The 144,179-nt window shown below is 42.8% G+C and overlaps 1 protein-coding gene and 1 non-coding gene across 2 annotated transcripts; one reads left to right on the forward strand and one right to left on the reverse strand.

Annotated features, from left to right (window-relative positions):
• The first annotated feature begins 1,582 nt into the window (after window positions 1-1,582).
• Window positions 1,583-116,220, forward strand: LOC124798986 (tubulin polyglutamylase complex subunit 2). The gene is made up of 5 exons (XM_047262523.1): window positions 1,583-1,658; window positions 12,599-12,766; window positions 27,958-28,139; window positions 53,433-53,636; window positions 116,014-116,220. Exons 1-5 carry the CDS (start codon window positions 1,583-1,585, stop codon window positions 116,218-116,220), a joined length of 837 nt encoding a protein of 278 aa, XP_047118479.1.
• On the reverse strand, window positions 107,742-107,814 carry Trnaa-agc. Its single transcript has one exon. It is a non-coding gene; the product is annotated as a tRNA-Ala (tRNA).
• Window positions 116,221-144,179: the final 27,959 nt, after the last annotated feature.

Below are 144,179 nucleotides of genomic sequence, written 5' to 3' on the forward strand. Positions count from 1 at the left end.
GATGATATTACATATATCGGTGGAATGTCCCCTTCTTTTGGCCCTTCGTACTAAGTATAGTCTTCCAGATTCCTAAAATCTAATATTAGCAGGCGATTCATGGATGGTTGAACTGTCCTGTTTCCTCCGTGAAAGTAGTTTTTAATTTCAGATACGAGGTTTTGCTTTACTCCTGGAACAGGAGCAGGGTGGTTGTGGTTGGGGCCTCTCTTCATGTTTTCTCTGTCTGGGACCCATGACCACTCCCCCCCTCCCCCCCCCCCCTGCAAAGACCGCTCTTTTATCCCTCTCTGTTTTCCCAGTTTTTAGATTTGGGCTACCATTTTATTCACTCTGCTGTGTGCGTTTCAACTTCCTCGATTTATAGCTTGACTCCTCTCCACTTTTAGCGGGCCCTCTCTCTTTCCTCTCTTCCGTGTGTGGCTGGCCTGATGACCTCGCCCTTTAGTCCCATAAACCCCCTAAATTAATCAATAAATCATGAGTTTTAGAACGCCTGGTATAAAAGGTTTTACTCCGAAGCTTGACACAACTGTAAAGAGGACCGACTGGTCAATGATAGATGGGCAATTTAATTGTACGTAAAGTTACTGAAATCTAAGGCTTTCCGTCAGAAAGTCAATATTTGTTTTATGATACACGTTGCGTGTTTACATAACTCATAGTTTTTATGTGCTTTTGAAAAAATGTATACATCTATTTCATGACATCGTATTTTAAAATATGTGGTAAGTACAAAATCAATGGCTCTTTGGGTAACACACGTTGGGTATTACTGTTAAGAATTAAAAAAAAGAAAAACAGAAATGTCCAATACAATTATTGTAATTCATATATGTCTCTTCTCTGTATCAGAGTGAAGTGACTTCGCGCACTTATGACGATTTTAGTTTCCGTGGTCCTCAGAACATTATATTTTCATACACTTAACATTTAACGCTCCAGGCTCTCGACCAAACTACACAACTTAGACATATAATTGTAAAAAGAACTTCGTTTTATATCGCTCGGCAGTAATTAGTGTCTTGCGTTTAAATTTCCCCCTCAGTCGCAATGAGAAACGTGCGCGCAAGGTTTTGGAGTAATGCTAAGGAAGACGGCGCTGCAATTCGGTGATAAGTTCACCATCTCCAAGCGTTTCACGCTCGCGTAAGAATTCAGATACCCATTTTTCTTTCTTTTTCTACGTCATTTGGCTGGTTTCGTCAAAAACACCACACTATGCACCCAAGATAATCCTGTCTGAATAACAAAGTTTTACATCGCATCTGTACCGTAACTAGTGTTATATCGAGTGAAGCCTGTCTGACGATTATTAGCGCGAAAAACAATTACCCAGCATTCATTGGATTGACACGCTATGCTCGTTCCCTAGTGCTCTCCTCTCCCGTTTACGAACTTGGTCACCGGCACAAGCGAACAGTAGCGAACACTGGTGAACTGTGGCTGAATGGTCGTTCACTTGTGTTCGCTTTTCTTCGGTCCGGTGTAAGGAGGCTCGCCAGACAGCTGTGGGTAGCGTCGCTGTGGCTACCACCCGCCGTTTGAGGCGTTGTCTGGGCAACGGCGCCGCCTTCCTGCCATGGCTTTCGTCGTCGACGTCGTCTCTGAAGACTCCTTCTATGAGAACCTCACTCTGGGTCTCATTCGCCTGCTGGGTAAGTCTCTACCACAGTTATGCACAATCAACTCGTCTTCTTTCACCCAATAATACGAATATTCATGAACGTTTAGTTCATTTTTAATCTAGTCCATGTCACAAGATTTTCGTTCTGTTGTAGTAACATGGCGTTTAATTTACTCATTGAATTATGTGCTCTGAATGGAAGAGAACCGTAACTGTTTCTTTGTCTGGGTTCGACAGTTCTTTTAAATTTTTTACAGGTTTGTAATTTTACGAGTGCTGTGGTCGCGTGACCAAACATTGCAGTGTAGTTCAATGCCACCGTAAGCACCACTGTCCCCTGCTTTAGTTTAAATTTGCAACCACTAAAAAAAGCCAGTAGTGTGCCACAGGAGAAGTAAGCACCTATTTCGTACAAAGGCTGTACTTCGGTCGTTTTATTACAAGCTTCTATTTCAAAATGGACAGTAATGTTATTCTTTATTCAATGCTACTTTTTCGTGACTTTTCTTGTCTGTGTATTTTACGAGAGTTGGGTCGCGCGTCAGATGTTAGCCTAATAGTGCACAGTAGTTCAGCCAGCTACGACAATACTTATAGTGTTTGTTCTTTAGACTGTCAAATCAAACAGCTTTAGATAATTTTAGCTCTTCTTCCTGCTTAATTACGTCTATATTCTGTTACCAGAAGTATCTGTACACCACTACGTAATACGGAATTGACCACTAGCTGTCTCGATAGGCGGTCCGACAGTATAAAAGGAGGATGGGAGTATTTTGTTGTCAGTAGTGAAGCAGGAACAGCAGAACGAGTTGGTCAGGACAGCTCAGTGACTGCGAACGTGGACTGGTCATTGGATGTCATCTGATTAACAGATTCGTCAGGGACATTTCCGCCCTTCTAAATCTGCCCAGGTCGACTGTTGGCGATGTGACTGTGAAGTGGAAACGCTAATGCCTAACCACAGATTAAACAAGAACAGGCAGACCTTATGTACTGAGGATCAGGGATTGTCGAGTACTGAGGAAGATAGTTGAAAATAATCGCATGAATTCAGTGGAAGGAAATATCCGTTATTTCCAAAGTGCTGCCAGAAGTCCAGCTAGCACAATGACTGTGCGTAGGGAGCTAAGAAGGAGGTAAAGTGGTCGAGCAGCTCCTCATAAGCCACATATTTCTTTAGTCAGTGCTAAACAACGCTTGAGGTGGTGCAAACAGCGACGCCACTGGACAATTGATGACGGGAAACGAGTGGCTAGGAGTGACGTATGACACTATATCTATGGCAATCTGATGGAATGGTTCCGGGTTTGGCGAACGGCTTGAGAACGCTACCTGCCGCCATGTTTAGTGCCAACAGTGAAGTAAGGAGGAGGCGATGTCGCTGTGTGGAGGTGTTTTTCATATTTGTGCTTAATGCCAAATGAGGAAGGATATGAACAAATGGTTCAAATGGCTCTGAGCACTATGAGACTTAACTTCTGAGGTCATCATTCCCTTGGAACTTAGAACTACTTGAACCTAACTAACGTAAGGACATCAGACACATCCATGCCCGAGGCAGGATTCGAACCTGCTACCGGGATATGAACACATTTACATCATTGAGTACTGTATTAGCATGGCAAAGCGCCTTGTCATAATAACAGCAACTGTAAGGCAGTAGTGTGAGGGCAATAAATTTCCTGTAATGGACTGGGTAGCCCACAGACCCAGCCTGAACCCAATGGAACACCTTTGGGACGAGTTAGAACGTCGTCCTCCACACCCCAACGTCCAGCATCACTACCTCCTCTGGTTTCGGCTGTTGAGGAAGAACTGCCTGCTGTTCCTCCACAGGCATTCAGACACCCAAATGAAAATATCTCCAGAAGAGTTCACGCCGTCAGAAACACGAATGATGGCCACTCACTACATTGATATCCACTGGTTCAAATGGCTCTGAGCACTATGAGACTTAACATCTGAGGTCATCAGTCCCCTTGAACTTAGAACTACTTAAACCTAACTAACCCAAGGACATCACACACAGCCATGCCCGAGGCAGGATTCGAACCTGAGACCGTAGCGTCGCGCGGTTCCAAACTGAAGCGCCTAGAACCGCTCGGCCACTCCGGCCGACGATATCCACTGGTATGTCTCCGAATACATCTGATTGGATATTACACTGAAGAGCCACAAAAATTGGTACACCTGCCTAATATCGTGTAGGGCTCCCACGAGCACACAGAAGTGCCGCAACGCGACGTGGCATGGACTCTACTAAGTGTGAAGTAGTGCTGGAGGGAATTGACACCATGAATACTGCAGGGCTATCGATAAATCCGTAAGAGTACGAGGGGGTGGAAAGCTGTTCTAAACACCAGGTTGCGAGGCATCCCAGATTTGCTCAATAATGTTCATGTCTGGGGAGTTTGGTGGCCAGCGGAAGTGTTTAAACTCATAAGAATGTTCCTGGAGCCACTCTGTAGCAATTCTGGACGTGCGGGATGTCGCATTGTCCTGCTGGAATTGCCCACGTCCGTCTGAATGCACAATGGACATGAATGGATGCAGGTGATCGGACAGGATGCTTACATACGTGTCACTTGCCAGAGTCGTATCTAGACGTGTCAGCCGTCCCAAATCATTCTAACTGCACACGGCCCATACCGCTTCAGTGCCTCCACCAGTTTCAACAGCTCCCTGCTGACATGCAGGGTCCATGGATTCATGAGGTTGTCTCTATACCCGTATACATACATCTGCTCGATACAATTTGAAACGAGACTCGTTCTACCAGGCAACATGTTTCCAGTCATCAACAGTCCAAAGTTGGTGTTTAGGGGCCCAGACGAGGCGTAAAGCTTTGTGTTGTGCAGTCATCAAGGGTATGCGAGTGGGCCTTCGGCTCTGAAAGCCCATATCGATGATGTTCCGTCGAATGGTTCGCACGCTGACACTTGTTGGTGGCCCAGCATTGAAATCTGTAGCTATATGCGGAAGGGTTCCACTTCTGTCACGTTGAACAATTGTCTTCAGTCGTCGATGGTCCCGTTCTTGCAGGATCTTTTTGCAGCCGCAGCGATGTCGGAGATTTGATGTTTTGCCGGATTCCTGATATTCACGGTCGTACGGGAAATGGTCTCTCGGGAAAATCTCCACTTCATCGCTACCTCGGAGATACTGTGTCCCATCACTCGTGCGCCGATTATAACACCATGTTCAAACTCACTTAAATCTCGTTAACCCGACATTGTTGCAGCAGTAACCGATCTAACAACTGCGCCAGACACTTGTTGTCTCATATAGGCGTTGCCGACCGCAACGCCGTATTCTGCCTGTTACATACCTCTTTATTTGAGTACGCATGCTTGTACCAGTTTCTTTGGCGCTTCAGTGTATGTTAATAGTGAAGGATGTATAGGGACTTCGCATGTCATTGCGGATGTTGAGGAAACTGGCCAACCACAGCTTGTAAACGATGTGATACTTAGAAGCTGCACTGGTCACGGTCAACGGAATTAAGGCTGCTGTGCTTTTCTGCGGCGGTGATGAGGTATCTGAGGCGACGGCTGTGGCACACGTTTCATGCCATCGGCGTCAAGGGTCCCTGGGGCCATTGTGACTGGCTGGTTAACTCCTCGTCAGACGAGGACGAATGGTGGACAGTGACGGTTGCGAATCTCTAGGAGGAGAGAGGCTTTGGGTGCTCTATATAGAGCTCTGTCATCTAATGAGCAAGATGTACGAGACAGGCGCAGTACCATCAGCCTTCAAGAAAAATATAGTAATTCCAATCCCAAAGAATGCAAGTGCTGGCAGGTGTGAAAATTACCGAACTATCAGTTTAATAAGTCACGGCTGCAAAATGCTAATACGAAATCTTTACGTACGAATGGGAAAATTGGTAGAAGCCGACCTTGGGGAAGATCAGTTTGGATTCCGTAGAAACGTAGGAACACGCGAGGCAATACTGACCTTACGACTTATCTTACAAGATAGATTAAGGAAAGGTAAACCTACGTTCCTAGTATTCATAGACTTAGAGAAAGCTTATGAAAATATTGACTTGAATACCCTCTTTCAAAAAGTCAAGGTGGCATAGGTAAATACAGAGAGCGGAAGTCTATTTACAGTTTGAACAGAAACCAGATGGCAGTTATAATAATCGAGGGACATGAAAGAGAAGCAGTGGTTGAGAAGGGAGTGAGACAGGATGGTAGCCTATTCCTGATGTTATTCAATCTGTATATTGAGCAAGCAGTAAAGGAAACAAAAGAAAAATTCGGAGCAGGTATTAAAATCCTTGGAGAAGAAATGAAAACTTTGAGGTTTGCCGACGACATTGTAATTCTGTCAGAGACAGCAAAGGACCTGGGAAGAGCAGTTGAACGGAATGGACAGTGTCTTGAAAGGAGAATATAAGATGAACATCAACAAGAGCAAAATGAGGATAATGGGATATAGTCTAATTAAATCAGGTGATGCTAAGAGAATCAGATTAGGAAATGAGACACTTAAGTAGTGGATGAGTTTTGCTATTTGGGGAGCAAAATAACTGATGGTGGTCGAAGTAGGAAGGATATAAAATGTAGACTGGCTATGGCAAGGAAAGCGTTTTTGAAGTAGAGAAATTTGTTAACATCGAGTGTAGATTTAAGTGTTAGGAAGTCTTTTTTGGAAGTATTTGTACGGGGTGTAGCCATGTATGGAAGTCAAACGTGGACGATAAATAGTTTAGACAAGAAGAAGAATTTGATAACGTGGCGCGACAGAAGAATGCTGAAGATTAGATGGGCAGATCTCAATTAGGAGGTACTGAATAGGATTGGGGAGAAGAGGAATCTATGGCACAAATTGACTACAACAAGGTATCGGTGGGTTGGACACATTCTTAGGCGTCAAGGGATCACCAGCTTAATATTGGAAGGAAGCGTGGACGGTAAAATCGTAGAGGAAGACCAAGAGATGAATACGATAAGCAGATTCATAAGAGATGAAGGCGCTTGCACAGGATAGAGTAGCATGGAGATGTGCATCAAACCAGTCTCTGGACTACAGACCACAACAATACAAGGACGTCGTAGCAATGGCGCTCATGTTCTCCATTAGCAGGGGACCCCTTAATGGAAGCACTGGAAGAAACGGCACTTCATTTTGCGTACCCAGGGTGTAAGCTAGAGAGTAGGATAGATTATCTTAGTACTGCGGTGAAGGCTGAAATAATTTTGAGATTTCATGGTAGGTAGCTACATGTTAATATCCATTACGTGTTCTTACTTTCTCCAAACTGATACTGGATTGACAATTCTATTATCTGGAGTGGCAAGATTCTAATTGGGTCTGGGAAGCTTTATTTCTGTGGGAAAAGGAGGAGGGGGGGGGGGGCGAAGGGGTCAGGCCGCTGAAGCCACACCTTCCACAGCAGAAAAAAATCTTATTTACAAAGCAGCTGCTCTGTTGACCATACTTTTGTCATCTAGACTCATGAGGGAGACAGCGGCACCACCAGTGTCTCAACGCACAACACTAAGGAATTCTGTTTCCAGTGGAAATAGAAAAGAACGGTGTGCTGCCTATTCAGACGTACAAGTGTACATACACTTTGGCACATGGTCTACTGGAAGTCCACCATTATCGACAGATACTTGCACGCTATACCTCACTACTACTGACACCAGAAACGGTCTGTTTTACGAAGTTCTACTAGGAGGACTCACCGAATCTGCTATGCAGTTAGCTTTGCTAACGGAGAGTACGAAGAAGTACTCAGTAAAATCTTGTCTACTAAGAACAAAACGTCTACCTCCGTAGCTGTCTCTAACTGCCATGCGGAAGCAGGGGCTCGATTCCTGGTGCTATCAGGGGTTTTTCTTTGGTTGGCAGGCTGGAACGGAATGCACTCTAGAATGGTGAGGTCGCTTTAGGAGCTACAGAATGAGAAGTATCGATTCTGAGGTCTGGGAAGCTAACAACGTCTCGATAGCGGTGTGATGGCTGCATGCCCCTATATACTGTACCCAGATGACGCTTTTGGCATAGAATGACACTGTGACCGGTCAGCATCGCACCCTCCTCTGGGGAGTTGGAAGGACCACGCACAGCATTTCTGCCACACCTACACCAAACATATGCGGGAAATTCTTCGACGAATTGGCATTAAACTAATGAATGGGAGCAACAACGACGTTAGGTAACTGTTGGTGTCAACCAGCGCGCCGTAGAAACGCTACACGCGTCGGGAGATAACGGAGTCACCTGCTGGTGCGGAATGGTTTACATTGGAGAGACGTGGCGACCTATCAGGACATAAAGAGAACGAGCGTTACATATAACTCGAACAACATGATAAATTAGTAGTGGAAGAGCACCAAAATGAATGTGGTGAACATGTACACACCTAGTAGGTTCACTTGCTAGTTAGGCAGCCACTTACCCTGAAAAGGAAAGTACGAGAGGGAACCGGGATAGTCAAGTGGCTCACAGTCGTGAATCACTATGATGCAAAAAGGCTCGTCTCGGCTGCCAGCAATAGGCGACATACGGACATACGGGCTCGCGTGACTGCTCCTTGCGTGTCCGGGAACACTTTCGTGGGAGACACACAACCTACTGACCTATCCTAGCCAAAGATTTATATAGAGGAAATATGACAGTCATTTCCTCTCCGCTTGCAACCGTCTACATTCCATGACGAGCTGAAGTCGCGTCACATGACGCTTCCGACCATATTGGGTTTTCCTGTTACGCATCTAGTTTAGATTGTACGAGTATTATGTTATTTTGGAAGTTTCCATTGAAATGATGTCACAGTTTTGCGCTTTCAGCTGTACCTTTCGAGACCAGAAGTAAAGGATACTTTATGCGATTCCTGCTGAAGGGAAACATACAGCAACAATTTTTTTTATTAAGGTTCAGAATTCGCCGACGGATATACCATCTAACATAGAGCTGCAGTGTTTTAACTTGAACAAATTAGTGACCAAAATTGCTGCATAATGAAGTGAGGTTAAATAAATGACGTAGCGAAGCTTTTTATTTGTTTGCTAAATGATTGAATCACTCAAGTAGAAAACGACATATAACTGAGCCAACACATTTTATTTTCGTTTGATTTAATTTCGTAGTTAATGTTAAATTCTTGAAGATGGACGCATGCTTCATTTCTCTTATTCGTTTACTTGCGTTTAGTGTATCGCGTCAATAAACAAAGAAATAAAAGAAGTAAGAGAGGCACAAGAGAGATCGAAATGTTATCGGACGGCACAGTCGATTTTTTTAATCCTCAGTACTTCGCAGCTGTTTCTACTCTAGAATAAATAATTTCAAACGCAAATATTAGATTCGATATGTGCGGCAACGATGTTTATTACAATTCTTGCAGAAAGTTGAGATACGCATATGTGGGCTGTTGCCTCTCAAACAACGATACTGTGAATGCTTCAGGTTTGGCTCATTCATCTGTATGGGAGACACTGCACTGTTCTTTTCATATCCATTATCCCACATGCACTTATGATTTCCTCTATACTTAGTAAAATTCCTTGACTAAAATACGACAATGTTGTCAGGCATATGCTGTTATTTTTTCTCGGTATTAAATGAGTTCAAATGGCTCTAAGTAGTATGAGACTTAACATCTGAGGTCATCAATCCCCTAAACTTAAAACTACTTAAACCTAAGGACATCACACACATCCATGCCCGAGGCAGGATTCGAACCTGCGACCGTAGCAGCCACGTGGTTCCGGACTGAAGTGCCTAGAACCGCTCGGCCACAACGACCGGCTATTAAATGAGAGCTTAAGAAACGACTGTAAGAAAAACATTAAATGGAAAGAAACTTTTCATCCGATCTCATTCTGCTGCTGGATAAGCACGGTTCCTTAATAGTAAATGATTTCTATTTGCTAGTTTATTTTAAATTTCGTTTAAGACAGTTGCTCCAGAATTCTGTTGCGTGTGCTTCAGCTTTGATTTTTCCTTGTAAAAACGATTTTTTCCACATTAATATTGATTATGCTTTTCTGCGGTTTTAGCTGAAGATGCCAAATGATTAGATTAAATTACTTACGATAATTATAGGTATTTGAGCTAGCTGACATAACACTAACCGTTAAGTCTATCCCCGTCGCTATTAATAAATTACAGAAACACGAAAACAGTCCAATAAATATTTTTCGACACGTTTTGCCTACATTTTTTGCAGTTGAGGGTCGAGAAGTTCAGTTTTAAGCTAATGCTCTATATTTGCAAAGCATGAGGTTTTTGAGTGAGCGTCTGTAATAAAAACAGTTAAATGTACACTGTCTGATCAAAAGTATCCGAACAACCTGCTAACGCAGAATTGGCCACCAGATATCACGAAATGCTGACCCGCCAATTTAAAAGTAGGTGGAGAACTTTGTTTTGTCAGTAGACAAACAATAACAGCATGATGGCTCGATCAGGAGACCATAGAGACTTCGAACGTGGACTAGTCAATAAATGTCCCCTGGGTAACAAATCCATCAGGGACATTTCAACCCTTCTCAAGCTCCCCAAGTCGACTGTCAGTGTTGCAATTGCGAAGTGGAAACGCGAACGAACTACGACAGCCAAACCGCGACCAGACAGGCCTCACGTACAGACGGACGGGGACCATCTAGCATTGCGGACGGTGGTTGCAAGAAATCGCGTCAAATCAGCGGAAGGAATCCTCGTGAGTTCCGAAGTGCTATTCCCCACCTACCACAATGACTGTGTGCAGCGAGATAAAACGATTTCGGTACCATGATCGAGCATCTCCTCAGAAACCACACTTTCTAGAGTCAGTGCTAAGCGACGCTTGAGGTGGTGTAATGAGCGACACAACTGGACAGTGGATTACTGGAAACGAGTGATTGAGAGTGACGAACCACTCTACACGCTGTGGTAATCCGATGGAAGGGTTTGGGTTTGGCGAATGTTTGGTGCGTTAGCTGCCATCCTGTGTCATGCCAACAGTGGGGCAACGAGGAGGTAGTCTTATGTTATGGAGGTATTTTCTGGGTTAGAGCGTGGTACCTTATTGCACTGAAGGTAGCGCAAAATAGGGAAGAATCTGTGTACATTTTACAGTATTGGGTACGGCGTGCAATAGGGGACGGTTCGGAGACGATTACTGTTCGTATCAGCACGTCAATGCACTCTGTCTTAAAGCAGCATCTGTGAGGCAGTGGTTTGTGGAGAATAACGTTCCTGAAATGACTGACCTGCCCAGAATTCCAACCTTAATCGAATGGAAGACCTGTGAGATGAGGTAGAATGCGACTTCGATCCAAACTGCTGCGCCCAACGTCACTCATTTCTCCGGTTGCAGCTCTTGAGGAAGAATGGGGTGTCATTCCCCCACAGCCATTTAGACTTCTCATTGAAAGTGACCTCAGCAGAGTTCAAGCCGCCATAAAGGTGAAATGTGGACACAACCCATATTTATGTGTACTAATAGGTGTCAGGATACATTTGATTAGGTAATCAATAGATACAGAATAGAGATAGAGTCACCTTATGGTGCGTGGTGAAGGGTGCTTGTGGTATCAGTATCATTCCTCCCCTTGACTGTTCCACTACAATGGTGCGTGGGAAGAACGACATCGACGAACCTCCGTATGAGCAGTAATGTCTTTGATTTTCTCGTCATAGATCAATTTGAAGGATGTGTGTGCGAGGAAGTAAATTGTTGCCCAAATTGTTGCCCAACTATCTTTGTATGTGCGCTCTCAAAAATTGATTACTAACATGTTCGTAAAAATGTCGTGTGGCACCACAGTTTGCTGCATGTCTTTCAATTGGACGCCACTTCGGTGACTTGCAACAGCACCAGATTTTCCCTGAATGGTCACCCAACCAACTACTAGTTGGGCTAAAGGTGCTTAACTTCAGTGATCAGGCGAGAACCAATGTGGCAAGGCCGTTGGTAACCTGTCCGTGATGGACTGCATCTGCGAATGAAGTTTATTGAGGATCTCCATAATGCTCTCACGCCGTCTAAATGACCCCACGATGACAAACGCTTCTCTTCGTCCGTCACAGAAATGTATTGTAAGCCATTTGTTTCACAGATTAATTGCATTTCCTTAAAATTCTCCCATGGTATCTCAGCCTGGCATATGATTTTCCTATAATTTGTTTTATGTGATGATCATTCCACTTTAGATCACCCCAAATGGTTCCTCGCCGGCCGCTGTGGTCGAGCGGTTCTAGGTGCTTCAATCCGGAACTGCGCTGCTGCTACGGTCGCAGGTTCGAATCCTGCCTCGGGCATGGATGTGTGCGATGTCCTTAAGTTAGTTAGGTTTAAGTAACTCTAAGTCTAGGTGACTGATGACCTCAGATGTTAAGTTCCATAGTGCTTAGAGCAATTTGAACCATTTTGACGGTTCCTCTTAGGTACTCTATGGTAATTAGTGTTTTGTGATGATTTGTCCACATCTTTTTTTCTAATACTACATGTGTGTATTGTGTGTGGAGAGTAGTGTAATGTTTGTGTTGTATGATGACGATGAGAGATGGAAGAGGGTGAAACCTGGTGCTGACACGCAGCCTACTCGTAGCAAATAGAACCAAAGGGCCGCCAAGCTTAACATGCCCATCCGACAGATGGATCATCATCAACAGTGTCACATCCGTAACTTCATGAGACACTGCAGATTGGTTTGGTATTTAAACCAGGACTCTGGCACAAAGTCTGGTGATCAGGAACTTTATACCACCATCTCTCCTCCCCTTGCCGGCCAAATTCTGGCAGAGAAATTTTTTCCCACCCCCTGGATTCGAACTGGCTTACCCACGGGTCGAGTACCACCGCACAAGCATGCATTAGCGACCTCTACCACTGGTCCGGTTATGGGAAGAGTCAGTATTACATCTTGACACATGTAACGTATACTGGAAATTGATGTATCATTTTGAGGACCACGCGCTGCCTCGCTCATGCAACATCAGCCGCTTGACTTGTTTGTTGCCGGGCAGAGTCGCGGCCCGGGGTGAAGGATGTGTCGCTGGAGCGCCGGCTGCCGTGCGAGCGCGCGCTGCTGGGCGCCTGGGAGCAGCGACACTGCTGCGCCCTGCCGGCAGACCTCAGGCACTTCTACGCCTCCACCGACGGCTTCCTGCTCAGCTGGAGCTACGAGTACGCAGGTCAGTACGTCTGCTCCAGTACTGCCCGAATGTGGGGGATTCTGTCACCTTCTAGTCTGTTTCAAAGTAAAAGTCAAAGGCAGTCATGTACATGCCGTTGGGTCTGCGAGAGTTACTTCCCAGCCAAATGAAAAGCTAAACTTTGGCAGAAGGGGAACGTGCTTCCAGGAACTGCACTAAGGTAAATTTATAAAAATATATACCTTAAATGGATTAAAAAATTCTATTGATTTCATCATGTGATACGTGTAAAATCCACAAAGATAAAGAGATAAGACGCATGCAGAAATATATGCAGTCACTTGTTAAACATGGTGAACATTAATAAAACTGAAAACTGTAAGGACAGATTTCCTGACTGGAAATGCAGGAAAAAGATCCCATAAACATGTATTCAGACATGGACGGCATGTGTGCAACAACAAATCATCCAGGGACACAGTATGGAGCTGCATTACATGCACGTCACAACATGTTGAAATTGGCCTCCATGGGACTGCACGTGATAGGGTTAGTAACGGTTGTCAAGCGGGATACACATAACTGTACTTTGGCTTACCCCACGCTGGTGGGCCGTTTGCCTGAAGTTTGTAATAGGGTTCATCTCAATATCCTGTAGAACCTGGTTTTCCAGGTATGGTGTACGCACAGCCTGCCACCTCCCTGCACATTCGTCTGTCTGAAAGGACTAACGTCCAAATAGACCTTGAAATGTTGTGTGAAGTGGCTGGTGCCTGTTACGGCACTTGTTTTGGCATAGCCGTGCTGCCTGTCGTACATTTCCATCTGCCTGGCCGTACACAAACGCCATCTCAACTTTTTCTGACCTGAATACTGGACCATTCTGCTTCTTATAGTACGCTCCATCAGTCACACAGCCTGCAACACACCAGGAACTCAAGGCACATGGTCAGAAGAACTGTCATTCTTTTGTGACATATACCATGGCAACGATGCATTTCCAGACACATATTCATAGGACTTTGTTTCTTCCATTTCCAGTTAGGAATCCACCCCTGCAGTTAGTCGGTTTTATTAATGTTCACCTTGTATGCAGTACCTCATATTATGTACTGTGGCAGATGCTTTACATGTTATATAAGTATGTTTCTTGTTACAACAGAGTGTAGACATGATATTCTGAGAGATGTATATCATAATAGTTCTATATATATACTCAGTACATATTTTATAATATCCACAGTTTTAACCAGTGATAAAGACTCGTTTTCTTGAATTATCTCCTGACAGGTTAGTCTGTTGATATGGCGAGACTGTATCCTTGAGGATGATGTGTCGCTACAGAAACTTTATATTTGACAACTGTGTACATATGACACTAGTTTGTCGATAACTTCTCAGATATGTTGTGTAAATGTAGTGAATTAACGGTTGCTGATAAGTCTGCTGTTCAACTGTGACAAATTATTCATTTTGTGCGCAGGTGGATGTGATTTCTACACTGGTGTCCAAAATTAAAGCAACAAACCGAAATTTTGCAATGTTTTGGAAAACTAGAAGTTTGTGGTAAGATATTATGGGATCAAACTGCTGAGGTCATTGGTCCCTAAGCGTACATACTACTTGATCTAACTTAAACTAACACACACACCCATGCCCGAGGGAGGACTCGAACCTCCGACGGAGGGAGCCGCGCGGACCGTGACAAGGCGCCTAGAATGGGCGACTACTGCGCGCGGCCTGCAATGTTTTGCCAAAAAACAGTATAAACAGGAGCTAGTAAGTAAAAACTATGTAAAGAATACAAAATGTGAACAACTGCAACATGCATGATGATAGACAAAAATGTTCTTCGTTTTTTCCAACTTAACGGATTTGCACACACATACCGGCAATTAGTTAATGTGCTCAATCTTGGGTGTGACCACCTCTGGCAGCAGTACAGGCCTGAGAACCACAGGGGATGCTGTGAATGATGTCATCAATCTCATGTTGTGGCAATAACGCCCATTCTGCCTGCAGAGTTGCTAGAAAGTCTTAGAGAGACTACCTACATAGTGAATCACAGATATGCTCTATGGGATTCATATCGGGGGAACGAGCAGCTCACGCCATGTGTGCAATATCTGTTCTTTCCAAGAAACCACCTGTGCTCTACAAGGTCGAGCATTATCGTCTCTCAGTACGAAGTCCGGGCTCACACCACCTCGCAACAACTGCACGTGATGTGCCGAGTTCTCGTCACGATAGCTGACTGCAGTTGAACCTTGCTGATTCACCCCTAGAATTTCAAGAAGAGGTGTTCGAGTGGTCAACATACACTCTGTGATCAAAATTATCCGGACACCCGGTTGAAAATGAATTAGAAGTTTGTAGTGCCCTCCATCGGTAATGCTGGAATTCAATATGTGTTGGCCCATCCTTAATCTTGATGACAGCTTCCACTCTCGCAGGCATACGTTCAATCAGGTGCAGGAAGGTTTCTTGCGGAATTGCAGCCCATTCTTCACGGAGTGCTGCACTGAGGAGAGGTACCGATGTCGGTCGGTGAGGCCTGGCACGAAGTCGGCGTTCCAAAACATCCCAAAGGTATTCTATAGGATTCAAGTCAGGAATGTGTGCAGGCCAGTCTATTACAGGGATATTATTGTCGTGTAACCACTCCGCCACAGGCCGTGCATTATGAACAGGTGCTCAATCGTGTTGAAAGATGCAGTCGCCGTCCCCGAATTGCTCTTCAACAGTGGGAAGCAAGAAGGTTCTTAAAACATCAATGTAGGCCTGTGCTGTGATAGCGCCACGCAAAACAACAAGGGGTGCAAGCCACCTCCATGAAAAACACGACCACGCCATAACACCACCTTCTCTGAATTTTACTGTTGGCACTACTCACGCTGGCAGATGACGTTCACCGGGCATTCGCCATACCCACACCCTGCCATCGGATCGCCACATTGTGTACTGTGATTTGTCACTCCACACGAAGTTTTTCCACTGTTCGACTGTCCAAGCGAGACGTCGTTTGGCGTTTACCGGAGTGATGTGTGGTTCAAATGGCTCTGAGCACTATGGGACTTAACTTCTCAGGTCATCAGTCCCCTAGAACTTAGAACTACTTAAACCTAACTAACCTAAGGACATCACACACATCCATGCCCGAGGCAAGATTCGAACCTGCGACCGTAACGGTCGCGCGGTTCCAGACTGTAGCGCCTAGAACCGCTCGGCCACTCCGGCCGGCCGTGATGTGTGGCTTGTGAGCAGCTTCTCGAGCATGAAATCCAAGTTTTCTCACCTCCCGCCTAACTATCATAGTATTTGCTGTGGATCCTGATGCAGTTTGGAATTCCAGTGTGATGTCTGGATAGATGTCTGCCTATTACGCATTATGACCCTCTTCAACTGTCAGCGGGTCCTATTAGTCAACAGACGAGGTCGGCCTGTACGTTTTTGAGCTGTACAAGTCCCTTTACGTTTCAGCTTCACTATCACATCAGAAACAGAGAACCTAAGGATGTTTAGGAGTGTGGAAATCTCACGTACAGACGTATGATATAAGTGACACCCAATCACCTGACCACGTTCGAAGTCCGTGAGTTCTGCGGAGTGACCCATTCTACTTTCTCACGATGTCTAATGACTAGTGAGGTGGCTGATATGGAGTACCTGGCAGTAGGTGGCAGCAGAATGCACCTAATATGAATAATGTATGTTTTTGACGGTGTCCGGATACCTTTGATCACATAGTGTAATCCCTGCCCACAACATTTGGGACCCTCCTCAATATTGATCTCTTTCCATAATCTTTGGGTCCTGTAGTCGCGTTGCACGTTTCCTCCAGATGCTAATGCGTCGAGAATTACTCTCCAGACCAAATCGGGACTCATCCGTGAAAGGAGTATTGGCCCACTTTTCTCGTGTCGATTCCACTCTATACGTTCCCTTTCGTGAAGACACGTCAGAGGCACACATACAGTAGGTTACCGACAGTAAAGGCCACCCTGTGAAGCCTTCTGTACACCGTTTCTCTCGATACAACACGTCCAGTGAATGCTGCGAGGTCAGATGCCAGTTGCTGTGCAGTACTAAGGCGGTACCGTCGAATCCTTACGGCCAAATAACAGCCCTCTCTCTTTTTGATATCACACATGGTACTCCCTGCCCTGGACTTTGGGATACTGTTTCGCTCTCTATAAATTGTCGCCACTTTCGAGAAACAACAGAATGATTCACGTTAAGCATTCTGGTCACAGTAGCTTACGACTGTTCTGTTTCCATTCTTCTTATGTCTCTCCACAGCTGAGGATCTGGTATGCTTTTTCTTTGTGCCGTACTGCACCGTATGTGACGGTATACACAGCGATTGAGGATGTGGGACCACCCAGTAAACTCTACACCGTTTGATAGGTGCCCTGTCTTCATCATTGCTGTGGTTGTCCATTGACCAGAATGCCATATTTCGTGCAAAACACGACTGTACGGACATCTGCTGACATTTTATCTGATTATACTGTGAATTAGACACAATACGGGGAAATAGCGGTTTGTTGCTTTTCTATTGGACACCACTGTATGCAGGACTGCTTGAATGGTAACGGACACGAGGCTGTGTGGCTTTCCCAAAAAGGGTTGCTATGCAAAATACACAGAGGTCATCCAACCTTTCCTGCAATTTATCATCGGGTTGCTGAGCAAGATCAGCAGCATCACAAATCATGAATCTAAGTAGACCATGATTTGCACATGCTCCTGGCTATGAAGAATGTATTCTTTACATTGTCGAAGAGGACCCGGCTATAAGCAAGTGATTCATTGCTGTGTCATGTAATGCTTCTCCCAGTACCACATGAAGGAAACTTCACCAGAAGTTGATGCATACATATAGTGTGCACCACCGCTGATAGGAGAACTTTTTCTGGTGGGTTGCTGCACACACTTTTGAGTATGTTGTCTGAGGCAACTTTTGAAAGAGATGCAACAGATGGCCTTTTTTTGTGGCTGGATGAAGATGCCCTGGTACATCTATGACAAATGCTAGTAACAATTCAACGTTTAAGTTTCGGCTAGAGTTGCAGAAGATTGTCTTTCCGATATATCATACAGGTGCTGTCTGCAAGGAGTTATTGGTAACAATCACCCAAACAAGCTACATGTCATACTCTTAGGAAATGGGCTGAAGCATGGAGGAACTCCAGCACATTTTAGTCCACCTGTTCAAAATACACTGGTTGACATCTACTATTGCAGTCTGTGGAAGGTCAGGCTGTATGGGGGTGAGGCTGTGGAGGGTTGGTTGCTTGGGGCTGGATGCAGGAGGGTTCACATGGGGGACATGTGGTGGGGGGCAGGGGAGGCTGCAAAGGGCAGTCTGTTGGGGGGTGGAATGTGGGGAGCATACTGCAGGGAGGGGTGAGCTGAGGGGGCAGGCTATGAGGGGGAAGGCTGTGTGGGGGCAGGCTGTGCAGAGCAACCAGAGGGGGGACAACTCACAGGGGTTCAGGCCGCAGGGGGGGAGCTGGCTGCAGCAGGCAAAAGCAGGGGGGGGGGGGCAGGGGGGTGCAGCAGGGGTGAGCCAGTAGTGGAGGCAGGGTAGGGGGAGTTGAACACATGGAGGTGTCAGCTGTAGGGGAGCTGGCAATGGAAGGGCTGGCAGTGGGGCCCAGCAGAAGTAGGTCAGGCAGCATGGGAGGGCGGGTAGATGCAGCCCAGGATAAGGGGCCTGCAGCAGGGGGCAGGCTGCGATGAAGGTGGGCTTCTGGGAGCAAGCCGTATGGTGTGGACTGCAGATGGTGGATGTGGGGGTCAGACAGAGGGGGTCAGGCTGAAGTAAATTGGGGGGGAGGGGGCAGCCTGTGGGTGGGGGGCAGTTTTTTGACAGTTTGGTATGGGGAGCAGGCAGGCTATGTGGGGGCAGGATACAATGTTGCAGACTGTAGGGGGGCAGGGTGCATGGGTGCCAGTGGTTTTCAGGCTGTGCCATCTCTGTGGGGGAGTAGGCTATGTAGTAGCAGGCAGCAGTGGCCAGGCAGTTTGGCAGGCTGTGTGGGATCTGCTGGGAGATGAGTGGGCTGCATTGGGTGGGCTGTGAGGTGTTGGGCTGTGGGGGAGGGTCTGTTTGCAGAGGGTTGGCTGCAAGGAGATATGTTCTGTAAGAGGTGTGTGGCACGTTGCAAGGTAGGGGGGTAGGATGCAGAAGCAGTCTGCTGGGGGCAGACTGCAGGTGATGGGATGCAGGGGTCATGCTGAGGGGGTTCAGTCTGTAGTAGGGCTTGTTGAGGAGATGTGGGGATATGGTAGGTAGAGCTCTGGTGGGGCAGACTGCAGCATGACAAGGTGCAGTGGGGTGGGTTGCAGTGGGGTGGGGTGCGGCAGGTCAGGCTGTGACAGAGCAGGCTGCAACTGGGTGGTCTATGATGGGTGGGCTGCAGTGAGGTAGGCTGGGGTGGAGGCTGGCTGTCATGGGGTGGCCTGCTGTATGGGGACTGTGGTGGGGGGGGGGTGTTGCAGTGGTTGTGGGTGGTGGTGGTGGTGGGTAGTGTTTAACGTCCCATCGACAACGAGGTCATGAGAGACGGAGCGCTAGCTCGGGTTAGGGAAGGATTGGGAAGGAAATCGGCCGTGCCCTTTCAAAGGAACCATCCCGGCATTTGCCTGAAACGATTTAGGGAAATCACGGAAAACCTAAATCAGGATGGCCAGAGACGGGATTGAACCGTCGTCCTCCCGAATGCGAGTCCAGTGTGCTAACCACTGCGCCACCTCGCTCGGTGCAGTGGTTGTGGTGGGATGGGATGTGGCGGGACAAGGTTGGTGTTGAGCAGCAGGGTGCTTGAGGACAGACACTGCACTGAAATGCTCCTCATTCTGCTTGATGAAGTGAACTCCAATTGATGGGATGCTAGGTGTGGCCAGCGTAAGACTGGACTGTGAACTGGCCATAGAGTGGATACTGGATCAGTGCTGCTGGGAACACATAACTGAGAGAAGCGAGGTAGTGCTGTTATGGTCGATGTTTATGACAATGATTACGCCTCTGGTAGTGAGGCTGACACCACGTGGTACCGTGGAGGCTGCTGGAGGTTTGGTTGAAAACAACCCAGCTTGTTTCTGGCAAGTCAGACTGTTTCCCTTTGATCTCTAGAGGTTTTGTCTTTAGCAGGTTGGAGCTTAGGCAACCTGTGGTACATGACTGTGTGACTGGTAGCAAGCAGTAGTCACTAGCTACAGGACACAGCAGGATGGGTATGGGATCTGTACAAATTCTGTGAAACCATCTGAGACAATTGGTTTATGGAGCTGCTGCCATTCCTAATGCAGAGACACGGGCACTGTTTCATGGGATCTGAGAAAACATCTGACGCCTTCCAGTAGTTTTTGGAAGTGTGCAAATTTCCATGTCATCCAAATACATGTAAAGGCAAGCATTGATGGCTTGGTATGTATTCTGGGTGTTCACAGATTTTTAAATTAAGATAAATATAAGTGTACGAAGTTAATAGGAGCTGCTGTGTAACAGTTATGGTTTCATCAACATATTTATACAGCATCAGCAGCCATCAATAATAATAATAGTAATAGTAATAACAACATTAATAATAGTAAAAATTCGAAAAATAATAATAATAAGATGCAGAACTTGTCTGAAAAGAGGAAGAACTGTTTTTGTGGAATTTTGTTGTTTTGTACATAATTAAGTACAGTTTATAGCAAGAACGAAAAAAAATTTAAACTTTCGTTACTCTCCATTTCGCATTTTTGTGTAAGTGGAAATTTTAGTACTCTTTTATTTTTTCAGACAAATGTACAAGAACCTTAATTCATGAATTAATTAACGAATTAACTTCCAGGCTGAAAATCAGGCATTCTTACATTGAACCCGCACAACAACTTACACTTATTATAGGCTTGTTTGTTAAATGTTGCTTGTAGTCACACTTATTTGATTTCGTCACCTTGTCAAACATTGGATGTGGTCTGGGAGACCCTAACAAGCAACAAACAACCCAAGAGCCCTCACATATAAGTTAAAAAAATATCTCTTGGACCATTGCTTTTATGCAGTTGATCAATTTTTTGAAAGGGGTTAAAAATGTGAAAAATATGATAAATGTTCAATTAGGTCTGAAAATTATATACTGTGCATGTCTATGAAATACACTGGACTACTTTACTATCACATTTTTATTGGCTGTTTGTATTTTACCATACAACATTTGCATTTACTGTTTTGTTAAAGATAGCTAACTTCCTCATTGCAAAATAATGTAAAATCAATTTATTAAATATTACCTGCAAATATGTTCCCTTGACCTATCCAATATCGTATGTAAAACTTTACATCTCTTTGATTTGTATTAACTGTTTTGTTGAAGATAGATAATTTCCTTGCTACAAAATAATGTAAACATCAACTTGTAAATATTACTGTAAATAGCTCTCTTGACCTATCCAATATCATATGTACAGCTGTACAATACTATGACTGCCTGGATCAATAAAAATACAATACAATACAATACAATTCCTTTGCGGTTAATTTTTTCTGGTAATTTTCTTTTCTGTTTGGGCTAAATACAGGTTCAATAGAATTAATGCTGACACTGCACAGCAAAGCCAATTCCTGCTCAGTAAACAACCAGCCCCAAACACAAACTGCTGATTGCGGAAATTATTAAATACAAGTAGTACTATTTAGCAACAAGGTCACTTGAGTAGAATACAAATGAGGCATTGAGAGCCATAAGGGCCAAAAGCATACCATCTTCGACGCCACGTGTTTCAGTGAATATCAGAGAAATCAGAGGGACAGCTTTTCGTGAATGTTCAGATTTATATACAGTGTGGGCCTACAGTACAGATAAACCTGACCCAGACGTCAGAAGCATGAATAAATGCTACAGTCTCACAATCAATGATGATGTGCTTAATGGTTCTCAGTGCCTAAAATGGATTATTGCACGATAAAATCCAAAATTTAATGTACTATATCTCATTCAGAATCCCACAAAATAGGTTTTTCTGTCAGTATAACTATAACATATGCTGAAGTCCAATCTAATTTTACCATATACTGAGTGAATTGCCATGTCTGTGGTGTGTGCTACCACTTAGTGGGATTTATGCCTAACGAACCTGGATAAAAGTCTGCTGCAGTGTGCTACCACCTAGTGGCACTCATGTAAACTTATAGTTGAGTGGAAAGGGCTAGCTGTGCTCGCCTTGAACCATGCATATTTTTTATCAAATTCGCATGTATTTGGCTCGTAAGCTAATTATGTCACCCCAGTTGCGCATGTGCAGAAGTTCCTGAAAAAGTGCACAAGAAAAGGTGTGCTTGCAACTTTTGATTCCAAGCTTAACTGAGTCTAGAGAGCAATGTAGCACAGCACGGTACATTTAATGCCATGAATTTTAAATTACCACATCTACATTACATTTAACTTGAACATATCTGTGTCCTCTACACCTCCCGCCGCCTTGATCCCCCCATCCCCTGGTTGCTCCTCTAATCTCCAACACCCGCTCCCTCTGCCGCGCCTTCACCATTGTGTCTCCCCTACCCTTCACCTCTACACCCTTCATCTCTTTCCTAAGGTGGCTTCCATCGACTCCCCCTCCTGGATGATGCCCTCTCTCCCTCGATTTATCCCTCCTATCAACTCTGATCCTCACCTCCCCCTCCCTTCCTCTGTCCTTTCCCTGGGCTCCCTCTTCCTCCCCTTCCATCCTGTTTTTCCCCACCTATCCTCCCTCTGCCTCCCTTCTCTCCCCCTAGTCATTTTTGCTCTCCCCTCCACTGCCTTTCCTACTCCTTCTCACATCTGCCCTGCCCCCCTTTTCTATGTCCTCTCCCTCCATTGGGTCCCCCTTATTTCTTTTCCTCTCCTCCCCCCCTTTCTTTTTCCCTCATCGGTCAGGGTCCTCCCCCCCCCCCCCACCCATCTGACGCCGTGACACCTGTGTAGTGCTGTTTTACGTGAGTGTTCAGTGTTGTACGTCCTCTGTCAGTGTTGCAAACAGCCACCATACTGTCGCTGGTTGTATTTTTTATCTCGTGCGAACAGAAACCAGACGGTCGCCTTGTTTTTTTTTTAATTTTGCCTGTCTACTTATTGTGTGTCTTCATTCGAATCGTCACTGCATTGTTTTTATATTTTAAATTCCTCAACTTTCCGCAAATTTTCAGTTTTTTATAATGTCACCATGTTATCGCCTTTTCCTTCTTTGTTTATGTTCTCATTATGTTTTTTAACTTTTCTGTAGGCTGTAGAGCAGCATATTACGCTGCTGCCAGCCCTCCCCCCCTCTGGGGGGGAAATCGAAATGCAATAAATGAAAAAAAAGAAAAAAAAAACGTTTAACAGCATTCAGATTTTAAAAAAGCAATAAATCTAAAAGGTGTCAAAAGTTAGGGTGTACATGTGCTCTTGTGCTCTTACACAACAGCCGCCACTGAAGGCAAGCGATAGATGTCTTGGACACTTTGCGTTTGTTTCTTGACTCAGAACTTGGAAAAATGTTCATTGATGACATATTTTCAGATATTTGCTTCTCTGAATTTTTTTTCTTTTTCTGATATGAGAAGTGCACACAACTTCCCAAAGTCTGTTTCCGTCATACCCTACATAAAAATTCGTATTTGACCATAATAATGAATGCATCATATTACTTCGACGTCTTGATTTTTCTAATAGTGACTGTCATTGTTTAAGTTTCACAAAGGTCTTTTGAAAGAAACATGTTTTTAATAATGTGTCTGAAGTGTACCAAAGACCCAGCATTTGTCTAAATAATAGAAGTAAGCTGTCTAAAACCACAACAGAATTCGCTGTTAGAACCAACTTTTAACAGTTTACTGTCCTTATGTCCCCAGTTTGACACATCGTTATGCAAGACTGACAGTGCATAGCGGAATTAGTAATTCCACTTTTGATTGTTGAGTGGTGCAGTGGAGACATTGATCAGTTCCACGAAAATCCTCTGCGAGATGTGACAACAGGGGATGTGATGCACAACACGATTTATTCGACTGGTCTCATTCTACCAAACAGTAACTTCTGGTAGGGACGCGACAACATACTGCAAGTTTTATTCGGAGATCAGACAACTAACTATAAGACCTAACTTCATTTCATACAGCACAGTGCAAGACAGAGACAGTATATGCATCTATGACGGAATTACGAGGTGTTTTATGTGACAGAAATCACCAGTCTACAGTGCTAATTGGCGCAACGCTTTTCTTTGCAAAGACAGACGTAGCTTGCCTGGCTCAGCCGTAGCCAATCGCCTCCTGCTAAAATCTTAGGAAATACCCAGAGCATATGTGGCGATTGGACCCTACTGCCTCTGTACTATTGGATGGCCCTGCAATGCCAGGCACAATGCTTGGATTTCTTCCTGTTCCATTTGTGTAGGGAGCACAGTAAAAACTACTCCATAAATGCTTGCATGCATGTTGTAATTAATCTGATTTTCCCTTCATGGTCTCTATGGGAGCAATACCTAAAAGGCTGTAATATATTCCTAGACTCCTCATTTAACAGTGGTTTTTGAAACTTGCAGGTAGGCTGTCACATGACAATTGGCATCTGTCTTTAGACTTCTGCCGTTTCAGAGTGGTGGTTATCTAATCTCTTTTGCAGACTTAGCGTGCCTATGCCAGGTTCCTGTGATTAAAGCAAAGTCTGCCACGTGCTTTACTTATCACTAGGCCCAAATTATCATTTCATTTCACATATCTACAAATTGTTACATCCAGCTATTTGTATGTGCTGACTGACTCCAGTTGGGAATGAGTGATATTGCAAGTATAGGATACTACATTATTGTGTTTTGTAAAGTGCACAGTTTTACATTTCTGTTAATTATAAGCGAGCTGCCAATATTTACAGCACTTCAGAATGTTATCAAGATTTGACTGGATATTTGTGCAATTTTTTCATTCTGTGCTTTATTATACGAGGAATGTTCAATAAGTAATGCAACACTTTTTTTCTGAAAGCAGGTTGATTTTATTCAGGATTCCAGTACAACATATTATTCTCCATTATTTTGGCTACAAAACCCTGTTTTTGAAACGTAATCTCTGTTCAATGTGATGGCATTATGCCACCCTACTGGGAGAGCCTGTATCACTGCATGGTACCACTCTACTGGTCGATGTCAGAGCCAACATCTTGCTGCATCAATAACGTCCCCATCACCAATGCACTGCTTCCCATAGAGTGCATTCTTCGTTGGGTGAAACAGATGGAAGGGAGAAAGTGCGGAATCTGGGCTGTAGGGTGGATGAGGAAGAACACACCTCTCAGTAGCCCACCTGGTGTAACAGCCCTACCAACAGAGAAGTCTAGTTGAGCAGCGAGGTGTTTGTGATTCATCGATCATCTCGAATTAGAGTATCTGCACGTCCCAACACAGCAGGAATCACAGCTGTGTGGAGCGGTCTTGGACGTGGGAAATCAGACAGGTTTGCATGACTGTCTGTATTGACATCTTCAACTTTTATAGTCCTGTCTTCCTCAGTTGCGTGTAATATTACGGTATATTAATAATTTTTACTTATGGACCGTCTGACAGCAACTGAATAAAACACAATTTTAGTGCCATATGCGTTTCGCCTTTATTTTCTGCAAGGCATCATCAGTGGCCTGGAATATGTACATATGTTAGCTATTTTATTTACATTTTTGTCATTGTGCCTATAGGTTATAAACAGTTCTGGTGGTTGGTATTTCCTATTAAGTAGTAATGTTTTGAACTGTACTTACAGGTTGCGTGGACAATTTCCTACATATTACGCTCCTGTTGCATTTTTGTTGTTGTTCTTCTTTTTATGAACGCCAATTTGCGGTTTTTTTTTCCCATTCCACAACACTATGCACTGAACGCTTGTTTTAAAGCAATGTTTTGGTTTCTGTTGCCGACTGTCAAATGTTTTTGCCAAAGATCGAATGTTATTGCCAAACTTATGAGTGTAGTTTTGCCAAAGATCGAATGTTATTGCCAAACTTATGAGTGTAGTTTTGCCAAAGATCGAATGTTATTGCCAAACTTATGAGTGTAGTTACACTCATAAGTTTGGCAATAACATTCTATCTTTGGCAAAAACATTTGACAGTCGGCAACAGAAACCAAAACATTGCTTTAAAACAAGCGTTCAGTGCATAGTGTTGTGGAATTGGGAAAAAACCGCAAATTGGCGTTCATAAGAAGAAGAACAACAACAAAAATGCAACAGGAGCGTAATATGTAGGAAATTGCCCACGCTACCTGTAAGTACAGTTCAAAACATTACTACTTAATAGGAAATACCAACCACCAGAACTGTTTATAACCTATAGGCACAATGACAAAAATGTAAATAAAATAGCTAACATATGTACATATTCCAGGCCACTGATGATGCCTTGCAGAAAATAAAGGTGAAACGCGTATGGCACTAAAATTGTGTTTTATTCAGTTGCTGTCAGACGGTCCATAAGTAAAAATTATTAATATACCGTAATATTGCATGACTGTGTTGCGGTTATGACAGACACCTCACCCAAAGACTCACCTTTCCTTTGTTCACAACCAGATCTCTGTAGACGTCTGCAGGCGACTGTGGATATCTGTGATGCTCTGGTTTTCCACCAAACGACAGCTCTCTGCTTGGAATGCGCCTCACTTACGGACGCCAGTTTTGAAGGCTAAATATAGCGCCGCCACCTATCGGAACTTCATGAAGCTACAGGCTCTGAAGTGGGAATATTCCATGATGTCTCACAACAAATTCCGCATGTTTTCTGTCGACATGCACCGAGAAAGAAATATCTTACATTACTTACTGAAAGTGGCTCGTAGATAGCTGCATCATCTGCAGGAAAGCTGAGGTAATGACTAACATTCCCAGCTAGATCCAGCTAGGTCATTAATGTAGGGGAGAGTCCTGCATTAACAGACAGGTTACGTTTTTTGACTTTACTGGGTAACTGTAGAGCTCAATTTTATTTTTGGTATACTATCCTCTTACCTCAAGGTACATTTTATGAATAGCACCGTGTAATGATTTTATTTACAGTTCCTAATTACATCGAAAGTGAAAGAGTTATAATTACAAGACTTGTGGAAAGTGGCTTGCAGTATAGGTCACAGTCTTTCCTGTGATAATATTGCTTGTTAACAATACAGTGCAATTTCACTTATTGAGTAATAATACAACACATAAGCACGCGAATTTATTATTTTAGCTCAGTTCTCCACTGTGTAGCTCATTGTTTTAAAAAGTCACAAGTAAAATACAAAAATTCTCCTGATCCCCACATCCAGCATGACACACAGCACCCCGTCTTCTTCAAATGACTCCAAACACATTTTCTGTTTACCATTATTTCCAATATATTCCAGTTTTCTTCGCCTTGTTGTAATTGGCTTTCCACGCCCACACTTTGTGCCTTCATTTTATTTTGGAACACCTGATTGAAGTTCAGCTTTCTTAAAGTCTGTGTCAGACTTTATTTTTTCTGCTTTTAATCTGTTTTCTTCGATAGTGATATTTTTCTTTTCTAATTGTTCAAAACACTTCAGCTATCTCCGTCGGGGTCTTTTTTTTTTTTTTTTTTTTTTTTAGACATAACCTACCTAACTGCCGTTTTCAAGCACTCTTCATTCCATTTCCCACTTACTTATTTCTCATTTTCCGCCATTTCAGTCTGAAAAGTTGTAAGAAGAATATAATTTAAAAATTGAAATTACTTGTAGCTGGTACTGAAAGCCAATTGGTTGGCCAGTACTACATGACAAACACATAACAACCACCATATAGCAATGAAATGAGTCACTTACCATAAAAATGAGCATCACAGGCCTCAAAATATCTTCTGTGCACTAAGAGCTACAGCAGCATCATCAGGCACTCAGAGAAGACAAAGCACTGAAGACAGGAACAAGATATCCAACTCCAGTGTACATGAATACAGAAGTTTTCTTCTCCTTACTGTAATCTTCTGCCATTCGGAGGCAGAGAGGGAAAGCACAGTAGTGGCTGTTACTGTAAGCCGTCCGATACTGCACGACTTTCCCCTACGAGACAAATAGTAAGGGTCGCAAAACACTTCCCTCGGATACACCTCAATTTACTTCTACATGTGTCGATGAGCCTCAGTCCAAGTTAAAATGCTGCGGCCTCCAGTTTGCGGCCGCCGCTGCCACGTGAAATGAGCATGGCTGGTGGATTCTCTCTGCAGGCGAGGTTCTGCCTCTGGGCTGGTTGGGCGTGAACGCACTGGCCGAGCTGCGACGGCTGACGGGCGTGCGCTGCGCCGACGACTGTCCCCAGCTGCCTGGGCTCGATACCGCCGCCAGCGCCGCCACCGGCAGCGCCAAGGACCAGCAGCGCACCACGCCCTCCTTCACTGCGCGCTGCAAGGTGCCTGCTTGTGCACTGGCCTCTCTCTCTCTCTCTCTCTCTCTCTCTCACACACACACACACACACACACACACACACACGCACTTTGGTTCATGTGTTTCATCTAGTTGTTCATATTTACCCTCTAGCCCATTACCAATGACAGTTTGGATGTGTTCACTGAAGCACGTATTGTCTCACTGGCCTCTCAGATTTACTCGACGTAATTGTGTAATGGTATACAGGGGAGTAAAAAAGGACTTCACAACTTTGGTATAATATACATACAGAATCGGTAGATGCGTCATTTTGTAGCTAACAACCTCAAGTTTGATTCAATTAGTCATCAGTACCTGATTCCGCCACCAGGAGCGCCAGCGTAGTGCACAGTTAAAATGGCTACTTTCACTGGTGCGGAGCGTGCTCGCTGTGTGTTTTTGTTTCATGAACCGAACTTTTTAACTCCACAGACCGATGAAAATGACCGAGGTGGGATGGTTTACCAACAGAAAAACGCTGCACCACCTCATTTTCTCATGAAAGTTTGGAGGTTTCCTCGATAATCGCTTCCCAGATTGGTGAGTTCACCATGCAGGGCCAATCACATGGCCACATCGCTTCCCTGACTTGACACCACTGGATTTATTTCTCTAGGTTTAATTAAATTCCGTTTGTATGTTCCTCTCCTAAAAAAACAATTTAGCCGACCTGAAAACTCTAATCTAAGCTCTGTTGCACAAGTTACACCCAATTTGTTGCAACGACAGTGGAAAGAAATTGGTTACCAGTGGGATGTTTGCCACATTGCAAATGGTAGTCACATCGAACCAGAATTACACTTGTCATTTTTATCTGAAACTTGAGGTTGTTTGACACAGAATGACTCATCTACCGATTCCGTAAGTTATCTCAATAAATGTCTATGTCATTCCAAATTTGAAGTCCTTTTTGACTCACCTGTAGTTTTGGATCTGCAGCTGAGATGTAGAGTTCATTTTAAGCACACAATTTCGATAACTCCCTCTGACATTGAGTTAACATAACAACACAATTCACTGCATGTGCAGAAGACGACTGTGTCAGTCATAGAAATATTGCACGTCAGAGTGGAATTATCAACTTGGCTGTACAACTGTCACTACAACATTATGTTTCGCTTTTACTGCGGAACCATCATTATGCTCATTCTTCCCATTGATTTTCTTTTACTCGCGATTATTCAAAATTCTGTAAAAACCAGAAAAATAGACACTGATAATCCTGTAGGATTGATGGATCATAACTGGGTGAGTGAAAAAAAAATGTTGTAATTAAGACAGAGCAAACATCCAACATAGACACTCAGTAGCCAAAATATTATAACCGTCTGTTTAATAACGTGTTTGTCATTCTTTGGAACGCAGTACAACAGCGATTCTGCGTGGTGGGGTTCTAAATGTTCTTGATACGTTTCCAGAGCTAAGTGACGGTGTCAACACAAGGGTTACACAATTCCCATAAATCGCTGACCAGTGGTTTGCGGGCGCGGTGCCGGATCAGATGCGTTCCATCGGGTTCAGACCAGGCGAATTTGGGGCCAAGACGTCAACGTGAGTTCACAGTATGCTTCTCAAACCACTGTAGCGTGATTCTGGCCAATGGTCAATGATCCCACTGGACGATGCCATCGCCTTCGGGGACGAGATAAAGCATGAAGGGATGCAAGTGGTCTGTAACTATGTTGAATAGTTTACACATTTCATGGAGCATTCGGTTACTACCATAGGTCCTACGGAAGCTTAGTTGAATCTCTCACTTATAATGATACTGTCCTCAGTTGGCTGCGTCCATGGCGCGGCACATGTTTCGAGTCATCGTTCGCCTGAATGATAGCGGCCATCGAGCTGGTGTTACAAGAAATGTGATTCATCCAACCAGTTATCCATGGTCCAATCTCAATTATCTTCGTAATTCACAGTGTCACTGGGTCTACAAGTGCGTCGAATGGTGTGCTCCTAAACAGTTGTGCCTGCATCGCCATTGTACTTTGAGGTCGAATCTTCCACAGATCACTGCCTATTCTGTTTTACAAAGTGGGTAAGCCTCTAAACTCCACGTTCTGTAATAAGGCGTGACCGTCCAACACCCTCTCGTCTAATCGTGGTTTCCCTGGACTTCGATAGACGCTCATGACATGAGCGCATCGGCTGCCGTCCAGATTAGCCGTTTCCGAGACGTTCGTTCCCGGGAACGAAGCCATAACAATCTGCCCTTTGTCAAAGTCGCTTATGTCAGTGGATTTACCGATTTGCAACCCTTATCGCTGCCAGTATGATTCCTCACTCGTCTCTGCTCTGTTTATGTACTTTACTAATCGTGTCGCGTTCCCGCTGCGCTACCAGGCAGCATTCAACCTCGCAGTGGACAGAGGTCATAATGTTTTGGCACATCGGTGTATGTGCTCGCTCAGACATGATCTGTTACTGGTGTGCCATCAACAGAAGTTCTTTTCTATCGTTTTCTGCTACCGACTTTAAAAAAGCCTCATTTTTGACATCACAGCAATAGCCAAGCCTGTTTCGAGGAGCGTGAAAGAACTTGCTTATCGTACAAGTCAGATGAAACGTCGAGAATATTGTTATACGCAGCTATAAAGAAACGCTGAGGTAGAGATGACTGTTATTAAATAAGCATGTGGATGCAATACTATTTTGCTAAAAATGTGGACTATTATTTTATTATGTTTCATCTAATGGTCTAGTTTACTCCCAATTTTTATTTATATGTTTGTTCAAAAATAGTTCAAATGGCTCTGAGCACTATGGGACTTAACATCTGAGGTCATCAGTTCCCTAGACTTAGAACTACTTGGACATAACTAACCTAAGGACATCACACACATCCATTCACGAGGCAGAATTCGAACCAGGGACCGTAGCAGCAGCGCGGTGCCGTACTGAAGCGCCTAGAACCGCTCGGCCACAACGGACGGCTTATATGTTTGTTGCTGGTTCGCTAGCATACCAGGCAAAAAATTGAGACGTTGTGCTTTTGTATAACCACCACGTCTGGCCTTGATAAAAGCCTCATTTCGGCGAGGAAGTGAGTCCACAAGTTTGGAGGGCAGGAAGAAAGATTGGGTTTAACGTCCCGTCAACATCGAGGCCATTAGAGACGGAGCAAAAGCTCGGATCGTGTCAAGGATCGGCAAGGAAATCGCTGTGCCCTTTTAAAGGAACCATCTCGGCATCTGCTTGGAGCGATTTAGGGAAATCACGGAAAACCTAAATCTGGATGGCCAGACACGGGTTTGAACAGTCATCCTCCCTAATGAGAGTGCAGTGTGCTAACCACTGCGCGATCTCGCTCGGTAGTTCACAAGTTTCTTCAGGTGTACCATATCCAGCTGAAACCACTCACTGACGGTTAAAAACCACAGAGGCACCAAACTGCGTGGCGGTCGATTGCTACGTTTCACCCAATGTTCCAAATAACGTCAATTCTGTGGACTTAAGATCAGGTGATTTAGCCGGCCGGTGTGGCCGTGCGGTTAAAGGCGCTTCAGTCTGGAACCGCGTGACCGCTACGGTTGCAGGTTCGAATCCTGCCTCGGGCATGGATGTGTGTGATGTCCTTAGGTTAGTTAGGTTTAATTAGTTCTAAGTTCTAGGCGACTGATGACCTCAGAAGTTAAGTCGCATAGTGCTCAGAGCCGTTTGAACCATCAGGTGATTTAGCGGGCCAGTCGAGAAGCGAGAGGACGCTAGAGTGTTCGTGAAACCATTACAGTATGCGCTCACGTCTGTGAACACGGTTGTTGCCATCTTACATGGCGGAAGTGTCCACAGCTCACTCATCATGAATATGGAGAAGGAAGGGCAACACTTGGTCGCTGTTGAAATGAACATTATGTTCCATGTTTACCGTAGACTGAACAAGTGGGCCCAAGTCATGGTATGAAAAACACCAACAAAGCACCACAGTCTCAATCAAGACTGAACCACACCCTCCACATAGACGCAGCGGGTTAAACGCCGCACTGGGCCGTCGGTGCGCTCTGTCCGTTGTGTCATCTGAAAAACTCGTGATTCGTCGGACCACGCTACACGCCTCCAGTCAGCTATTGATCAGTTCCTATTTTCTTTGCCGACTGAAGGGCAGCTGTGTGAAATGCTGTAAGCAGTCAGCTTTTGCGAGGTACCCGCCTTAAAAAATCCAATGCATGTAATTCCATCCGTAATGTTCACTCGCAAACAGATTGAGATTGTTGTTGTTGTGGTCTTCAGTCTTGAGACTGGTTTGATGCACCTCTCCATGTTACTCTATCCTGTGCAAGCTTCTTCATCGCCCAATACTTACTGCATCCTACATCCTTCTGAATCTGCTTAGTGTCTCCCTCTACGATTTTTACCCTCCACGCTGCCCTCCAATGCTAAATTTGTGATCCCTTGATGCCTCAGAACATGTCCGACCAAGCGGTCCCTTCTTCTAGTCAAGTTGTGCCACAAACTCCTCTTCTCCCCAGTTCAATTCAGTACCTCCTCATTAGTTATGTGATCTACCCATCTCTTCTTCAGCATCCTTCTGTAGCACCACATTTCGAAAGCTTCTATTCTCTTCTTGTCCAAACTATTTATCGTCCACGTTTCACTTCAATACATGGCTACACTCCATACAAATACTTTCAGAAACGTCTTCCTGACATTTAAGTCTATACTCGATGCTAACAAATTTCTCCTCTTCAGAAACGCTTTCCTTGCCATTGCCAGTCTACATTTTATATCCTCTCTACTTCGACCATCATCAGTTATTTTGCTCCCCAAATAGCAAAACTCCTTTACTACTTTAAGTGTCTCATTTCCTAATCTAATTCCCTCAGCATCACCCGACTTAATTTGACTACATTCCATTATCCTCGTTTTGATTTTTTTGATGTTCGTCTAATATCCTCCTTTCAAGACACTATCCATTCCGTTCAACTGCTCTTCCAAGTCCTTTGCTGTATCTGACAGAATTACTATTTCTTCTCCGTGGATTTAGTACCTACTCCGAATTTTTCTTTTGTTTCCTTTACTGCTTGCTCAATATACAGATTGAATAACATCAGAGAGAGGCCACAACCCTGTCTCACTCCCTTCCCAATCACTGCTTCCCTTTCATGCCCCTCGATTATTATAACTGCCACCTGGTTTCTGTACAAATTGTAAACAGCCTTTCGTTCCCTGTATTTTACCCCTGCCACCTTTAGAATTTGAAAGAGAGTATTCCAGTCAACATTGTCAAAAGCTTTCTCTAAGTCTACAAATGCTAGAGACGTAGGTTTGCCTTTCCTTAATCTTTCTTCTAAGAGAAGTCGTAAGGTCAGTATTACCTCACGTGTTCCAATATTTCTACGGAATTCACACTGATCTTCTCCGAGGTCGGTTTCTACCAGTTTTTCCATTCGTCTGCAAAGAATTCGCGTTAGTATTTTGCAGCTGTGACTTATTAAACTGACAGTTCGGCAGTTTTCACATCTGTCAACACCTGCTTTCTTTGGGATTGGAATTATTATATTCTTCTTGAAGTCTGAGGGTATTTCGCTTGTCTCATACATCTTGCTCACCAGATGGTAGAGTTTTGTCAGGACTGGCTCTCCAAAGGCCGTCATTAGTTCTGATGGAATGTTGTCTACTCCCGGGCCTTGTTTCGACTCAGGTCTTTCAGTGCTCTGTCAAACTCTTCACGCAGTATCGTATCTCCCATTTCATCTTCATCTACATCCTCTTCCATTTCCATTATATTGTCCTCAAGTACATCGCCCTTGTATAGAGCCTCTATATACTCCTTCTACCTTTCTGCTTTCCCTTCTTAGCTTAGAATTGGGTTTCCATCTGAGCTCTTGATATTCATACAAGTGGTTCTCTCTTCTCCAAAGGTCTCTTTAATTTTCCTGTAGGTAGTATCTACATTACCCCTATTGAGATAAGCCTCTACATCCTTACATTTGTCCTCTAGCCATCCCTGCTTAGCCATTTTGCAGTTCCTGTCGATCTCATTTTTGAGATTATCCCGCGTTTATTGAAAGTAGTAGTTCCGGCCGGGTTTGAAACCGACTGCTATTAACATTGCGTGACACTCGTCTCAGATGCCTGTCAATTCCTTTCAACGATCACTGTTCTTAAGGCGTATGTCCTCTAGCAGATAAAGTCCCGCAAGTCGCTTGCAGAAACTACTTTTGCAAGATCTTGGACGTGGAAAGCAAGTCGACCTCCACAACTTTCGTCAACTTCCAGAAGTGACTGTGCTAAACGCATTCTCTGAAAATTATTTCGAGCAACTAGTTGATGAGCCCACACCTGACACTTAGCAACAAATAGTCTTTTAGCCAATAAAGAGCAACAATTGATAGAGGGATTAGGGAACAGAGGGTTGTCGTAACGAGACTGAATACCGTAACTCTCAAAGCCACCAAAAATAAACGAAAGTTACATCTATTCAAAAAAGAAAATAAAAATTATTTTGACGCCTTCCTGAAAGACAGTCTCCACTCCATCCAAATTAATGGTGTGAATGTAGACGAGATGCAGCTTGAATTCAAAGAAATAGTATCGACATCAATTGAGAGATCTGTACCAAATAAATTAACAAAGGACAGAGCTGATACCCAATGGTACACAAAACATATCAGAACACTGTTACAGAAACAACGAAAACAGCATTTAAACGAAATCTCCAAGATTGGCCTTCTTTTATAGAGGCTCGAAATTTTGCTCGGACTTTCAATGCGAGATGCTTACAATAGTCTCCACAACGAAACTTCGTCTCGAAACCTGGCAGAAAATCCAAGATTCTGGTCGTATGTAAAGTATGCCAGCGGCAAGATACAATCAATGCCTTCTCCGTGCGATAACAAGGTCGTGCGGTAGCGTTCTCGCTTCCTGCGCCCGGGTTCCCGGGTTCGATTCCCGGTGGGGTCAGAGATTTTCTCTGCCTCGTGATGACTGGGTGTTGTGTGCTGTCCTTAGGTTAGTTAGGTTTAAGTAGTTCTAAGTTCTAGGGGACTGATGACCATAGTTGTTAAGTCCCATAGTGCTCAGAGCCATTTGAACCATTTGCGATAACAATGGAAATACTGCTGATGACGGTGCTGCTGAAGCACAGTGACTAAACACAGCCTTCCGAAATGCTTTCACCGTAGAAGAAGAAGTAAATATGCCAGAATTGGAATGAACAACAGCGGCCAACCTGAATAACTTAGAAGTAGACGTCCTCCAAGTAGTAAAGCAACTTAAATCAATTAATAAAAGCAAGGCCTCCGTTTCTGATTATATACCAGTTAGTTTCCTTCCGGAGTATTCTGGTGCAATAGCTCAATACTTAGTGATCGTAATCAGCCGCTCGCTCGACGAAAGATCCGTACCGAAAAACTGGAAACTTGCACACGTCACACCAACATTCAAGGAAGCCAGTGGGAGAAATCCACTAAATTACTAGTCCATATCATTAATGTTGATACGCAGCAGGACTTTGGAAGATATATTGTGTTCGAACATTATGAATTACCTCGATGAGAACGGTCCATTGACACATAGTCACCGCGCCGAGTGGCCGAGCCGTTTGAGGCGCCATGTCACGGATTGCGCGGCCCCTCCCGCCAGAGATTCGAGCCCTCCCTCGGGCGTGGGAGTGTGTTGTTCCTAGCATAAGTCAGTTTAAGTCAGTTTAAGTAGTGTGTAAGTCTAGGGACCGATGACCTCAGCAGTTTGGTCCCTTAGGAATTCACACACATTTGAACAATTTTGACACATGTTGTTGTGGTCTTCAGTCCAGAGACTGGTTTGATGCAGCTCTCCATGCTACTCTATCCTGTGAAAGCTTCTTCATCTCCCAGTACCTACTGCAACCTACATCCTTCTGAATCTGTTTAGTGTAGTCATCTCTTGGTCTCCCTCTACGATTTTTACCCTGCACGCTGCCCTCCAATACTAAACTGGTGATCCCTCAGAATATGCCCTACCAACCGATCCCTTCTTCTAGTCAAGTTATGCCACAAATTTCTCTTTTCTCCAATTCTATTCAATACCTCCTCATTAGTTATGTGATCTACCCATCTCTTCTTCAGCATCCTTCTGTAGCACCGCATTTCGAAAGCTTCTATTCTCTTCTTGTCCAAACTGTTTATCGTCCATGTTTCACTTTCATACATGGCTACACACCATACAAATACCTTCAGAAACGTCTTCCTGACACTTAAATCTATACTCGATGTTAACAAATTTCTCTTCTTCAGAAACGCTTTCCTTGCCATTGCCAGTCTACATTTTATATCCTCTCTACTTCGACCATCATCAGTTATTTTGCTCCCCAAATAGCAAAACTCATTTACTACCATAAGCGTCTCATTATCTAATCTAATTCCCGCAGCATCACTCGATTTAATTCGACAACATTCCATTATCCTCGTTTTGTTTTTGTTGATGTTCATCTTATATCCTCTTTTCAACACTCTGTCCATTCCGTTCAGCTGCTCTTCCAAGTCCTTTGCTGTCTCTGACAGAATTACAATGTCATCGGTGAACCTCAAAGTTTTTATTTCTTCTCCATGGATTTTAATTCCTACTCCGGATTTTTCTTTTGTTTCCTTTCGTGCTTGCTCAGTATGCAGATTGAATAACATCGGAGATAGGGCTACAACCCTGTCTCACTCCCTTCACAACCACTGCTTCCCTTTCATGCCCCTCGGCTCTTATAACTGCCATCTGGTTTCTGTACAAATTGTAAATAGCCCTTCGCTCCCTATATTTTACCCCTTCCACCTTCAGAATTTGAAAGAGAATATTCCAGTCGACATTGTCAAAAGCTTTCTCTAAGTCTACAAATGCTGGAAACGTAGGTTTGCCTTTCCTTAATCTATTTTCTAAGATAAGTCGTTGGGTCAGTATTGCCTCACGCGTTCCAACATTTTTACGGAATCCGAACTGATCTTCCCCGAGGTCGGCTTCTACCAGTTTTTACATTCGTCTATAAAGAATTCGTGTTAGTATTTTGCAGCTGTGGCTTATTAAACTGATAGTTCGGTAATTTTCACATCTGTCAACACCTGCTCCCTTTGGGATTGGAATTATTATATTCTTCTTGAAGTCTGAGGGTATTTCGCCTGTCTCATACATCTTGCTCACCAGATGGTAGAGTTTTGTCAGGACTGGCTCTCCAAAGGCCGTCATTAGTTCTGATGGAATGTTGTCCACTCCCGGGCCTTGTTTCGACTCAGGTCTTTCAGTGCTCTGTCAAACTCTTCACGCAGTATCGTATCTCCCATTTCATCTTCATCTACATCCTCTTCCATTTCCATTATATTGTCCTCAAGTACATCGCCCTTGTATAGAGCCTCTATATACTCCTTCCACCTTTCTGCTTTCCCTTCTTTGCTTGGAACTGGGGTTCCATCTGAGCTCTTGATATTCATACAAGTGGTTCTCTTTTCTCCAAAGTTCTCTTTAATTTTCCTGTAGGCAGTGTCTATCTTACCCCTAGTGATACGCGCCTCTCCATCCTTACATCTGTCCTCTAGCCGTCCTTGCTTAGTTATTTTGCAGTTCCTGTCGATTTAATTTTTAGACGTTTGTATTTCTTTTTGCCTGCTTCATTACTGCATTTTTATAGGTTCTCCTTTCATCAATTAAATTCAATATCTCATCTGTTACCCAAGGCTTTCAATTATCCCTCGTCTTTTTACCTACTTGATCCTCTGCTGCCTCCACTATTTCATCTCTAAAATCTACCCATTCATCTTCTACTGTATTTCTTTCCCCCATTCTTGTCAATCGTTCCCTAATGTTCTCCCTGAGGTCATAGTCAACATGAATTTAGAAAATCATCGTTTTTTTGAAAGACAACTAGCTCTTTACTCACACGAAGTATTGAGTGCGTCGACAAAGGGTTTCAGATTCATTCGGTATTTATTGAATTCCAGGTGGCTTTTGACACCGTACCTCACAAGCGCCTTCTAATCAAATTGCGTGCGTATGGAGTATCGTCTCAGTTATGCGACTGGGATTGCGATTTCCTGTCAGAGAGGTCACACTTCGTAGTAATTGACGGAAAGTCGTCGAGTAAAAAAGAAGTGATTTCTGGCGTTCCCCAAGGAAGTGTTATACGCCCTCCGCTATTTGTTGTCTTCACAAACGATTTAGGAGACAATCTTAGCAGCCGTCTTAGGTTGTTTGCAGATGATGCTGTCGTTTAGCGTCTAGTAAAGTCATCAGAAGATCAAAAACAACTGCAAAAGAATTTAGATATTTGTATGGTGCGGAAATTGACAACTGACCCTAACTAATGAGAAGTGTTACGTCATCTACATGATCGCTCAAAGGAATCCGTTAGATTTCGGTTCACAGTAAATCAATCAAATCTAAAGGCCGTAAAAGCAACTAAGTATCTAGGAGTAACAATTACAAATAGCTTAAATTGGAAAGAACTCATGGAAGATGTTGCTAGGAAGGCGAATCAAAGACTGCGTTTTATTGGCAGAACACTTAGAAGATGCAACAGATCTACTAAGGAGATTACCTACACTACGCCTGTCCGTCCTATTTTGGAGTACTGCTACGCCGTCTGGGGTCTGTACCAAACAGGATTAAAGGAGTACATCGAGAAAGTTCGAAGAAGGGCAGCAAGTTTTGTGATATCGAGAAATAGGGGAGAGAGTGTTCGGACATGATACAGATTTGGGAGTGGAAATCGTTAGAAGAAAGGCGTTTTTCGTTTCGGCGGAATCTTCCCAAGAAATTTCAATCTCAAGCTTTCTCCTCCGAATGCGAAAATATTTTGCTGACGCCGACTTACATAGGCAGAAAGATCATCACTATAAAATAAGGAAAATCATAACTCCCACGGAAAAATGTAGATGTTCTTTTTTCGCACGCTGTTCAAGAGTGGAATAATAGAGAATTAGTGTGAAGTAGATCTGAAGAACCCTCTGCCGGGCACTTAATTGTAATTTCGCGAGTAGCTATGTAGCTGTAGATGTAGATAGAAGTTGGTGGATACAATTTCTTGCATCTTGCTGTAATACTTGTCGAACTTATCGCTGCTGGAAGTGTTTCTTTAACATGTCGAAATTGCGAGTGTACATTACCAGTGCGAAAATGTCCTTGTCGGAAAGAGGAGTGGCGCACAGACAGATGGGCCGAAACAAATGTACCACTGGAACCATTAAACATAGTCTATAATTGATGGCCGTCAGCCAAGGAAGTGAGGAATGAATTTTCGTGATTGTTAATTTAAACATAAATGCTTTACATTAGCAATAAAAGTAATAAATATGGTTTGCAAAAATCGATGCATAATTAAAAGGTGGTCACTTGATGGTACGGCTTGCCGCATTTTCGTGTCCTGTTTCCGAATATCTGATTGCGCAATGGAGAATAGATGTTCGAAACTTGCATAATTCTCAAAGCACTTAATCTGAGCATAGTCCTCTGATTTTAGTTCAATCAATAGTGTTTCTTGATGAGTTTAATATTTACATCTCTGTATCCATTTCCTTCTCCAAATATTTCGTTTTTTCGTAGCTTTTTGTTTTCATCACGATTTTCCTTCATTAATAAAAATACAAGAACGGTAGCAGCTGCTCTCATTTGGAAGCACGACATCGTAGACTTCCACTTTCGTGTCTCACGACGCTACTATAGTGGAAACACTTTTGCAAAGTACTTGCAGCAAGTTCCTGAAAATGACTTAGCCAACCAACTTGCAGATGTAAACTTGCACAAGTTTTTGTTCTCTTGTAGACACCTCAGGAAGTGCTTCCAGAATCATCTTGCTGAAGTAACTTAATAGTGGGTCCACGCCCTTAAGTCATGTTAAATTGGTGCGATAGTGGTACACTATTCCTTGAAGGCATGTTGGACAGTCCATACTGACGCACCAACACTTCTTGCAACAGCACTATGTGGTCATGAGCACATGGAACAAGACAGCTCCTTCCTGCCATACTGTCAGATCTCTTCGTGTCAGATCTCTTCGTCGACGCGTCTTGCTGTGTTGATTCCATACAAGTGACTAGTACATGCAAACCACTTCACTGCTATGATTTAACGTCAACCGTGGACGGTCATATGACCGCATTGTTACAGTTCTACGCAACTTATTGCCCTCCAATGCGACGAGTGTAGTTTTTTAAGGGGGTGATTAATATCTAATCCGATGAGCGTATGGTGTGTGTGTGTATGTATGTATGTATGTATGTGTATGTGTGTGTGTGTGTGTGTGTGTGTGTACCTGTCAGTGCGTGTGAAAAGACAAGAATAAAGTCGATGACTTTTTTAACACACACTACAGTACATTCCGGCTGAGTACTGTCTCCAGCATACTCTTTTTTATCGCTGTTACACACTTTTCATTCCTTTCTAGGAGAAAAAGTTTTAGTGATTTTTGATCCCTGCTTATGTACAGCTCAAATCTTCTCAACTAGATCCCAGCGAGCTGTGAGTGGCACAGGGGTACTTGCTTGGAAATATTTCGAAAAGAATTTTCACTTGCGGCGTTTGCCTCGCAATCAAGGCCAGCGTCCAGCAAACTTTTTGTCGTAAATAGAGGGTTGGGACAATATGCTGCACAGACAGCTTGCTCTATACGTAATACAGATCACTTTAGATCCGTCAGTCTTACACAAAACATTTACGCTTTTGCTGGGGTTGTATCACACCAGCGTCGAATACAGTGTGGACCGTCATTTCCCATAACATCCACATCCAAATGTAAAGACTGATCCGCCGGCCGCGGTGGTCTAGCGGTTCTAGGCGCTCGGTCCGGAACCGCGCGACTGCTACGGTCACAGGTTCGAATCCTGCCTCGGGCATGGATGTGTGTGATGTCCTTAGGTTAGTTAGGTTTAAGTAGTTCTAAGTTCTAGGGTACTGATGACCACAGATGTTAAGTCCCATAGTGCTCCGAGCCATTTTTAAAGACTGATCCAAATTCATACTTGGTACTAAGCAGGAGAAGTGGATCATGAACACACCTTGGCTAAGCTTTCTGATGGCTCCTCCAATCATTGGCTCACATATTATACAAAATGTGTGGAACACGTTGTGAGTGGAGGGTGGGTCGTGTTCTCGTAACAAAAAAGGAATGTTACCTTAAAGTGATACAAAATGACACAGCAAAACAGCTGAACAAAATTGTCTGATAGGAACAGCAATAGTACTGAAAGAGGTAGTAGCAGGTCTACAATGAAAATATGTTAAAATATTGTTTCTTTATTATTTTTTAAGAGTTATTTAAATTCTCCATACTGAGGACTACCATTCTTCCTCCATTGTGTAATACAATTTAAAGATGGAAAAAGAAAAGAAGTTAAAATAAATCGTATTTTTTATGTTTTCCGTCTTTGACCGAGAGTGTAGAATGATAGTGATGTGGCGTACATTCTCTTCATTATGAGAATAATATGATGTGGGCTCCTGGCAACCGTGGATGGGCATTTTTTTCTTTTACCCTTAACCAGTGCCTACATGGGGTCAGCATGGTTATTATCGGGTATGCAATGTTAATGTTAAAGGCTGGCCGGGTGCCCTTCCTGTTGCGATCCCTTTACTCTTCCTGTACGAAATTTCCGTTGACCAATTGTCTGGGTATAGTGTTATCCACGAGAAAGTGTGCGAATGATTTTTGAATGTTGGCAAATTGTGTAACTGAGGTGGGGCGTGAGTACCAGCACGTGATTTACCTATTCAAATGTGGCAAAGCGCCTAAAAACCAAATCTCAGACTGGCCAGCACGCCGTCCCTCGTCGTTACTCGTTCGTCGAAGTCGGCGTGCCTCATTGTAACCTGGAAGCAGCGGGGCAACATGGACGGTTATCCAGTCGGGTTGGGTGGGATTTGAGATGTGGGAAATATTGTGGGGCTGTTATATGGAAACCGATGTGACAACGGTCGTCCTTTTCCACATAACATTGCTGTAATACTTCCCACATCCCTATTCCTATGTCTACCTCTACATCTCACAAGGACCTCCCACGTTCCTTTCCAAATGGCACCTGTACAATATTTCCCATATGTTAATCCCTACCCAGAGTTACCAGAAACCCCATCATAACTGGGATGCAAGTGTTAGGAGACGAGTAGGATGCCAGCTGGGCAAGGGAGAGTTGAGCTTGGACCTTCATTTAGAACGGAAAAGGCAAATAACCGTTGGAATGAAGGACAGATTTTAGGAATTAGTTCAATAAGGAAGAGGAAGGCGATAGAAATTACATTGGGAAAGAACATTCGAAAGCTATTGAAAAGATGAGTACAGTGGTATAACGCTCATTAATGTTGGCGTTCGAAGTATTCGATAAATGCGCTAAAACTGAACGGCAAAGTAGCCGGCATCGGCTTATGCTGTTTAGACTCCGTCAAGTGTGGCTCCCAAGCTTGTCTTTCTCGTTCCAAGCAGCAGTAAGACAGGCCTACACTACTAAGCTGAGACGTATTCCCTCTTCGCCCTTCTTTATACGACATAGATACAGTGTCAGCTATGACTATTGTAAATGGAACTACATTGCCTGACAAAAAACATAAGGCACCTAGAAGGGAAGAAAGAAACGAAAAGAAACTTTACGATTAGAGAGGGTATGTGGTTTTATTTCAGTGATTACATAACAGAGTAGCGTTTACAAAGGATTTGGCAGTATGTGCCCACTTACCAAGTATGACGTTGCACCACTCTGGCCTGGATGCATTCCTGATTCGGTTGGGTACAGTGTCATACTCGTAAAACAGTTGTACCCTTTCTTGAGGCAAGCTGAGCAAAGACTGTTATTAACTGGTCTTTGATGTTCTGGTACTGGGCCAAGGGCAGCGTTGACGTCCAAGCTGGTCACACACGTGCTCTATCTGGGGATGTTGCTAGCCACGGGAGTGTCTCAAAATGGTTCAAATGGCTCTGAGCACTATGGGACTTAACATCTTAGGTCATCAGTCCCCTAGAACTTAGAACCACTTAAACCTAACTAACCTAAGGACATCACACACATCCATGCCCGAGGCAGGATTCGAACCTGCGACCGTAGCGGTCGCGCGATTCCAGAGTGAAGCGCCTAGAACCGCTCGGCGTGTGTCTCAACATCCCGAAAAAAATTCATAGAGGCGCGTTACATGTGTGGTTGTGCATTGTCCCGTTCAAAATTGGCATCACATGAGAGATAATACATCAGGACGCAGGATTTTCGCGACGTACCGCTGTTCTGTAAGAAATCCCTCAACCAGTTGCATTCGTTACCCTAAGATATACCCGTTGGCTAACCATACTGTGACGTCAGGAGCAGCACTACCGTGCCTCTACAAAACACTATAAGAATGAGACCTCTTCCCAGGTAACCGCCATACTCTCCGAAGGTGGTCATCTGGGGCGGTAAGATCCGCATTTCATCGCTGAACACAATGCGACGACATTCTTCATAAGCCCGTGCTTCGCCGCACCACTCCAAACGTAGCCATTTGTTTTGTTGTGTTAACGGCATCCTACGCACAAGAGGGTAATTCGCTAATCTGGCTGCTGTTAGTCCCCGAGCAATGGTACAAAATGACACAGGATGTTTCAGAAAGTCCACTACTTGTGCTCGGATGGCAGGCGCAGGTGCCTGGTTGCACCTTACGGTGATCTCCCCTTGTGGTGGTCAGTGGATATTGCACGTTTCGACCAACTGGTCAAATGGAGACCCACAACTGGCCTCATTTTTAGGAGCCGATAATGCTGTCTCCCTGTCTGTCTCAGTGATCACTCAACATCTGACACTGTTTACATTCCTTGTATATCCTAGCACACCTGATAACATTAAACACAAACAACACGAATGCATTCTGCTGGACGTTATGATTGTCACAGTGAGTTGCAGATATATTCATTTACATACACACTGATGGTGTGTACATGTACGAAGTTACATTGACATCTGAGTATGTATTTTTGGGAGTATCATTTTTTTTTTTTTTCAGGTAGTGTATATGCTAACTTCTAGCGTATGAGAAGGAGCTTAACAGTCGAAATTCTAGTTTCAATGGCGGAGCTTGGAATGAGAACCCACTTGGTGTCACATCACACTAACGACTGCGGTACCTGACCTTTCAAGTTTATCAAATTTATCTCATATTTTTGCGAAAAGTTTCAACACCAATGTTTATAAGCGTTACATTATCGAACTAGTCTTTTCATGACTATAGGGCGTTGGAACTCAAGTTCACGGAATTTACAGGAGAGGCAGAGTCGTTCTAGATATTGTAGAATGTGTGAGAATTTAATGAGTAGGCAGAGGATGCAAAAAATTACGTGGTGCTCCCCTGCCTACTATGCAGGGTGGTCCATTGAACGTGAACGGGCCAAATATCTCACGAAACAAGCGTCAAACCAAAAAGCTACAAAGTGCGAAACTTGTCTAGCTTGAAGGGGGAAACCAGATGGCACTATGGTTGGCCCGCTAGATGGCGCTGCCATAGGTCAAACGGATATCTACTTCGTTTCTTTAAATAGGAACCCCCATTTTTATTACATATTCGTGTAGTACATAAAGAAATATGATGGTTTAATTGGACCACTTTTTTCGCTTTGTGATAGATGGCGCTGTAATAGTCACAAACATATGGCTCATAATTTTAGACGAACAGTTGATAACAGGTAGGTTTTTTAAATTAAAATACAGAGCGTAGGTACATTTGAACGTTTTATTTAGATTGTTCCAATGTGATACATGTACCTCTGTGAATTTATCATTTTTGAGAACGCATGCTGTTACAGTGTGGTTACCTGTAAATACTACATTAATGCAATAAATGCTCAAAATGATGTCAGTCAACCTCAATGCATTTGGCAATACGTGTAACGACATTCCTCTCAACAGCAAGCAGTTCACCTTCCGTAATGTTTGCACATGCATTGACTATACGCTGACGCATGTTGTCAGGCATTGTCGGTGGATCACGAAAGCAAATATTCTTCAACTTTCCCCACAGAAAGAAATCCGGGGACGTCAGATCCGGTGAACATGATGGCCATGGTATGGTGCTTCAACGACCAACACATCTGTCATGAAATAATGCTATTCAATACTGCGTCAACTGCACGCAAGCTATGCGCCAGACATCCATCATGTTGGAAGTACATTGCCATTCTGTCATGCAGTGAAACATTTTGTAGTAACATCGGTAGAACATTACTTAGGAAATCAGTACACATTGCACCATTTAGATTGCCATCAACAAAATGGAGGTCAATTTTCCTTCCTCCCATAATGCTGCACCATACATTAACCCGCCAAGGTTGCTGATGTTCCACTTGTCGCAGCCATCGTGGATTTTATTGGGGTTGGCAGGAGAGCCAACACCGTGTTACTAGAGGAAGCCGAAAGGCACGCGTTTTAGCTCACGCAGGCTGGCGTGAAGTCTGGAACAGGACAAGGAAATTAGAATTTAGGAAAAAACGGACGTAGCTGGTGGAATACTTAACTTTAATCCATTAATGGTGAACGTCGCTCTTGACGGTACATGATTCACAGTATCAATAGTAACTGGTAATGGCGCCTTGCTAGGTCGTAGCAAATGACGTAGCTGAAGGCTAGGCTAACTATCGTCTCGGCAAATGAGAGCGTATTTTGTCAGTGAACCATAGCTAGCAAAGTCGGTTGTACAACTGGGCGAGTGCTAGGAAGTCTCTCTAGACCTGCCGTGTGGCGGCGCTCGGTCTGCAATCACTGATAGTGGCGACACGCGGGTCCGACGTATACTAACGGACCGCGGCCGATTTAAAGGCTACCACCTAGCAAGTGTGATGTCTGGCGGTGACACCACAGATTTTACGTTGCCCAATATTGCATATTATGCCAGTTTACGTTACCGCTGTTGGTGAATGACGCTTCGTCGCTAAATAGAACGCGTGCAAAAAACTGTCATCGTTCCGTAATTTCTCTTGTGCCCAGTGGCAGAACTTGAGGGGATTACTGTTAATGGAGTAAAAGATCCACCAAATGAAAAAGCTACTCCTTATGTTGCTGATCTAGACTGCCATAAAAATGCGAAGGAACTGTTAATCAGAACTGAGGGAGAAGTTTTAGTCTAATTCACAATCGATTTATTGATTTTAAACAAGACAAGACGACAAAATTATTAAAGAAACATCATACAAAAAATATTTATTTAACAAAAGCCTTACTAAAATGGGATCTATGGTGCACAAATTGATCTGCTTGGGATCGACACACGACACTAACCAGAACACTACTTGCTCTATCTCAATTCATACACGTGAATCCAGGTTATGGCATCGAACTACGCCACCACCAAGCATCTATATTCTACCATACAAAAAAAAAGGAAAAATATGGTTCGAAAGAACAGGGTGCTGAGAAATGGATATTATAGCCCTATGTCGCAGCAGCGAATACTTTACCATCCTACTGGTCAAGGCGGCACACTACGATGCGTTTGGCGACTGAAGTCATGGACGGCGGAAATCTGTTATTAAATGTGGGTTCCCGAAAAATGAAAGTACGCGGTCTTGCGTTCGGTTAATTCAGAATGCAGGTACTTCCCTAAGAGCATCTGAAACCCCGACGGATTCCAGTGTGCAGGTGGACCCGTTTGCTGGTCTGCCGAACCAATTTGACTCCATGCCATGACTGTGTGTGTCGGAATACGTCAAATGTTTAGATGGCCGACTCAAGACAAATAAGTACACCCAAGTGTCACTCGTTGTGACCGTGATGATATAAGCAGTACCTCTGACGGTTCAGAAGGTGACTGGCACAGGCTCTAAGTCACACCCAAGCAAAGGATACAAGTCTCACCTTTTAGGTAGAGACCTGCAGTTCTTTAGTAGCGAAGTGCCAGTACAAGAGACTTGTACAAGAGAGACGATCTCCCTTTCTCTGTGTTGCCTACTCAGCTCGGTTCTAAAACACATTTCTCTTTTTTCACTGCCCCCAATTTCTCACAAGCCATTCACGAGCTGGAGCCCAGCATTCTAAGCTCGGTGAATTGTCTTTGCACTGCAAACCGATTTGACCAATCAGAGACTTAAAGTTAATTGGCAGAAAATGCAAAAAAATTCAGGTGGCCTCTTTCCCACACATTTGCCGTGTCTGTTGCTAACACAATACAGGGTGGAAGCACAGCCCTCCATAAACAGCTTGTTATCTCCCCTGTTGCGTCTATTTCAAAGTTTGCAAAGAACGGCCATGAACTAGCATTGACAAAACATGTTTTGAAACAGAGTCTGCACGTCTGGGCGCCAGTTTTCCTGTCCCACAGACATTTGCAGAACGTTTACATTTCTTTTGGCGGCTTGTTTGCTAACAAGGCCTACAATGCGCTGTCAGCGACGTTTTGGCACTAGGCTGTATACCTGGACATCTGCCCCTGTCCGTGGCGCCAAGCTTAATGTGTTTCTGCACAATACGACCGCGGCATGGGGCCATCTGGAAGTGTCTCCTCATCGTTCTCCAGAAAAAACGCGCTTTGTCGCCCCACCAAGGCCGTGCTTTTACTGCAGTCGTTTTAGTCGGCACCCTGTTCCTTTGAACATAGGTAAAGCTTAGTGTATTTCTTTCCCTAGAGCGTGCAAATAAGACCATAAACTGCTGCCCACCATTTCATCATGATGTATGAAGTCAAGTCGCTGTAGATCGTATTTCGTACACCAAATCAGAAGTGAGAGTGCCCTGCAATCTCTCAAACTGTACACGACGTTCAAAGTCGTCGCCATGCAATTCCTGGTGCATAGAAATATGGTATGGGTGCAATCGATGTTGATGTAGCATTCTCAACACCGACGTTTTTGAGATTCCCGATTCTCATGCAATTTGTCTGCAAATGATGTGCGGATTAGCAGCGACAGCAGCTAAAACACCTACTTGGGCATCATCATTTGTTGCAGGTCGTAGTTGACGTTTTACATGTGGCTAGACACTTCCTACTTCCTTAAATAACGTAACTATCCGGCGAACGGTCCAAACACTTGGATGATGTCCAGAATACTGAGCAGCATACGTAGCACACACCCGTTGGCCATTTTGATCACAATAGCCATACATCAACATGATATCGACCTTTTCCGCAATTGGTAAACGGTCTATTTTAACATGGGTAATGTATCACGAAGCTAATACCCTCCGCACTGGCGGAATGTTACGTGATACCACGTACCTATACGTTTGTGACTATTACAGGGCCATCGATCACAAAGGTCCAACTAAAACATTCACATTTCTTTACGTACTACACGAATATGTAACAAAAAATGGGGGTTCCTATTGAAAAAAAAAACGCAATTGATATCCGTTTGAACTATGGCAGTGCCATCTAGCTGGCCATCCATAGCGCCATCTGGTTTGTTCACAAATGTATATATATCACATTGGAACAACCGAAATAAAATGTTCAAACGTACCTACGTTTAATTTAAAAAAAAACCTACCTGTTACCAACTGTTTGTCTATAATTGTGAGCCATATGTTTGCGACTAATACAGCGCCACCTATCACAAAGCGAAAAAAGTGGTCCAACTAAAACATTCATATTTCTTTATGTACTACACGAATATGTAATAAAAAATGGGGGTTCCTATTTAAAAAAACGCAGTTGATATCCGTTTGACCTATGGCAGCCCCATTTTTTTAATTGTTCTCATTTTGTTCGTTTCTGTTCGTTGCATTTGTTGGGTGGGGATGTTCCATGATACCCGTTTAAGTTCAGTGTTGAGCCGTTGACTCAGTTTTTTATTACAGAGGGGAGCTAACCCTCTGACCGAACACGCTGAGCTACCGTGCCGGTGCATCTAGCGGACCAACCATAGCGCTATCTGGTTTCCCCTTCAAGCTAGACGAGTTTCGTTCTTTGTAGTTTTTTCGTTTGATGCTTATTTCGTGAGATATTTGGCCCAGTCACTATCAATGGACCACCCTGTATATTGCCGAAAGCCTCACTTCGATACCTTGAACCGTTCACGCAATAAAAGGGGTGCAAATTTTAGCTGATTCAGTCTATACATGTATGATGATCACGAGAGTTATTCAGTATTGTTATCGCTTGATGCTTGATAGTTTAAAGTCTGGAAAAACGATAGTCGCACTCGAATGGGCTCGAGAATTCTCGATACGCGGCAGGGCTCGATACGGTGTCCAGCCTACCATGACATTTGAGCCTCTTCGAACGAGTGCTAACAATATACAAAGGATTACGAACTAGGCACAATGAGAGGTACCAGAAACGGAGCGAGTACGAGCCTTATTTGTGGGTTTCATACTTCACAAATCAAGGCGCCGCTGTTACAGAAGTGCTGACTGGTTTTCTTCGTTCTCGCTGCAGTTCCGCAAATATGAGGATTCTGAGTAATGGCGCTGCGGTAACTTCATACACGTTGACTCGTTCTCTCTGAAGCATGCTGGAGTGGAAGACTAGTCGTAACACGATTTTGCTGCTGTAAAGTGGCATTGACAAGGTGAAATGACCGACTGTCATGAGCGGGTGGCATTTAACGAAGGTGTGTTTTGTGAGACTGTGGAGAGTGTAAGACGAGAATTCATTGATGCAAAGTACACAATTGCAAATATGTTCCCTCACAGAAGGAGTGATATCTGGAATAGGTTTCATGCTGTAACCCACGCTTCAGACGAAAAACGTACAAATTTCTTCCAACGCAAACGGAATGGTTGTATTCTTGTCTATTTCACCTCCACCATGAAACAGTAAATATGGTACGTGAAACAAAGCTGGGCACAGAGCAACGTCACTGTTATATCCCTGTGACAAAAAAGCGCTATATTTTTGTACTCATTTGCTCATGGTAACTTGCGTTTATGGGCTAACAGCAAGTTGCGTAGCTTATCTTTGATTTGTATGATTTATTATAATAATTAATCACCATTTAGAGATTGCACTTCATACTCATGTCACGTTTTCTGGTACTGTCGCTACACATTCGGTAACAGCTCGAAAGTGTGTCTACGTCAATGTAATTATTAGCCATTTTCTGAATAGATATTAAATAGTGAAATAGCAATCTTCGAAATCGTTTTATGCATATAAATGTATGTACAAAACAGAGCAACATTCACTGCTAACCGATCAGTCGTTATACAAGGTGTAAAAAGATGTACGGCACAAATTGCAGGACATATTCCTCATATGTACACGATGAAATTGCGTTACATGAACATGTTTTTGAAAACGCTTTGTTTCCATGTTACAAGTCATTTCTCCAACCCAATAACCAATGCACACTACATGCAATACTACATGCAATTCCTTCTCACAGGAGATGTTCAATGTACCCTCCGTGGGTGCTGATAGGTGCTTCAACCCGCCTCGATAGTGAACCTCTGATGTATCCCTGAAGTATTGTGTATGGTTTTGCAGCCTTCCATAACCTGGGCATGGAGACTCTGAACATCTTGTACTGGGGTTCCATACACAAGAACTTTTGAACGCCTCCACAAATAGAAGAGCCGGCCGGAGTGGCCGAGCGGTTCTAGACGCTACAGTCTGGAACCGCGCGACCGCTACGGTCGCTGGTTCGAATCCTGCCTCGGGCATGGATGTGTGTGATGTCCTTAGGTTAGTTCTAAGTTCTATGGGACTGATGACCTCAGAAGTTAAGTCCCGTAGTGCTCAGAACCATCTGAACAAATAGAAGACCAGTGGGTTTAGGTCTGGAGAGCATGGATGTCAGGCAATTGGTCCATCTCTACCTATCTCTCTGTCACCGAATCGGTTATTGCCCGGCCTCCACGCTCTCCGGACCTAAACCCACTGTACTTAAATTGGGGGTGCTTTTGAAAGCTCTTGTGTATGGAACCCCAGTACAAGATGTTCAGATTCTCAGTGCCCGAATTATGGAAGCCTGCGAAACCATACCCAATACTCTCAGCGCATCCGAGATTCACTATTTAGGCGAGATGATCCATTATCAATGCCCACGGAGGGTTTATTGAACATCTCCTGTGAGAAAGAGATGTATGTGGTATGCTGGTGCGTTCTGTTCGAGGCCAGCCGGTGTGGCCGAGCGGTCCTAGGCTCTTCCGTCTGGAACCGCGCGACCGCTACGATCGCAGTTTCGAATCCTGGCTCGGTCATGGATGTGTGTGATGTCCTTAGGTTAGTTAGGTTTAAGTAGTTCTAAATTCTAGGGGACTGATGATCCCAGATGTTAAGTCCCATAGTGGTTAGAGCCATTTGAACTGTTCTGTTCGGGTGTGTTTCCCATGATTAATGAGTTGGAGGAAGTGAATTGTAATATGGAAACAAAGCGTTTCCAGACCCATGTTCATAAGACATAATTTCTTCGTGTAAGTGTGAGAAATGTGTCCCACAATTTGTGCTATTTTTGTTACATCCTATGTTGGTCTAGAGCTTGCTTCTGTCAGTTAGGCTGGTCGTACATTTTGTGACATATCAACTTGCTCTTTAGAATGACTGCAACGCCGAAATCTGATCGTTCGAGATAAATGAATAGTAATTTACAATGCAATGGCGGAAATCTATTTCAAAATAATTGCGTATTTAACCGGAATACCTCGAGCCCGCGGCTATACTTGGTGATCAAAAAGTCAGTATAAATTTGAAAACTTAATAAACCACGGAATAACGTAGATAGAGAGGTAATAATTGACACACATGCGTGGAATGACATGAGGTTTTATTAGAACAACAACAACAAAAAAAGTTCACAAAATGTCCGACAGATGGCACTGGACAGCAAAACGTCAGTGATTGCGCATGACAATCGTTTATAAAAGGAACTATAATGAGAGAGAGAATCAGATGTTCCAGCAGTCACAGCATGTTGACGTTGCCTAAAAAGGCGCTTTTAGTGAAGCTGTATTATCAGAATGGGGAATGTGCTAGTTCAGCGATACGATCCTATAGCCACAGGAAGGGGATTCGAACGGGTAAAGGTCCGTTGGCAAATGCAGCTGTGGCGAGAATGATTTCGAAGTTCGGAGCCACGGGTTGTTTAGACGATAGACCCCCGTAGTGGCCGACCGAGCACAAGGTGGAATGCTGCTGAGGCAGTTCAGGAAGAAATGGAGACTGTAGCGGGTTCGTCTATGCACGGAGAAGTCAGCGCTCGTGCAGTCGCACGTCGCACCGGCATTCCATACACTACTGTTTGGTTGGCACTGAGGCGTACCCTCCGGTGCTATCCGTACAAAATGCATCGGTATCATGAACTGTTACCTGGCGATTTAGTGAAGCGGAGGGCATTTGCGGTGTGGGCGTTTCAAAAGATGGCGGAAGATCGCGATTGGTCGAGTAACGTGTTGTGGACCGACGAAGCTCATTTCACGCTCCGAGGGTCTGTCAACGCCCACAACTGCACAATTTGGCCTACCGAAAATCCTAGAACTGTCGTGGAAACTCCATTGCACGACGAGAAAGTCACGGTATGGGCTGGATTTACCACATCTACCGTTATCGGGCCTTTTTTCTTCGAGGAAATGCGTGATTCTGGTTTTTTAACTGCTACCGTGACGGGTGAGAGGTACGCCGATATGTTACAGAATCACATCATCCCCAACCTACCTGATAAACACCTGCTGGAACGTACGATGTTTATGCAGGATGGCGCTCCACCCCATATTGCTAGACGCGTGAAAGATCTCTTGCGCGCGTCGTTTGGTGATGATCGTGTGCTCAGCCACCACTTTCGTCACGCTTGGCCTCTCAGGCCCCCAGACCTCAGTCCGTGCGATTATTGACTTTGGGGTTACCTGAAGTCGCAAGTGCATCGTGACCGACTGACATCTCTAGGGATGCTGAAAGACAACATCCGACGCCAATGCCTCACCATAACTCCGGACATGCTTTACAGTGCTGTTTACAACATTATTCCTCGACTACAGCTATTGTTGAGGAATAATGGTGGACATGCTGAGCACTTCCTGTAAAGAACATCATCTTTACTTTGTCTTACTTTGTTATGCTAATTATTGCTATTCTGATCAGATGAAGTACCATCTGTAAGACATTTTTTGAACTTTTGTATTTTTTTGGTTCTAATAAAACCCCATGTCATTCCAAGCATGTGTGTCAATTTGTACCTCTCTATCTATATTATTCCGTGATTTATTAAGTTTTCAAATTTATACTGACTTTTTGATCATCCGGTACTTGCGAACTTTTGTACACGCCCTCCGTTCTGAGCTAGTTGACTCGATTTGTACCCGACAACAGACTCGGGTGACCGTGGCTGGGACGGTAATTCCAGACTCGAGCCTAAGGACACAAGGAGACGGTGAGTTCGTCACATGACTCGCTGGCGAGTTTAAAGCGAATATACGGAGCTCATTTGTGATCTCTCTGGGCCGGCTGCAGGTGTTCGAGGTGAGCGGCGTGCGGGGCGGCGGGAAGGTGTGCCTCGTCTTCCCCGAGGGCCACATCTGGCTGCTCGACCGCAGCTTCCAGTGGCACCACCTGGCCGACAGCTTCAGCGCCTACTTCCGCATGATGCTCGTGCACCAGGGCCTGCCGCAGTGGCAGCTGCGCTTCACCACCATGGGGCTCACGCCCTGGGCCGAGGTTGGTTGGTTGCTGGACCTACGTCTCAGCTCCGAGTTTGCATGTTGTCAGGGAAGGACGACCTTACACTTCAGTTACCCTTACATTTATCTGAAACACGTATTCACTGTCGTAAGCCGGCCGCGGTGTACCCTCCGTGGGTGCTGATACGTGCTTCAACCCGCCTCGATAGTGAATCTCTGATGTATCCCTGAAGTATTGTGTATGATTTTGCAGCCTTCCATAACACGGGCATGGAGACTCTGGACATCTTGTACTGGGGTTCCATACACAGGAGCTTCCGAATGCCTCCCCAAATAGAAGACCAGTGGGTTTAGGTCCGGAGAGCATGGAGTTCAGGCAGTTCGTCCATCTCTACCTATTCCTCTGTCACCGAATATGATATTGCCCGGCCTCCACGCTCTCCGGATCTAAACCCACTGTACTTTAATTTGGGGGTGCTTTTGAAAGCTCTTGTGTATGGAACCCCAGTAAAAGATGTTCAGATTCTCTGTGCCCGTTTTATGGAAGCCTGCGAAACCGAACGCCATACTCTCACCGCATCCGAGATTCACTATTTAGGCGAGCTGATGCATTATCAGTACCCACGGAGGGTTTATTGAACATCTCCTGTGAGAAAGAGATGTATGTGGTATGCTGGTGCGTTCTGTTCGAGGCCGGCCGGTGTGGCCGAGCGGTTGTAGGCGCTTCAGTCCGGAACCGCGCGACTGCTACGGTCGCAGGTTCGAATCCTGCCTCGGGCATGGATGTGTGTGATGTCCTTAGGTTTAAGTAGTTCTAAGTTCTAGGGGACTGATGATCTCAGATGTTAAGTCCCATAGTGCCCAGAGCCATTTGAACCATTCACTGTCGTAAAGAGTCAGGCATCCATATGAAGAAATAATGGAAGTGAGAAGCAAGAGAGATAAAAGCAATGATCTCTTCTTTATAGAAGAGATGTAGTCAGTGTTTACCTTTCATGCTGAAGACTTAATGACTAACCTGATAAAGGCATTAAAATGTGGCAATATTTAATAGGAAGTAGCAAAACAGGGTCAAGTGCCAGGCAACGAAAAGCATAACTGTACGAATAATTTTACGATCTTCCCAAGTTAGCTCTTTATTCCCGTGAAGTAACGAGTGGAGTCGACGATGGATCTCAGATCGATTCCATATTCCTATATTTTCAGAAGGCTTTTGATACCGTTCCTCACACGCGACTATTAATCAAATTGCGTGCATATGAAGTATCGTCTCAGTTGTGTGACTGGATTCGTGATTTCCTCTCAGAGAGGTCACAGTTCGTAGCGATAGCCGGTAAATCATCGAGTAGAACAGAAGTGACATCTGACGTTCCGCAAGGTAGTGTCATAGGCCCTCTGCTTTTCCTGATTTATATAAATGATCTAGGTGATAATCTGAGGTGCCCCTTTAGATTGTTTGCAGATGACGCTGTAATTTACCGTCTAGTAAAATCATCAGACGATCAATTCCAATTACAAAATGATCCAGAGAGAATTTCTGTATGGGGCGAAAAGTGGCAATTAGCACTAAACAAGGGAAAGTGCGAGGTCATCCAGCCGGCCGAAGTGGCCGTGCGGTTCTAGGCGCTGCAGTCTGGAACCGCGAGACCACTACGGTCGCAGGTTCGAATCCTGCCTCGGGCATGGATGTGTGTGATGTCCTTAGGTTAGTTAGGTTTAACTAGTTCTAAGTTCTCGGGGACTAATAAGCTCAGAAGTTGAGTCTCATAGTGCTGAGAGCCATTTGAGGTCATCCACATGGGTACTAAAAGAAATCCGATAAATTTTGGGTATACGATAAATCGCACAAATCTAAGGGCCGTCGATTCGACTAAATATCCAGGAATTACAATTACGAGCAACTTAAATTTGGAAGACCACATAGATAAAATTGTGGGGAAGGCGTAACTAGGACTGCGCTTTGTTGGCAGAACATTTAGAAGATGCGACAAACCCACTAAAGAGACAGCCTACATTACACTTTTCCGTCCTCTGCTGGAATATTTATGCACGGTATGGGATCCTTACCAGGTAGGATTGACGGAGGACAGCGAAAAAGTGCAAAGAAGGGCAGCTTGTTTCGTGTTATCGCGCAGTAGGGATGAGAGTGTCACTGATATGATATCGAGTTGGGGTGGCAGTCACTGAAACAAAGGCGGTTTTCTTTGCAGCAAGATCTTCTTACGAAATTTCAATCGCCAACTCTCTCTTCCGAATGCGAAAATATTTTGTTGACACCCACCTACGTAGGAAGAAATGATCATCACAATAAAATAAGAGAAATCAGAGCTCTAACGGAAAAATTTAAGTGTTCCTATTTCTCAGGCGCCATTCGGGAGTGGAATGGTAGAGAAGTAGTATGAAAATGGTTCGAAAAACCCTCTGCCAGGCACTTACGTGTGAATTGCAGAGTAACCATGTAGATGTGGATGTAGATGTTCTCCAGAAATAAAAGTTGACAACAGAGAATTTCTCAAAAACATCTTTAGACATTTAATAAGAGAATAACATTTCATCAGCAATGAAGGTCTCGAATGACGAATTAACGTAATTAAATAATTTATAACTCAGAATAAATTTGAAGCGTTAACATAACAAGCTCACTGGAGCTTTGCAATAGTAATAACCGTAAGTCAGGATAACAAATGATGCAGAACTATAATAAAGAGAGAAACAACCTGAAAAAACTTAATCGTTAAAACACCAATTTGCACAATCAGTAAGATTTGGCAAAACAAAAAATGTGAGATGAGGCGTTGCAAAATGTCCCCCAACTAAGGTAGGTAAATTAAAAGAAACGCTGTTCTCAACAGTTAACAGCCAACACAGAGGAAGATGAACACACAAATAAAATATTTAATATGATAGTCAGAAGAGGTAAATGTACATTGTGAATTTTCTGGTGAGATCCGAAGCAAGTTTAACAAAGTTCTCAATGAATAATTATTCTTCTGTGATCCTCCTGCAGTAGCCTTCAATAAGATGTGCCAAACTTAGCGTGCTTAGGCTAACTTCCTTCTCAGCGAGCTCCACTAAGTTAAGAGAAAGGCCTGGGCTGCAGGAACCCATCGGAAGTAGAAAGGCACCAAGACCAACATGCTCACTGGGCTTGCAACGTACCACACCCGACCCATCACTCGTATCAACCCACAAGTCACTTCACCACAAGCTCTGGCGATGCGCTTAGTCGGTAATGGGGCACCTGTCCCCTGTAAGAGAAATTATCAATCACCGCCTTGCACGGTACGATATTGAATATTTCAAAAAAATTGTAATATCTTTTCAGTGAACGCTATATGGAAAAATAACATGCACTTACGCAATGCTTCTTTATGCAATGTACAGAAATATCTCCACTATTCAGCAGGTTTCATTTTTAATAGGCTTCCAGCAGAACTGAAAAAAAAGAGTGATAAACCTCCAAGATGCAACTCTAGGTGAAGGGTTTTTTGTGGCACACTTATTCTGTTATGTAAGGGAGTTTCTTACTGTAGGCGATAATTTTCTGTGCGGTGTGTAACATTTATGCGTATAGTCTCTCATAATTTTGCGTGTTTAATTAATTCTTTTGTTTATAAAATTTGAAAACAGCATTCTGTAAACTATGGGCTGACTCGTCCCGCGACCAAGTAGCTTTGGTTCGCATAGGTCTCACAAAACCTAAAAGATAAATCAATAAGAATAGCAGTGACACAGTAAATACAAGTGCTGCTAGGTTCCATGGGCGACAATCTCTTACACGTACGAATAAGAAAAACGTAGACCATTCGTAGGACGTTTTTCTAGAACAGAACTGGGATAAAGATAAACAAACAGAAGGATCGTTGTGAAGAGTACCCACAACAGAGAGTAACAACGGGTTCAATCATCTTAACAGAATAAAAACAACGAACACCGCCAAATTAAGAAAACTAGAAGAGTACACATGAATGCAGGAGACGCAAACAAAAGCAATTATATGGCTTAAAATCAAACAAATCCTGGATGTGGCACGTCTGGTGCCTTGTACCTGCTGACACAATTAAAAGTAGCTCGCATCTCCTTTGAATGCGAATGCAATATTTCGACTTCTGAAATAGGGTAAACGGCTACAATGCACAATTATATGCAATAATCTATTGTTAGCATTCTTCTGTCAGCTTTTCGGTTTATTTTATAAGTGAAGTTGGACGTTGCTCTTTGCGGTCTGCAAAATGACTTTCTCGATAGAAGAAAGATTTGAAATTGCGGAAGCATATGTGAAAACAGCTTCGATTAAGGAAACTCGCTAAATTTTCGGGGTCAGGTATCCAAACAAATTACTAACAGCAGAGAGAGCGATACAGGGTTTGTATAAGAAGTGGTGCACCTATGGATGTGTGCGAAATGTAAAACGAGAAATAATTCCCTCACTTCGGACACCAAAAGTCATTCCAGATATTCGCCGAAGGATTGTTCAGAATCCAAAGAAGTCTACACGTAAACTGGACCAAAAGGCACGTGTAAGTAGGAGGAATAATTGTCAGCAGACATTGAAAAGTCTTAATCTGATGCCATATCGTGTGACTGCTGTGCGGCAATTACGGGAGGAGGACAGAAACAACAGATTAGTGCACGTGGCTGTAACATAGTTTCATCTTTCCGGTCATGTGAATTCACAGAACAGTACGTTCTGGGCAACGGAGAACCCCAACATCGTGTGTCAGTGACAATACATAGATTAAAAAATGGGCGTTTGGTGCTGTGTAACAGGAACGCGCATCATTAGACCGATATTTTTTGACACTACCATCGACACGGTTACACATATGGAAATTTTTGATACGTTATGTGCTCAACTCACTGAATATGAAAGACAACAGTGCCCCTTCCAGCAAGATGGGGCAACACGTCACTCGTCTAATGTATCCCTGGGACGAGTCCATAATGTCTTCACTGAGCAACGAATTGTCAGCAAACATTTATGGCCTCCATTTTCGCCAGATCTAACAATATGTGATTTTTTCGTGTGGGGGCACTTGAAGAACAAGTTCAGTGAAACAAATCCACACCAATACAGGAACTGAAGACAACATCAGCCGTGAAGTTGCCATCATCCATATAGGAACTTTACGCCGGTGTATCTTAATGTGCTTAGACGGGCATAGCTGTGTACTGATGTTGCAGGGAGGTCGTTTCCAACACCTTCCATGAATGTATTTTTCAGCAAATTTTTTACTGTAAACAAATGGTAAGTCCATTTCAGCACATAGTTAATTTCACTGCGTTTCCTTTATACTTACACGGGCTACTTTTACACTGAAGAGCCAAAGAAACTGGTACACTTGCCTGATATCGTGTAGGGCCCCGGAGAGGGCGCAGAAGTGCCGCAACACGAAGTGACACGGACTCGACTAATGTCCGAAATAGTACTGACCGCAAATGGTACAGTCGTGCTCAAAAGTATCCGAACGACACGAACTGCATTTCGCCTGATTCGCATGCAACCGGAATATCGCGGCTGTCTAGCAGGTCCTCTAATCGCTCCTTGGTACAGTCGTTTGACTATTGAAAATGGTTCCAACAAGTCACCGCTAGAAAAAACTGCTCTGTATCGCAGTAACTCAAGATGTAAAGTAATACCACGATGCTACTAATATCAGGGAACACCTTATCACAGATAAGACTGTCCTTAAGACTTGTAAGCTCACATTTATTACAATAAATAACATACCTGAAATGTTACCACTCTCATTATTGCGTCAGATAGGTAATGCACGTTGTAAGTTCGTCGTATTCATGATTTCCTCTTCAAAGTAACATACAGTACTTATTATTTAACACAAAATGACATTAAAAATTTAAGTTATTAACGAGCAGCTAGTTGAGAATATGTATGAACTTCAAATGACACGACGAACCTTCTCGTTCTGCATATGGATTCAAACCCAGGTCAGGCAGACTAAGCAAAGATTTCGTGACTGACGCAAACTAACAGTCATTCCTGATTAGGCATACAGAGAGTGATATACCTCGATTTTAGACAGTATCGGTTAGCAAATATTAACTTTAAATTACATAACGCAAACATTTTTAACGGACGCGAATTCCTCCCCAGCATCTCTTGTCCCTGTTAACGAACTACGAGAGATGTTAAATATTGCTTCTTCACAAGTAACTTACTTGAAATGCCGTGAGGTAAAGCTTTGTGTTGGACAGGGATTCGAACCCAGAACCTAAACGGATTGATATCGAAGCACAACCAACTGTGACATATCAGATTTCCTTGGCAGTAGCTAGATGTTGTAACTGAAATGACGAGAAGAAACATTAATTTCTTCCTTCCCAGGACTCCAACCCGGCACCTATCGCTGTTATATCCTAGAGAAAACGAACGTTAAATATGGGTTTGTTGCACCAGCAGCGACATGTGAGCATGTTTGAACTAGAAATAATATGACGAAAAGTTCAGTGCTCACTGGGAATAGAGCCCCACACATATCGTTGTTGACTACAAACAAAGAGACGTCAGCTACCGAAGTTTTCTCCACCAGCAGCTCGGAATAGCAACTTGAACTTACAGTGATCTCGCAAATAGTTCTGTGTCCCACTGGGAGTCAAAAACGTCAGAATCGTTAGATTGTCTACGAATGAAAAAACATTAAAAATCAAAATTGTTATCCTCCAGCAGATAGGTGTTCTCATGCTAGAGCTTGATAATACATAATGAAATCTTTAGTGCCGGGTCAGGACTCGAACCTATTCACGCGCAATATGTGGAGATGTTGAGAAATCTGCAGTTTTGAACAAACAACAAATTGTAGCCGAGCTGTATTGTTACGAAGGGATCAAATTCCGCGTTATGGGCGGTCTGAGTTGTATTCTCAGTTCAGAACCAATTTTATCGACATACAGAAGCTCAGATAAAAGATGGAATAAGTGTCCTGTAACCCTACATAACGTTTGTTTCGTCACTAGAAATAAATAACTAGTATTAGAAAGGTTAGTGGTGATAGAGTTTCTACATGTCGCCACTCCGGACCTTATTGTGGTTCAACCTAACGTCTACTTGGCAGATAAGGAACATCATCTTTAATGTGAATTTCGGACCACACTGCCATTATATCTTCTTCACTTGGTGTAGTCAGAAGAGAATGGAATCTTTCTCTCCCTATCTAAAATCATTCACAGAAGTGGGAATCAAACCCAGTACATAGGTACAAGAGCCTACCATCAGTCCAACAGACCACCAAACCCTCTTTTCTCTGACTCTATTTCCTATCGTAACAGCGTTGCGCCACACTGGATGAGAATTCTGACACACAGGCTCCCTGTAGTAAATTGCAGCATGTTCAGTAAATTCATTTACTTGGTTGACCAAATCACCATGAACTAGCTGCCTCGGCTACCCAGTGCATACATTCGACTCTATTTTGTAATCACCGAAATAAAATCACGTAACTGCCACCTACACAGAACTGCCAACAGTGTAGGATGCAGAAATTTAAATAGGAAGTGTTCCTTTCCACTTGAGCTATTCTATTGCGCTATCTGTTTGTAAAAAACGTCGTGCACGGCAAAAGAAAAGCTGTAACTGTTTCTTTCAGAAGTCTAGACCCGGCCATTTGTATTATGTCGCAGCGCTGTGGTATGCAGATGTTCTGTAGGAATTGTTGTTCAGCTCTGGAAGTGTTGTATCTCTGTGTCAGCTAGTAGCGTAATGTTAAGTGTCGTGCACCACAGATAAGATGTCGCGAGTTCGAGTACATTTACTGCTAAATTTTTTTAAAACGCAATTCTGCTGTCTGCTGAAGTTACCAATGAGTCGGATGCGAGTTTTGCAACTGTGAAATACTTTCCTACATTATCGAAGCGAATATTAAATTTGAACTAATACTGCGAAAATTTTGTACTTGGATAGCTTAGAATGAAAATCTTTCTGTTTATTTCAAAGGAAAACAATTGATTTTCTAAAACATTGTCTGTCATACACAACTTGAAACAGGTCATGTCGACCAAATCATATGGAAGAACTGACAGCGACGTATATCGGAAGGGATTAAGATCTCTTGCCTTTTGGTTTGGCAGTACTCGAGAGCCATTTCTAGGCGCAAGTAAAAGAAGAAAGGCAGCGCGTTTTTGTTATCAAGTAACGTCTTCATCAATTACTTTAGTTTTAATGTAATCTGCGAGTAACTTTTGATGTTTGATAATAACATGAAAAGGATTCTGTAGACAGGGAAAGAACTTGTTCTTGGGAAACTACTTCTAAGGTGACCAAAAGGTATTAAATGATATTCAAACACGTGTGTTCCAGCAGCGGTATGAATAAAATGATAGTAATAATGACGGTAATAATCGAATTATCCAGTAACTTCACACTTCACAGTGGATTTTCTCGAACTAAGAAATTTGCTCAATTTGTAAAAATTCAAAATGGCTTTACTTCGAGCCTATGATGCCTAGAAGAGTCTTTACATCCTGCTGACATGAGAATAGCATAATCTCCACGTCAGAAGCTTGCTTCTACTTAACCATTTAATAGACCCGCATTTTTTCCACCGTGACTAAGTTTGTAAGCTAAGCACATCATCCGTTTCAGCACACTATTGAGTCTGGGAAATGTGGCCACAATGGTCTGGTGGAACGAATTATCACAGGTGCACTGCGTGGGTTCAGGAATTTACTTTCAAGAGGCAGAAACAGATTTATTTTACCTCTGGCAACCTCAAGAGATTGACATTATAATCCATAATCCGCATTAAACATCACGTTCCTTCATTATGAACTGGGCGGAGCCGGTTTACGTTGGGAAATGACATAGCGGAAGTCATGGCAAACAGAAATACAGTCGCCAGTAACCTTACTTACATTAGAAAATTTTATTTTATTTGATGAACCGTTAGCCATTTAAAGGAACATGTCACTTATTTTACTTGTACTTGATTGAACTAGAGACGTTGAAAAATTTGGTGCTGGACTGTGATTCGAATTCGTATCTCCTCTTTCGAGGATCTGAATCTCTCAGAACAGTGTGGTTCAATCATTTCGTTCCTTTTCCCAAGACTGCAATCTTCTCTAGGTCTCCTCTAAAGGATCCAGTACAAAAATATTCATAATTTCATTTCAAGCCCTATCAAGTGCACACTCACTTGCTAGTGAAAATTAACGTGCATTTTTAATGTCTGTTCATGTGTTGCCAACAATCGCAATAGGTGTCGTTATTTCTGGTCAGACACGCACACATCTTACTGTTGGTGAGTAAGCAACTGATATTTAAGCTATATTCGTGGATGCATGGTAGGTGTGCAGTTCGATTGTCGCTTAGTCACAAAAGTTTGTATCCTTATTTTAGATTCAAGCACCTAGCAGCTCGTAAGAAAAACCGATACGTAACATTCGATTTTTCTTAGTTAACATTCGATTACGTGTTGGGTTCGTTTCTCTGTCACAGAACTTCACATCATGCACTTCATCTTTACATGCATGAACACTGTGTTACTTCAAAATGGAGGTATATCAGACATATTTCGTGGTTAGCTAACAGGGACGAAAGGGTCTTGATAGGAGTCCCGGTTTATTACAAAAATTGTCGTCTTTTATTTTCAGGTTTAGGTTTGATTACTGGTATTGGCAAAAATTCTGGTAATTCATGACTCTTCATGGCTAGTCATCAATATGATGTGATTAAATTAGATTAGATTAGATTAATTCTTGTTCCATAGATCATGAATACGACATTTCGTAATGATGTGGAACGTGTCATTTTAAATGAAAGATTTCTTTACATACCATGATTCAATTTCTTTGCAACAATTGTTTGCACACTCTCTCTCTCTCATTTCTTTTTTATTTCTATCTCTCTCTCCCTCCATCTCTTCCTCTCTCTCACTCTCTCTCTGTCACACACACACATTCATTTCTTTTTTTTATTTGTTTGTTGTGCTCGACTATCGGCGAGGCAAGAAAACGCCTGTCTGTGTTTCTTAGTTTTGAGTACACTTGCGAAAGAAATATAAAAACAACTATAAGAGTTACTGATTTATGATGCTTAGTTTGCAGTCAATTCTGAGTACTATTAGTAACTACGCTCCAGTCCCTAAACCTAGTTACAGAAATGCGAATCAGACGCATTACGTATTCCAAGCCGTAGCAGCTGCGGCTTGGAGACACCAGTTATGGTCACTTCCCAGCCCGCTGCAGGATCACATCGGTTCGTCTTCTTCCTGGTGGTACTGTAACTGAGATTTGGCAACAAGGCAACGTATGTTTGGCAACTCTGCGATCGAAGAGTTACTTCCTTGTGTGCACGGAATTAAGCCTCAAAGTTCACTTGATATTACCAGTCATTTCCATTGAATAATCTCAGTTATTATCGCTTCAGGTGTAACAGAAGATCGTAAACTTGCGGTTTTCAGCCCAGGAAAGTAGTTGCAGGTGGAAATCGCAACTATTCTCGTCCTTTAAATAGCGGTTTTGAGTTCTAGCCACTATTGGCCTCGTAAGAGGAAGCTAAGCCACGTTCCACTTTGCCAGCTCCATCGTAACGTGTTGACCAGTGAAAAAGCGTCTCTTATGGTTTGCAGTTCCAGTCTCACTGACTTCAATGTTTTTACCCCTTCTGTGAAAGAGCTACAAGCAGTCAGATCAAACATCAATAAGGAAATCGCAAGAAAATACTTTCGGCTCATAGTGCAATGGTGAAAAATTTACAATCCTCCAGAACAGGTAACGCCTCTTTCCGCTGCTGACAAGAAAATTTGGGGTTTCTAGAAAAACATAACTATATTTATGAAATGCCGCATTTGCATACCTCTTGAGTATGACACAGCATACCAATTAAACACAGACCCAATGAAAATCTAAGTGAGTAGTATTTTACTAATTCGTGTCGATAGAGGCATGCTTGTGTACAGATACTCAGTTTTATTAAAACAGACTTTCGTCGTAAGGTTATCGTGGGTAGTTTTATTTCATTTCTTATAATACAGTGCACAATTTTCGTAAGGTTTCCTTTAGTGTTTTTGAAACAATAGTAAACATGAGAGCGAAATTAATCATCAACGATATATGCGAATTCTCTGATGTTATCTGTAACAGTCTGACGGTGCACATGCAGTTTATTGATTACATGCATGTAAAAAACTTGTTCTGAGTTAAAGCTGTCAAACAATGTTTGAAGAAGAATAAAATGCCACTACCACACAACAGCTAATGTAGAAAATACTTTTCTGACATATTTGGGCACGATGCACTCTCCCCATACATAATACAAAAGCTTCTAGATGCATCTGCTGCCTGGCTGTCTATTAAACCTGGAAAGAACAAAATGTCACAGAAGTTAGCCCTTTTTCGACATGCGACTCTTTTGGGTTGAGAAGTGAAGGGAATTATGTTCAAAGTTCCATTAGATTGGTAACTTCAGCAGACAGCAGAATTGCGTTTTAAAAAAATTTACCAGTAAATGTACTCGAACTCGCGACATCTTATCTGTGGTGCACGACACTTAACATTACGCTACTAGCTGACACATAGCTACAACACTTCCAGAGCTGAACAACAATTCCTACAGCGCTGCGAGATAATGCAAATGGCCGGGTCTAGACTTCTGAAAGAAACAGTTACAGCTTTTCTTTCGCCGTGCACGACGTTTTTTACAAACAGATAGCGCAATAGAATAGCTCAAGTGGAAAGGAACACTTCCTATTTAAATTTCTGCATCCTACACTGTTGGCAGTTCTGTGTAGGTGGCAGTTACGTTATTTTATTTCGGTGATTACAAAATAGAGTCGAATGTATGCACTGGGTAGCCGAGGCAGCTAGTTCATGGTGATATGGTCAACCAAGTAAATGAATTTACTGAACATGCTGCAATTTACTATAGGGAGCCTGTGTGTCAGAATTCTCATCCAGTGTGGCGCAACGCTGTTACGATAGGAAATAGAGTCAGAGAAAAGAGGGTTTGGTGGTCTGTTGGACCGATGGTTACATTTTCAACTATCCCCATTGACATATATCAACACCCGTATGCAGCTAAGGGTATTCATTTCAGTGTAATTTCATTCTAACAGGCTGCATGGTCACCGATGGTATCTGTTCTTTCGGACATCTTCGTATATTTAAAGTCTTGGTCTCCCTTTATAATGTCTCGCCGTCTCTTTCCCTCAAAACCAAATTAACTATTCCTTGATGCATAAGGATGTGTCTTGTCAAGCCAGCCCTACGTTTAGTCACATTGTGCCGTTTTTTTCTTCCTGATTTGGTTCAGTATTTCTCCGTTAGTTATCCGATCCACCCAGCTAATCTTCAGGACCACAAATATAATGGAAATAGTTCAACAGTCATTTTTGCAATGGGCCAGTGTTTGCGCTACTCACCATAACCTTCATTTTGAACAATAATTTGTAACACGCCAGTATAGCGTAAGTTCTTCTGCTTTTGTTACATTCTGTTTGCACGCTTCTACTATTACATTCGTTGGGCTTAACTGAGACAAAGCTTAAATTCGTTACGTTGTTTGTACACTGATTCCTTACACCAGCACTTTTCAGCTAACACAAATAAAAAAGTAATACCTTAATTTAAACAGATAAATACATTTTCTCCTTAATTTATTTTTTCCATCCCAACTAATCGCCATGCATAGTGCCAGCTGAGAAAAAGAGAACGAGAGAGAAATGCGTTGATGCTCTCTTTACACGAATTCATTCTCGGAGACCGATGCCTTTCCTTGCTTGTAGAATTGCGGCATATGCTACTTGATGTTGCACAAGTGACGTCATGCCACGCTTTCCTTCTAGCTTTTGCAGGCGCGCTTAAACATACTATACTCCCTCGCAATTTTTATTAAATTCAGCGTTCTCACTTCTTGGCCTAAGTACATGGGAAAAATTGTATTCGTAATTTAATATTCAACACTACGCACTATACAAATTTCTTGTTTGCAACTCACTCCACATAAGTCATCTGCTATAGGAATGAAAACACCAGAAAACAGAAAATACTGATTAAAATACTATACAAATCAAGCTAGGCATACTATGAACTTACTGATAACATTTCCGTCAATGACTTGTCATACGTTTAACCAAATGACAGATATAACGTGTCAGATATGGTACACATGTCAGACCCCGTAAACACGTGTGTCACTTAATGGAGCTGAACGCAGAGAGAAATGTTCCTCATTCCAGAAGTGTACTGGTTTGTCGTTAATCGAAGAATATTATACTAAATAATATCGATCGAATTCTGGAAGAGAAGGTTCCCTACGTATGTAATGAAACGACTAAAAAAAAAGATGGTAGGCAATTGTACCTATGTACTGGGTTCGATTCCCACTTCTGTGAATGATTTTAGATAGGGAGAGAAAGATTCCATTCTCTTCTGACTGCACCAAGTGAAGAAGATATAATGGCAGTGTGGTCCGAAATTCACATTAAAGATGGTGTTCCTTCTCTGCCAAGTAGACGTTTGGTTGAACCACAATAAGGTCCGGAGTGGCGACATGTAGAAACTCTATCACCAATAATCTTTCTAATACTAGTTATTTATTTCTAGTGACGAAACAAACGCTATGTAGGGTCACAGGACACTTATTCCATCTTTTATCTGAGCTTCTGTATGTCGATAAAATTGGTTCTGCACTGAGAATACAACTCAGACCGCCCTTAACGCGGATTTTGATCCCTTCGTGACAATACAGCTCGGCTACAATTTGTTGTTTGTTCAAAACTGCAGATTTCTCAACATCTCCACATATTGCGCGTGAATGGGTTCGAGTCCTGACCCGGCACTAAAGATTTCATTATGTATTATCAAGCTCTAGCATGAGAACACCTATCTGCTGGAGGATAACAATTTTGATTTTTAATGTTTTTTCATTCGTAGACAATCTAACGATTCTGACGTTTTTGACTCCCAGTGGGACACAGAACTATTTGCGAGATCACTGTAAGTTCAAGATGCTATTCCGAGCTGCTGGTGGAGAAAACTTCGGTAGCTGACGTCTCTTTGTTTGTAGTCAACAACGATATGTGTGGGGCTCTATTCCCAGTGAGCACTGAACTTTTCGTCATATTATTTCTAGTTCAAACATGCTCACATGTCGCTGCTGGTGCAACAAACCCAGATTTAACGTTCGTTTTCTCTAGGATATAACAGCGATAGGTGCCGGGTTGGAGTCATGGGAAGGAAGAAATTAATGTTTCTTCTCGTCATTTCAGTTAAAACATCTAGCTACTGCCAAGGAAATCTGATATGTCACAGTTGGTTGTGCTTCGATATCAATCCGTTTAGGTTCTGGGTTCGAATCCCTGTCCAACACAAAGCTTTACCTCACGGCATTTCAAGTAAGTTACTTGTGAAGAAGCAATATTTAACATCTCTCGTAGTTCGTTAACAGGGACAAGAGATGCTGGGGAGGAATTCGCGTCCGTTAAAAATGTTTGCGTTATGTAATTTAAAGTCGATATTTGCTAACCGATACTGTCTAAAATCGAGGTATATCACTCTCTGTATGCCTAATCAGGAATGACTGTTAGTTTGCGTCAGTCACGAAATCTTTGCTTAGTCTGCCTGACCTGGGTTTGAATCCATATGCAGAACGAGAAGGTTCGTCGTGTCATTTGAAGTTCATACATATTCTCAACTAGCTGCTCGTTAATAACTTAAATTTTTAATGTCATTTTGTGTTAAATAATAAGTACTGTATGTTACTTTGAAGAGGAAATCATGAATACGACGAACTTACAACGTGCATTACCTATCTGACGCAATAATGAGAGTGGTAACATTTCAGGTATGTTATTTATTGTAATAAATGTGAGCTTACAAGTCTTAAGGACAGTCTTATCTGTGATAAGGTGTTCCCTGATATTAGTAGCATCGTGGTATTACTTTACATCTTGAGTTACTGCGATACAGAGCAGTTTTTTCTAGCGGTGACTTGTTGGAACCATTTTCAATAGTCAAACGACTGTACCAAGGAGCGATTAGAGGACCTGCTAGACAGCTGCAGTAGGCCGGTTGCATGCGAATCAGGCGAAATGCAATTTAGGTCGTTCGGATACTTTTGAGTGTGAATGTACATCTACATCTACGGTTATATTCCGCAAGCCACCCAACGGTGTGTGGCGGAGGGCACTTTACGTGCCACTGTCATTACCTCCCTTTCCTGTTCCATTCGCGTATGGATCGCGGGTAGAACGATTGCCGGAAAGCCTCCGTGCGCGCTCGAATCTCTCTAATTTTACATTCGTGATCTCCTCGGGAGGTATAAGTAGGGGGAAGCAATATATTCGATACCTCATCCAGAAACGCACCCTCTCGAAACCTGGACAGCAAGCTACATCGCGATGCAGAGCGCCTCTCTTGCAGTGTCTGCCACTTGAGTTTGCTAAACATCTCCGTAACGCTATCATGCTTATCAAATAACCCTGTGACGAAACGGGCCGCTCTTCTTTGGATCTTCTCTATCTCCTCTGTCAACCCGACCTGGTACGGATCCCACACTGATGAGCAATACTCAAGTATAGGTCGAACGAGTGTTTTGTAAGCCACCTCCTTTGTTGGTAGACTACATTTTCTAAAGACTCTCCCAAAGAATCTCAACCTGGCACCCGCCTTACCAACAATTAATTTTATATGATCATTCCACTTCAAATCGTTCCGTACGCATACTCCCAGATATTTTACAGAAGTAACTGCTACTAGTGTTTGTTCCGCTATCATATAATCATACAATAAAGGATCCTTCTTTCTATGTATTCGCAATACATTACATTTGTCTATGTTAAGGGTCAGTTGCCACTCCCTTCACCAAGTGCCTATCCGCTGCAGATCTTCTGCATTTCGCTGCAATGTTCTAATGCTGCAACTTCTCTGTATACTACAGCATCATCCGCAAAAAGCCGCATGGAACTTCCGACACCATCTACTAGGTAATTTATATATATTGTGAAAAGCAATGGTCCCATAACACTCCCCTGTGGCACGCCAGAGGTTATTTTAACGTCTGTAGACGTCTCTCCATTGATAACAACATGCTGTGTTCTGTTTGCTAAAAATTCTTCAATCCAGCCACACAGCTGCTCTGATATTCAGTAGGCTCTTACTTAATTTTTTCAGGTGACAGTGCGGAACTGTATCGAACGCCTTCCGGAAGTCAAGGAAAATGGCATCTACCTGGGAGCCTGTATCTAATATTTTCTGGGTCTGATGAACAAATAAAGCGAGTTGGGTCTCACACGATCGCTGTTTCCGGAATCCATGTTGATTCCTACAGAGCAGATTCTGGGTTTCCAGAAATGACATAATACGCGAGCAAAAACCATGTTCTAAAATTCTACAACAGATCGATGTCAGAGATATAGGCCTATAGTTTTGCGCATCTGCTCGACGACCCTTCTTGAAAACTGGGACTATCTGTGTTCTTTTCCAATCACTTGGAACCTTCCATTCCTCTAGAGATTTGCGGTACACGGCTGTTAGAAGGGGGGCAAGTTCTTTCGCGTACTCTGTGTAGAATCGAATTGGTATCCCGTCAGGTCCAGTGGACTTTCCTCTGTTGAGTGATTTCAGTTGCTTTTCTATTCCTTGGACACTTATTTCGATGTCAGCCATTTTTTCGTTCGTGCGAGGATTTCGAGAAGGAACTGCAGTGCGGTCTTCCTCTGTGAAACAGCTTTGGAAAAAGGTGTTTAGTATTTCAGCTTTACGCGTGTCATCCTCTGTTTCATTGCCATTATCATCCCAGAGTGTCTGGATATGCTGTTTCGATCCACTTACTGATTTAACGTAAGACCAGAACTTCCTAGGATTTTCTGTCAAGTCGGTACACAGAATTTTACTTTCGAATTCACTGAACTCTTCAAGCATAGCCCTCCTTACGATAACTTTGACATCGTTTAGCTTCTGTTTGTCAGAAAGGTTTTGGCTGCGTTTAAACTTGCAGTGAAGCTCTCTTTGCTTTCGCAGGAGTTTCCTAACTTTTTTGCTGAACCACGGTGGGTTTCTCCCGTCCCTCACAGTTTTACTCACCACGTACCTGTCTAAAACGCATTTTACGACTGCCTTGAACTTTTTCCATAAACACTCAACATTGTCAGTGTCGGAACAGAAATTTTCGTTTTGATCTGTTAGGTAGTCTGAAATCTGCCTCCTATTACTCTTGCTAAACAGATAAACCTTCCTCCTTTTTTTTTATATTCCTATTTACTTCCATATTCAGGGATCCTGCAACGGCCTTATGATCACTGATTCCCTGTTCTGCGCTTACAGAGTCGAAAAGTTCGGGTCTGTTTGTTATCAGTAGGTCCAAGATGCTATCTGCACGAGACGGTTCTCTGTGTAATTGCTCGAGGTAATTGTCGGATAGTGCACTCAGTATAATGTCACTCGATGCTCTATCCCTACCACCCGTCCTAAACAACTGAGTGTCCCAGTCTATATCTGGTAAATTTAAATCTCCATCTAAGACTATAACATGTTGAGGAAATTTATGTGAAATGTATTCCAGATTTTCTCTCAGTTGTTCTGCCACTAACGCTACTGAGTCGGGAGGTCGGTAAAAGGAGCCAATTATTAACCTAGCTCGGATGTTGAGTATAACCTCCACCCATAATAATTCCATGAATCCTGCAAGACTGTCAATAAATTCGTAAGAATTCGAGGGGGTGGAGATCTCTTCTGAACAGCACGTAGCAAGGCATCTCAGATTTGCTCAATAATGTTCATGTCTAGGGAGTATGGTGGCCAGTGGAAGAATTTAAACTTAGAAGAGTGTTCCTGGAGCCACTCTGTAGCAATTCTGGACGTGTGGGGTGTCGCATTGTCCTGCTGGAATTGTCCAAGTCCGTCGGAATGCACAATGGACGTAATGGATGCAGATGATCATAAAGGATGCTTATGTACGTGTCACCTGTCAGAGTCGTTATCTATACGTGTCAGGGGTCCCATATCACTCCAACTGCACACGCCCCACACCATTACACCAGCTTGAAGAGTCCCACGCTAACATGCAGGGTCCATGGGTTCATGGGGTTGTCTCCACACCCGTACACGTCCATCCTTTCGATACATTTAAGATGAGACTCGCCCGACCAGGCAATATGTTTTCACTCATCAACGACCCAACATCGGTGATGACGAGCCCAGGTAAGACGCGAAACTTTTTGTCGTGCAGTCATGAAGAGTACACGAGTGGCCTTCGGCTCCGAAAGCCCATATCGATGATGTTTCGTTGAATGGTTCGCACGCTGACACTTGTTGATGGCCCAGCACTGAAATTTGCGGTAATCTGTGGAAGTGCTGCACTTCTGTCTCGTTGAACGATCCTCTTCAGTCGTCGTTGGTCCCGTTCTTGCAGGGCAGCGATGGCGGAGATTTGATTTTTTACCGGGTTCCTGATATTAACGATACGCTTATGAAATGGCGTCCGGAAAATCCCCACCCCATCGCTACCTCGGAGACGCTGGGTCCCATCGCTCGTGCGCCAGCTATAACACCACGTTCAAAATCACTTAAAATCTTGATAAGCTGCCGTTGTAGCAGCACTAACCGATCTAACAACAGTGCCAGACACTTGTTGTCTTATATAGGCGCTGCCGAACTCAGCGCCTTATTCTGCCTGTTAACGTATCTCTGTATTTGAATACGCATGCCTCTACCAGTTTCTTTGGCGCTTCAGTGGATTTGCGCCAAGTTGTACAAGGTAGAGGACATTTACAATCATTGAAAACGTCTAGAAGAAAAATGTAGAGGTGCTCTGCTGCGGAAGGATTTTAAAGGTACGGACAGTAAAAACAGAAAGCTAGTGTTCCGGGAGTCCACCTCCATAGCTCAGTGGTCAGCGTGCCTGGCTGCTGTGTGGAGCACCTGAGTTCGATTCACTGTACTGCCACGTAGTTTTGCTTGGTGGGAGGACTGGTACGGGATGCACTTAGCAAACTGAGGAGCTACTTGAGTAAGAAGTAGCGTTTCCAAGGTCAAGAAAGCCAAGAGCGGCCGGGACAGCAGTGTGCTGACCCCATGTCCCTCCATACTGCACCCAATGATGCCGCTGGGAGAGGTTGACACGGTGATCGGTCGCTTCCAATTGGCCCATCGAGCCAGAAAGCCTAGCTTTGCTTGCTTTGGTACTATGCTTTGTCCAAACTGGAACCTTCCAGCTCTTAAATACGTACAAAGAACTAAAAGGAACAAAGACTCGTAGAAGAAGTGGACAGCTAGTGGCATTCACAGTCAAGCAGTTAACAAAGGTGATTCATTTTGAACATATAACGGCCAAATCAAAAGTAACTGTTTGAATACAGCACAATGCTAAATGCACAAGAGAATATTTCAGTAGTTCTATTGCACTTACATTTACACACGGGGAACCAGTGGCGGATCATTCCAAATTCTGCAGAAGGCCACGAAATATATTGGGAAATCTTCTTTCCTTTCCTTTCAATGTAAACGTACCTAGCGTTCCTAATTACCGCTACTCTGCTACCACTATTACTACTTCTAAGATGACGACTATCACTACTACTACTGATACTGCTACTACTACTACTACTACTACTACTACTACTAATAATAATAATAATAATAATAATGACAGTAGCTTTTATTTACAAAAGAATTGGTAGTATGGGCCTTTGAGCATTGTTACTTGTAAAACAAGAAAAGCTCTTCTTCTTCCCGAATCTTTCGACGATATCATCGTATCATGTGTCTCGGCTTTCGAGTATTCACAGTACTGGTTTTTCAGTTGATGTACAAGCAAGAGCTGGTAAGCGATCCTGGGCCATACTGTTCCTCAAATACGTTTTTGCGCGTTGACTTTAAACTGGAGCATTTGTTTCAGGAATGGTAGCCGTTGGACCAAGTAGTTTGAAATCTTCTGGAAGAATTTCGTCCGTTTCATTCTCAGTCATTCTTTTGACAATGTCTCCCAAACTGACAGTGTGGAAAGTTTCTTTAAGCTGGAAGGAAATAGTCTCCCGTTTTACAGCCAAGTGTGAAAGATTGAAGGACCCACAGTGCATTTGTAATAATGAATCCACACCGTCTACGGGGAAATGATGTAACCATATACTGGCAAACTGAGTAGTATCGCGTAGTTTATGAAAGAGCAATTTACCACAATGTGAAAATCTTGTTTCGAGTTGTGTTACAATATTATTCAGCATGAGGCGTAGCGCTTCATATCGCGCCTATGTTAAGAATGAGACGGTAGCGGGCAGACAGCTTCAGATAATGAGTCATGGTTATCGCATGAGAGCTGCGATCTGAGTCAGTAGCTAGCTGCGAGTAGTTACGACTACGACCGAAAGGCGTCAGCTTCTTACGGACTATGAAATTATCAAGTAGTTAAAATATATTTGCAAAAAAACTGTAATTACTGTGATTATAACGACTGTCATTAATTATTGCTAATTTCATTATTAATATGAATGAAGGTGTGAATGGAAAGTAAGATATTAAATGTATATTGTTATATCTATTAACTGAGTACACGTTAGCGTGAGAATTGTGATTCTACAGAGGAAGTGAATTATATTCTCAGAGGAATTTTGTCATGCTCAGCCAGCCAGTTTATGGTACTGGAAAAGCAATAATATTTTATGATAATACTATTTTTAAAAAGGGAGTTGTTTTGGTATTTATTCCTTTTGTGAACTGTCACTATTAAATAGTGATTGGTCAAACATAAAAGACAACGGGTTGTCCAATTTAATACTAACAACACCACATTTAAAATCAGAAGCCGTGTCCTTTAAAGATAGACTTAGACGTCCTCGGACGTTTTCTAGTTGGTTATTAATCGGTGACAGCCCAATGAAACCAAACGTCTACGCAGCCGGCAAGGCTGTTATATGCTGCAAACTTCTGCCAGGCATGGACACGTAAAATATTAACAAATGGTTGGAAGAAGAGACGACAATATACTAATGTTCTTTATTGGTGCGAAGCTTATCGGACAGTGTCATGACCTTCAGCTCTGAGAATATATTGATTGATTAAGACATACGACCTTTCATAGATAAGATTAGGCATGTTTTCATAAATTTTGGAGAGGCGGTAGCGATTAATAAGATTCACGATAAGCACGGCCTGCAGCAGAGGTTTACAGAAATTTATCTCACAATGACCTCTTCTCGTGTAAGTGCTGTAGAAGAGAATAGACGCAATCAAAGTTGCTGTATTCTGAAACGAAAAAGCCTGAAGAGCATTGCAGAGCATTACATTTAGCATGCTACTTGGTCTGACACTGACATAATTCAAGCTTTCAACAGTTCTTGAGCCGCTGGTCAGACGTAGAGTGTTATCCTTCGGTTGGTGAAGCTGTTACTGATCATTGGGATGTTTACTACCTTTCACTTTATCAGGGATTCGCTTCCGCCCCCCACAGTTGCTTAAATTTCACCAGGGTCTACAAAAATACCATGCTACACGTTTTACATCGATTTTCTGGCGTCTTATATCTTCTTATACAGTGAACATGGGCTGCGACTACAGTAGGGATTTAATAGGACACTCCTTCCCCAGCCACGCACAACGTCCGGTGTTCAAATATCGGCTCTCACTAAAAGGACTCATATTGGGTCAATGCAGAAGACTACCCGAAGCTCGTGGTCTAATGGCTACTGTGGATGCCACTAGATCGCGGGCACACAGGTTCGATTCCAGGCCGAGTCGGAGATTTTCTTCGCTCTGGGACTGGGCGTTTGTGTTGTCCTAATAATTTCGTATTATCTTCGTCACAAAGACACACACTTCGCTCAAGCGCCATTAATAAAAAGAGTTGCTCCAGGTTCCCAAACGGGGTATTCCGGCCAATAATTCCATTCGATATTTTCATACGGAAATGTGTCCGTATCTTCAGAAAGTGACGGGAAAGGCACGTATAGAGGAAGGATTCTATGACTGCCTTGTCATAGGCAGCTTTTATATATACTCACATTAAAAGCAGTTGTAAGAGCATGACGAATGTAGCAAGTATTTGCGATTGCCTTTGAGTGCAGATAAATTTGGCACTTGTCCCGTAGGAGGGCGATGGTTTTATGGCTGACCTCTTGAAACATTTACGAGGAAGCGTTTCTGACTGACTTGCTAAAAGCAGGCATCGTGCAACAAGCTAGCCATCACAATGCATATGTTTTTATCCTGTTAACTGAGCGTTCCCGCGTTCCTACGGCCCTGAGTCTCTGTAGTGCATGGTGTTGCTTGTGGCTCAGCGCAGCCTTTTTGTGTCATGTAGACCGCACCTGACGCAGAACAGACTCTGTCTACATGAGAAATTCCTTCGTGCATCTTGCTTACAGAAATGGGTAGTGCCAATTAGAGTCAGTAGCTCCACACTAAAAATTTACGGCCATAACAGAAAAATAAACAATTCCGTGGCAAGACCTGTCACAGATGGTGACACTTGCTGCTTAGCTCACGTCTTCTAACTCGCTGTTGCGGGTTGTAATGGCGTACAGATTCCTTGATGTAGCGTTTCTACAGAGTGATTTCACAACCGCATCATTCTGGCAGAATGAGAATGCTACACAGCAAGGTTACTTCCGTTCGTGAGGACTGTGAGATAACATTCTTTTCATATAGGAGACCCCATAAATCGTGGACATGGTTATACAGGTGAATTTCATCAATATGGATTCCCGGAGGTGTTCGACACCATATTACATTTTCAGCTGTCACAAAGGATGTGGCGATACGGCGTTTCTTCCTGAAACGCAACCAGATTCCACTCCAGGACCAAAAATGAGAGTTATCTGACTGAGCTTCTGGCTATGCTGTTACGTACAAAGAACACAGCAAAGTATAAGTGTTGAATAACTGAAAAAAAGAGACGATGAAGTGAAGTGGCGAACGGCCAAGACGAACTATTGCTGCAAACAGACTCGAATCTTTCTTTAAAAATGGATAGACACTAGATTATGCAGGCGAAAAGAAGTGAAGGTAATATTCAGCATGTTGCTGTACTGAACCAGATCGACTAAGTAGTTGTAATCCTACGAAGTAATCCAAAGTGCAGTGGATACTTGGGAAAATGAACTGATAACAAGTCTTCAACGTGATAGATGATTTTGCCATTGTCAGTAAAATATTTGCTGGATACAGGTACGTGGAAGAAATACAACGAGTAATTTTATATTCAGGGGACGATCAGCTTGCTTCATTAGTTATTGGATTCTTTCTTTACACTTCCATTCGTTGTCTATTTACTATTGTGATTTATGAACGATAACATTTATATCACCCTCGGACCTCTTCCGTATTTATCGCAATTACACTGAGATGTGTAGGGCAAAAAGTTGGTCTACTTCACAACTTCCTTAAATGTAATTGTGTTGTTGTCCGTGTTCCAGAAGGCAGAGTCTACTTATTCAAGAGTATTCAGTAGCTCAATAAATATATCTTTATTTCGAATATTTTAGTTAGACATGCTTTGTCCAAGATACGTAAGAGGCAAGCGGTTTTTTAACCTGAGCCGTAGGATCATCATGAATAAGACTGCTGTAGCTGCGTGATAAATCTTTATTTCTGATCCCACGTTTCGCGGCACATCTTCGTGGATGCAGATTTGTAATTTATTCCAAACGATAAGTTGTAAATGATCCAACATTCCGCGCCCAGTTGTGATAAAACTGTTTAACCGTCAAGAGGTCGGTAGTCCCAATTAGAACAGACCAGAATGTAGGGAACATCATCCCGACACAGATAAACTAAGGATTAAAATCGTCGTGACAACGTGATGTAAGCAGTGACGGCCTAGCCGAAGAGTTCGTCCAGGGAGGCGCTAGATGCGTACGTCATGTTGTCATGGCGATGTTAAGCCTTAGTTTTTTTGCAGCGGGATGATGTTCCCTACATTCTGGTGCTTTTTTTACTACCCACCTCTTGACAGTTAAACAGTTTTATCACAACTGGAAAAAGAATGCTGGGACATCTATTGCTTATCGTTTGAAATAAATCATAAATAACAGCATGGATCAGAAATAAAGATTTTTTATACAGCTGCTTCTTATTCATCCTAGTTCAGTTCTACAGCTGCAGATGCCCACAATACAAAATTTGCTAAACTGTAAGGTTAATAAAAGTGAGAGACTGATAAATTCCTTCTGTTTTGGTGGTAGCAGATGGAAAAACATCTTGAGATAACCGAGAAGACCAGTCTAGGAAACCGAAATATTTCGTAGTTAAAGTGCTGCGATCAGCATAAGTTTGTAGGCGCTCATACACTTCCTATGCACACTTTCCTCCTAAGCTTGAAGTACATCACATCAGCTGGATTTCCTGTCTGATTCTTCGAAGATAAAGCAAAATATGTAGCTGGAGGCGCCGGGTATCGATCCCGGTACCTCTCACATGCTAAGCGAGCGCTCTACCATCTTTTTTTTTTTTTTTTTTTTTTTTTTTTTTTTTTTTTTTTATAAAACCTTTATTAAAAAAAACAATGTTACACATTGCAAATACATACTAAGTTATACATACATGAAGTTATTTAAACAAAGCGGTTTGATCATTTCAATTGCGCTGACATTAAGGAAAGACAACAGAAGATTGTGTTACTGACTAAATCACCAGAAAGAATTAAATTAAACATAAATACTTGAGAATGGCGGAAAGGAGATATATAATAAAGTTGACTAGCCTTCCAACTACACTTTCTGGACATTAATTGAATCTAAGTATTTCAAGTGATCAGATCTATATAATCAGTCTTTCACTGCAAAAATGAACAGGGCAATGTGCCAGCCATTGAATATTACATTTATCGGATAGAATCTTATGGTTTTAACCAATCGATAAGGAATTTTCTATAAAAAACTGTCTGTTTCCAAATTTCTAGTATAAGCCAATAATGCACCTTTCATGTTTTGTGTTTGGCACTATTAGACACACAATCTCAATGTCACATAAGTTCTGTACATTAGCTTATAAATTTCAAAAAACTACTCTCTGAAGTAGAGAAAGCACACATAATAAATATACTGTAAAATCTTAAATAGTATCCTTAAGGTAACTATAATACATCACTGTCAACACAGTCTTCTTTTTTATATTAACCAATGCCCATTCTTTCAAATACAATTTTTAGCATATTACCGAACTTTTTCTTGTGATTCGAATAGCTTCTAATTTTGTGGAACTCACACAGCATGTGTACCTTGAACTCTATGATGCTATCGGATCCTAATTTGTTAAGGACGTAGTTAACAAAATTTCCCAGCAACCAGTACACAGCGTTATTTTTTGCTTCTGGGAAATAGCGTGCTTCAGGCCTGTTTATCAATGACAGCGATATATACTCAGGGGATGTTCTTGTAATCAGAGCTATTTGCTCCCGGATCCACTTCCAACTATTCATGTGACCACTGCAAGTATATCTATGAATTACTGTGTCAACTAGATGGCATTGTTGACATAAATTTGTTTCACAGAGTCCGATTGCGTGCAGTCTTTCATTGGTGCTAACTATGTTGTTAACTGTCTTGTACCATGACGTTTTTATGTTAGACGTGAGCACATTAGAACTAATGTTCTTCCAAATCTCAGTCCACTCAATGTTTGGAAACTGTCGTTCTATTTTGTTTCTTCCTTCGCTTTTCTTTCGTTCCCGCATTATGGCTCTCGATGTTAAGTGTCGGGACTGCCTGAGTTCGACACTGACATAACTAAACTCAACATAGAAAATCCTCACGTGCTGTAAGCGACTGTTGATATTCTGCACGTCAATCGGGGGAAGCAGGCTTGGAGGTTTAATGATCTCGAAAAGTTGGCTGGTTATGCTTTCTCGCGAGTCTCTTATTAAATTAACTTGCCTTTTGATAAAAAGAGCAGAGGCTTTATCCGTTATGTCAGTTAATCCTAGTCCACCATTTTTAGGATCTAAAGTGGCTACTTTAGCAGGTACTCTGAACACTTCACCTATCCACAAAAATTTTGTGATTTTGGACATTATTCTTCTCGCTATCATTCTCGGTATTGGAAACAGCTGGGCAGTATAATAAGCCTTAGCAAGGATGCATGAGTTGATATACTGTGTTCGTTGAACTTGGTTCATATATCGAGTTAAATTCTCTACAATGGCTCCTTGCACTTTATCTGCTGCAACTTTCCAATTTAAAGCCGTCATTTTCATAGGGCATGCTGTCAGGGTGATACCAAGTGGTTTATGTTGTCCGACTAATTTTGCCCACTCGACGTTGATATTAGCAAAACCTCTGAGATTTAACATCTTACTTTTTTTTCCGTTTGCATTGGCTCCAGATGCTCTACAGTACGAATCAATCACTGTTGCTAGCGTGGTTACCTCGTCATTATTCCTTATAATGACCCCTATATCGTCAGCATAGGCTCTTATAACTGTTTTGTTTCCTGATAATGTTAAGCCTTTTAATGGAGCATGGACGTGTCGGAGGAAAGGTTCCAGCGAAATTGCGAAGAGCGACATGGACAGAGGACTTCCTTGAGGAATACCTCGTTGTATTTGCATCGGCCTGGATTGTTGACAATTCACCGCTATTTTAGCATTTATTCCAGTTGCTATGTTCTTAATCAACTGGATAACCCTATCGTTGAAACCTATTTTCTTCAATGTCTGTAGAAGATATTCATGGTTAACTACATCGAACGCCTTATAAAAATCTAAAAACAATAAAGCACACTTTATGTTTGTTACAGAAGTTATTGCAATGATATCCCTGAATTCCGCTAGATTTTGAAAAATGGTTCTGCCTTGCGCACAGTTCTGATGTTGACTAATAATTTTATCTGTAAGGCATGAAATTCTCTTGTTTATTATTCTAGCTATTAATTTATAATCAGAATTCAGCAGTGAAATTGGACGAAAATTATTTAAATCTTTGTTTCCATTATTTTTTGGCACCAGAACAATTTTACTCTCCTTAAACTCAGCCGGAATCATTTTACCCTGAATAACCTCATTTACAATGTCCGTAATTTTCGCACCTACTATTGGCCAGTAACGGATGTAAAACTCTGCTGGCAGACCATCCGGCCCTGGGGATTTTTTTGGTGGCGAGGCGCACAGAGTCTCATACACGTCTTCTTCACTGACAACCTCGAGAAAATTTTCGTTGTCATCTTCTGTCAGCTGTGGGGCTATGATGTCAAGGAATTCTTCCAAGGAAGTATCACTACTTTGATGTACAGAATATAGCTCGCAATAATAGCGATAAATCTCGTCCATGATATCCTGCTGGGTTCTGAGAATCGTGCCGTGTTTTGTTCGAATTTCTTCAATAAAAGTCCTTCTCCCGTTTTTCGTATGCTTCACTAAATGATATAGGGAAGTAGTTTCATCTGCTGACACCGAATTTGCCTTCGATTTTATCTTCAACCCTTCCATTTGACTTCTCTTGATATTAAGTAACTTGGCTTTGACTTTTTTTATGTCTGCTATCCGAAGTGAGGAACCTGCTGAGACTTGATCATATAGATCTCTCAAAACAGAATAGTAATACTCTATAGTGCATTTCATTTCCCTTGCGCTCTGGGCACTGTATTGAATAAGAACTTTCCTCAACTTTGGCTTTGCCATTTTAACCCACCAGTCAATAGCAGTGGCATATCTACTACGGGCTCGCAGGCATATTGCCCATGTTTCTTTAATCAGATCTTCTAAATCATGATTAACTAACAAGGAAGTGTTCAAATTCCACTGATTCTTGAATCGGCGAACCGGCTGTCTTGTTAGATTTATGCAAGCTAAGACACTTGAATGGTCTGAAAAGTACGTAGGAACGGTTTCTACTTTTGTCACGGAAGTTACAAGATTTTTAGAAATATATAGTCTATCAATCCTGCTACGTGATGTTGCCGTGACATAAGTGAACTCAACAGTGGAGGGGTATTTGATTTCCCATATATCATTTAATTCTAAACCAGTAACTAATTGTTTTAGTTCACTTGAGAAATTAAAATTAGGTAACTGATCTTTTCGATTTAAAACACAATTAAAATCACCTCCAAGTAATAACTGTCTTGGTGATTTCCTTAACAAGTATATCAGGTCATCTTTGAAGAAACGTGCCCTGTCAGCTCGATGAGAACTTCCTGAAGGGGCGTACAAGTTGATGATAGTCACATCATAGATGTTTAGTCCTATTCCCCTTCCGGATTCCAGTCGTTCCAACTCGCTTACTGTAATCCCTTCCCTTACCAAAATAGCTGTTCCAACACTTGTTTCGGGAGACACATTTATGTAACTGACAAAACCGGGAATTACCAAATCCGAAATTAGAACTTCTTGTAACAGGGCAATATCAGTCGCGGATTCGTACAAAAATTCCTTAAGGGCCGATAATTTCAAACCGGTCGTGATTTTATTTATGTTTATAGTGGTGACAGAATAAGATTGCGTCATTGTGCTGTCACTATGTAGTTGTTTTGTTGAACTAATTTAGTTTACTGTGGTTCAGGGTTCAGTTAAGCTGTAACAGTTGTCTCGGAAGGCTGAACATGGAATAACACTTCAATCAGTTTATTAGTTACTGTCCCGTTTTTTTTCTACTTCTGACGTTTTCTCTTGTGCCGCAAGCAGACTGATTTCCTGGTAAACTTTCTGATTTTTCCTCCAGTGATTCGTGTACGACCGTTTCGGACTGAACATTCTTTGGGCTTGGGTCGCCCCTACTGGATTTTCCCTTCCCTTGGTTACGAGCTACATTCTCATTTGGTTGCGTCGGTATTTTACTTCGCGGCTTATCTGGAGCAGCAGCAGACGCTTTCGCAATTTCGGTTGCCGGCGCCTGCCCTGAGGTGTTGACCGTGATTTCAGTTTGGCCACCACTTCCTCGTTCTTTATTAATTTCACTCACTTTCTGATCGAGGGAAACAAATGGAGACTGCAGTTTTGCATCCTCTCCCTGAAGTTGTTTATTAACAGATAGATTCTGATCTTTGCAATCGGCTACTGCACCTGTTGTTTCTTGCAAATTAATGCTACTTACACCCCTTTCATTTTCTGGTACCGTATGTGTATTATCTTTCTGTTCATTAGTTTCCATTCGCATTTTGCCTTCAGGTTCCTCTGCCTTCTCATCGCACTGTTTTTGCTTGCGAAGTGAGGGAGTGGGACAAGACAGCTCGTCCTCTGAGCAACTATCAGTTAGCTCCAGAGGTCGTTTTTTCGGTTGCATTTCAGTTTCACGAGTAGTGGCAACGGGGTTTCCTTTTGTTGTTAACGGGGGAAATTGACTGTTATCGTGAAGGGAGACATCAGCTTGTCCCGCTGCGTAAACATCCTCAACCAGTTGTTCCGGGCTATTCTTTGGTAACAGATCATTTAAGGTAAGCTTCTGACGCTGTATCAAATTACTTTTAAGCACAACAGTTCGCCGCGGACATTCCTGTCTGAAGTGGCCGGTTTCGTTACATATATGACATGTAGCTTCCTGACCTGTATAAACAATTTGTGCCTTATACCCACAAACAGTTATGTGAGACGGAATATTCGTCTTAACGTCCATCTCTACACAGCGGACCCCGTTAAAACACTGCAGTTTAAAGCGAGGCGACCATCTTTCATTTGCAATTGATTTAACGTCTCCGTAGTTTGAAAGAGCTTCCTTAATCTTATCATTTTCAATTTCAATGGGGAGATTCAAGACACGAACGGTTTTGTAATGAATGTCCGCTCTATAGATGGAAACCTTACTTTTATAACCATTTCTATGCACAAAATCTACTTCATAGCCCCACTTTCGTAACACTTTATCAACAGTCGAAGCACTGATTAACTTGACAAAAACACAGTATTTTTCCTGATCCAGTTGCCAGGTATGAACGGTTTCAGAATTTAGACCAATTACCTGTGTAATCCAGTCATCAATTTCCAGGGATGTCGGCTGAACAGGACGGGATTCTTTGTCAAAAGCAAATACCAGAGTATTCTTCCTGAGGTTTGTAGCCATGGTTAATCCAGCGAAGCAATTTCGGTTAAACAACCGAAATTCCAAGTAGCAGCAGCAAGACCAGAAAGAGCGATCAGATCACAAGGAACAGGAACGAACACGGAGATTAACGGACAGACGGCACTCGGCGAAGCACAAGTACAGCGATGTAAACACTGAAGCGCAGCGCAACAGTTAACAGCGGCCACTCGCGAGCACGGCTGAAACGGAACTGCCATCTGAGCTACGCCCCCAGACGAGTGCAGTGTTCTGGCAAATGGCAGATACAGGAGTGCCCCAGCCCAGCCGTAGCTTTCACCGCTCCAGTTTGTACGCGGTCGAGTCCGACTTGGGGCACTCCACGGCCGGCTGCTGTTGTTCAGCTACCAGAGTGGGGACGCGTCGACAAATGAGCGAGTGGTACACGCTTTGAAGCAGCGACGAAGGTGGCTTCTCCCGTCCTATCACACGACAGGTTTCAAGATACAGTCTTTGTTCATTAAATCTGAGGAATGATTCTGAAATTCCACTCTACAGTACTGTTTTTTCCGGTTTCTTGGAATAGAAGCAATATACGAAGTCATATTTTGTCAGCGAAGAGATCTATGTGAATCTGACGTATGATAAAGATCTGCAGATAGTCTGTCTGTCAGTAGTTCGAATAAAGAGTAAATCTTTCAACTTATGCCGTGTTACGTAAGTTACTATAAATAGTGTACAAAAGCAACCCTGGGTGGCAAGTGGTTACATGGCACTTTTTTATAACTGATTACCAAAACTGAAAATCGCTAACAGACAGTCAGGCACCAGAATCCTTTGAAATACATCTATCTAGGATATTATAAACGGAAGAGAAGTAAGGCTCATCGTTGTCACTGTCCTCCGCCGCCAAAGCCTCGTTCCAGGCGCCTGCTATCGATCCGCTTTGGATCGCCATTTAACCTTCCTAATGCAGAATATTTTTTGCTATGATAAGCACAAGAGTGGTCTCTAGTGACCCCACTATAATCTGTTTTTTTACTAAGGATAATTTTAAAAGTGCATTCCTTATATTCTTTTAATTTTCTAAAACTTGATGGTAGTGGGATGAACATAAATAAAAATGCAAAATTACTTTTAACCACTAATTTCAGTAAAGATGCAAACTATTCTGACGACAATACAAATATTTTTGATAAAATCCCAAAGTGACAATTATAAGGCATTGCGTTTAAGACAAGAAATTGCCGAGTCGTTTTTACACATAGATCAGCCACATTTTGAACATTTTTCAGTGTATTTTCTATTCACAGACATTTTGCTAAATGGACACCGTCCTCGTTCTTTCGTCTGTGGTGTTGGTAAAAGTACTGGGGAACTAATATTGTCTAGTTTTCTACTAAAGAGTTGCTTTCCTATTTCTGTGAGAATGTCGGCTTCTTGTAGTTATTCCTTTCTGCCCGACCTGTCTCACGTCCGTCGGCCGTCGTAATTTAAAATATTATTATTATTATTTTGATTGTTGCCGACTTACGTGGTGGGCCTTAATAAAAATGATATTTCATTTAATTTTGATTTACGATTAAATGCTTTCCTGAAGTTCTCCTTTTTAACAATATTAATCTCAAATTATTTGTTATGTTAATGAATGTTAGACTCGCTGAATCTTAAAACATGAGCATATAAGTTGAACAATGTAATAAACTTTTCATATTAATTTCCTCGGCTAGTCAGTTCACTTTAAAGCAAGAAATCTTTAGTTATTAATTACGATTGCGGCCCATATACACGCGAGAGTATTTTTCTTACCTCCGTTAAACACTGTATTGTAGTCGGAGTCCTGCCTCTGGCTGTCGGCTATGGTACTGAAAATAAGAATCTTAAAGCTACGTATTTTCTGCAACGTCGGGCGGCTGTGGAGAAAAATTAATATTATGTTAATAGCGGGCGAGTTTTCCGCTTCCGGTAATTTTTCATAAGTTAATATCGCCACGTAATGGCGTCGTTGGCTGCATCGGCCGCTGCGATTGTTGAACTGTAAATTACTTGAATGCAGGTTAATTCAAGGAAGGCGGACATGATATCGGGATCACCTCTTACAAATTAAACGTGCACAATAATATTAAATTAATATATTATATGCTTAACTCATACAAATATGCTTACATTTGCCAGCACTCGCAAGATGTCCGTCTATACACAATCAAGACAAGAGAAGAAGCGAAGTCGACTAAAAAATTAACAAAAGAGCGTATTTTGTCGTCTCTTTAGATCATTTTGTCATAAATTATGTCTTTGCAATCGAAACTTACATAGAGAAATTATTATTTTACGGCTACACGATAAAAATATATTATTCAATTTTTAAATGTCTCTTTATAAATACTGTTTTTTAAGTCTTTTCGTAATATAGCACTGGGGACGCTATATTGCTCCCCGAAATGTTTATGTCATAAAAAATGTTCGTGTTTTTTGACATAAATATTTCCTCTTTCATGTCCACAGTGTCCACACGCAGATTTTTCTTTCACAGTCTACATATGTCACATCGCATGTTTAATCCGTTGTAATTACTGAGGTGTGTTGCACACAAGGTGTAATACAGATGAAGCTATCTACATAAAAATATAATATACACTCCTGGAAATTGAAATAAGAACACCGTGAATTCATTCTCCCAGGAAGGGGAAACTTTATTGACACATTCCTGGGGTCAGATACATCACATGATCACACTGACAGAACCACAGGCACATAGACACAGGCAACAGAGCATGCACAATGTCGGCACTAGTACAGCAATGCAGGCTGCTATTCTCCCATGGAGACGATCGTAGAGATGCTGGATGTAGTCCTGTGGAACGGCTCGCCATGCCATTTCCACCTGGCGCCTCAGTTGGACCAGCGTTCGTGCTGGACGTGCACACCGCGTGAGACGACGCTTCATCCAGTCCCAAACATGCTTAATGGGGGACACAGATCCGGAGATCTTGCTGGCCAGGGTAGTTGACTTACACCTTCTAGAGCACGTGGTGTACGGCCAGTGTAGGAGATCGCTCCCCACACCATGATGCCGGGTGTTGGCCCTGTGTGCCTCGGTCGTATGCAGTCCTGATTGTGGCGCTCACCTGCACGGCGCCAAACACGCATACGACCATCATTGGCACCAAGGCAGAAGCGACTCTCATCGCTGAAGACGACACGTCTCCATTCGTCCCTCCATTCACGCCTGTCGCGACACCACTGGAGGCGGGCTGCACGATGTTGGGGCGTGAGCGAAAGACGGCCTAACGGTGTGCGGGACCGTAGCCCAGCTTCATGGAGACGGTTGCGAATGGTCCTCGCCGATACCCCAGGAGCAACAGTGTCCCTAATTTGCTGGGAAGTGGCGGTGCGGTCCCCTACGGCACTGCGTAGGATCCTACGGTCTTGGCGTGCATCCGTGCGTCGCTGCGGTCCGGTCCCAGGTCGACGGGCACGTGCACCTTCCGCCGACCACTGGCGACAACATCGATGTACTGTGGAGACCTCATGCCCCACGTGTTGAGCAATTCGGCGGTACGTCCACCCGGCCTCCCGCATGCCCACTATACGCCCTCGCTCAAAGTCCGTCAACTGCACATACGGTTCACGTCCACGCTGTCGCGGCATGCTACCAGTGTTAAAGACTGCGATGGAGCTCCGTATGCCACGGCAAACTGGCTGACACTGACGGCGGCGGTGCACAAATGCTGCGCAGCTATCGCCATTCGACGGCCAACACCGCGGTTCCTGGTGTGTCCGCTGTGCCGTGCGTGTGATCATTGCTTGTACAGCCCTCTCGCAGTGTCCGGAGCAAGTATGGTGGGTCTGACACACCGGTGTCAATGTGTTCTTTTTTCCATTTCCAGGAGTGTACAATTGGTTACGTATACAGTCATGCACAAAAGGACATAGAATACAATTAGTTTCATTTTGGCTGCTTATTTTTAGGGTTGCAACTTTTGCAGTGTTCAAAGGTATGCTAGCACGAGTTAGTCCGGAATATTTGAAGTCCCAGGGGTGTCAACTGTTCGTTCCCCATTTGGCGCGGCCGTAGGGAAACCCTGGGGAAAACCTCGGCGGAGCGACTGACTAACTGCTTTGGTCACTTTCACTTAATTGTTTCTGGGATGTCATTGGAGTACAGGATGTGCATACATTACAAATAATGTTTTGTTGCACTATGCAAAGAAATGAGGTCATTATAACAATTGATTGCGGTGTCGTTGATGATCTACGCCGCGACGTTTAGCTCGCGACGGCGTCGGTTGGTGTGTTCGGTGCTTGTCGGTTAGTGTGTTCGGTGCTTGGCGTTCGCGGCGGATGCGGAGAGGTCAACGCCCGCTCGACGCCAGCGTGTCTCTCGCCATCGCGGAACGTCAGAATCAGCTGATCGGCTGCACGGTTGGCGATGCGTTTCTGTCTCGGCCGGGCGTGGCGCAGTGGGATGATATCCGCCCCCCGCGCTTGTTGGCAGGAGTTAGTTCTGCTACGCATCTCCGACGTAGTACATGAAACATACACACAACCAACGTAATATTTGTTTCCCGCTGCAGATGGTTATGCTAGTGGGAAAGAAGCATTTATTAGTGCGGCAGTTGTTGCTAAGTTTTCGCCAGTTTCCGAGTGTCAAGCCAGCACTGTCTTGCAGAATACATGACATGGACCTTCTCCCGTGAATGAAGTTTTGATGCGCCACTGTTTCCATTACACGTCAGTTTTTGCCTTGATAAAATTATTTATGTTTTCGCCGCACTCGCAAGCACTGGTCCCAGTACGAGCGTAGCACAACCATTCGCCGTTTCTGCGGTCGCTGTTTTGCAACAGTCCACGCACCGCATTCCAATCTCGCATTATTGTGCTCACTGAAACTACAGTCTGTCTCAAAAATATTGACTGTGGGTTCACTTCACGTTAACAGCTCACATTTATAAGCAAATTCACAGTTTTTCGTGCGTAATATTGGCGTTTGGCGTCTTCACCGCTGTTGAACGTTCAATACTAGCTAGCACTTCACTGTCCGTATCACAGTTTCACCTTCACAGTTTTTCACACGGCTTAAAGTAACTGTTTCGATTAGTTCACAAACACTAATGTATTTCATTCAGTCTGAACTGGATTTTGGCTCGTGCTGGATTTTACCAGTCTCTCGCACTAATTATCTCTTTTCATTTTCAACTTAGAGTCGTACTTGCTTTCAGATTTTTTGACTATACAATTGTATTTCCGTCTCATCTGAGGTCAGTCCCCATGTCATGTCTGCCCACTCATTGCGTACTTGCCCTCCAGAGCTAGGCTCGACTTTACAAAACTTTGCCTCTCGCATTATTGTACACATTTTATAATCTAGGCCTAGCGTGCAAGTTCCTAGATTAATGTTAGATTTGTGACTTTTGTTTACACGATAAATTCGTGTAAATCTTTGCCTTAGCAGATGGCAATTTATTTTAACAGTGCTTAGTGGTAGTCGCGTTTACTGATTTGCTTTGTACCTTGTCCACAACACATGAGGTACCCTGCACTCATGTTGTTTAGTAAATTATGATTGAGCATATTTCTAGATCGGTATAGACGTAAATACATGGAACAACATATACTCTACAACATTGAATTTCATAGGTTTCATTACTACTACAGTTCAAAAATATTCATGACACACTAATGCAAAATTCTTTCATTATTAAATGCTGTTGATTTTTTTTTAAATGTTTTAACCTACGTTCATTTTTTTCTTCAAAATGCAATTGCTTAAAAATACTATTATTCCTTAACATCTACAAAATTGAATCGCACTAATCGTGTGTGCCTCATTGTCTTTAAATGTTCTACTAAACTCTGAACATTTACTCACAAAAAAAATACACTATAAACTTAACCTACTACACACAAATGTAAACGTTGCTCTACTGAGCGAACTTCTTTAAGTCTTTGTATGGATAGAGTCCTTTAATCTCTTCCGATTCTACGTCACCCAACAAATAGCTACATCCATGTGGTATGTCTATGATTTTATAGGGCCCGGCATACACCGGTTGCCATTTTTTATTCTTTTTCGCTAACCGAGATGACTTGGGATGAGTCCTTATTAGCACCAAGTCACCTGATTGATACACTGTTACCTTCTTTATTTTCTTGTCATGCTTCTCCTTTCGGCGCTCCGCGCACCTCGTTAAGTTATTTAAAGTCTCAGCTATAATTTGTTCCTGAGGTACAACTTGTCGTGGTACAGTTGGTAATGGTGACAGCCAGCTGTCGGTTTCATTCTTTCCAAACATGACTTCTAGTGGAGTATAACCGGTGGCTGAATGTGGCAATCTATTGTGGAGTTCCTCAAAAGTCGAAACGTATTCTGCCCACTTGGTGTGGCGATTCGGAATGTAAGTTCTCATGAACCTGTTCAACTCTTTAAAGGTACGCTCTACAAGACTGCTCTCCGGGTGAAATCGAGCTACAAAAATGTGTTTAATACCTTGCTCTTGTAGAGGCATTATCGGATAATATGATCTGTGGTTTGCCAACATTAACAAAATAATCTGTTCGTAATTTCTGAATGAGGGGTGTGGCCGTTGAAGCTTTTACAGGATACAATTTTAGAAATTTGGAAAAGGCATCATATACAGCAAATACATATTTCACACCACCTCTGCCAGTGGGTAGTGGCCCTAGAATGTCAACAGAAACTAGTCGTAATGGTTTGTTAGGAACAACAGGGTGCAATTCACTTACAGTGGGCAGATTTGTAGGTTTCGTCCTTTGACAAACTACACATGTCCTTACAACATTCTGAATTATTCTTTTCATATTCTTAAAATGACATTGTCTTGCGAGAAGTGCTCTACCTTTCCTCAATACCCACGTGTCCCCACGAAAGGTGCACGTGCCAGATTAAATCACTGATACATACTTCCGGTACACAGATACACCACAAGTCCTTGTTAACATCCTTCCGGTAATATAATACCCCATTTTGCACAGAATAATGGCTACCTATCTGATTTCCACCCGAAGATAGGAGTTCTTGTTTGACTTTTCCCAAGGCGGGATCTTCGTCCTGTAAACTAGGCAGTTGCTTGCACGCCTGCAGGAACTTTTTTCGACAAGTAGGGTCTTTCATAACTAAAATTTTGTACTCTGTTGCCTGTTCTAGTAATGTTGTTAGCTCAGGCAGACCTTGCGGCAACCGTGACAAAGCATCAGGTACTACGTTGTCACAACATTTTATATGCATTATTTGAAATTGATATTCCTGCAGAGCAAGTACCCACCTAGTCAACCTGTCGTGCGTTAACTTGCATGTCAGCAAAAAACTTAAGGCCTGATGATCACAGAAATTTTTTACATTTTTCCGTACACATAATATCTGAACTTCTTCATGGCCCATACTACTGCTAGTGCTTCGAGTTCGGTGACTGTATATGATCGTTCACAACTTGACAACACTCGGCTTGCGAAACCGATTATTCTTACGTTCTTGTTTCCACCTTCCTCATCGATTTGGAATAAACAAGCGCCTAGTCCGACAGTGGAAGCGTCTGTAGCAAGGCAAAATTCCTTTTACATGTCGGGATGTGACGGTGGATTAGCATTTAGAAGGGCTTGTCGTATTTGCTCAAATAACTGCTGGCACAGTTAATTCCATATCCAGGGTGCATTCTTTCTCAACAAGTTTAACAGAGTACTATCATTTAAAAGCTGGTCAGGTATGAATCGTCTGAAAAATGACACTAGACCCAGAAATGCCTTTAACTGTTTCTTGGTTCTAGGAGGAGGGAAGTTCTCAATTGCTGCCATATTCTTCGGATCGGGCACAATACCTGTAGGTGATATTACATGACCAAGAAATTTTATTCTCTCCCTGCCAAATTTGGATTTTGCGAAGTTTGCTGTTTCGCCTACCTCAGAAAATCTTTTTAGTACGCATCTCAGCGTGTCCATGTGGCTTTCCCAATCGGGAGTAGTTATTAATAAGTCATCGACATACAACGTTACTCGGTCCAACAAATCTGGTCCTAATACTGTATCGAGCGCTGCAATGAAGACACCTGCACTAACATTTAATCCAAATGGTAAATCTTTAAATTGGTAACTTCTGCCGGCAAACACAAAGGCAGTGTACTTTCTTGATGATTCAGTTAGTGGGATTTGCCAATACGACGAACGCATATCGACAGAGGTGAGATATTTAACTCCATAAAACTTTTGTATCTGTTCATCCATGTTTTCTGGTCGCGTTCTGACAGGTACAATTATTTTGTTAATATCGCGCGCATCCAGCACGAGACGTATACTGCCGTCCGCTTTCGCTACGGCCACGAGCGGACTGCTGTACGGGGATAGAGATGGTTCAATTATCCCCCAATCAAGCATTTTTCTTATTTCCTTCGTAACTGCCTCCTTCTTTGACCACGGGATGGTGTAGTTTGCGTGACAGAAAGTATCGTGAGGTACCACTTCGATGTTATAGGTGTAGCCCTCGATAACACTGGGTTTTTCCGAAAACACATTCTCATAATCTGTAAGTAGCTGAGTCAATTCGTTTTGTTGTGCTTCAGTCAAATGTTCTGACTCCCTGACTTTCATGGCTATCAGTTTCCTTTTTTCCTCTCTGTCTTCAGTAATAAACTCTTTATAACATGCTTGTCTTGTACTTAAGTCAGAATATAAATTCATTACCTGTATCCCTTCGAGTCTCGACTGAAAGCTCCGGCAATATTTATCGTGCACTTCCCGTGTCCCCAACAACGGCAAAATTACCCGTCTACCCTCATTTATAAGGCTTACTTCCCGGCACAAGAGGTCGATTTTTACGTTCCTCTGGCGTAAAAATTCGATCCCCAGGATGCAAGCAACACCTAATCCTTTAACTACTAGGAACGAGCTTTTCATTGCTTCATTTCCTACCGTAAACTCGACTTGCACCTGGTACTTTATGATATGAGATTGTGCACCTATTGCAACTGTTACACGACAATTCTTCACTGGCAATACAGGTATTCTATTATTTTGACTCAAGCACTCATGACATTGGTTGACGCACCGATATCGACTATTATCTGTATTGGTGCTCCGTACATATCTGCTTGCAATATAGCCTGCACAACACTTTTGTCGGTTCGGTTACATTTCTGCGGTATGTCTACAAGTTCCTTTTCTATTTTTGTTCCCTCATTGTATCTCAGCATACAAAGTTTATGGCTCTCATTCGTGAATGTGCCCTCACTACACCATCCTGCAGCCAACAACGGAGAGCGTATTGTGGCTGTCTTTAGTTTAACGGATGAGCATTAGTGGGTTGACAGTTGTCTGTCACTTCCACTAACCTCACATTGTGGTTCTGGTTGTTGTTGTTGTTGCTACTGTTGGGTTGGCCGCCCTGCCTCGCCGATGGCGTATTTTGATACTGTGTATGGCCCTGGTTTTGCGGTGGTCGGTTGTAACTTCATGACATGTTCTGTGACGGACCTGGGTTGGCGTTCCATTGTGGCGTTGTGTTTTGTTGCCACTGTGGTGTCGGTTCATTACAACCACGCCACTGGTTTCGGTTGTTCCGCCATTGCGGATTGCTGTTACCATCATATCCATTACTCATGCGTCCATCATGATGTCTCTTTCGATTTTGACGATTATAACCGTTGCCGTTATAACCATTGCCATTGTTTGTGCCTCGATTCTGTTGCCGGTACTCTTGCCTATTCCCGTTACCATTTGGTACTAAGTTACTACCGTTACTGTGGCTGCTATTGTAATCGGCTTTTTGTTGATTACAGCCTGCATAGTTCCACTTGTTTTCGGTTTTCATATCTTCGATCAATAAGTCAACAGAATCCACTATTTCCATGAATTGTTCTATATCGTATTCTGGCACATTGATGAAATATCTTTTAATTTCACTGGGCAACTTCATTTTTATTAATCTGATTATGTCACGATCGGACATTGGCTCGTCCTAGTACCTGGTTTTGTTTATATACTTTTCAAAATATTTGCGTAACGTTCCCATCTTAGGATTGTACATTTCTGAACTGTACAACTCCTTTCGTAGTCTTTCTTGGACGCTATCGGACCAGAATTTTTGCAAGAAAGCACCTTCAAACTGTTGCATCGTTAGATATTTTTCGGACACGTCGGTCGCCCACAGTGCTGCGTCACCTTGAATAAAGGAGACCACGAACTTTATTCTTTGTCTTCCCGTCCATGTCCTGGGAAACACATCCCTGAAGCTCTTAATAAATACAACAGGGTGGACATTTCGTTTTTCGCTATTGAAGGGTTGGAATGTCCTATGTTTTATTACATTGTCCTCTTTTTTTCACATCTGATTGCTACATTCTGGGACATTCATTACTTCGTGATGTGCGCTGCACGGTATCGCATATCGTTCGTGCTCATAATTCACATTAGGTTGCGGTTGCGCACTCGCACCCTGCATACAGTCTGTGTTATTATAGTAATCAGTACACGGAGTTGGATTCATTATCTGTCCGCCACTGCTTACATTGCTTTCCAACGCAGACAGTCTCCGCGCGACCTCCTGTTGCCAATTTGGCAACTCCGCTGTCACACGGGATTTGATCTGTGTTAATTCGGCACGTAGTGCGGCAGCGCTAGCGTCAATATTTACACTCGCGGCCGCAGTCGCTTGTTCTACAGCTATTTTTACGTCGCTTTCAATTTTTGCAGATATTTCGCGATCCTTTACTTCCAGCCATTCATTTAATTCTTTTTCTACTTTTTGAGCTTGCACTTCCAAATATGTATCAATACTTTTCCGCGCATCTATCTCCACATTATCCACGCGGTTGGTTAAAGCCTGGACATTGTCTTCAAGCCTAGCCTGCGATATCTGTAATTTTTGCATCTCGCCGGCTAAGCTTTGCACAACATCGGGGATTTCTTTGCAAGCGCCCCGCATCTCGGCAAGTTCGCTTTGGATACTATCTAGCTTCGCTTCACTGCGCTGCTCTTGCTCAATGAGCTTTTGCGTTAATTTTTTCTCCTGCTCATGTAGCATCTGAGCCAGTTTTTCGTCTCTTTGTTTTTCCCTCTGTTCTGACATTCTTTCTTTTTCCCTTTCTTTCTGTTCTCTTTGTTGCTCTTGCTCATAGAGCATCTGAGCCAGTTTTTCGTGTCTTTGTTTTTCCCTCTGTTCTGACATTCTTTCTTTTTCCCTATCTCTTTCTTCTAACCTGCGCAGAAATTCTGCAAATGGGTCTGCAATCGGTGAGCATACTGGTGCCCCGCTTAATCTTGCACTCGATTGGCCCCCCTGCCCAGGCGTGGAGTTGTTACTCTATTCCCATTCTGCTGTGGAGCGTCATTCACCGTCCACAGATCCTCGCCCCCCTCTCCGGAAATTATGTTATCCGAGGCGGTGGCTTGGGATTCGTTTACGTATTGCAAATGACCCTCACCTTCCATATTAACAAAATTTTGTTCGTCTGGTACGGATGCTTTAGCTTGTCCTATCTTACCCATAATAAATTCACTTTAAGCCACTGACAAATCTTTAACACTGATACACACACGAATAATTATCCCCTCCAAAAATAAACATATAAATAAATAAAACGAATAATTATCCCCTCCAAAAATAAACACATAAATACACAAAACGAATAATTATCCCCTCCAAAAATAAACACATAAATACAAAAACACCGAAGGTATCTCATGTGCATATGGGTTCGATATTCCGCACAGAGCTACACAGGATGCTTGCACAATAGGCCTTACCTTTATTTTTCTTTCTCGTAATCCCTTTTCTTTTCGACACTTTTTCTTCTCCAGCTCTCCTCAGGGTGTGGTTTTGTTGTTGTACATGTAAGAGAATTCATATAAGCATTAATATTTTAGAACAATTAGACACATACGTAATTACATTCATTACAATAGAGTCAGATGTAGTAAATTTCGTATTTTCTTTGATCGGGCCCCAAAGTTGCGGCGCCAATCTCGCGTCCGTCGGCCGTCGTAATTTAATATATTATTATTATTATTTTGATTGTTGCCGACTTACGTGGCGGGCCTTAATAAAAATGATATTTCATTTAATTTTGATTTACGATTAAATGCTTTCCTGAAGTTCTCCTTTTTAACAATATTAATCTCAAATTATTTGTTACGTTAATGAATGTTAGACTCGCTGAATCTTAAAACATGAACATATAAGTTGAACAATGTAATAAACTTTTCATATTAATTTCCTCGGCTAGTCAGTTCACTTTAAAGCAAGAAATCTTTAGTTATTAATTACAATTGCGGCCCACACACGTGCGAGAGTATTTTTCTTACCTCCGTTAACCACTGTATTGTAGTCGGAGTCCTGCCTCTGGCTGTCGGCTATGGTACTGAAAATAAGAATCTTAAAGCTACGTATTTTCTGCAACGTCGGGCGGCTGTGGAGAAAAATTAATATTATGTTAATAGCGGGCGAGTTTTCCGCTTCCGCTAATTTTTCATAAGTTAATATCGCCACGTAATGGCGTCGTTGGCTGCATCGGCCGCTGCGATTGTTGAACTGTAAATTACTTGAATGCAGGTTAATTCAAGGAAGGCGGACATGAAATCGGGATCAGCTCTTACAAATTAAACGTGCACAATAATATTAAATGAATATATTATATGCTTAACTCATACAAATGAGCTTACATTTGCCAGCACTCGCAAGATGTCCGTCTATACACAATCAAGACAAGAGAAGAAGTGAAGTCGACTAAAAAATTAACAAAAGAGCGTATCTTGTCGTCTCTTTAGATCATTTTGTCATAAATTATGTCTTTTCAATCGAAACTTACATAGAGAAATTATTATTTTACGGCTACATGATAAAAATATATTATTCAATTTTTAAATGTCTCTTTATAAATACTGTTTTTTAAGTCTTTTCGTAATATAGCACTGGGGACGCTATACCTGGTGTAGGATGCAGCCGTATTATAAATGCATTCAGTGCACTAATATCAATCATGTTATAAAATCAAAGCATTGGCCATCTTCTGCTCATACTCTTTGTAGTGTACGTTCTGACCAGCTTGTCGTGTGTACCTACTCCTGACTTTATTTTATTATAATCCATTCTAATTATTGGCTTGGATTCTTCAAGATGTTCCATTTCCTCCCTTGAATGCTTTGTACTTAGCAAACTTACAACTTTGCCCTTTTTTGGGCAATACGAAGCATTTGTTACATATCATGAAACTGAAAAATGGACTTTAGCTTGACTTTTGGTCTGAGTAAAAGCTTTTGGTAGTTCTCCTTTCTTCCTAAAAGTGCTCTTGCCAAACTAAGACTTGTGAAAACATTGTCAGCCGTTGCATTTCCGCCACTGTCTAGAAAACCATATCTAAAGCAACTCTCTTGCCTTGACCAGCTTCACGTGATTCATTTTCTTGCCGACTAATGTAAATCTACGAAGTGAGAACGTAAAATGTTGCACTATCACTTGCAGCCCGCAACTTCCACCCATATTTTCCTGGTTTTGAAGGAATATATTGCCGTAAAGGCCACCTGACATTAAATGTCACAAGTTGTTCGTCAGTTTTTACGTTGCTGTGAGGAACATCAGCGCCTTGAAATGTAATCTACCCACATTTCAGACATTTGTGTGATGGGCGTCAGCTTGTCAGTAGTTCGATTGCGACGTCTCGCATCCGCGTCGTCAGATCGGATGCATCTTGAAATTTTGGTAAAACGATTTCATCTTTCCTCTCTCCCACAAGTTCTTCTCAACTCGTGTTTGTGCCACGCTTCTTCTTTTTTTTTTTTTTTTTTTTTTTTTGAGTTAGATGTAAAAGATAAAAGTGTATATCGTGACATTAGACGCTGTCACACATATATAGTAACTTAAAATACTGTAAGTACTTACTTAAAACAGTCAGAAGTATGTGTCAGTCCCTTTACAGGCTGGATGTTTGAACTTCCCAAATCTTCTTCCGAATTTCCATCTAATGAGGAACAGTCTCTTCTAAGACGTCTATGCCTCCGTCACTCCACAAGACATCAGAATCTGCTTCACTGATGTCAGTATTTGATTCTTCAGAGAGAGGATTAACTTGCAGTAATATTTCGAGCAGTTCCTTTTGGAAAAGCCATTTTCCGGCTAAGTGCAACAGAACTAATCTCCACAAGCATGCAACAAATAACTGGTGGCATATAAAATGTTGTCAACATTATAAATTGTAAAACAACATTAATGTATCATAAAATCCTGAGGTAGAAGTGGGGTCGAATGTGAGCCCTGTGGTATTCAGTGGTCCTATCATGAGTTTCTGTAAAACCTAATACATTAAAAAAGTTTTATTAATGTATTATTACTTATTTCAGGAAAATTACGATTTTTTCATAATTTTGAGGGGTATAGAAAAATCTCATATTTGTTTTGGTAGCTTATTTTAATTTATGTGTTCACAGCTTAGTTTACAGGTTTAGTAGCCGCTAGATTTCATTCTGTCTAAAATCTTGAGTGATCGTATGGTTTCTTTACTGAGTCTACAATGGCAGCCCCAGGACAGCTGGTGTAGTATGACTCGTCGCGTGAAATGTTTATCGTCGGGGAACATACTGTTGGCCCTTTCACTTTATCTGTTGCCAGTTGAATGTAGATATGCTGCATATTTAGCGACATACGATATTTCAATAAACTGAAACGCTGTTAAGTACCACATACGAGTAAAAAAATGAAATGGCCATCGTAATAGATAGGACAAAATAAAACGACCACCTGCACAATATGGCGTAGTCCCGAAAACATGTCGACGCAAGGAAATATTGATTGTTGATAAATTCGAATTTATATATTTTCTTGCAAAGAAGTGTCTACTATTCCTTCAAAGATGCTGAAGTGGAGGAGCAACAAAAGCATACATGACAATGACTTTAATAACATTGAGATCTGGCTACTGTGGAAATTAAGAGAAACATGTTGTTTCTTGTATGCGCTCATCAGAGCAGTGTGAGTGGAACAGAACAATATTGAATGAATGTGTTCAACAAAAATTTAAGATCGCTCTTGCCGCTACTTTGCTTTTTAGTGTGACAATAGGGTCCACTGAAAACTTCTGCATGGCTTCCAACTCATTACAGGGTACGCAGCATACTTCACTATGGAAAGAAGAAATGGATTGTACTCTTCTCCGGATTCGTCACATATACACACGACCTAGAGTAGAAAACTGTGAACGACGTTAAATCACATTAGATGTTTTCCCTTGAAATGTAATTTGGATGGTTTCCTGTGTGCGACCTGTAACCGTCTGATGCTAGATGTTAGTAGATTTATTTAGTAAATTTCTTTCGGTCGCCTTCGTCGATGTTTGCTGAGGTGGCCCTGCTAGTCACATCCACCCGAGTACGCAGCTCGTGGCCTAGTGGCTAGCGTTGCTGCCTCTGGATTACCCCGGGTTCGATTACCGGCCGGGTTGGGGATTTTCTCTGCCCGGGGACTGGGTGTCTGTGTTGTCCTCATTATTTCATCACCATTGGTGACAGTGGCTAGATTGGACTGTTTAAAAATTGGACTGTGTAAAAATTGGGACTTTGTACGGGCACAGATGACCGCTCAGTTGAGCGCCCCACAAACCAAACATCATTATCAGATCCACCCGACCGTGTTACAGCCGTCTTCACGGGACCTCGTCTCCTTTGGCGTGGATGGGTGCTGAAACAGAGCGTTAATTGTCTTCCGAGCTACTTGAATGACGTAAACGACTAAACATTAAACCTTGTGTGTTCCAGTTTTCTCTTACAAAACACTATAGTATACGACGCGGGTTGACAGATTCTTTTTTTAAACTGATGTTGCTTGGACGACATCAAGACAAGAAGCATATCTACATAAGCCAGTTCGACAGTCGTTTGTCACGACGTCCATTGCAGTCGTGACCTTTCCTTTTTTCCTGCTTGTCTTCTAAAGACCTTCAAACCATGACGCTAAGGAACAAGCGTCCCCACACAGCAAGTGGTGAAGCTCGCTCCGTGTCGTGCCTTGTAGAAGTGATGGATTCAAAATGTTCTCCAACCCACATACATCGTGATAATCTCTCTCACAATGGGATGTCCTGAAACCTACTTACTACTGAATGTCACGAACAGCTTTCTTTATCACAGAATCCTGAAAGTGGGACATGTCATTTCATAAAAACGTCGTGTCACACTTCATGCTCTACAGCTCCGTCTAGGGCCGTGAATTTTATTCCGGAACGTCTCATCACTCGTTGTATATCATGTCCTTTTTCTACTTAATGTTTCCCACATATTACTTTCCTCTCAGATTCTGCGGAGGACCTCTTCATTTCGTACAAGTCAGCTTAATTTTCAACACAGATCCGTAAGGCCACATTTCAAAGCCTCAGTTCTCTTCTTTTCCGGTTTCCCACTGCCCGTGATTCACGTTCATGCGGTACTATGCATCAGAAGTACATTCGCAGATATTTCTTTCTCAGTTTGTAGTTTATGTTTGACAGCAGTACGCCGGCCGGACTGGCCGAGCGGTTCTAGGCGCTACAGTCTGGAACCGCGCCACCGCTACGGTCGCAGGTTCGAATCCTGCCTCGGGTATGGATGTGTGTGATGTTCTTAGGTTAGTTAGGTTTAAGTAGTTCTGAGTTCTAGGGGACTGATGACCTCAAAATTTAAGTTCCATAGTGCTCAGTGCCATTTGAACCATTTGACAGCAGTAGATTTCCTTTAGTGAGGAATCACCTCTTTGTTTGTGCTACTCTGCTTCGCCCATGATACATTATCTTGCTTCTAAGTCAGCAGAATTAATTCACTTCATCTAATACATGGTCCCTTATCCTGATGTTTAATGTATCTGTAGTGTCATTGCTGTTATTCCTTAATGCTTTCGTTTTTCTTTCATTTTTTCTGAGTCCATAAGGAGCAAACTAACGAAAACTAAAGATACGGAAAAAGTAACTTAAGTGTTCATTATTTCATAATCACCGTAAATGTTCATACATTTATCCGACTGTGAGACAAGACTGTCAATGTATTCTTGTAAAAATGTTTGTAGCTACCTATGGAGCCATGATTGTTCCCAGTCATTCACCTCTCTTTCCGAAACAAATCGATGGCCACGGATGTCTTTCTTCAGGGCTCCAAAAACTTGGAAATGGCATCTGGAGAGATCGGGACTGTGTGGAGAGTGTAATATATCCCATCGAAACTTCTGCAACGTTGTCGCAACAACCTTGTGGCCGGGCCCACATGTTGTCAGGGTTGTCAGCAATGCTCTGCAGAAGTTTCGCGGGGAAGCCATTGTCCATACAGTCCCAATGTCTCCCTTTGCAATTTCCACATTGTTGGAGACTTGAAGAAAACCATTTGTGGCCTTCGATTTGCTTCGGACGAGGATATGCACGCCTGGGTACAATCAAGGTCCCTTAGGCAACCGTTAACATTTTTCCATGGAGGAACAGACTCTTCTGTCTCACAGCGGGACAAATAAATTAGCAATTATGCTGATTACTTTTGAAACGATAAGCAGTTTACTTACTGCTCTGTCTCGTTTTCATTTGACTGCTTTTTATATATGTTGTGCTCACCACAGTGTTCATTCCATTCAGCAAGAAAGGACTACAACGTCATCAGACAGTCACCCCAAGTGGTTTGATACCCCGTACAATTTTACTTTTTTTAATAAACGCTGGTGTACCGAGTCAGATGATTTTGGAACGCTGTGAAATACTACATCTACCTGATTTTTTGGATCCATGTCTTTCATGATGTCATCTGAGGAAAGTGCAATTTCAGACCAGATAGGAGGTGTTTAAAGCACGTCGTTGATGTTAACTTATCTTTTTTGATTTTTTATTTTATTTCATTTAGTATTTGACAAAAAGGACCACACAGCCATAAATATTATAAACATTTCGAATGGTTGGTACAAATATGGAATTAAATTGTGATTTCTGTAATAGGTATATATTATAGATAAAAGCCATACTGTAATTTGACAAGATGTTAAGTATTTAAATATTTTATTATGTAAATGGATGGAGTTGCCGAAAAGGATACTAAAAAACACAAGGTAAATGTACGCCATATTTTCTGAAATCTTCCACGAAAAGCCGTCTGTGCACACTGTGGATCAAGCGAAGAAAATATGGTTGAGATCAGCATGTTTGACAATCACTATAAGGAGGATACAGGATTACTTTGATGAAACGTTGGAATGTATCCACGAATAAAATGCACCCGAATTACGCTTGTTATTAATTTCTTTAAGAAGTTTTTGTTGTGGTGAAACGTATCTTTCCTTTCTGGCAGATAAAAGTGAGAGAAACACCTAAGTTTTGATAAAAATATGTAATGCGTGAATGGCTTCTCTCGGGAAAGAAACCCTAAAAACCCGATAGTACGATGCAGTTGGCAATATTACACATATCGAAGTACAATCAAACTTTCTGCCATACTGAATCTTCGTTATTTCAATTCTTAAGCTATCGTACATCATGACCTGATGGCTAATGGGCATCATCATTGTTTGAAGGCTCGTTGACCGTGAAAATACTGTACTGACTTCTACGTAAAATGTTGTAATAAATATTAATTCGGAATTCGTAAAAGTAGATCTGCAGGTTCGACTTGTGGAGACTAAAATACTTAATTGACATGACACATAAGCAATAGTCGTTCTGCATTCACACAATGCGACACGATTTCCTGATACATCTATCTTAAAAATATAAGAGCATCGAATAAATTAATCTGCTAATGCAAAGGTTCCTAAAATAATTGCAGACACCTTTATTCATGAATAAAATGATTGTTATTCGATAAATCAGAGATTACAGAGGAATGACAACACGTACCACCAATCCTTCGAAAGTCAGAACAAAAGTGGGTTGCCAGAATAAGAATTCTCAGCTTTCTAAGAAGTAGTTCGTTTCTCAATAAAAAAAGAATGCAATACAGAGGTTACTTATTACGCCCAACGCATAATGTCTGTGAGTTGCAATCACATTTGTTCTTAAATTACTGATATTACATATAAATTTTATGATGTAAGAGTTTCTTACAAGTTCATGGTTTCCTCATATAAATAATAAAAAATAATACATCGCTTTATATAACACACTACAGTGGAACCAAGGTTTAGATGGATTAGTTCTTTGTATCGGGGCATTCTATTTGTTCTTACTGGATATAGAGAAATTCCAAGATTGTTTCCAATGATTTTTTTTTCTTTGATCTATGGATGAAGGCCTGATTTCGGAAATGTTGAGTGATAGCTAATTTGTGATGTTGTTGCTGACTTTGCTAACTGCTCTACCTTTTCACTGTGAGTGAATCCCGAGTGAAAAGGGATCCGAATGAAAGAACAGGTGATTCCTTTACCATTGCTTTGCATCGCCGTATGTGTAGGGTGTCCATTTTAACTGAAGACACTGAAGTATCTCGAAAGCAACACATCGGATCAAAAAAAGTTATATGTTCCAATTTGTTTGTCTCGGAGGGGGACACATTCGACCCTCCACCCCACACCGTGCTTGGGTGGCGGGGGGCAATCTTCAGTGGAACCCGTCGTTTTTTATTGGAGAGTACGATTCTACGGCAAAATCTACATACGTTTTGTCAGAAGCATCTTCCTCGTTTCTCCACAGATGGCGCTGTAATCGCAGGAATGGTAATGGGTAGACAACCGTTGTTTACGACATGCTACTCAATGGCCCTTAAATATCGAATCGCACTTGGGACCCCAACTCCGTGCTGCAAGGATAGGATAGACCAGTATTTCATAACTTCTATTTGGAAAACCCATGCATTACATTGTATTCCTCTGACATTTGGAACAGGAGACTGCTCGACGCGCCACCGTGTCCTTATGTCGAACTCCGACGTATCATTACAGGCAGTATACTGCGACCGGAGCTAACGTATCGTCAGATGTCGATGGATAGCGGTTCTAAACATTACAATGCTTGCGCAGTGTTTATTGATTGCACAGATACCTATCACTTGGAGAACATACGTGCAGGTGGATTATCAGTGTTGCCACCACAGAAGAAAAAAAACTGAATGATCCTGATTTACGGAGAATGTGGGAGAAATATTGAGGCTGCTGCATGCCGAGCGTTTTCCAGAGAAAGCTCACTCTCGTCCTTCTTTCACAAGATTGTGAACGCCTTTACGTCTGATGGCAGCGTACATACCGGCAAAAGGAAACGAAACAAAGGAAGCTAATGAAAAAGCTATACTAGCGGCAGTGCACCACAAACCACGGCTAAGCGTCCGACATTTACACCGCGTTTCCGGTATGTTCCTAGGTAGTGCTGTCACAGCACTGAATCGTCGTATCATCCATACCGCGTGTCACTGCTTCAAGAATTACATGGCCGCAATTTCCCATAACTGGGTAGTGTAATGTAAATTACCCCCATGTTATTTTCCGAGGTGTTATTTTCCTATGACTTCACCGTTCACAAACCATGGTAGTCTTAACCGACATAACATGCATTACTGGAGTGAAGAAAATCCCCACTTGTTACGGCAAGTTGACAATTAACGAACGTCCTTGGTCGGTGAACGTATGGTATCGCCATGTGAATGATTTCGGTCGGGGACTGGGTGTTTGTGTTGTTCCAATCATTTCATTTCAGCTCCATCACAAAGACTCGAAAGTCGCTCTAGTGGCATCAAATACGGGATCTTCCGGGCGATGATCCCATACGATCTTTTCCAATAGTGTCTGTGTTTGCAGTAAGTAGTGGGAACGCCACTATGGAAGAAGGAACGTCGCTGGAAGAAGATTCTAAGGCTGCCTTGTCATAGGCAGTTTTTCTACCTGCTCAGATTAAAAGCAGTTGTAAGAACCTGAGGAATGTAGCAAATATTGACGCTTGTCCTTGAGCCCAGGTAAACGTGGTATTTGTCTCGTAGGAGGATGATGATTTTACGGCTGACTTCTTGAAGTATTTACGAGGAAGCGTTTATGACTGCCTTGCGAAAAACATGCATCGCGCAACTAGCTAGCCATCACAACGTATAAGTTTTTATCCTGTAAATTGTGCGCTCCCGCGGTCGTGTAGCCCTGATTCTCAGCAGTGCATCGTGTTGCTGGTTGCACAGCATTGTGTTTCTGTACCATATAGACCGCACCTGGCGCAGAATAGGCTCTGTCTACGTTAGAAACTCCTTCGTGCATCTTGTTCAAGAACAGGGTAGTGTCAATTAAAGATAGAAGCACCACATTAAGGCCAACGGCCTTGCCGCAATGTTAGCACTGGTTCCCGTCAGATCACCGAAGTTAGGGGCTCTCCGACTGGGCTAGCACTTTTCCGGTCTGCCGAGCGCTGTTGGCAAGCGGCGTGCACTCAGCCCTTGTGAGGCAAACTGAGGAGATACTTGATTGAGAAGTTGCGGCTCCGGTCTCGTAAACTGACAACAGCGTTTCCATGCTATGTAGACCGCACCTGACACAGAATAGGTTATCTCTACTTGAGAAACTCTTTCATGCATCTTGTCCACAGAAAAAGTGGTGTCAGTTAATGCCAGTAGAACCAAATTAAAAATTTATAGCCCAAAATAGTAATGGCGTGCAGATTCCTTGATGTTTCGTTCCTGTAGACTGATTTCATAGCCATATCGTTCTGGCACAACAAGGTTACTTCCGTTTATAATGACTGTGAGAAAACATTCTTTTCGTATACGAGATCACACAAGTTGTGGACACGGTTAAACAGGTGAATTTCGCCAGTATAGATTCCCGGAGGTGTTCGAAACCATACCACATTTTCAGCTGACACAAGGGATGTAGCGATACAGTGTTTCTTCTAAGTGTGTGATTTACTAGGGTAATCTGACCGAAGAGATCAATAAGTTGTCTGAATGAAAGTTGACAATGAGAATAGAGTCAGGTTGCTCTCCAGGACCACAAATGACAACTATGTGATTGTGTTGCTGGCCATGCTGTTACGTCCAAAGTTCGCAAACAAGCGTAAGTGTTGAGTAACTAAAGGAAAACAGACAATGAAGTGAAATGGCGAACGACCAAGAGGAAATATTGGTTCAAATGGTTCAAATGGTTCTAAGTACTATGAGACTTAAAATCTGATGTCATCAGTCCCCTAGACTTAGAAACTACTTAAACCTAACAAACCTAAGGACATCACACACATCCATGCCCGAACAGGATTCGAACCTGCGACCGTAGCAGCAGCGCGGTTCCGGACTGAAATGTTGGTGCAACGATCGGAACCTTTCCTTAAAAGTTGATAAACTCTAGATTACACAGGCGAACAGAAGTATAGGTAATATTAAACCTGTTGCTGTACTGAATCACATTGATTAAATAGTTGTAATCCTATGAAACAATGTGATACGCAGTCGATTCTCAGAAAAGTAAATGGAAGGCGCTATTCGTGCAACCATTTTTTGAGAATTGCTTGAGCGGTGTGGGATCCTCACTAGGTAATATTAAAAAAATACAGATTGAAGGAAATCAGAGACTTTCTGCTAGCGTTATGTCACCGATTCAGCCACTACAAGTCTTACAGAGTTTCTGTTAAACCAACGTAAGAGTCGCTGCAAAAATGCTGTCATGTTAGATAACGATTATTGCATATAGATTGTAAATGTAAAACAAATTTTCTATCTGCATCGTTTTTATTTTTACGTAACGACTTTAAGGAGAAGGTAAGAGAAATAATGGCGCTCATGGAGGCACACAAATATTCAGTTACCCTTGTTCTTTCCTCGAATGGAATCGAGAGGAAGAGAGAAACAATGATAAGAAATACAGGGCTTGCAGAACGTAAATGTAAACGTCATTATGAGAGTCCTACCTTCTACTCTTGCTCGTAACAAGTCTTTGACGTGGTAGATATTTTGACATTGTCAATAAAATATTTTCTTGGTACCGTTACTTGTAAGAAACTCCATGCATATCATTTTATTCCGGTTCCCGACACGAATCCGCCCGGCGGATTAATGTCGAGGTCCGGTGTGCCGGCCAACCTGTGGATGTTCTTTTTTTTCCATCTATCTCGACGAATGCGGGTTGGTTCTCCTTATTCTGCCCCAGATACACTGTGTCGGCGATTGCTGCTCAAACACCGTACGCGTACGCCATAATTATTTTACCACGCAAACATCTGGGGTTACACTTGTCTGATATGAAACGTTCCCGGGGAGATCCATTGGGTGCCGAACCGCACAGTAACACTGGGTTCGGTGTGGGGCTGCGGTGGGGCGGGTGGGCTGCTGTGGCCTGTTGTGGGGTTGTGAACCACTGAGGGCTAAGGCGGGACGAAGCCTCTCCGTCGTTTCCAGGTCCTCGGTTTAATACATAAATACCATTTTATTCGAGGGACGGTCAGTTTGCTTCGGTATTCGTTGGCTTTCTTCTCCACAGTGTTCGACACCTTGTCTGCTATTTTGGTTGAAAAACGGCGACATATGTATCACGACCGGATGTCGGCCGTATTTATGGGAATTGCATTGAAATAAAAAAAGACAAACACCTTCCGAAAAGGCCTTGAAGGCCCAACGGCACCGAACGGCCGCCGTGTCGTCCTCACAACTTAGACGTCACCGGATGCTGATACGAAGGGCATATGGTCAGCACACTGCTCTCCCGGCCGTTGTCAGTTTTCGTGACCGGTCTCGCTGCTTCTCAGCCAAGTAGCTCCTCAACTGGCGTCACAAAGGCTGAGTGCACCCCACTTGCCAGCAGCACTCGGCAGACCCAGACGGTGACCCGTCCAAGTGCTACCCAAATCGGACAGCGCTTAACTTCGGTGATCTGCCGGGAATCTGTGCTACCACAGCGGCGAGGCCGTTGGCGTTACATTGTAATGTGTAGCGTAAAAAAATTGATCTATGTCATAACTTTCCTTAAATCTAATTACGTTGTAGTCCTTGCTCCAGATGGCATAGTCTACTTATTCAACAGCATTCTTAGCTCAATAAAGATATCTTTAGTACGAAAGTTTTAATTAGATATGCGAGAGGCAGGCGGTTTTTTAATCTGAACCGTAAGATTAGAAAAACTGAGATAGTAATAAACTCCTTTTGATTTGGTAGTAACAGACTGAAAAAATGTAGCACCTTTTGAGATTCCGGAGAACACACTAAATAGCCGAAATATTTCACAGTTAAAGTATTCTAAACGTGCTGTGATCAGAACAGGAAGTTCTGAGGTACTCTTCTACGCTAAACATGAATTACTTTACACCACATGTACGTGTATTTCCGGGATGATTCTTCGAAGATGAAGAAAAATATGTACCTGGAGGCGCCGGGTATCGATCCCGGTACCTCTCACATGCTAAGCGAGCGCTCTACCATCTGAGCTACGCCCCCGGCTTGTGTAAGTGCTGGCTAACGAACAGTGAAGTGCCTCAGCCTGAACTTTCACTGCTCCAGTTTGTACGCAGTCGAGTTCACTCTCGCGCTCCGCGGCCAGCTGCTGCCGTTCAGCTGTCTGACTGACGAAGCGTCAGCCAATGAGCGAGTGTTGCACTCTTCGTAAGAACAGTTCAGGTGGCTTCTCCCATCCTGTGATAAGATTTAATATAGAGACTTGGTTCATTAAATCTGAGGAATGATTCCGGTAGTTCACTCTACAATACTGTCATGCTCAGTATCTTCGAAAAGAAGAAACATACGCAGCTAATTTTGTCAGCAATCTACGTGAGCTTGACGTCTGACGTTTATCTGCAAATAATCTGCTTGTCACTGATTCGATTAAGCGTAAATCTTTCAACTTATGCTTTGTCATGTAAGGTACTATAAATAATGTACAAGCACTACCCTTTTTTATAATTGAATACCAAAAACTGGAAATGGTCAACAGAACATCAGCAACATCAGGCGCTTGAATCCCTTGAAATAAATCTAAATTCTAAGATATTCTGAGCAAAATCTCCCCTCTCTTGTTTGTGTTGATTGCTTGGTTCAAATGGCTTTGAGCACTACGGGACTTACCTTCTGAGGTCATCAGTCCCCTAGAACGTAGAACTACTTAAACATAACCAACCTAAGGACATCACACACATCCATGCCCGAGGCAGGATTCTAACCTGCGACCGTAGCGGTAGCGCGGTTCCAGAGCCTAGAACCGCTCGGCCACCCCGGCCGGCGATACGGAACAAAAAACGTATAATGAACTTATGTCCGGGAACGCATGGTTTCCTTGCTAGAGACCGTTTATTCAATAATGCTTTGTTACAGGAACTGCGGTCTGATACGCGCTGTACCACGCAGCTACAGTTACAGTATGCATGGTTTCGTCCTACAGGGTGGTACTGTCCCTTACACGTCATTCCCTGGCGCCCTCTTCCGTCGTAGTAATTGGTAATGTTGTATCCGATTTACTTCTCGTGCTGATTCACCTTTTAGTGGACGTGATACAGCGTTTTACACAATGGTTCCGTATTCGAATCGGGAGCTTGCCGACATGGTGTTTACTTACGGAAAGGCAAATCGCAACCAGCGGCCGACAGCAAGGTTATATCAGGAGACCTATCCCCGCCGGCTACAACCACAGCATTCAATGTTTGCAACAATGTTTCGCCGTTTGTCTGAGACAGGGTCGTTTCATGAAGAAGGAAATCACGAAGGACGTTCCCGAAATGTTCGGACACCGGACCTGGAGGAAACTGTGATTAACACTGTGGAAAGCGACCGCCTTGTCAATACCAGGCAATTGGCCCGCCAGTACGGAGTAAGCCAGGCGACCATGTGGAACATTTCCCATGACAATTGTAGCATGTGCAGGGCCTACTAGCGACAGACTTTCGACATCGGGAGCAGTTTTGTCACTCGTTTCTTCACCAGGCAACCACGATTCCGGGATTTGTGTCATCCATCCTATTCACGGATGAGGCCAACTTTACGCGGAGTGGTATCTTCAACTTTCATAAGTCATCTGTGGGATAATATGCAGAACCCCGACGGAATGGTGACAGCGATTCACCAGCATCGGTGCAGGTGGAACGTGTGGACCGGGACAACTGGCGACCATATTTTGGGGCCAGTCTTCCTTCCACATCGCCCAACGGGTCGGAGCTATCGCCGTTTCTTGCGGGTGACTTTGCCTCCCCTACTGAAATAAGTGCTATTGATGATCCGAAAGGTAATGTGGCTGCTACATGGAGCGTCCCCCGATAGGTCCACTGCTGTGGGTTGACCCCTCACCCGTGGTCGAGTAGGAGATCATTCCAAAATCTGGGAGGCAGCGAAAAATTTCCAAGGGGCCGATTGTAGGGCGTCCCCGATTCGTTTGTCGAACAGGTTTCGGGCGTTATCTGTGGCTGACGATGTCTCTAAGCCGTATGCAGTCGTCTACATCTACGTCCATACTCCGCAAGCCACCTGACGGTGTGTGGCGGACCATGTTCCAGAGGAAGCTTCTTGGTCTGCAAGGTCTCGGTATTGACAGAGGGTGGGTTTGATGGTAGTTGGGAGCTCCAACGTTAGGCACTTAATGGGGCCCCTTAGGAATATGGCTGCCAAGGAGGGGAAGGAAACCAGTGTGCACTCCGTGTGCATACCAGGGGGAGTCATTCCAGATGTAGAAAGTGTGTTTTCGGATGCCGTGAAGAGTACAGGATGCAGCCAACTGCAGGTGGTGCTCATGTCGGTATCAATGATGTGTGTCGCTTTGGATCAGAGGAGATTCTCTCTGGTTTCGGGCGGCTAACGGAAATGGTAAAGACTGTCAGTCTTGCTTGCGAGATTAAGGTGGAGCTCACCATCTGCAGATCGTCAATAGAACCAACTGTGGTCCTTTGGTGCAGAGCCGAGTGAAGGGTCTGAATCAGAGACTCAGGTGGTTCTGTGACTGTATAGGCTGCAGATTCCTTGACTTGCGCCACCGGGTGGTGGGTTTCCGGGTTCCGCTTAGTAGGTCAGGAGTCCACCACACACAGGAAGCGGCTACACGGGTAGTGGGGGCTGTGCGGAGGGGACTGGGCGGTTTATTTTTAGGTTAGAGGATCTCAGGGAACCATAGAATGGGCGTCCGTCTAAAAGTGGGCAGGGAAAACACTGGAAGGTAGTTGTAGAAGCGATCGGAATTGTAGCTGTAAATTGTTGTAGCTGTGTTGGGAAAGAACCAGAGTTACAAGCCCTAATAGAAGGCACGGAAGTTTAAATAGTTACAGGTACAGAAAGCTGGATAAAGCCGGAAATAAGTTCAGACGAAATTTTTTCAAACGGATTAACAGTGTTCAGAAAGGATAGATTAAATACAATTGGTGATGGAAGTCAGTAGCTGTCGGAAGTAGTTTGCCTTGAGTGAAATTGAAGTAGATAGTTCCTGCGAAAGAGTATGGGTAGAGGTTATACTTGACAGTCTGACTAAACTATTAATTTAATCGTTTTACCAAACCCCCTCCCCCCTCCCCTCTACTCAAAAGATATCGTTACTGAACAGAGAAAACTTTCTGGTCATGTATAAAGCACACCAGTGGCAAGACGCAATCAATACCTTCACTGCGCGATAACAACGGTGAAGTCATTGATGACAGTGCTACTAAAGCAGAGTTATTAAACATAGTTTTCCGAAATACCTTCACCAAAGAAGACGATATACATATTCATGAATTCCAATCAAGAATAACTGCCAAGATGAGAGGCATAGAAGTAGATATCGTCGGTGTCGCAAAGCAGTTTGTATCACTTAATAAGCTGCAGGTCCAGATTGTATACCAGTCAGGTTCCTCTCAGAGTAGGCTGATACAATAGCTCCATATTTAGCAATTACATACAACCGCTCACTCACAGAAAGATCCGTACCTAAAGACTGAAAAATTGCTCAAGTCACACCAATACCCAAAAAGGGAAGTAGGAGTGATACGTTGAATTAGAGGCCCATATCACTAACGTCGATTTTCAGTAGGGTTTTGGAACATATACTGTATTCGAACACTATGAAGTAGCTCGAAGAAGTCGGTCAGAGTGGGCGCTACAGTCTGGAACCGCGCGACCACTACGGTCGCAGGTTCGAATCCTGCCACGGGCATGGATGTGAGTGATGTCCTTAGGTTAGTTATGTTTAAGTAGTTCTAAGTTCTAGGTGACTGATGACCTCAGAAATTAAGTCCCATAGTGCTCAGAGCCATTTAACCATTTTTGAACCTCGAGGAAAACGATTTATTGATACGTAGTCAGCACGGATTCAGAAAATAACATTCTTGCGAAACGTAGCTAGCTCTTTATACTCGTGGAGTAATGAGTGCTATCGACAGGGGATGTCAAATTGATTCCATATTTTTAGATTTCCAGGAGGCTTTCGACCACGTTCCTCACAAGCGTCTTCTTACCAAATTGCGTGCCTATGGAACATCGCCTCAGTTGTGCGACTGGATTCGTGATTTCCTGTCACTTAAATGGTGCAACAGGTCTACTAAAGAGACTGTTTACACCACGCTTGTCCGCTCTATTCCGAAGTATTGCTGTGCGGTATGGGGTCCGCATTAGGTTGGACTGACGGATGACACAGAAAAAGTTCAAAGAAGGGCAGCTCGTTTTGTATTATCGCTGAATAGGGGAGATAGCGCCACAGACATGATAAGGGAATTAGAGTGGCAAACATTAAAACAAAGGCGTTTTTCGATGCGATGGGATCTTGTCACGAAATGTCAATCACCAAAATTTTCTCCTCCGATTGCGAAAACATTCTGTTGGCATTCACCAACATAGGGAGAAATGATCACCACTATAAAATAAGGAAGAAATCAGGGCTCGCAGAGAAACATTTAAGTGCCCGTTTTCCCCGCTCGCCGTTCGAGAGTGGAACGGTAGAGAGACAGCTTGAAGGTGGTTCATTGAACCCCCTGCCAGACACTTAATTGTGAATAGCAAAGTAATCATGTAGATGTAGACGTAGATGGCTATTTCTTCTGCTGTGAAGATAGGGGAGACTTCTGGCAGGATAAATTGTTTGAACTGTGACAGTTGTGGGCAACTGATCCATCTGTAAATATTAGATGAAATTTCAAGGATTCAATTCGTAACATCTTTGTTCTAAATATTGAAGTGCGCCTTTTCATGTTTCAATAATGAGTTATAATACAGGGTGTATCAAAAAGAAGCATTCGCTGTACCAAGTTTGTTGGTTCAATGGCTCTGAGCACTATGGGACTTAACTTCTGAGGTCATCAGTCCCCTAGAACTTAGAACTACCTAAACCTAACTAACCTAAGGACACCACACCCATCCATGCCTGAGGCAGGATTCGAACCTGCGACCGTAGCGGTCGCGCTGTTCCAGACTGTAGCGCCTAGAACCACTCGGCCACGCCAAGTTTGTATTTCGGAAACTAATGAACGTATAAAATGAACTTGGTTGTTTGGTAAACGGGAAGTTCAAAAAGTTTTTTTTCATCACTTTTCATATGCGTTCAATATGCCTCCCTTGAGATGCACGGCATATGTCAATGCGGTATTCAGATTGTTCCCACAGTGCAGGGAGCATGTCTTGAGTTATAGGTTCCACAGATGCTGTTATGCGATGTCTAGGTTCATTGATTGTTGTTGGTAATGGAGGCACATAAACAGAGTCTTTAATGAACCTCCACAAGATATAATCAAATGCAGTCAGGTAATGAAAATCTGAATCATTTAGTCCAGTGCTACTGATCCATCGTTCAGTAATCCTTTGATTTAAAAATTCCCGCACTTCCAGATGCCAGTGTGGCGGTGCCCCGTCCTGTTGGTAAATGAAGTAGTTCGAATCAGTCGGCAACTATGGGAAAAGAAATTTATCAAGCATATCGAGATATGTGCTTCCTGTAACAGTGTACTCGGCAAAAAAATGGATCATGAACCTTTTAGCGTGAAACTGCTAAAAACACATTAAATTTTGGAGTGTCCCTCTGATGTTGTACAACCTCATGTGGTTGTTCCGTGCCCATATTCTCACATTATGACGGTTTACCTCTCGAAATAGATGGAATGTTGCCTCGTCACTTAACACCCTCCAACCTACTATAAGTCCCTCCAAATCCTTGAACACTATGCGCTTCGCCTATCACATCCGTCTCCCATCCCCCACGCGGATCCTATACAACTTGATTCCCTTCTCGCTCCTTCTCCTTCTCCTCGAATGGATACGAATCCTTTACACCTCCCGCAATTTGATCCCCCACACCTGCTTGTCTCTCCCATCCTCACCCATCCCAGCCCACTGCTACGCCTATATTTTTGCGTCCCACCTGCTCTCCATCTTCACACCCTCCATACCATTGCCAGGGTGGCTTACGTCTATGCCCCCTCCCTGATGATGTCCTTATTGCGTCCATCTACCCCTCCTTCCAGCTCTGACTCTCCCCTCCCATCCCCCCCTTTTCCGCCAGGGCTCCCTCTCTCCCTCCTCACCTTCGCTTTCCCCCCTTCTCTCTCCCATGTCTCCCACTTCCACTCCATCCCCAGGCTTCCAACCGCTACCCTCTCCCCTCCCCCTACTCTCCCTTCTTTTTCCCACTGGCTCCACCCCCCCCTCCTTCCCGCCTTCCTACCTCTCTGTTCCACCTGGAGGCAGCCCCTCCCCCCCTCTTCATCAGTGTGTGTATGAGTGCTTCGCCAATGATCGTCACCAATGTTTCCATGCGTCAGTGTTTCTCCGTTGTGTGCTACAGTGTTTTCATCGGTGTTCTCCTATGTTCGCATCTCCAACTGGATGTCTTCGTCTCTTCAATTGGCGACATCCTTTGTGTACAGTGCCTTCTGTCGAACGATTTCTAATATATTGTGCAATGTTCACCATGTATTACCATGCTTTTTATGTTTCTATGGTTATATGTTGTATCTATTGGCCGAAGAGCGGCGTATGTGGGCCGCTGCCGGCCCGCCTCATCTGAGGCATGAAATAACAACAAAGGAAAAAAAAGGTCACTAAACACTAAGTGTGGAAGAAAACTGTCATCCTCCATTTTGCCAAGAGCGAAATTACAGAACTCCACACGTTGTTGTTTGTAAGCTTCATGAAGAGCTTGCAGTATGGTTTCATGTGCAAACGTCGACGCATCATACGACAGACGGACATCGGGGGCACGTTGAGTCGTCGAGCTGCACTGTGAACGGGTTTCTGCGGACTCCTTGTGAAACTATGGCGGACGAGTTCGACATCTGTGTCAGGCACTCGGGGACAGCGCAGCGATTTGCCTGTGCACAAGCGACGTGTTTCTCAAAACCGTTCATGCCATCGTCTAATGCTCTGTCCTGTAGGAGGATCCACACCATACATAGTACGAAAGTCACGCCGAACAATTGTTACTGACCCGCATTGTGCAAAACGTAGAACACAGAATGCTTAAAATATAACTTTCTATTTATATTACTTGAAAGAATGTTAAATCTTGTTAAATAGACTATTTTATAATTGAGATGACTTCTATTGACAGTAAATAGTAACTTTTATAAGTTAAGTTAGCAGCATGAGATTTGAAACTTCCTGGTAGATTATTTCATATCAGCATACACTCCGCTACAGAGTGAAGGAAACATGAGATTTACCTCTCGTAGTTTCTGTAGCAAAGTTCTGGAAGAAGTCATTCAGCGGTAAATATATCGTTTTTGGTTTGTATGATGGCTAGCTTTTAAAGAGCAGGGTAAAACTTTGCAAAGAAACGTATTTTTTCTTATTAGTGTCGAGAAGCGGGGTCTATTAATGATGAAATATAAAATATTTGAGACTCTGGAAATCTAACTGCTAAATAATTTTGTGAAAACCCCCCTTTTTTCTACAACAATTCAGGCTATTGTTTAGAAAAATTATTTCGTACATTTACAAGTTTCATGGCAGACATCAGACATCTGCAAAGAAAACACGATAGAATTTGTCAGCTTACGGCGAAAATTAGTTATTGTTAATAAAGTTTAATATTTCCTGTTTAGAAATTAGAATGCTCATCAGCAGAGCAAATCATTGTGGGAAATAATAATATCGCGGTAACTGCGATGAATAATACGTCATAAGATAAAAATAATAATTACAATATTAAGAAATAGAGCTCACTAGAGCTAAAATGTCTCACAAGATAGAATCTGATAGTTCGAGAGGCTAACAGAAAAGCGCTAGAACAATAGAGAGCGCAAAATCCGTCTCGCATCGTAATTTATAGTAGTAACAGAGACGTTAATGCCGCACCGATCACAGTAAGCTTGGCGTTAACACTCAATCAGCATTACATGATCGCTGCAGTTAACTCAAAATATATCTTTCCTCTGACGTAAATAATTAACTATTTCTACTGAGTCACGGGAGGCGTTATTTCACACGCTTTCAGTTGTCCTTACACCGTTTGTACTAGAATTGAAGTGGGCGCACACTGCTGCTACCTGCCGGGGACGGAACCATGTGAACCTCGAGAGTTTGGTATTTCCAACAGTACGTTGTTCACGCATATATTTGAAATAACATAGTAGCTACGATTTTTTCTTTAAATGGGGTAGTTCTTTTTGATACTCTCCCTATTACTTAATTGGCAGCTGAATGGGAATCACTTAGCTCTGAGCACCCCCTTGAGGAGATGGTGTGTGTTGATTGTGCCGGCAGCAAATGATGGTGCTGGTGGCGCCGCACCTGGTGCAGCAGGCGTCGTCGCCGGCGCCGGTGGACTGGAGCGAGGCGCCGCTCAACCACCTGGACCCCGCCGTGCTGAAGGCGCCCGCCCAGGCCGGCGCCGGCCGCGCCGCGGCCAGGGCCGGCAGGGAGCGAGACCGCGACCGGGACAGGGAGCGCGGCGAGCCGCACGCCTCCTGAGAGCCTGAAGCTTGCCGCCTGCTCCCTGCTGCCTGGCTACCCGCCAAAGTTTCTGTACTGTAACAGCTTCAATAAACGAAAACTACTAGTGTCTACACCACTCCACCTTGTAGTACCATTCAGTGTAAACCCTGGTCTGCAAATGGAATCACTGCAAAATTAAGAAAAGATTCTATTTGGATTGTGTATACCTTACATACCTCAGTCCAGCTGAGTAAAATGATAAATATTTTAATTCCCTACAGATGTCTCCTAAACTAAAAAAAAAAAAAAAAAAAAAAAAAAAAAAAAATAAAAAAAAAATCGCATAGCGCTATGTAGATTCGCACACCGAGGGCTCCGTACAAAGTTAATTATGCAAAGAGATAGTTCATCAATCCCGGGAACCGAGAATTTTGGCGAGTGTTATTTGTTATCAACATCGATCCTGGCAACGTATTGAAGTATGTGACATAGATGACTGTATCTTTCAATTTTTTTTTTCTTTCTTTATTGAGTTTCGATTCCCCCCCCCCCCCCCTCCCAAGGGGGTGGGCTGCCAGCAGCTTAGTATGCCGCTCTTCAGCCTACAGAATTTGTTTTAAAAAGAGGAAGATAATAAATAATAAACACAGGCGATGAAATCGGAGACTTAAATGGTAACGCCGGCCGCAGTGGCCGTGCGGTTCTAGGCGCTACAGTTTGGAACCGGGCGACCGCTACGGTCGCAGGTTCGAATCCTGCCTCGGGCATGGATGTGTGTGATGTCCTTAGGTTAGTTAGGTTTAATTAGTTCTAAGTTCTAGGCGACTGATGACCTTAGAAGTTAAGTCGCATAGTGCTCAGAGCCATTTGAACCATTTAAATGGTCACATGGCGGAAAAAATCGTGGAACTTAAAACATAGAAACAAAGGGATGATGATGCTAATAAAATACATATGAAGCAGACAGGTAAAATAATAGACAGACAATTAAAAAACACGGTGACAGTCTGGTTTCTGTTCGCAAGAGACATAAAATTCACACCCAGCGATAGCACGATTTCTGTTCGCAACACTTTGGAAAGACGAAACACTGAACATTCACTTGAACACTGCAATAAAAAGTTGGCAAATATGACATACCGCAGCCGAGGGCAGGTGGGGGGAACCTGGACAGATGATGGGTAAATAAAAAGGGGAAAGGAGAAGAAAAACGAAGAGGGGGGGGAAGGGGGGATGGAGGACGAGGACCCAGAAGAGGGGGGGGGGTGCTGGGTAGATGCGACAGGGAGTGGGGAAGGCAGAGGAGGGGAATACAAAAGTACTCTGGGGGGGAGGGGGAGAAGGGAGGTAGGGAGAGGGTAGGCAGAGAGAAAACAGGATGGAAGGGGGGGGGGGCGTATCTTTCAACTGAGTTAATATATTTACACTTTTATATTTTTTACGCTACCAAGGGACTTGACACGTCAACCTGTTCCTAAGAAGCGGGCTGGCAACAGATGGACAGATAATCATGCCAAAAATTAAAAAAAAATGTTTTTTCGTGTGGTGTAATTAAAAACAAACATTTTCGGATTTCTTTTCCTTTGCTTGTACTACGGAACTTTGCTTGTTGCCAAAATTCGAGAGTCTACGTCAACGAGAAGAACCCTCTACACTTTACTGAGTGAGTTTGCCACCATCAAAGTGTGTGACATAAGTGCCGAATCCTTTGACTGCACTGACTTAGATGCTGAAATGTATTACACCGGAAAGCGGCCGTACACCTTAGTACGTGACATAAACTTCGACTTGATACATTAAACCGTTTCTCAAGAAAGGGGAATTAAAAGATGGACAGTAAGACAGGAAGCTAACAAATCACAAATTTTTTTTTCGTCTGATATAATTACAAATTAATAACTTTCGGACTTCTTGCCAGTTTTCATGACTCTAGAGCAATGGAAACTACGCTATAGGTTTTGATGAGTGAGTTAGCGTGTGACATAAATTTCGACTTCGTTAGTCTATCTGTTCCTGAGAAAAAGGACATTTTAACAGTCGGTCAGACAGACATGCAGACAACAAAGTGATCCTATAAGGGTTCCGTTTTTATCAGTTGAGATATGGATGCCTAAAAAGGATCATTCCTGGGTCATAGTTACCGGTAGCCTTCATATTATTTTAAAACATTACTTAATATTCAAATCTTAGCCAAGTGTGGAAGATAAAGATGATGGACTAAGGCTCTTTCTGGGTGATAGGATTGAAAGAGCCTTTGACTGGAATGAATATTGCCTTGAAAAGACATTATAAGAAGAAAATTAACAAAAATAAAAAGGGGGTGACGGGAGGTATTCGAACTGAATCAGGCGATGCTGAAGGAGTTAGATTAGGAGTTAGATTGGGAAATGAGACACTAAAAGCAGTAGATGATCAAAGCTGTTTGCAGCAAAATAACTAACGATGGCCTACGTGGAGAAGACATAAAATGCAGACTGGCAGTATGAGGAGAAATGTTTCTATGTAAGAAAAATTTGTTAAATCCAAATGTAAATTCAAATGTTAGGAAAACTTTTCTGAAATTATTTGTCTGGAGTCTAACATTTTACGGAAATGAAGCTGAACAATACACAGTACTGAAAAGAAGAGAATAAAATCTTTTGAAATACATGTAAATGCTAAAAATTAGATTACAGTCGTAGAACATGAGACCATTTAAACTGTCTCTTCCAAATGGAGCATATTTTAAACTTTCTCTACCTCAAATATTCAGTTAATTTCAAACAACGGTAACTCCAGAACGGGATATCAACAGTTTTAGGAATAGAATATATTGACTACATCTTTCAGCCAACGCCATCTTCGGCAAACACACATTTACGCAAGCAAGCACACTTCATGCACACATAAGTTCCGGTCGAAGCTGCTGGTTGTGTCCATGAGGTGTGCTTGCTTGTATGAAAGTAATGTGTAACGTTCTTTTCGTTGTTCTTGTCTGCAACTCAAAGGGTCATCTTTACGGTGAGTACCAATCTGTCCTTTCCTAATATTGTTAGTTAATTTCGAAGATATAAATGACAATAATTATTGTTATTAATATGGGAGCAGATCTTAGTACCCTTGGTGAATGGATAAGTAGCACCTGATTATGAAATGCGTATATGATGGTCAGTGTCAAGATTTTTTTTTCTGTTAGTGGCTGAAAACAAAACACTCTGAAGATGGAGGTTCTATTACACTTGACTATGAACCATGAGCCGCTACACAGGTCGTCTCAGTTATCAGAAAAGGGATTAACAAAAATGATTGACTGATTACAGGAAGCAATTAGTTGCTTGGCACTGTGTCACCGTATTTAAATCTTCCATGTACGTCAAACGTCAAATACTAGCACGTCAATGTTAATCGCGCAGACACATCGAATAAGTTTGAACAAAATGAGTGATTCAGACTACATCATATAGTAGTCTATCCTCGCTACAGATAAAGGCAGATTGACTCTTTAACATCATCATTTTCTGGTAAGACATTGTGCAACAACTGAAGTATGTCAGCGATAACAATACTGGCACAGCGCTCATTACTGCAGCCACTGACACAATGACCCGGGGCGTCTCCAGACACGTCTTCGGCCTGGAATCTTATTGACTGGAGTAGAGTTGTCTTCAGTGATGAGTCCCACTTCGAATTGAGCCCCAGTGGCCAGCGAAGAAGTGTCTGGAGAAGGCCCAGAAAGCTGTGAGATACCAAACTGACTTTCGCTCGCCGTATGGCTCGGCAACCACGAATGATGGTCTGGGTGCCATTTCTTTTCATAGCAGGACCCCTTCGGTTGTCACCCGTGGCTCATTTGTAGCACAGCGGTACAGACAATATTCTACGCCCCGTTTTGTTGTCCTACATGGCAAGTCATGCTGGGCTTACATTTAAGCAAGATAATGCCTCCCCGCACACGGCGAGAGTTTCTACGGCTTGTTTCGATGCTTCGCAAACTCTTCCTTGGCCAGCAACGTCGCCGGACCTCACCTCAATTGAGAACGTTTGGAGAATTATGGGCAGGGCCCCCTAGCCAGTTCGGGATTCTGACGATCTAGCGAGCCAACTGGACAGGCTTTGGATCGATATCCCTCAGCAGGACAACTCTATTAATCAGTGCCAACCGACTAATTGCTTGCGTAAGGGACAGAGGTGGATCAGAGCGTTGTTGACTTGCTCAATATGTGAAGCTTTTTCTCTTGAATAAATCCTCCAATTTTTCTGAAACTGTAATCATTGGTTTGTCTGCTCATGTACAGCACATCCAATGATTTCGTTCCACTCGGATAATTCCTTCTTGGTGCACTGTTTTTTTTCCTAGCGTGTATTTTTATTCAGTTTTTTAATGTTTTCCTAGATTTCCGCCAGAATACGCAGGAGAACCACGGAGACCCAGAAACATGGGACCACATAGAGTGGCATTAAGCGTGAAAGTAATTACAATGCCGTGCATCTTCAGATATTGTAGTTAAGTAGAGACTTCATCAAATAAGGTTATCAGCAACCTCTTCCAATATTTGTAGAATCTTTAAAGCTGCAAACTTATCAGCTGCAATCATTTTTTGTTTATGTGGAAAGACATCATTCGTTTCATTTTCGCCCGCAGCCTACGCATAAAGATCGCCATAAAATTGTTTATACGCTTCAGGCATGCAACGGAGCAATTTTCGTACGTCACTCAACTTAGCATATTTTATTAGAACACATCCTGGTGGCTATGCTAGAATGGTGGTGGGTAAATTGAGCACAAGTCGCTCTGGTTGAGCCACTCGAAAAGTGTGTTTGATCATACTATCAATGAACTCTCTGGCAACAACGAAACCAGGCAACTTGGCGTCATAGGTGAAATCGTTGAAGCTGCTGACATTAAACTGCATTTTGTTGCTTCGACGAACGCTTCTCTTAGCAGTTTCTTCTGATAGGGTAATGTTTTTTTTTTATAGATTTACAAGAAAGTTTTAAAAGCAGGAACATCTGATAACCCCACTTCCTCGATGAGAAGTGTAGTTTTCCTACCATTTACATTGAGCTATGATATCTGATGTAAATTGTAGAATCAGTTATGCTTCCTTAGCGACTGTTTTGCAACATTGAAGTCTTCGTTGTCAGGAAGGAAAGTTTGACCCCTGACTACAGCGATCTTTTAATTCAAGTGTGCGAACCAACTGGCTTCAGTGTTGCTACTGTTATACAAAGAAATAGAATCAGTCCAGGGAGTTATGATATGTTTGTGTTGGTTTTTTTGCTTTATGAGCGTGGCGCCGAGATTCTTTCGACATAGCACTTAGGGGAGCGTTATTCTTGTTAAAACTAACTTTCTCCTTATTGCGACTGAGGCCCCTTCAGTAAGAACGGATACTCTTGGCATCAAGTGACGCGGATTATATCAGGGTTTAATCACATTACCAACTATGTTATAAAATTTGAAGCAAAGTCATCCTAGAATGAAAATGTATCTACTTTCAAGAAAAAATAAGCGCATTCAGAAAATAGATTACAAAGTATTTCGACATATTAAACATTAGACAGGAAAAATGTGTCCAAAATATGAAGAAATTTTTAAGGTGGATAATAAACTGATCGGAGATAGTCCCAAAGTTGCAGAAACTTTTAATAGCTCTTCTTCTACCATTGGCAGATAGTTTAGGTTTGAAAATGTCCTTAGTAGGTAGGTAAAGGAAAAGTAAATTTGCTGAAATTCGTCACCGTCTCACATCTCCAAAAGAAATTTCAGTGTAATCAATTCTCTTGAAAATAATACTCACGTGGATATGATACAGCTGACAGTAAAATAATGGAATGTTATCCAGCTTAACTTAGTTATATATTGAGTTACTTATACAATAAGGCTTTACGCAGTGGTCCTTTTTCAGAGAGACTTTAATGTAATGTTATTGAATCTCTTCTCAAAAAACGGGACAAAACATTAATAAAGAATTATCGACCTATTTGACTACTGAAAAAATTTTCAAAAAATTTTTAGGAGATCAGATACAATATGCTTAAAGACCAGCAAAACATATGCAGTACCAAACAGTTTGGATTTCAGAAAGGTCTGTCAGCTGAAAGCACTACATTTCCGAGACTGTTACCTGAAATGCTCCACCATGATACTGACAAGAGGGAGATTGAGTTAATAATTAAATCACTAAAGACCAAGAACTCTCATGGATATGACAGGGTATCTAGCAGAATACTGAAGTATTGTTCTATGTATGTTAACCCAGTACCCAGTACATCTGCAACTCTTCCTGTAGGAGTGGTCGGTTTCCTGACCGATTAAAGTACTCGGTAGTGAAGCCACTTTATAAAAAGGGAGACAGGGATAATGTTAACAATTATAGACCTATTCCTATGCCATCGGTGTTTGCTGAAGCTATCGAGACGGTTGTATATACAAGGTTACTGGAGCATTTAAATTCACATAATTTGCTGTCAAATGTACAGTTTGGTTTTAGAAATTGTTTAACATCTGAAAATGCTATATTTTCTTTTCTCTGTGAGGTTTTGGACGGATTAAATAAAATATTGCGAACGCTAGCTGTTTTCTTTGATTTAACGAAAGCTTTTGACTGTGATGACCACAAAATATTATTGCAGAAGTTGGGCCATTATGGAGTAAGGGGAGTAGCTTACAATTGGTTCGTCTCTTACTTTAAGAACAGAAAGCAGAAGGTAATTCTCCGCAATATTGAGAGTGGTAGTGATGTTCAGTCCCAATGGGGCACTGTTAAGTGGGGCGTTCCCCAAGGGTCGGTGCTGGGGCCGCTGCTGTTTCTTATTTATATAAATGATATGCCTTCTAGTATTACAGGTGATTCAAAAATATTTCTGTTTTCTGATGACACCAGCTTGGTAGTGAAGGATCTTGTGTGTAATATTGAAACATTATCAAATAATTTAGTTCATGAAATAAGTTCGTGGCTTGTGGAAAATAATTTGATGCTAAATCACAGTAAGACTCAGTTTTTACATTTTCTAACTGACAGTTCAACAAGAACTGATATTTTGATCAGACAGAATGGGCATATTATAAGCGAGACGGAACAGTTCAAGTTCCTAGGCGTTCGGATAGATAGTAAGCTGTTGTGGAAAGCACATGTTCAGGATCTTGTTCAGAAACTAAATGCTGCATTATTTACCATTAGAACAGTATCTGAAATAAGTGACAGTTCAACACGAAAAGTAGTCTACTCCGCATATTTTCATACGCTTATGTCATATGGTATTATTTTTTGGGGTAATTCTTCTGATTCAAAAAGGGTATTTTTGGCTCAAAAACGGGCTGTTCGAGCTATATGTGGTGTAAATTCTAGAACCTCTTGTCGACCCCTATTCAATAGTCTGGGAATTCTGACATTGCCCTCACAGTATATATTTTCTTTAATGTCGTATGTTGTTAGCAATAATAGCTTATTCCCAAGAGTTAGCAGCTTTCACTCAGTTAATACTAGGCAGAAATCAAATCTGCATGTGGAATACACTTCCTTGGCTCTTGTGCAGAAAGGAGTGCATTATTCTGCTGCATCCATTTTCAATAAGCTACCACAAGAACTCAAAAATCTTAGCAGTAGCCCAAACGCTTTAAAGTCTAAACTGGCTCGCTCCTTCTATTCTATCGAGGAGCTCCTGGAAGAGCTGAAAAATTAAGCAAATTCCAGTGTTACGTTGTTGATTTTCTTTATTTAAACTAACGAATTGTTGGCTGAATACGTTTCTTGTATTTCATTTTATCTGTTTCTAGTATCGTGTTATAATTTCATATATGGACTCGTTCCATGACCATGGAGACTTCTCCTTAATTTGGTCCCACGGAACAATAAATAAATAAATAAATAAATTTATGATGATATACCAAGATAAATAAATCAGAGATTATATGCATTGAGAATATTTTGTGAGTTGAATAAGGCTTTTGACTGTGTGTGAAACATGATACCTTTATGCAAAACTTAAAATATTATGGGACACAAAATGTATCAGATCGATGTCATTCACATAATAATAAGCACTCAGAATTTAAAACAATCAGACATGGCATACTACAAGGCCCTGTTTGGGTCCTCTTGGTTCTAATACTCGTATACATTAACGATGTTCCACTTGCAGCTTCAGATGTGCAATTTTTTTTTCATTTGTAGAAATTTTTAAGTTATTTAGTAGTTAGAAATAGTATTGTAATACAATAGTGTTGCGTAAAGTTAAGCCAGTTCTTTGTATTGTAGTTAAACATACTACTTTGACTCTTTTCCACACTTCCTTTGAAAGCACCAAACGACTAAGGTAATATAGTATGCTCTTGCACATTAGGCATGTGCCCCTACACTGCGCCCGGTTGTGCTCCAGCAAGGTATAAACCATGACGCCTGGATGGCGGCATCCATTTCAACTTACTAGCGCGGGAGGTTACAAGCCACAGGAGAAGAGCACTGCCGTTAACACAGATCAGCACAACCGTGCGTCGAGATAGGAAAGCAAGCAGCTGCCATTCTTCTCTTGAAGTGTTTTCTTGTCCGCAGTTACTTTTCAACTTTTAGCAGTAATATTACTATATATTAACAACTATAGCGAGAAGAGCCCATACTGAAGGCAAAGTTGCAGTCACACAAACGAGAACTTGGAATGGAATAATTAGACGAATGTGACGGACCTACAGTCACACAAGCTTGAATAAGTAACATCTGAAAAGCAAGCGATTTTCTTACAGTTTTAATTCATGTAAATTACTTTTCCTTGTAAATGACATTCACCATCTTGGCTACAAACATGTTTACTTAGTATCTAGTCTGCAGTCACCTCTTTGTAAGTAGGCATTAAGTTTAATTCGTTGAAACATCCCCTTAGAAAAATTAAGAATGACTGTGTTGGTAAACCTCTTACGTTATTTGATTTTCAAACTGCTGAGAAAAACTGAATGTACTCAGACATTTCTCTCTTTACTTATTCTGATCATCCCTAAACTGACACAGAATATTTTTAGCGCAACGCAATCTAACTTTCAATAATCCCTACAAAAGAATGGCCCTGACTAACAATAATCTATACCTTTCATGAATCACTTACCTCACAAAAATCTTCGTTTCTCGAACTATTGCAATACAGCGAGCGTCAATACTGCCAGCTAAATGAAAGATTCTAACTACTGAAGGCACTGACTACTGATAGTCATAGTTAGCAAATGAAAGCTTTTGGTAGAGAATAAACAATGTATTTACATTAATAGTGTTCAAAAGTCATTATATATATAAGTTCATGACATCCAGCATTACAAATTTCGTTTTTCTGACGGACACACGTCCATATCGTCCGCTCTCAAAACTCTGGCATCTCTCTTTACATCCAACTGCCCAACACTACAATAGAGAATATTCCAACAATGCAATCCAGCCACAGACTGCACACAGCACAGTCAGTGATTTACATACAGAGCGCTACATGGCGTTACCAACATAAAAATCTAAACAGCCTACTTACATAGAGCCACAGACTGCACACAGCACAGTCAGTGATTTTCATTCAGTGCGCTACGTGGCGTTACCAACATAAAAACCTAAACAGCCTACTTACATAGCCCCCATGCTCCCCATAAAAAAATTTACGAATTGTTTTGGGCATTGGCCAATACATATTTGTGAAAAACTTTTTTATATTAACGCTAACAAGTATATCAAATGCACACACTTATCGATACAGGTTTGGTAAAAAGCAAAAAATTTTCTCATAGTCCATAAAGACAGTCCTGATCATTCATCACAGTAGTAATTGCAGTTTTTTTTCTCAAAGTCTGAGCAGTAAAAAAATGTACACGGAAGTAGTGGATTTAGATTTCCATGCAGTCTTGAAAAAGCAGTGTTGTTCTTCCAATGGAAAGACGTGCAGACATGTAATGGGCCACAACAGAGCAAACCCATAGCAGAGTCAGTTCAAGTTTTGAAGAACACTGGTAGGTAGTTCATCACATAGCAGACCCACTGTAGTCCTGGTAGAGAGTATGGTATTGGTGGGCCACCAGAGGTGCAGACTCACTGCAGTCCTTGTAGAGACGGCCAGCAGCCATCTGTTGCGACTGTGTGGGTGCACAATCACCATCGAAGAGTCTTGCGGACAATATAACAAGTCCATAAATCACCACTTACGCACTTACACACTTTTTGGAATTGTCCTTAGAACCATATTTTTTAACTTCTCACATATTGTGCATATATTATGACCAACAGAAACGTGTATGGTGAGATGAAACTTAATTTGAAGAACTGGTGTCTCTTCAATTATAAGTTTACAACATAAAAATACAATTACAAGGGTACAAAATACGTCATTAAAGAACATAATAGTACAGATATGGAGTAATACAGACTTTACAAAAGAATGGAAATAAATATATACATCAGTGTTACAGGAAGTTCATGATATCCAGTCTTACAAATTTCCTCTTTCTGACGGACGCACGTCCATATCGTCCGCTCTCAAAACTCTGGCATCTATGTCCCCACATCTACCACTGCTGGAGGCTCACCTCCGACTGCCCAACTCTACGCGCTGTTCACATCCAACTGACCAACACTACAATAGAGAATATTTCAACAATGCAAACCAACCACAGACTGCACACAGCACAGCACAGACTGGCATCTCTGTCCCCACATCCACCACTGCTGGCGGCTCACATCCAACTGCCCAACGCTACGCACTGTTCACATCCAACTGACCAACACTACAATAGAGAATATTTCAACAATGCAAACCAACCACAGACTGCACACAGCACAGCACAGACTGGCATCTCTGTCCCCACATCCACCACTGCTGGAGGCTCACCTCCGACTGCCCAACTCTACGTGCTGTTCACATCCAACTGACCAACACTACAATAGAGAATATTTCAACAATGCAAACCAACCACAGACTGCACACAGCACAGCACAGACTGGCATCTCTGACCCCGCATCCACCACTGCTGGCGGCTCACCTCCAACTGCCCAACGCTACGCACTGTTCACATCCAACTGCCGAACACTACAATAGAGAATATTTCAACAATGCAAACCAACCACAGACTGCACACAGCACAGTTAGTGATTTTCATACAGAGCGCTACATAGCGTTACCAACGTAAAAACCTAAACAGCCTACTTACATCTTCTAACGTATCAATATATTTCCTTGATCATTTAATTTATAATCATCACAGGTACCTAAAAATCTTGCAAGTATAGAACACACTCACAGTATCACAATATAAAAAACCTTCAGACATGTCAAACTGGTATAATACACTCCTGGAAATGGAAAAAAGAACACATTGACACCGGTGTGTCAGACCCACCATACTTGCTCCGGACACTGCGAGAGGGCTGTACAAGCAATGATCACACGCACGGCACAGCGGACACACCAGGAACCGCGGTGTTGGCCGTCGAATGGCGCTAGCTGCGCAGCATTTGTGCACCGCCGCCGTCAGTGTCAGCCAGTTTGCCGTGGCATACGGGGCTCCATCGCAGTCTTTAACACTGGTAGCATGCCGCGACAGCGTGGACGTGAACCGTATGTGCAGTTGACGGACTTTGAGCGAGGGCGTATAGTGGGCATGCGGGAGGCCGGGTGGACGTACCGCCGAATTGCTCAACACGTGGGGCGTGAGGTCTCCACAGTACATCGATGTTGTCGCCAGTGGTCGGCGGAAGGTGCACGTGCCCGTCGACCTGGGACCGGACCGAAGCGACGCACGGATGCACGCCAAGGCCGTAGGATCCTACGCAGTGCCGTAGGGGACCGCACCGCCACTTCCCAGCAAATTAGGGACACTGTTGCTCCTGGGGTATCGGCGAGGACCATTCGCAACCGTCTCCATGAAGCTGGGCTACGGTTCCGCACACCGTTAGGCCGTCTTCCGCTCACGCCCCAACATCGTGCAGCCCGCCTCCAGTGGTATCGCGACAGGCGTGAATGGAGGGACGAATGGAGACGTGTCGTCTTCAGCGATGAGAGTCGCTTCTGCCTTGGTGCCAATGATGGTCGTATGCGTGTTTGGCGCCGTGCAGGTGAGCGCCACAATCAGGACTGCATACGACCGAGGCACACAGGGCCAACACCCGGCATCATGGTGTGGGGAGCGATCTCCTACACTGGCCATACACCACTGGTGATCGTCGAGGGGACACTGAATAGTGCACGGTACATCCAAACCGTCATCGAACCCATCGTTCTACCATTCCTAGACCGGCAAGGGAACTTGCTGTTCCAACAGGACAATGCACGTCCGCATGTATCCCGTGCCAGCCAACGTGCTCTAGAAGGTGTAAGTCAACTACCCTGGCCAGCAAGATCTCCGGATGTGTCCCCCATTGAGCATGTTTGGGACTGGATGAAGCGTCGTCTCACGCGGTCTGCACGTCCAGCACGAACGCTGGTCCAACTGAGGCGCCAGGTGGAAATGGCATGGCAAGCCGTTCTACAGGACTACATCCAGCATCTCTACGATCGTCTCCATGGGAGAATAGCAGCCTGCATTGCTGCGAAAGGTGGATATACACTGTACTAGTGCCGACATTGTGCATGCTCTGTTGCCTGTGTCTACGTGCCTGCGGTTCTGTCAGTGTGATCATGTGATGTATCTGACCCCAGGAATGTGTCAATAAAGTTTCCCCTTCCTGGGACAATGAATTCACGGTGTTCTTATTTCAATTTCCAGGAGTGTATATAGTTTTATTTCGCGTCGTTTTTTCCACGAGTTCCATATCATTGATCGTCGGTCGAGTTGGATTCCAAATACGTTCGCGCGCCTAGTTCAAACATCGCTGTAGTCATTTTCGTTCTACTTGCTGTCCGTTAAAAAATGTAAAAGACACAACTGCCAGTCTGAGAACCCCATCTCTACGATAGATTTTGCTTTGACTTTACTTCAGCATTAGAACTTAGTGAGTCGATCAGTTAAAATATATCTTGAAAAATATTTCATGACGATATCTAAAGTATCATTGTGCATGAAGATATGCGGAATGCATTCTTAGATAATATAAGTTTCCAGTGAATAAAAGGAATAGATATTGTGGTAGTACTATATGTGTGAATCATTTATGTATTCTCATCATGGTTAAGTTAAAATATAAATGGAAGATTTCATAATCTTCTCAGACTTTTTTTTTTTTTTTTTTTGGTGTTGTTCAATGAACCTGCTACAAGCGTCAATTTTAAATATTCAGATTATTGAGTTTAAAGCTTACAATAAAAAGAAAGTGTATCCAAAGCTGATTACCATCACATAAACTGGGTGTTGTTACCGTACTGATGAGGTCTTCTCTCCTGAGGCAAAATGGCCCGTAACTGTTGTAACTGGTCCTCGACATCACGAGTAATGACATTAGGACTGAGTTGACGCCCGAGTTCAACCCACAAATGTTCTATTGGGAGCAAATTTGGTGATCTTGCTGACTACGGGAATACCGCAATATCACGCAGACAGTCAATAGAGACACGTGCCATGTGTGGACAGCCATTGTCATTCTGAAAAGTGATACCATGGTACTGTCTCATGAGACGTAACGTACTACGACGCAGGGTGTCCGTGATGTCTCGTTGTGCCGTCAGAGTTCCCCTCAATCACTACCAGACGTGACTGGTTATACCAACTGACTATCCTCTCCATAACCCCAGGAGTATCATCGCTGTGCCTCTTCCAAACATTGTGAGGGTGGGGTCTCTTCCCAGGTCGCTGCTGTACTTACCGACGATGATCACCCGTGCTGTTGGAGGCCGTGATTCGTCGCTCAACATAACGCGACGTCATTCATCAGCAGCCCTTGCTACCTGGTCACGACACCACTCCAAAAGCAGCAGTGTGTGTTGTGGTATTAGCGGCAGCCTACGCATTGGACGGTAATTCTCTAGCCTGGCTGCGCTAGTCTCCGACCAATGGTGTAGGATGATACAGAATGTTGCAGGGAGTCCATTACTTGTTCTCATACGGCAGGGGCAGGCGTGAACGGGTTACGATGTGCTTGGCGCATAATACGGCGTTCGTCCCTTGTAATAATTAGACGTGGTGAGCCGGACCCTGACGGCGAGTATGCCTGCCATCAAGTTCCCGTGCAGTCCATCGTCGGGCCACACTCACATCCGAATGCTCCACATATTTGGATGTAGCGCAATTGGACCACTTGGCCAAATGGAGACTCTCAGTGCGACCCTCTCCATCAGATGACCATAGCTCTGGCTGACACTAGTACGCAGCCCCTCCGTGTGCTTCACAGTGATTCTTCAACATCTACACTTGATGCAGAAATACTCGTTTCGATGTTAACTAGTTGCCGACCAATCATACCACAGGTACATTCGACGAGCAACCTGTGAATGATGCGATGGTGCGCGCCGGTTTTCTAAGAAGGCATACGCGTTGCATTCCACATGTGGTTGGTCATTGTTCCGCTGAAACATGACATGAGCAATCCTTTGAAGTAGGGAGAGTGCTTCGGGTTCTAAAAGTATCCTTATATACCGGTTTTTGTATAGACTGCCCTCAGTACATACGAATCGAGCTTGGTTGTGTGATCCACTGACACCCGCAAAAAATCACACTCGGTTTTTGACTACTGGATTACGGGATTGCGGCCCATCTGCGTCCACATTGCATGCCACAGTTCCTCTCGTCGCTGTGTCAAAAGATTTTCTGTCCAGTGGTTTCACAGTCGCGAGCCACACATGAGCCAAGATGTTAAGCTATGGCGTTCTCATTTCTTGAAGACTGATCACTATGCCTCCTAAAGAGTCACACAGGGGCTGGTATTACGTCATCTGTAGTCGGCGGGGCACAGTGGCACTTCACATTTCCACTTCATCTGATGGCTCTTCACCCACTGAGCTTGGCGTAACACTGACCTTTACAGAGACAAATACGGCGCCGCTAGTCTTATGTCGGAGCCATTTCTTTGTAGTGTTAATCACTTGTTGTTGGTGTAGTCTTCTACGTATCCTCTAGTACTGGACTCATCCGGGACACCCTTTTTGTGCAGATCATTGTGCGCGTTGTCACGAGCTAATTCATTAAGCAACTACCATATGTCTCCTAACGCACGGCTTTCCGGGCGGGAAGTAACGCCGGGTCCCCGACACGAATTCGCCCAGCGGATTTATGTCGATGTCCGGTGAACCGGCCAGTCTGTGGATAGTTTTTAGGCGGTTTTCCATCTGCCTCGGCGAATGCGGGCTGGTTCCCCTTACTCCGCCTCAGTTACACTATGTCGGCGACTGCTGCGCAAACAAGTTCTCCACGTACGCGTACACCACCATTACTCTACCACGCAAACATAGAGGTTACACTCGTCTGGTGTGAGACGTTCCCTGGGGGGTCCACCGGGGGCCGAACCGCACAATAACCCTGGGTTCGGTGCGGAGCGGCTGAGGGGTGAAGTGAACTGCGGTAGTCGTCGTGGGGTTGTGGACCACTGCGGCTGCGGCGGGGACGGAGCCTCTCCGTCGTTTCTAGGTCCCCGATTAACATACATACGTACATACATACATAGCATATGTCTCTTTCGTTGCGATGGGTTCCATCTGAGCTAACGCGATCACACGCTGGAATTTTATCTCTACCGCTTCAGCTGTTTGGCTCGTCAATTCAGTTCTTGATTGCTAAAGACGGTGGCGCAGCTTGCTGACGTCACATTATCCTAGATAACTTCAGTTACCAGACCTGGTCAAGATATCGCGTAATTCGCTTTGTACCTTCGTTTGACTCTCTTTGAATAACAGCTAAACACAGTGACTCCAATCAAAGAGCTGCAACACATCACCAAAAACGGCTTTCTGACATCGAAAATCAATGTCATTCAGAAGAAAGAACTTTCTGGCTGCGTTAAACCGTGTGCCGGATCTGTACCTGGGAGCTTTGTCTGCGTCGAGCAAGTACTCTACCGACTGGACTACCTGAGCTCGACTGACGACCCGCTTTACTTTCACGAATATCTCTTCTCACATTCCCTAAACTTCACAGAAGTTCTCCGGTATACCTTGAGGTACTGGTACTCGTGGAAGAAAGGGAGGTTTACAGGAGAACATCTCTGAAGTTCGGAGGGTACGGGAAGAGGAACTGGAGGAAGTACAGCTGTGAGGACGGATCGTGCGCCCTGCTTGGACAGCTCAGTCGGCAGAGCATTTTCACCCGAAACTCAAAGTTTCTGGATACGACTCATAATCCAGCAGATAATTTCAACTTGACAGGAAGTTTCAAATCGGCATTCTGACTCAGTAGATGGCTCAATGATGCGTTTATATTGTTTTCCACAGATCTGGCAATTAATGCTGCATGGAGATAATTGATACACGAAGACGTACATTTTTGAAAGGAACTTGAGCCAAAGCGGAGTGTGTAAATACTGTCTAAACTAAGAGCCATACTTTTTTTTTAAATAACCTTTTAATATTCTAGAAGATATTTTCGTTCTGTCGTTGAAACTACAAAAAATGTTTGTTTTTTTCACCAGAAGCGTTTCGCTTTATTGACGTGAAGCATCATCTGTGGTCTGTAATTAAGTTATTTACGCTTTGATTTGCTTTAAGATCGACAAACTGTTCGTTAACAACATGTTGGTTTTTAATTATGGTGGTTTCCACCTGATTTCTCGCCTACATCGGGAAATGCCGCCTGCTAGTACATCGTTGATGTTTTTTTTCTTCTTTAGACACTGAAAATTGCAGTCTAATTTCTGCTTGCTCTGCAGAACTATGCATTTTTTTTATGTTTTACACAGCATACTTTTTCGCACACCACTATTTTCCGTTTCTTTTCTTACTTCTAAGTGTGTATTGTGGTTTGTGTCTTGTAGTGTCGCCAACATAACCTTGCCACTAGTTTAAGTTATGTTGTCAACGCTACAAACCACAATACACACCTAGAAGTATAAAAACAAACAGAAAACAGTGGTGAGCGAAAAAGCGTGCTGTGTAAAACATAAAAAATGCATAGTTCTGCAGAGCAAGTGAAAATTAGTCTGCAAAGCAACTGCGGACAATATGGCCACACAAATGAAGAACCTTTTAATGTGCTTACTTCACAACTACTTTCATTAAAGTATGGGGAGCGTTATAATTCTAAATTGGTATCCTCTTGAAGGGAACCATTATAGTGAGCAAAGTGGAGACTCTCATGTGTTTATTTGGTAATGAGCATTCATTACCCAATATAGTAAAGTAGGCTGAGAACATAGAGGGCAAATGGTGAGTTTTTCAGCGCCCTGGAGCGCCCTTTTCTGATGGCCCCAGGCGTAGGGTTAGAGAACCGTACTGTTTAATTTACCTGCCAGGAACGCCGGGGAAGAAGAGACCACCTCGTGTCCTGAAATAGTACCATCTTTCTATTTTCGTTATGGTATCATCAGTAATGTACAACAACCCATTGTTTGTGTTGCAAAAAAGATCACCTCCACTAATAGAAGACTTTCAAAACTCTACTGTATTTTCAGAACCAGAAAAAAACGAAACAGCAAGGAATTTAAACTTCGCAAAGGGCCAGAGGGAGGATGTATAAGACACACAGGCAAGAGCGAAACTGAGGATCGGCGACAGGAGTGGACGGTGTCACGCCGCCGCTGTTTGCCGTCCCAGGACTCCCACCTACAGACGGGGCGAGCACAGTAAACTGCTGGGTGTCTGTCACAGCTAGTCTGTCTGTCTGTCACTAGTAAAGTGTGGGGAACAGCTTTGGCGTTCGTTTTCTAAATGATCACGTTTTTCATAAGTTATCGATAGACTAGAGTAACCCAATATTCCGTGTTTAAGTCGGTGCACTCCGGTAAAGACTGCATTTTCTACATTTTCTATGTTCAGATGAATAGCAATTCAGTATTAGAATTTCTTTGTATTCTGACTTCCGTGGCGTGAGCTCTCAGTACTTGAACCTCACAACTCACTGTGATGTCTTCCGCTAGAGTACCAAACTTAAAGGAACAAATACCATTGCAACTACGTATTCAGGGAAGACCTGTTTAATGATATCAAATACACTGACGAACCGAACCACTGAGACCACTGTCCATCGTGAGGTCGAATGCCGCCTGGAGGCGTTGCTGCAGGCGACGATGTAACAAAAATATATACACTGATGAAAAGTACCCAGACACCTGAAACTTCCTGGCAGATTAAAACTGTGTGTCGGACCGAGACTCGAACTCGGGACCTTTGCCTTTCGCGGGGAAGTGCTCTACCAACTGAGCTACCCAAGCACGACTCACGCCCCGTCCTCACAGCTTTACTTCTGCCAGTACCTCGTTTCCTACGTTCCAAACTTTACAGAAGCTCTCCTGCGAATGTTGCAGAACTAGCACTCCTGAAAGAAAGGATATTGCGGAGACATGGCTTAGCCACAGCCTGGGGGATGTTTCCAGAATGAGATTTTCACTCTGCAGCGGAGTGTGCGCTGATATGAAACTTGCTGGCAGATTAAAACTGTGTGCCGGACCGAGACTCGAACTCGGAACCTTTGCCTTTCGCCGGAAAGTGCTCTCATTCTCTACCCAGACACTTATTAGTCGACATTAATTAGAGTGTGTCCACTCTACGACTTTATGGGGGCTTGAATTGTGCTGGGAACACCTTAAATGAGGTTAATGTAGGTTGATTCTTACAAAGAAGAAGACGGCAACCAGCCACTGTGAATACTGCTTTATATTTAAGTAAATAGCGCCGCAACCGGTTTCGAACTGACAAGTTCATCATCAGACGGCTGTTCACAAGATTTAGGAGATGCAATTTACATAGTCGTCAGTTTTCGATTTTTATTCTTCCACTGTAGCGAAATATTTTTGGTGTGTTGGTGCCCTACGATGGAAACCATATTGTCCAAAGCTACGCACACATACACACCAAAAAGTATTTGCCACATGTGGCAAATGGTGATGTGCAAATCACATAAGTGCTGCATATATTTTGCAATATTTGAAAAATACAATCCTTCAACTTCGCAGCAAAATTGCGCAGAATTTTCGATGTAACTACATTAATTGTACACAGTCACGGTCTCACCATGTCAGTTTTAGACAAAATAGCGTTAAATGAGGTGTTTTAATGTATCTGGGCCAATGGCTTTGCCGCAGTGGTAACTCTGCTTTCCGTCAGATCACCGAAGTTAGGCTCTGTCGGGCTTGGCTAGTACTTGAATGGGTAACCATCTGGGTGTGCTGAGCGCTGTTGGCAAGCGGGATGCGTTCAGCCCTTGTGAGGCCAATTGAGGAACTACTTAACTGAGAAGTAGTGACCCCTGTCACGAAACGACTATGAATAACTCAGTCCATTTAACTAATGTCTCTTCACAACGAAGAAGGACATCGTACAAAATAGCCTCAAAAAGTAAGGACCGGGAAACACTTTCATATTATAAACAGTATTTTGACATAGTAAGAAAAGTTCTTAAAAACCCAGGAGTTGAAAGAACGATTAATAAATGAAATCATTATGGAATATTGTTATTAGAGAGACAGGGAAAGACTCCATAGATAATACTATCTCTGTTAAAGAGACTCGAAACATTACAAAAACAGTGCACATATAGCAAATATTTTTGACAATTGCTATTCAAAAATAGGTTAAAGAATTGGTCCAAATTGTTTAGAAGTGGAAGCAAAGCAGCATACTGAAGAAGAAATAAGGAAGACAATTAGTGAAATATAAACTAATCTTACATCCCCATATGAAATAAGACAGATAATCATGACTCTAAAAGTAAAAGTTCGTATGGGCCGGATATATCTTGAATATGACACTAACAAGTTGTGGCCCTAATAAAACACGTAAACACTTACGTAATGAATCATTACCTCGGAGTGTTTTGCAACAAAACTGAAATATGGCGTTTTTCGGCCTGCGGTTGTTCCTCACCTGTATAATAATGGGATATTTACCCGACGACAGTTTAGTTCAAAAGGGCCGTTCTACTATTCCAGGTATTTATACATTTATTGATTACGTAAAAAAATTCTTTAAATGGTAAAATATAGCCAATCGGGATATTCTGTGACTTATCAGAGGCATCCGATTTTTTCAATTACAATATGCTATTAGAGAAGTTAAGTTTTTTTGCAATATGTAATGCTGCAAATCCTGTTTCAGTTGCCGGCTGGGGTGGCCGAGCAGTTCTAGGCGCTACAGTCTGGAACCGAGCGACCGCTACGGTCACAGGTTCGAATCCTGCCTCGGGCATGGATGTGTGTGATGTCCTTAGATTAGTTAGGTTTAAGTAGTTCTAAGTTCTAGGGGACTGATGACCTGAGAAGTTAAGTCCAATAGTGCTCAGAGCCATTTTTTGAACCTGTTTCAGTTCTTATTTAAGGAACAGGATGCGGAAAGTTATCCTAGGCGGATAACGCAATACAAAGAAATACGTCACATCATCTGCATGGGGGGAAAATTACAGTGGGAGTCCCACAGGATTCGATCATTACTCGGGTATTTTCTTTCCTTTTGTTAAAGACCTAACACTTCCTTTGAAGCAGGAGGCAGAAGTATTCCTGTTTGCAGTTAATAAAAGCACTGTCGTGCAGCCGAGCAAAGAAGCATCAACAGAGAAAATAGTAAATGATTATGCACAAACGAGCTAGCTTTAAACTTTGAAAAAACGCAGTAAGTCCAGATTTGTGCTGTAAAAAATATTGCATCTCCTCTTAAGCTAGTATATCAACAAGAAATAATAAACAGATTACAAAATTGCAAGTTCTTAGATGTAAGTATTAATGAAAGCTTAAAGTAGAAAAAAACGTATAGTAGATCTACTAACACGTTTAGTTTCGACTACTTTTGTCATAATAATAATTACCAAATTTGGGGATCTAGAAGTCAGTAAGTTAACGTATTTTGCATATTTTCGTTCGTTGATGTCTTATGGGATGATATTCTGGTGTATCTCCTCTCTTAGGCAAAGATTATCTATTGCACAAAAGGAAGTAATTTATGTGTGGAATTCACATACATACATCTTGTAGGAGTCTCTTTAAGCCGCTGAGAATATTAACGCTGCCTTAAAGTACATTCATTCCCTTATGAAATTTGTTATCAACAATTTACATAAGTTTGAGAATAACAGAGATATTCACAAGTGCAACACTAGGAGGAAAAATGATCCGCATTACCTTTAATGAATGTAACTTTGACACAGAAAGGGGTGAAATATGTAGCTATAAAAACTCTGACAATTTACCCACGAAAATAAGATGCCTGACAGATTACAGAAGTGGTTTCAAGTCAAGTTAAAGACGCTTCTATTTGTCAACACCTTCTATATCGCAGAGGAATTCTTGAGTAGTGATAATTACTGATCAAAAAAGTTTAAAAAAGTTACAAACGTGTACATGGCCTACTTATAGAAATATAAACATTGTTTTTTATTTATTTTTTAATTGTAAGCTGTATATAAGTATGCTACGGTTGTTCTATTGATACATTCGACATGATAACATTTACCGTGAATTTGACCTATGGAACAAATAACTAACTAATTAACTGTTATTGTACTCTAGCCATTGCCTCACATATAAAGATTTTTAGTACGTCGCGTTTTGCAGCTCTCAAATATTGAGAAAAGACTTTTTAAGTGTTTACACTGAAAGTATTTGTATGGAGTGTGGAAGTGAAACTTGGATGATAAATAGTTTAGACAAGAAGAGAATAGAAGCTTTCGAAATGTGGTGCTACAGAAGAATGCTGAAGATTAAATGGGTAGATCACATAACTAATGAGGAGGTATTGAATAGAATTGGGGAGAAGAGACATTTGTGGCACAACTTGACTGGAAGAAGGGATCGCTTGGTAGGACATATTCTGAGGCATCAAGGGATCACCAATTTAGTATTGGAGGGCAGCGTGGAGGGTAAAAATCGCAGAGGGAGACCAAGAGATGAATACACTAAACAGATTCAGAAGGTTGTAGGTTGCAGTAGGTACTGGGAGATGAAGAAACTTGCACAGGACACAACAGCATGGAGAGCTGCATCAAACCGGTCTCTGGACTGAGGACCACATCAACGCAACACTGAAGTTGTTATTTACTTATTGGCTGACGAGTTTCGGCTTTGCCCATTTTCACAAGCCACATATTTTGTATTTGGGATGTGCGTGGTGTGGATAATTCTATTTATTTCATCACACTTTAGATGTCGCTCAGATCTTTCATCATGTAATCCACGTGACAACGATATTTCGAATACAATGGGGAATTTTCTGTCGTTGGAATGCGCTGTGTGTCTAGTGGGCTTATTTTCGTAGGTGTTGTCATAAATTTGACAGATGGTCATGCAAACAATTTTATTATTTCCACCAAAATCTGTCAAATTTACAACACATGCGAGAAATAAGACCACGTGACACACAGTGTATTCCAACGAGAACAAATTCTCCATTGTATATGAAGTATCATTGTCACGTGGAACAGATCATGCTTGATAATGAAGATCTGAGCTACAGCTTAAGTGTGGTGACGTGAGTAGAGCTGTCAACACCAGACGCATCCCAAATACAAAATACCTGGCTTGTGAAAATGGGCGAAGCCCAAAAGTAGTCAGCCAATAAATGATTAGCAGCTTTGGTGTAAATACTTAAAAATGTCTTTTCTTCATTACCTCATTTTACAACAGGTTGCATTGTTATGCTGATACAAAGAATTATCGTCTCCGAACTATTCCTCTACAGTACGCGTACTTAATGCTGTAAAATGTATTCATGTCCTTCCACATTTAGCATATTCTTCAGTGCAACGAGAGGACGACACTCTAACCATGCAAACTATCCATACTATAATACCACATTCCCCGTTCATCACTGTTGGCTCTGCACATGATGGCAGTCATTCGCCAAACCTGGACCTATCCATTGGATGGTCACTAGTTGCAGGGTGACTCATCACTCTAAAGCTAGTTTGATGTCATCCCCTGTCCAGTGCCGTCACCCATTACACCCCTTCAAGCTTAGCACTGATTACACTGGCTTGCTAGGGACTGGTCGCCAATTGCACCCCATTCTTTTCAACTCCATACGCACAGTCATTGCACTATTTGGACTGCTTATTGCACTTTGGGACTCACGAATGATTCCTTCCACCGATTTAATGCAGCTGATTATAACCAATGTCCGCAATGCTCGACGGTTCCTGACCATAGGTACACGAGGACTTCCTGGTCTTGATTTAGCTATGGTTGCTCCTTCACGTTTCCACTTCACAGACACGTCACCAACAGCCGATTTCGGCAGCTTTAGAAGGGTTGAAATGACCGTGATGGTTTTGTTACACAGGTGACTTCCAATGAATAGTCCACGTTTTAAGTGACTTAACTCTCCAGACTGACCCATACTCCGCACCTCCTTTTATACCCGACGGATTCGTCTCCCATGACATCTTGTGGTCAATTCCGCATTACGTAGAGGTGTCCAGATACTTTTTATAACATACTGTATATGCAGTACCGTTAACATTGTATTTCTTCTAGCAAATGAATGGCTTTGCGCCAATGTTACTGACACCCAAGGTTTACAAGGTCTGCAAATGGGAGAGTACGTAGTAGACGTTCTATGATGGCAAGGTTTTCCGTATTCTTCGTTAGCATATCGTAACCCTATACGGGAAGTTATAGAGTAAAAAGAGTGTTAGCCGCCGGGGTCGGCAGAGCTGGTCAGCGACAGGGAGGCAGCACGTGTGCGGGGGTGGAGGGCCTGCGGTTGGCCGGCGAGGCCAGCAGCGGCGGAGCGGTCAAGGCCGGCGCGCGCACGTGCAGCCCACGTGTCGGCAGTGGCCAGCGGTCGCAGGCCGTTCACACGGCGGCCAGCTATGATATGCGCGGAACTTGCGCCATGTCGCCTCCCACTGCACTCAGGTGGCAGATCCCTGTATCAAATCGGCCGAGAACAGGAACAGCCAACGTGACATTCAATGTTCGTCTAGAGAGATTCCCAAAATAAAGAATCGACTGGATGGGAAAGATTAATTCACATCAATATACTAATATTATTATTTTATTAGGATTATTATTATTATTATTATTATTAATTATTAATGTATTATTTGTGAGAATTTCGTATATATACTATCAAATCACACACATACACTTCCTGATAATCTTTTCCGCACAGGACGCATTATAATACGAGCACTTTTGGTAACGTGGAACACTCTCCGTAATGAATGTAAGTAATTGGAATTTCCATCAGTCTAAATCTGAATTCCGCTCTCATCTACATGTGCATGTACATCCGTATTCATACTCTCCGAGACGCTGTAAAATACATGGCAGAGACTTCTTCCCTGTATCAGTCACTAGGGATTTTTTCCCGTTGCACATACGTACGGAGCGTGGGAAGAATCTGATCTAATTTTGTCCTCACGATCTCTGTGAAAGCGATACGTAGGGTGTTGTAGCTTATTCCTAGATTCATCAATTGAAGCTAGTTTTTGGAAGTAGGTAAGTAGGTTTTCTCGGAACATTTTACGTGTATCTTCAAGTGTCTGCCTGTTTAGTTTCTTCAGCATCTTTGTGACACACTCGCACGGGTCAAACAAACCTGTTTTCGTTCGTGCTGCCCTTCTCTGTATACGTTCAATGTCCCCTATTAGTCCTGTTTTGTACGGGTCCAATACACTTTGCAATATTCCAGAATATGTTGCACGAATGATTTGTGAGCGATGTGCTTTGTACACTCATTGCATTTCTCTAGTACTTTTCCAATGAACCGGTCTTTGCCACCTGCCCTATCCACTGCTAGCCAACGTGATCGTTCCATTTCATATGCCTACAAAGTAGTTCCCAGGTATTCGTATCAGTTGACCGATTCCAATTGTGACTCACTGGTATTATTGATATATGATACAACGTTTTTTAGTTTTGCGAAGTGCACAGATTTACATTTCTGAACATTTAAAACAAGTGCCAATCTATCCAGCACCACGAAATCTTATGAAGGCCTGACTTAACATTTGTGTGGATTTTTACACGTAATACTCACTTGTAGGTAACGGCATCATCTGTGAAAATTCTCGTGTTATTGTTAATACTGTCCGCAAGGTCATTAATATATAACATGAACAGAAAGGGTCTCAAATCACTTCTCTGGGGCATATCCGAAGTTGCCTCTACATCTGTCGATGACCCTCCATCCAAGACAACTTGTTACGCCCTCCGTACCAAAAGATCCTCCTCCCAGTCACAAATTTCGCTGGACGCCCCATACGATCGCATTTTCGATAGTTAGTACAGATGTAGTACTGAGCCAAAAAACCGTTCGGAAATCGAGAAATAGTGCAGCTGTTTGACTACCTTGATCCATGGCTTTCAGGATGTCGGGATGACAAAAGCACCACTTGGATTTCGCATGACCGATGTTTTCGGAATCCATGCTGGCTGGTTTGTAGTGAGTCATTCCGTTTGAAGCATCTCATTACATTTGAGCTCAGAATATGTTCTAAGCTTCTACAACAAATAGATGTGAAGAATGTTGATAAGAACCACATCGTGTGATTCAGGAAGAGGTGATGATCACTGGGCACGATTTTACTGCAGTAACAAACATTCTCAAAAAGATACAAACCGTCATGACAGTGTAGCTGATAGTACGTGGGCCTGCAATTCCGTGAATCAAGTTAATTCTCAGTTCCTAGATTTAGACGTTTTCGTTTCTGAATGGCTCATCACAATTTACAAAACGTGTAACAGTTTACGTCAGACTTTACTGATGTTTCAGATTACATAAAATCCAGAAGGGCTCTAGCTTTGCCAGCCGGAGTGGCCGAGTGGTTCTAGACGCTTCAGTCTGGAACCGTGCGACCGCTACGGTCGCAGGTTCGAATACTGCCTCGGGCATGGATGTGTGTGATGTCCTTAGGTTAGTTAGGTTTAAGTAGTTCTAAGTTCTAGGGGACTGACGACCTCCGCTATTAAGTCCCATAGTGCTCAGAGCCATTTGAACCATTTGAACCATTTGGCTCTAGCTTTCTAACACTAAAACACAACCGCCGTCACCTTCGTTTTTGCTGGATTTGGTCGACCATTTTCGTTATTTTATGTGGCGGCATTGCTTGGTTATCTTTTAAGATTCCACTTGGCGTAATAATCCCACTCTTCTACACTAATCAGAAGGTATTCTTCTCTACGAAGAAATATGGCAGGATAGCTTATTTTCTCAGATACTTTAAGTCGCTGTGACACAAAGGCAACAACAGTATTACGAACTCTGACCGCCGTTACACGAATAGTCAGCGTGTACCACTGTGTCATTGCAAAGTAATCTCTACAGAATCATTATTATAAAAATGTAATAATAAGCTGTGCAAAATGCAGGTCTTCACTACAACAAAATTGATAACTGAGACGTTTAACAAGCAGCGAAAAATAACAGATCCACAGAAAAATAAATTCGGAAAAGCTTGCGAACAACCGTTTCCTGCAAGGTATCTGAGGCACTGTTACACTGAGAGTCAGACATCGTTCGCAAAACGGTAAGTGATTGGCTGTTTAATATTATGCTTTACGTTGCATGTCCAGGAAGGAAACGCGCCAATATATGAAATCCATTCTCGATAGCAAATTTCAGCTTTGAAACCTCCGTCACTGAGTTCAAATGAGTGTCCTGTAAGTCTAGAAGATCTGATTGAACACTTCACGAACCTCGGTGGAAAGCACACTAGAGCCCATTCAGTAGAGCGATTTTTCTGAAATCGTCTGTCGCTACAACGGAGAACTCGTTCATGTCTGGAATCAATTATAGAACTTGCATCGAACACACACATTTTAACGTCTTGCATTTACCTTGCCTTACTGTGGCACAAAGACGTCTGTTTCTATTCTTTTAATTTTGTTTGTTAACTGTCGATATATGTACAACGAAGTATGGAAAGTCTCGAAAGATACATAACAGTGATTTCTTCTGAAACTGTAACACAGTAGTTAAGAATTATCTACCTAGATATATTCTGATAATCCGTGGAATACAGTTTGCTGTTAATAATTAATAATTGCCCGCTTTGTGTGTAAAAATGTGTGCTTGTTACACTGCAGAAACCGATGAGGAAATATGTTGTTCGTTGGCTTGATGAAGACACCGTCGCGGCATACACCTGAAGTCAGCGAAGAGAACCACGGAATCCAAAGTGAGGATGAAATGCAGGGTTATGAATCCTCATCCTCGATGTGCAAAAAGGAATAGCACAATATGTTAATCCGTCCATCAAACTGGAGTGTTAAGCTCTGAGAGAACACTGATTTTCCTAAAATGGCTTAGACTAAGTATCTGCAATGAATGTTACCCTCTCCCTTGTACATCCTTCATCATCAGTAACACCGACACGACGCGCAGTTATCACGATTACTCTTCTGAATAACGCAGCTAAGCTCCACACCTCACGATTTTATAGTGCCAGTATGGGAGAATGAGATAAACTGTTTCCATTTTGGTAACACAACTGTCCTTAAATGAGCTATAAAAATTATGATATTATTTTGTTTCGATATTCCAAGCCCTGTCCTACATCAGCACAACTAAAAAGTGCTTGCTTCTGATTTCATGTATCAGAATCCTACGCAGTATCGTGTTACCAGATTCTTCCGTGGCCAACTGACAAAGAAATTTCGTATCAATGAAAAACATAAACTGTTTTACAGTATTCATTTATTTTGTGAACTTGCTTTCAGCTTAAATGGTGATCATCAGACAATAACTTTCGTCAAAGAGCGTAGAACACTGATGAACAGTTGGGGAACAGATATTACAAATTAAGAGCGTGAGTGATGTAAGAACTAATGGTCTCTATTTTACCTGGATGTAGATATCTGATGTCACAGCATGGAACTTCGATGTCCGTGTACATTCCTGGCAACTGCACAGCCCATTATGTTGCAATTAGGCAAAAAATTTCCATCGGTCTGCAAGAGTTAAACAATTGTTTACTTCTTTCTTGCTTTGAACTTCATATCAATATGCGATTAATAGGCTAAGGTGGGAGCAGAATCGAAAAGTAT

Source organism: Schistocerca piceifrons, chromosome 5 (assembly GCF_021461385.2).
Source record: "Schistocerca piceifrons isolate TAMUIC-IGC-003096 chromosome 5, iqSchPice1.1, whole genome shotgun sequence".
NCBI lineage: Eukaryota > Metazoa > Arthropoda > Insecta > Orthoptera > Acrididae > Schistocerca > Schistocerca piceifrons.

Excerpts from the sequence above, each read along its gene's own strand:
- LOC124798986 (XM_047262523.1), top strand. The coding sequence starts at position 1,583 with ATGGCTTTCGTCGTCGACGTCGTCTCTGAAGACTCCTTCTATGAGAAC. Across the intron at positions 1,659-12,598 it reads GGGTCTCATTCGCCTGCTGG|AGTCGCGGCCCGGGGTGAAG; the intron begins GTAAGTCTCTAC and ends GTTGCCGGGCAG. Across the intron at positions 12,767-27,957 it reads CTGGAGCTACGAGTACGCAG|GCGAGGTTCTGCCTCTGGGC; the intron begins GTCAGTACGTCT and ends TTCTCTCTGCAG.